Source organism: Meles meles, chromosome 6, assembly GCF_922984935.1.
Source record: "Meles meles chromosome 6, mMelMel3.1 paternal haplotype, whole genome shotgun sequence".
Lineage (NCBI taxonomy): Eukaryota > Metazoa > Chordata > Mammalia > Carnivora > Mustelidae > Meles > Meles meles.
In genome coordinates this window covers 140,600,246-140,744,424 of record NC_060071.1, presented here as the reverse complement: position 1 = coordinate 140,744,424, position 144,179 = coordinate 140,600,246, and the positions used below count along the sequence as shown (strand labels likewise).

At 41.6% G+C, this 144,179-nt stretch overlaps 3 protein-coding genes and 1 pseudogene across 4 annotated transcripts in view; 2 read left to right on the top strand and 2 right to left on the bottom strand.

Annotated features, from left to right (window-relative positions):
- Positions 1-27,513: 27,513 nt before the first annotated feature.
- On the bottom strand, positions 27,514-29,047 carry LOC123943967 (cytochrome c oxidase subunit 8C, mitochondrial). The gene is made up of 2 exons (XM_046008550.1): positions 28,341-29,047; positions 27,514-27,811 (listed from the first exon to the last, which is right to left on the bottom strand). Exons 1-2 carry the CDS (start codon positions 28,578-28,580, stop codon positions 27,719-27,721), a joined length of 333 nt encoding a protein of 110 aa, XP_045864506.1. The 5' UTR covers positions 28,581-29,047; the 3' UTR covers positions 27,514-27,718.
- A 16,215-nt stretch (positions 29,048-45,262) lies between these two features.
- On the top strand, positions 45,263-123,183 carry BTBD7 (BTB domain containing 7). Of its 2 annotated transcripts, none has more exons than XM_046008547.1 (11): positions 45,263-45,377; positions 73,648-73,835; positions 74,548-75,627; positions 103,193-103,401; positions 104,892-104,967; positions 107,902-108,062; positions 111,480-111,623; positions 112,957-113,146; positions 115,854-116,032; positions 117,561-118,007; positions 120,146-123,183. In XM_046008547.1, exons 2-11 carry the CDS (start codon positions 73,754-73,756, stop codon positions 120,959-120,961), a joined length of 3,384 nt encoding a protein of 1,127 aa, XP_045864503.1. In that variant the 5' UTR covers positions 45,263-45,377; positions 73,648-73,753; the 3' UTR covers positions 120,962-123,183. The 2 variants fall into 2 exon arrangements, with proteins under 2 accessions (XP_045864503.1, XP_045864505.1); XM_046008549.1 differs by lacking the exon at positions 45,263-45,377 and adding an exon at positions 62,858-62,936.
- On the top strand, positions 48,878-48,975 carry LOC123945374 (annotated as a pseudogene).
- Positions 123,184-136,031: 12,848 nt separating the features above from the next.
- Positions 136,032-144,179, bottom strand: part of UBR7 (ubiquitin protein ligase E3 component n-recognin 7) — a 19,859-nt gene continuing 11,711 nt past the window's right edge. Inside the window, exons 10-11 of the mRNA XM_046009942.1 lie at positions 142,779-142,840; positions 136,032-138,216 (exon numbers count right to left, since the gene is read on the bottom strand). Of these exons, the coding sequence (XP_045865898.1) occupies positions 138,124-138,216; positions 142,779-142,840 (155 nt within the window). The 3' untranslated portion in view covers positions 136,032-138,123. The remainder of the gene's footprint in view (positions 138,217-142,778; positions 142,841-144,179) is intronic.

Genomic DNA, 144,179 nt, shown 5'->3' with positions numbered 1-144,179 from the left:
GCGCTGGGCTTGATCCCAGGACCCTGAGATCATGACCTGAGCCGAAGGTAGAGGCTTAACCCACTGAGCCACCCAGGCGCCCCTATCAGAAAATTATTCTTGATGGGTAAGAATTCTGGAAATAAGCCTATGTCATTTGACTCACTTTGATAAAGAAGGGAATCTTATTTCCTATGTTAATTATGCAGAACTATAACCTTTATTCTCAAAATATTAACTGAAGTAATCAAATATGAGGACCATTTCCTGAAAAGAGCCCTATTTAGTCCTGGGGTACTCCGAGAAACATTTACTGACTCCTACTATGTGAAATAGATTCTGCTCCTCTTTCTCTAGAATATCAAAATCTCTCTCTGTTACTGGATATCCACAAACTGGTATGCTACTTATTATGTATCTTTCTTCAAAGAATGCTCATATTTCAAGAATACCAACCATACTGTCTCTTTATCTTTGATGAAATGAATTCTAATAAATCAAATTCACTAAGGGTCTAGAGGGCCATTCTAACATTGTCATCTTTAAGAAGAGACTTATAAAACACATAAACTACAATTATTTCATCCCAAGTTCTCTAATGCCATTTTTATCATGGAAAAAATGAACATACACGGGTACCTGGGTGGCTTAGTCAGTTAAACATCTGCCTTCAACTCAGGCCAAGAGCCCAGGGTCCTGGATTGAGCCCTGCATCAGGCTCCCTGGTTAGGGGGGAGTCTGCTTCTCCCTCTCCTTCTGCCACTCCTGCTGTTTGTACTCTCTGTTAAAAATATATATATATATATTTTTTATTAAATATATTTATTTATTTATTTATTTATTTAATGCACATACAGCAAAGCATGTAAAACATAAAGTGCACTTTAATGAATTGTTACATAAGCAAGCACCCATGTAGTCACCAACCAGGTCAAGAAACAGGGTATTAGGGGCACCTGGGTGGCTCAGGGGGTTAAGTCTCTGCCTTCTGCTCAGCTCATGGTCCCAGGGTCCTGGGATCAAGCCCGGTGTCTGTGTGGGGCTTTCTGCTCAGCAGGGAGCCTGCTTCCCCCACCCACCCGCTATCTCTCTGCCTTCCTCTCTGCTTACCTGTGATCGCTCTGTCTCTGTCAAATAAATAAATAAAATCTTAAAAAAAAAAACACACACAGGATAGTGCCAACATTACAAAAGCCTCTAACAGGCCCTTCACAATTAAAACCCTCCCTCAACCTCAAAAGTAACAATTACCTAAATTTTGGAGTAATCACCTTCATATTTATCCTTGTAAGGAGATACAGGGATGATTTTAAAATAACAGAAGTTGGGGCGCCTGGGTGGCTCAGCGGGTTAAGCCTCTGCCTTCAGCTCAGGTCATGATCTCAGGGTCCTGGGATCGAGCCCCCGCATGGGGCTCTCTGCTCAGCGGGCAGCCTGCCTCTCTGCCTACTTGTGATCTCTCTCTCTCTCTGTCAAATAGATAGATAAAATCTTTTAAAAAAATAAAAATAGGGCGCCTGGGTGGCTCAGTGGGTTAAGCCGCTGCCTTTGGCTCAGGTCATGATCTCAGGGTCCTGGGATCGAGTCCCGCATTGGGCTCTCTGCTCAGCAGGGAGCCTGCTTCCCTCTCACTCTCTCTCTCTCTCTCTCTCTGCCTGCCTCTCTATCTACTTGTGATCTCTCTCTGTCAAATAAATAAATAAAATCTTTAAAAAATAAATAAAAATTAAAAATAAAATAAAATAACAAGTTTATCAAAAATTTATTTAGTCACTAAATAAAAATATCTGAACATAAAGTCAAAACTAAGGAATTATCACAATATACTTATACTTTTACTAATCTTCAAAAGTATCCCCATGAGACATAACAATTCTGAGGTCTAATTTAGCCCAAATTCTTTGTAGCCTATCACCAATGATGAAATGATGGCCATGATGCACTGCTTTCCCTTTCATAACACACTGCTTCCTTTCCTCAGTATTAGGTGACACAAACACAAAGTTCTCAGTGTATCCCCAAAATTGGGGTGGTCACTCACCCACATTCAATGTGGGTGAATTTCACACATTCAATGTGTGAAACATTCAATGTTTCAAATAGAACACCTAATCCTGATCTGTGGAAGATGATTATTATTTTTTTATTTATTAATTTTCTCACAGAAGATGATTATTAAGGAACCACTAGACCATGTGATGGAAATGAGGTGAAAAGTTGGGTTTTTAGCGACTTCTTGTGCCTATGGCAGAAAAAAATAACTACTTTGTTTGAATATGGGATCCTTGTCACTATGTTCTCTGAAAAAAGAATGGATTCAAGACTCATTATGTGTATATTTAGACAAAGGAGAAAAAAATCTACAGGTTGGTGTGTACTGCATACCCAAAACATAACATAGTTACTGTGTAATAAGTTTTGAAATTTTTCAATTCTTTTTTAATCTACCCTGTACCTCTCCCATTAAGTACATATCCCTAAACACAATATTTTCATTTTGCTTGATTTTTTAACCTTATATGAATGAGTAAATTGTGTATTCTTTTGTTCGCGCTTCTACACCTCAACATGGCTTCTGAAATGCTTCCATGTTGTTGAATGTAACTGTCTTTTGTTAATTTTCATTACTGTATAGTATTCCATTGTGCAAATATATCAAGATCTCATTTCTCAATTCTTGGTGATAGACGTTTACATTATTTAAATTTGAAACTATTACAAATAATGATACTATGTACATCAAGACTCAGGTCTCCCAGTACATATGTAGATCTATTTCAGTTGGGTACATACCTAGGTGTGAAATTGCTGGTCACAGGACTCCCTCATCTTCATCTGTACTACCCACTAGAGTTCTTTGTTTGTTTTTTTTTTAATTTAAGCCATTCAAGGGGTGTCTGGATGGCTCAGTGGTTAAGCATCTGCCTTCAGTGTGGATCATGATCCCAGTGTCCTAGGACCGAGCCCATAGGGCTCCCTGCTCAGCAGGAAGCTGCTTCTCCCTCTCTCACTGTGTCGCTCTCTGTCAAATAAATAAATAAAATCTTAAAAAAAAAAAAAAACAAAGATTTTTGACTCAGTTGGTGAAGCGTCCTAATCTTAGTTTCACCTCAGGTCATGATCGCAGGGTCATGAGAACAAGCCCTGGTTGGGCTCCATGTTCAGTGGGAGTTGGCTTAGATATTCTCTCCCTCAGCTCCTCCTCCCACTTGTGAGTTCCCTCAGGCAGGAACTCTCTCTCTCTAAAATAAATAAATAAAATCTTCTAAAAAATTGTTCCCTACCTCAAACTCATTATAATATTCAACTATTTCATTCTATAAGCTTTGTTGTTTTGCTATGCATATTCATATCTATGATCCACATGGAATTGATTTTTGGCTATGGTATGAAATAGAAGCTTCTTTTTTACATATATATGGTTGTCCACTTGTCCACAGAAAATTATTAAAGAGACTGTCCTTAATCCCCTGCTCTGCACTGCTAGGTAGTAGCATCTTTGTCTAATCAAGTGTCTATGTACCAAGGGCTCTATTTCTGAACTCCACTTGTGCAAATAACACTGTCTTCGGCAAGTAACACAGTCACAATTACCGTGGCTTTACAAAAAAAGGTCTTCATATCTTGAGTCATCCCATCTTGCTGCTTTTTTTTCAAGAGTATTTCAGCTGTTCTTCATCTTTGCACTTCCATATAAACTTTGGAATCAGCTGGGCAAGTACACATACATACACACACACTTTTGAAGATAATTTGAAGATAATCTGACATTCTTAGGATATTGTGTCTTCCATTCTATGAACAAGGTATATTTCTCTCTTTATTTAGGTCTTCTTTAACTTCTTTAAAGAATGCATATTTTTCTGTGTAAAGATATTATATGTCTTTTCATTGATCTGTTCCCAATGATTCATTTTTTATGCTACTGTAAACAGTTGCTTATTTATTTCATTTTACAACTTTTCTGCTGATAATACAGAACTACAATTGATTTTTCTTCATGCTCTTCTATCTCATACCTTGCTGATCTTACTTATTAATGCTAATAGCTTACTTGTACATGCTTTTGGATATTCCTGTACAGAACTATCTGCAAATAGTTGCGGTTTATTTCTTCATTTCAATATGTATTCCTTTTCTTACATTCTTGCACTGACTAGCATTTCCAGCACAATGCCGAAGAAAAGCAGAGTAGGCATTCTTATCTTTTACATAAGAACAATCCCTTTACTTTCAGTTTTTGGGGGGTTGTGTCTCTAGTAATATAGGTGGATTTAAAAAATAATAATATAAAATTGTAACAGAAAAAATTGATTCATTAAAATTTTGATTGCTAGTAATATTAAACAAAAGGGTCTCAGTGTATCAGAGATACTTATCCTTGAGCCAAACCCAAATACAAATAAAAAATAATCAAGGAAAAATGCAGATATAGTAAAAAAGCAATATCTAACTCATTTATGACTGCAAAATGAACAAAACTGAAAAATGGGCCTAAAGTGGTTCCAGAGCATGTGGTACAGTAGAATCACTCTGAGAAAGTATTAGACAGGAAGAAAGGAAGGAAGGAGTTTTGGATTTTGCATAAATATGTAAATTCAAGCCTGTTTCACAGGAATGCTCTGTTCCTACTGTTTCTCACATTGACTCTGATCAGGACATTGTAGCTATTATGTTCATATTGATCTCCCTATTTTCATTATTCCCTTCCCTAGGAGAAATCATGAACTAAAGAAAGAAATATGGTCACTCTCCTGCTGCCCTGAGTAAGAGCTGACCAGGACAAATTGTGTAGCCTGTTGCTTCAATTGGCCTGCCTGTCCCTACCCCTGCCCAGGAACTAACACGGGGAGTCAACACACTTGAAACTACTAATATATTTATTCCTGCCCTCTTATGTCATTTTTCTAATTTACAGTTCTTTATTTTTTTTAATGTTTTTGCTTTCTTGCCTTTATTCAGATTTTCTTTCCCATTTTTTTCCTCCAGAAACTTGAAAAATATACTATTTTTATTCTTCTTATAACTACCCTTCGATTTTGAAGAAATAAATTTTCATTTAAGTATCGGCCCCGTGGCCAAGATATTTCCATCATTATCTATAGGCTTCTCCACTGGTCACCATCCAGCATTACTCCAATACATGCCCTACTATCTAAGGGGAAAATCTGAGAGTCCAGTTCCAGATTACCAAATTATTTTTCTCTACAAATCAACCATTACTTAGACTTTACTATTTTGTTTGGTCTTTTTCAACACTATTTCATCTACCCATCTCTTCTTCTTCCTTGGATTCATTTGCAGGAGAAAGGTAGAGAAATGGATTTATGATAGTCTTCAAATCAAAATCAGTATGAAAACCACCAAGTAAGAGTCAAGAGGACAGGGCTGTGAAATAAGAAAATTTCTATTGAAATAAGAGGCTCAGGAACATTGGACACCACTACTTCCTCTTCCCAGAAGAGGATGTGTATAGATAATACTGTCTTCTGGTTAAAAATCAAGAGAGCCAAGTATTTGTTCCCACTAATAGAAGCACATACATTATTTCTGACTAGTGACCTCAACCTCGAGAATAAATGGTCAAAAACATAGGAAGGTTTGAGTTTTCCCAGATCCAACAGAACCTTTCTCTGCCTGGCTATCATCTCCAACAGCTGCACATCCCATTAAGAACACAAGGGCCATGAACTGATGCACTAGGATATATTCCATCTGATCTGCTCTGTGCAGCCTCATTCATAACATCATGTGTATCCTTAATTAATTAAATCAGAAACAAAAAAAAAGATCTTTGCGTGAGCAAGAAAGGGAAAGATCATTTTCTATAACCCACAACCCAACTGAAATACCCCAAGTGATAAACTTTGAGGCCTTGTACATCTAAAAAATATCTTTTTTCCCTCCCACTTAAATGCTTTGGGGGCTAGGTACAGTATTCTAATCAGTTAAAAATTTATTTTCCCAATCTTTAAAAGTGTTGTTTCATTGCCTTCAGAGATTGTTACAATAAGACATCTGATTTTGTAGATGCTTTTTTTGTTGTTTGAAAGCTTTATAGAAAACTCTCTTTATCCTTTCTTTGTCTTCTCAAGTTTCACCATAATGTATTTAGGTGTAGGCCTTCCATAATTTATTCTACTTGCACTTGGTGCATTGTTGTAATGTGAAGATTTCGTCCTTTCAAGCTCTGGGAAAATTTTCTTCTTTGGTTCCTTTATTTCCTCCCTTCCATTTTCTCTGTTCTATCTGGAATTCCTATCAGACAGATACTGAATTCCTGAATCTATATTCCACGTGCTTTTTTTCTCACTATTTCTAATCCCTTGACCTTTCCTCTATGTTCTCAAAGAATTTCACAGCTTGCTCTTACAGCTATTTTGTACTTTGTGTCACTCTGTTATTTAGCCCAGATATTGTTCTTCATTTTAACAATCACAGGTTTAATATCCAAGATCTGTTTCAGAGTCAAGGATGCAACATTCTCAAATCTATGAGAATATAGTTGTTCTAAAATGTTTCTCTGTTTGCTGTATTAACTGAGGTTTTCAGTATTCGTTATTTATTTATTTTATTATTATTTATTTTTAATTATTTATTTATTTCCTTAAAGTTGGTAATTCTTTTTCATGGTATTGATTTTTCTCAAGTATTTGGTGAAACTTGGTGGTCTAATCACTTCTACTTGAAAATTTCTATGCTTCCCCCGTCACTCCTTGTATATGTTGAAAGTGAGCCTGGAATTCCTTACTACCAAAACATACATCTATTGTGATTACTGAGGTGTGTTTTCCCACAGATTTATTTGCATTTGGAACATATGTGCCTAGTCTACCTTCTTTATCTAATCTTCTTCCATCTACTACAAATCTATTAAGATAAAACCTAAATGACAACGTGGATAAATTTCACACACATAACATCGAGTTAATGATGACAGAGGTAATGTAGTGTGTTCTGTATTATTCCATTTATATAAAGTTCAGACAGACAAACTAATCTATGCTGTTAGATATTGGGATAAGAGTTATCTTTAGGAGTCTAGTGATTGGAAGGGCAGAAAAAGGGCTTCTTGGAACTTGATAATCTGTTTCTCTACCTAAGTACTGGTTACACAGCTATATTAACTTTGTAGAATTCATTGAGGCATGTATTCACAACGTGTAAATTTTTTGTGTTATACTTCAAAACTTTTTTAAAAACTGAATTTAGATAATTTTGAACTCCCTAATCTCTTTGTATAGAGAGCTTTTCACTTACTTTAACCATAGTTTTAAAAACAAATTAATAAATATGTCAAAATCTGGAAAATTAGATCACATAGTTATATACTGCAAAATACATGCTAGGGCCTCTACTTCTGGAAATGACAGCATACGTTATGTCAGACCGATATTTCTGCTGAGCAAGTAGACAAATGGAATAAAAAAATGAAGACATTGAAGACTCTAAAGACTTACCAGGCCAAAAACTGAGAAATACAGAGGTTAAGAGAGGTAGGCCCTGCATTTGCCAATTTTGGAAGTGCTTTTGACAGCCTCTCAGGAAGAGGGAGATAGAAACCAGAATCCAGCATCAACCAAGGTAGAGCAGAAGAGGAAGGAGGGCACAGGGGAAGCACAAAGGAAAGGAGAGAATCAAACAAATGGATTGTGAACATCCCTTGATTTGGCTTGGGACCTCAAAGAACTGTAACCTATAAGAAAGAGTAGACCAGAAGTAGGTAAGTTCTTGATCAGACTACACCTATTTTAAGAGTAAGCTGAAGATGTCATAGGAACACAGAGGCTGGACAAGTTTCCCAAGGGGCTTATTAAATCTGAGACGTGTGAGAGAAATAGAAGTAAGTAATTTTCCAGGCCAAAGTGGAAATTGGAGAGGTAAAGAGTAGAAGAAAGAAGAAAGCATTCTAGAGATAGTAGTTATCTGTATCAAGGCTAGAGACAATCTGAAAAGTCACATATTGGTAAGATAGGGGATGAAAACATAAGTATTTGAATATAACTAGAGTACAGTTAGGACAGTTAAGAGATGTTAAGATGGGAAGCTGAAGCTGGGTGAAAAGATGTGGTCAATGTTAAAAATGTAAAAATAAGTTAAAAATGTTAAAATAAGTTAAAATGTAAAACTTATTTTATGTTTAACTTATTTTAACATTTTAAAAATAAAAATAAAAAAATTTTTCATGTTAAAATAAGTTAAAAATGTAAAATCAGTTAGACATTATGAGATTAGGGCTATAGTAAAGATAAAGTATATCAAGGGAAGTTCCTATGTTTATTTCTTTTTTTTTTTTTTTAAAGATTTTATTTATTTATTTGACAGAGAGAGATCACAAGTAGCAGAGAGGCAGGCAGAGAGAGAGAGAGGGAAGCAGGCTCCCTGATGAGCAGAGAGCCTGATGTGGGACTCGATCCCAGAACCCTGAGATCATGACCTGAGCCGAAGGCAGCGGCTTAACCCACTGAGCCACCCAGGCGCCCCCCTATGTTTATTTCTGGTATAGGAACCCTAAAATAGAAACCATGACATCTTACTTTTGAGATTCAAGGCAAACATGATTCACTTCTCATTACATTTACTTTAATAATCTTAAATTACTTATTCTATATTCCTAAAACCAGATTCTATTATTTTCATGTTCAAAGTCCTTAAATAGCTCTCTTGTACATATAATCAAAATGTTAAAATCTAGAACATGTTGTATAAGGCCATCTATGATTTGGCTCCCTCCTACCCCAAATCATCTTCTCACACCTTGCCTCTTACCTACAACACTTAAGTTTATATAGCTTTCTTTAGCTCTATAAAATGTCAAGCTCTTGGCCACACAGGGTCTCCTGTATGATTTTCCTTCTGTATAAAATTACAATTTCCTTCCCCACTTTCCGCCTCTTTATCTTTTAGGTTTCAAATTATATATCATTTTAGCACACATATCTTCAATGACTCCCCCTTCGACCAATTCTTTTAGGTCCCTGATTATTCTTTTTTTTTTTTTTAATATTTTATTTATTTGACAGAGAGAGAGAAGTCACAAGTAGTCAGAGAGGCAGGCAGAGAGGCAGGCAGAGAGAGAGGGAGAAACAGGCTCCTCACTGAACCGAGAGCCCGATGCGGGGCTCGATCCCAGGACCCTGAGATCATGACCTGAGCCGAAGGCAGAGGCTTAAACCACTGAGCCACCCAGGCGCCCCGGTCCCTGATTATTCTTAATGCCTTATTTGTGACTATATATTTAACTTAACATGTTTGTCTGTCTCCCCCTCTAAACTAAGTTAGGGCAATGATGTTAACTATTTCTTTCCTAGTATGTATCTAGTACCTACTACAGTGTACAGTGGTGTACAGGAGATGTTCAAATACTAAATAAATGAATGAATGAATGCATACAGGAATAGCAGATGTGAAGGGAGAAAAATTCCAGTTTGGATATTTTTAATGTGAAATATCTATGCAATATCCAAGAGGAAGTGCTAAGCTAAAAGATATAACTCTGGATTTCAGGAGAAAGATATAGGATAGAAAGATTGATTTGGGAATAATCAACAAGTTGATAGTAACTAAATCACTGAAGGGTTGAGAATATATAGACAGAAGAAATTTTAAGCAGAGGGGAAGGGAGGCTAAGAATAACAGAACAATCAAACTTTTATTTGACATAATACTGGAAGTCTTAATTAGACCAATTAGTCAAGGAAAAAAAATAAGAGGCATTCAAAATTGAAAAGAAAAAGTAAAACTCTTACTATTTGCAGACACACGATTTTATGTATAGAAAACCCTTAAGATTCCACCCACAAAAAAACTATTAGAATAAATATGTTCAGTGAAGTTACAGGTTACAAAATCAACATGCAAAATCTGTTGTATTTATATATATTAACAATGATCTATCAGAAAGAGAAATTAAGGGATGCCTTGGTGGGTCAGTGGTTAGTTAAAGCCTCTGCCTTCGGCTCAGGTCATGATCCCAGGGTCCTGGGATCACCCGCATTAGGGGCTCTGCTCAGCAGGGAGTCTCCTTCCCTCCCCCCCCTCCACCGCCTGCCTCTCTGCCTACTTGTGATCTCTGCCTCAAATAAATAAATAAAATCTTAAAAAAAAAAGAAAGCGAAATTAAGAATAATCCCATTTATAACTGCATCAAAAAAAAAAGTACCTAGGAATAAATTTAACAAAGGAAGCAAAAAACCTGTCTACTGAAAACTGTAAGACATTGATGAAAGAATCTGAAGATATAAATAAATGTAAAGATACTCCGTTCCCATGGATTGGAAGAATTAATATTATCAAAATGCCCATACTACCCAAAGCAATCCATAGCTTCAATGCAGTCTCCATCAAAATTCCAATGGTGGGTAATAGGGAGGGCACGCACTGCATGGAGCACTGGGTGTGGTGCAAAAACAATGAACACTGTTACGCTGAAAATAAACCAACAAACAAAAAAAATTCCAATGGCACATTCTACAGAAATACAACAATCCTAAAATTTGGATGGAGCCACAAGAGATCTCAAATAGTCAAAGCAATCTGGAGAAAGAATAACAAATTTAGAGGCATCATGCTCCCTGATTTCAAATTTATTACAAAGCTGTGGTAATTAAAACTCTGTGTTATTGGCGTAAGAACAAGTACATAGATCAATGAAACAGAATAGCGATCCTAGAAATAAATCCTTGCATATGACCAAATAACTAAAGACAAAGGAAGCAAGAATATACAATGGAGAAAGGAATTTCTTCAATAAATGGTATTGGGAAAACAGGACTGCCACACACAACAGAATGAAGTTAGAACATTACCTTACAGCATGCACAAAAATTAATTCAAAATGGATTAAAGACTTTAATGTAGGACCTGAAACCACAAAACTCCTAAACTCACAAAGAAAATATAGGCATTAAACTCCTTAACATTTGTCTTGGTGTGACTTTTTGGACATGACTCCAAAGACAAGGTCAACAGAAGCAAAAACAAACAAGTGGGACTACATCAACTTAAAAAGCTTCGGCACAAAGCAAAGAGTCAGGAAAATGAAAACCCTACCCACCAGATGGGAGAAGATAACTGCAAACAATATATCCAATAAAAGGTTAATATCCAAAATATATAAAGAACTCATATAACTCAGGGCACGTGGGTGGCTCAGTCAGGTAGGTGTCTGCCTTCAGCTCAGGTTGTGATCTCAGGGTCCTGGGTTCGAGCCCTGTGTTGGGTTCCTTGCTCAGCAGGGGGTCTGCTTCTCAATCTGTCTCTGACCCTATTCCCTGCTTGTTTGTTCTCTCTGTCTCAAAATAAGAAAATAATAAAATAATTTTTAAAAAGAACTCATGAAACTCAGTAATAATAACAACAAATACAAAAAAAATCTAATTTAAAAAAATGGACAGAGAACCTGAATGAACATTTTCTAAAAGAAGACATACAGATGGCCAAGAGTTACATGAAAGGATTCCCAATGTCACTATCACCAGGGAGAAGCAAATCAAAGCCACAATGAGATATCACCTCATACCTGTCAGAATGGCTATTATCAAAGAGACAAGAAGTAAAAAGTGTTGGTGAGGATATGGAGAAAAGAGAAACTTCATGCACCATTGGTGGTATATAAATTGATGTAGCCACTATGGGAAACAGCATGGAGGTTCCTCAAAAAGTTAAAAATAGGTATGCCTGGGTGGCTCAATTATTAAGCCTTTGGCTCAGGTCATGATCCCAGTGTCTTGGGACTGAGCCGCATATTGAGCTTCCTGTTCAGCAGGGAGCCTGCTTCTCCCTCTCCAGCTCCCCATGCTTGTGTTCCCTGTCTCACTATATCTCTCTGTCATAAATAAACAAAATCTTTAAAAAAAAGTTAAAAATAGAACTATCAGGGCACCTGGGTGGCCCAGTCAGTTAAGCAACCAACTTTTGATTTTGGCTTGGGTCATTATCTCAGGGTTGTGAGATTGAGACCCACATGGGGCTCCATGCTCAGTGAGAAGTCTGTTTGGGATTCTCTATCCTCCTCCCTCTGATCCTCTCTCTGCTCCTGGATGTACTCTCTCTCTAAATAAATAAATAAATCTTTAAAAAAAAATTTTTTAAATAAAAATAGAACTACCATATGATCCAGCAATTCCACTTCTGGGCACTTATCTGAGGAAAAGGAAAACACTATTTCAAGACATGCAGTAGTAAATTTGCATCCTTATGTTTCTTTTTTTTTTTTAAGATTTTATTTATTTATTTGACAGAGAGAGATCACAAGTAGACAGAGAGGCAGGCAGAGAGAGAGAGAGGGAAGCAGGCTCCCTGCTGAGCAGAGAGCCCGATGCGGGACTCGATCCCAGGACCCTGAGATCATGACCTGAGCCGAAGGCAGCGGCTTAACCCACTGAGCCACCCAGGCGCCCCACATCCCTATGTTTCTTACAGAATTATTTAAATAGCTGAATAGATAGGGAAACAACCTAAGTGCTGATGGATGGATAAAGAAGATGTAGTATACATACGTATGAGATGTAGTATATGTACAAATATAATACATATATATATAATGAAATACTTCTCAGCCATTAAAAAACAATGCAACTGCCTTTTGTGTGTGACAACATGGATAGATTTTGAGGGTTTGAAGGTATTATGATAAGTGAAATAAGTCAGGCAAAACCAAATACTGTTTCGATTTCACTTACATGTGGATTATAAAAACAAATGAAACAAAACAAGACTCACAAATACAGAAAACAGATTGGTGGTTGTAGGGATGTGTGAAAGGGATCAAAAGGTACAAAATTACAGGTGCACCTGCATGGCTTCGTCAGTTAAGTGTCTGCCTTTGGCTCAGGTCATGATCCTGGGGTCCTGGGATCAAGCCCAGCATCAGACTTCCTGCTCAACAGGGAATCTGCTTCTTCCTTTTCCTCTGCCCCGCCTCACTTCCACTTGTGCTCTCTCTCAAATAAATAAATAAAATCTTAAAAAAAAAGAAGAGGTACCAAATTCCAGGATATAATGTATAACAAGGTGATCATAGTCAATATTACTCTATTGTCGCATTTTTGAAAGTTGCTAAGAAAGTAGATCTTCAAAGTTCTCATCATAAGAAAAAAAAATGCTATGACTCTATATGGTGATGCAAGGGTAACAAGATTTACTGTAGTGATGATGTCATGTTTCCAAATATCAAATTATATTGTACGCCTAAAACTAACATAATGTTATATGTCAATTATGTTTCAATTTAAAAAAAGAAAACAATCAAATTAATAGGAGGTAAGTTAAGTGTGTGATACATAAGTACATGATACCATTGAAGATATTGCAAGCATACCCCATTTTATTGTACTTCGAGTTCTTATGCCTTCATAGATATTGTGTTTTTTTTTAGAAACTGGAGATTTGCAGCAACCCTGCATTAAGCAAGTTTATCAGCATCATTTTTCCAATAGATTTGCTCACTTCAGGTCTTTGTGTCACATTTTGGTAATTCTCACAATATTTCAAACTTTTTCATTATCACTGCATTTGTTTTGATCATCTGTGATCAGTGATCTTTGATGTTACTATTGTAATTGTTTGGGGGAACCATGACCCCTACCCATACAAGATGGCAAACTTAATCCATAAATGTGTATGTATGACTGCTCTGCTGATGAGATGTTCCCCTCATCTCTCTTCCTCCCCTTAGGCCCATTTTCTCACATACAACAACATTTAAATTGGGCCAGTTAATAACCCTGTAATGGGCTGTAAATGTTCAAGTAAAAGGGAGAGTCACACATCTCTCACTTTATAAAAAAAAAAAAAAAAAAAAAACAACTAGAAATGATTAAGCTTAGTGTGGAAGGCATGTTGAAAACTGAGATAGACGAGAACTAGTCCTCTTGCACCAGTTAGCAAGTTACAAATGCAAAGGAAAAGTTTTTGAAGAAAATCAAAAGTGCTACTTCAACAAATACATGAATGATGAGAAAGCAAAACAGCCATATTGCTGATATGAAGAAAGTTTTCATGGTCTGGATAGGGCATCAAACCAGCCACAACATTCCTGCAAGCCAAAGCCACTATAATGCAAAGCAAGGTCCTAACCCTCTTCAATTCTATAAAGGTTGAGAGGAGGTGAGGAAGCCTCAGGAGAAAAGTTTGAAACTAGCAGTGGTTGGTTCATGAAGCTTAAGAAAAGAATCTGTCTTCATAACATAAAAGTGCAAGGTGAAGTAACAAGTGCTGATACTGAATTTGCAGCAAGTTAGACCAAAGATCTAGCTAAGGTAATTTATGAAGGTGGCTCCTCTAAACAAGATTTTCAAGGTAAACTAAACAGCCTTCTATTGAAGAAGATACCATCTAGAACTTCCATAGCTTCTAAAGCTTCCAAGGACAGGGGAGGAGTTAAGATGGTAGAGTAGTATAGGGACCCCCTGCTAGCCTGTCCCTCAAACACACTAGATCAACATCAAATTATTTCGAACAACTAGGAAATCAATCTGAGGATTAAGAAAACAATCTGCACAACTGGAGGGAGCAAACATAGCAGGTGTGAGGTTGGAAACATGAATTAGGGGAGAGAAAAACTGCATTGCCACAGAGCCCTTTTCACAGAGAGAAGTCTGGGAGAGAGAGCAATGTGTAGGGTTTGTGCAAAATGCCATGGTAGGGCGATCCCTTGGCTCATCCTGTAGAGAATGTTACCCTTCCTGGAGGACATTTGGAAGAGGGTATATTACCTCTCCAAGGATGAAAGTCACGTTGGTCTCCAATGAGTGTCCACTTGACAGCAGGGAACAGAAGCACATGCAGAGGGCAGATAACCTGGACACAGCTTTTTGCTGTGCTTCACTACAGACTCCTGGCACCTGTGCAGGCATGTGACTGCTTTTCTGGGACAGAACGATGCTGGGCACAGCACTGCAAGGCTCTTGTCCGGGTTGAGGAGTGGGTCCACTCATTGCTGGGTCCTTTAAGATTTGAGGTTTTGAATCCCAGCCACCGGCCAGAGATAAAACACAGAACTGTGGCACTGGGCATGCCAATGGCCCAGGGACAGACAGGTTGAGTGTAGAGATCTGATAAAAAGCCTGGGACACAGTAGGGGAGACTGTTCTCTTTCCCTGAGGGCCTCCTGAACGTGGTGGTGGCAAGTTTCCCTCCCTGGGGACAAGGTAATGCCATCCTCTACCCCCTTACCCACAAGCACAGTTGGACTTTAGAGAGAAACACAGAACCTCCAGGAGAGGCTGGAGTCACTTACACCAAACCCCACTCCCTTACACCCCACAAGCACATATTTACAAGGGTAGTTCTGACTGTGACCCAGTGCAGCAGAAGACCAACACAGGCCCCAGCATGTACCAAGTCTACTGATCATAGAGTGCTCCAAAGTGTCAGCTTCAGTTCTGGTGGGACTAGGACCAGGCTTTCTCTTATTTTTTTTTCATTTTAGTAAATTTAATTATTTTTCTCTTTTTTCTTTGGAATCAGGCCTATAGTTTTTTGTTGCTTGGTTTGTTTGTTTTCTTTTATCATTTTTTGAATCAGGCTTTTTTTTCTTTCTTTCTTTTTCTTTGTAATCAGGCTTACAGTGGTTTTTTGTTTGTTTCTTTTTTTTTTTAAGACTATTTATTTTTTTATTTATTTGAGAGACAGAGATCACAAGTAGGCAGAAAGGCAGGCAAAGAGAGAGAGAGAGGAGGAAGCAGGCTCCCCGCTGAGCAGAAAGCCCCGATGCGGGGCTCAATCCCAGGACCCTCGGATCATGACCTGAGCTGAAGGCAGAGGCTTTAACCCACTGAGCCACCCCCTTTTTGTTTCTTTGCTTTTTTTGGTCTCTTTTCCTTTTCTCTTGGATTGGGCATTTTTTAAAATCAGACTTATCTTAACAAACAAATAGAAGCGCACCTAGGGAAAGGTCCAAACACTCCCCACTGCAAGCAAGGAGGAACTCTGCAGAGGACTGGCCTGTGGGAAAGAGTAGCCAAAACATAGTAACAGAGTGCATATAGCACATATCAGAAACACTTCTTAAAGTGCCAGGCCCTGGACAGTATATGACCCCTTCTTAATATAGTATTACTCTCAGGAGCAGGAAACATAGCAAGCTTTTGAAACACCCAAAAGACAGAAACCTAGACACAATGATAAAACAGAGGAAATCTCCCTAAAGATAAGATCAAGAAGAAATCACAGCCTGGGGTTTGCACAAAACAGATAAAAGCAATATATATGTATAAGAATTAAAAAAAACAATCATGAGAATACTAGCTATGCTTGAAAGAAGCATAGAGGACACCAAAGAAACCCCAGCTGCAGAGATTAAAAGACGTAAAATCTAGTCAGGCCAAAATAAAAAATGGTATAATAAAGATGCAAAACCAACTGGATGTAATCACAAGGATGGAAGAAGTAGAGGATCTAATAGGTGATGTAGAAGACAAAATTATAGAAAATAATGATGCTGAAAAGAAGAGGGAAAGACTATTAGATCACGAGTATAGACTTAGGGAACTCAGTGAGTCCACAAAGCACCATAATACCCATATAACAGCAGTCCCAGAGGAAGAGCAGGGAAAAGGGGCAGAAGGTTTATTTGAAGAAATTTTAATTGAGAACTTCCCTAATCTGGAGAAGGAAACAGGCATTCAAATCCAAGAGGCACAGAGACCATCCCTCAAAATCAATAAAAACAGGTCAACACCAAGATGTATCATAGTGAAACTTGGCAAAATACAAAGATAAAGAGAGAATCCTGAATGCAGAGAGGAACAAAAGTTCCTTAACCTACAAGGGTAGACACATAAGGTTAGCAGAAGACCAACCCACAGAAATTTGGCAGGCCAGAAGAAAGTGGCATGATATATTCAACGCACTAAATAGGAAAACTATGCAGCCAAGAATAGTATATCCAGCAAGACTCTCATTCAGAATAGAAGGACAAATAGTTTCCAAAACAAGCAAAAACTAAAGGAGTTCATGAACACTAAACCAGCCCTACAATAAATATTAAAGAGGGCTCTTTGAGTGGTAAAGAGAGACCAAAAGCAACAAACACCAGAAAGGAACAGAGACGATCTACAGGAACAGTGATTTTATAGGTAATACACTGGCACTAAATTCATATTTATCAATAATTACTCTCAATAGAAATAGACTAAATGCTCCAATCAAAAGACATAGGAGTATCAGAATGGATTTAAAAAAAAGAAGACCTATCAATATGCTGCTTACAGGGGGATTCATTTCAGACCCAAAGACACCTCCAGATTTAAAGTGAGGGGATGGAGAACCATCTGTCACATTAATGGACATCAAAAAGTTGGAGTGGCCATACTTATATCAGACAAATCAGATATTAAACCAAAGACTGTAATAAGAAATGAAGGGCACAATAACATAATAACAACTATCAACAAGAAAGTCTACCAATTGTAAATATTTATGCCTACATTTACATAAATGTAAATATTTATGCCACCTGGGTGGCTCAGTCAGTTGAGCATCCAACTCATGATTTCAGCTCAGGTCATGATGTCAGAGTCCTGGGATCAAGCCCCACATTGGGGATCCCTACTCAGTGGGGAGTCTGCTTCTCCCTTTCCCTTAGCCCCTCCCCTAAATAATTCTCTCTCTCAAAAAAAAAAAAAATCTTAAAAAAAAAAAAGGACCACTTTCTTATACAACACACAAAAATAAATTCAAAATGGATGAAAGACCTAAATGTATGGCAGGAAACCATCAAAATCCTAGAGGAGAACACAGGTAGCAACCTCTTTGACCTCGGCCCTAGCAAATTCTTGCTAGACACGTCTCCAGAGGAAAGGGAAACAAAAGCAAAAATGAACTATCAGGACTTCAAGGTGAAAAGCTTCTGCACAGGGAAGGAAGCAATCAACAAAACTAAAAGGCAACTGATGGAAAAGGAGAAGATATTTGCAAATGACATAACTGATAAAGGGTTAGTGTCCATAATAATATAAAGAATTTATCAAACTCAACACACAAAAAAACAAATAATCCAGTTAAGAAATGAGCAGAAGACATGAATAGACATTTTTCCAAACAGGACATCCAGATGGCTAACAAACATGAAAAGATGGTCAACATCACTCGTCATCAGGGAAATACAAATCAAAACCACTTTACACTGGTTGGAATGGTTAAAATTACCAACATAGGAAACAACAGAAGTTAGTAAGGATGCGGAGAAAGGGGAACCCTCTTATACTGTTGATGGGAATGCAAACTGGTGTAGCTATTCTGGGAGACTGTATGGAGGTTTCTCAAAAGTTAAAAATAATCTACCCTATGACTCAGCAATTACACTACTAGATATTTAACCAAAAGATACAAATCACAGATCCAAAGGGGTACATGCACTCTGATGTTTACAGCAGTGCTATCAACAATAGCCAATTTATGAAAAGAGCCCACAAGTCCATCAACAGATGAATGGATAAAGAAGGTGTGGTACATATATATATACACACACACCCAATGCACTACTATGCCATCAAAAGGAATGAAATCTTGCAATTTGCAAAATGTGGATGGAATTAGATTTTATTATGCTAAGAAAAATCAGTCAGTCAGAGAAGGACAAAATATCATATTATTACATTCATATGTGGAATTTAAGATACAAACAGATGAACATATGGGAAGGAAAGGAAAAATAAAGACAAAGAGGGAGGCAAATCATAAGAGACTCTTACTATAGAGAACTGAGGGTTGCAAGAGGGGAGGCAGCTGGGGGATGGGATAAATGGGAGATGTGCATTAAGAAGGACACTTATTGGGATGAACACTGGGTGTTATATATAAGTGATGAATCACTAAATTCTACTCCTGAAACAAATACTACATTATAAGTTATCTAACTTGAATTTAAATAAAAAAAAAAAGAGGCTTCAAATAACAGGCTGACTCTTCTCTTGTTAGGGCCTAATGGATCTGGTGACTTTAAGTTAAAGTCACTGCTCATTTACCATTCTCAAAATCCCGGGCACTTAAGAATTATGTTCAATCTACTCCGCCTGTGCTCTATTCTATAAATGGATCAACAAAGCCTGGATAACAGCACATTTGTTTACAAGATGGTTTACTGAGTATTTTAGGCCCATTGTTGAGGTCTACTGCTTGGTAATATTTCAAAATATTATTATTACTCATTGCATACTACAGAGAAATCATTTATGGAAGAAAAAGTTCATAAATGAGGCAAACTTCACTGTTGTTTTATTTTAAGAATGTGAACAGCCACATCCACCTTCAGCAACCACTACAGGAGCCATTGACAGTGAAGCAAGACCCTCCACCTACAGAAAGATTAGGACTCACTGAAAGCTCAAATGATGGTTAGCATTTTTCTTAAAGATTTATTTATCTATTTGAGAGTGAGTGAGTGAGTGAGAGTGTGTGTGCAAGCATGCAATGGGTAGGGACAGAGGAAATTGTGAACAAAGTCTTAAGCAGACTCTGTGCTGAGAGCAAAGCCTGATGCAGGGTTCAGTATCCCAACCCTGAGATTGTGACTTGAACCAAAACCAAGAGACAGATGCTTAACCAACTGCACCACCCAAGGGGAACAATGGTTAGCATTTTTTAGCAATAGCCTATCTTTTAATTAAGGTGCTTACATTGTATTTATAGGCATAATGCTATGGTACACTTAAGAAACTACACTGTAATGTAAACATAAATTTTACATGCACTGGGAAACCAAAAAATTTGACTTGTTTTATTGCAGTGGTCTGGAAACAAACCCACAATATCTCCAAGGTATGCTTGAACACTTAGCTATAATCAAAACACATTGTGTGCATGAATCAAAATTTGGCACCATATCTGGGAAACCATTAAGGGAAACCAGTGAGCAGTGAATATGTTGAGAATTACTGGTCCCCTGGAGCTAAGCTCACCTTCAGACCATACCATATTCTTCTGATTCCCTCTTACTGCATAATTAATAGAGGGTTTACCACATCTTGGCTTTCTGTCCCAGGCCTACTCTGCCTGTGCTTTATAAACAAAGCCTGAATGAAAGTGCATCTGTTTACAACATGGTTTACTATTTTAAGCCCACTGTTAAGAACTACTGCTCAGAAAAAAAAAAAAAATAATAACTACTGCTCAGGAAAAAAAAATTCCTTTCAAAATATTATTGCTCATTGACAATGCACCTGATCACCCATAGCTCTGGTGGAGGTGTACAAGGACATGGATGCTGTTTTCATACCTGCTAACGTAACACCCATTCTGCAGTTCATGGATCAAGGAATGATTTTGACTTTCAAGTCTTATTATTTAAGATATACATGACAGGCTGCAGCTGTCATAGACAGTGATTCCTCTGACAAAACTGGGCAAAGTAAATTGAAAACCTGGAAAGGGTTTACTATTCTAGATGCCATTAAGAACATTCATGATTCACTGAAAGAGGCCAAAATATCAACACTCACAGGAGTTTGGAAGAAGTTGATTCCAACCCTTACGGATGACTATGAGTAGTTCAATACTTCAGTGAAGGAAGAAATTGAAGATGTGGTAGAAACAGCAAGAGAACTAGAATTAAAACTGGAAACTGAAGATGTGACTGAATTGCTGCCACCTCATGATTAAAATTTTAAAGATGAGGAGTTGCTTCCTATGGATAGGCAAAGAAAGTGGCTTCTTGAGATGGAATCTACTCCTGGTGAAGAAGCTGTGAAGATTGTTGAAAAGACAAAAAAAAAAGGTTTAGAATATTATTATTATTATATTATTATATTATATTATGTTATGTTATTATATATTATATATAATGTTATATTATTATTATTATTATTATATACTATTAATATTAGTTGATAAACCGGTGGCAGTGTTAGAGAAGCTTGACTCCAATTCTGAAAGAAGTGCTATTGTGAGTTTAATGCTATCAAAAAGCATCACGTGCTACAGAGAAATCATGAAAGGAAGAGCCACTCAGTGGGGCAAACCTCACTGTTACTTTACCCTAAAGTCAAGTCCTTACTTTAGAACTTGCCACAACCATTTCAGACTTTAGTAACCAGCACCCTGGTCACCAGCCATCAACACTGAGGCAAGACCCTCCCCATCAACAAGAAGATTTTGACTTGCTGAAAGCTGAGATAATAGTTACCACATTCTTGCAATATTTTTTACATTAAGGAATGTAATATTGTTTTTTAAGATGTAATACAATTGAACATTTAATAAACTACAGTGAAGTATAAACATAATTTTCGTATGAGCTGGGAAATCAGAAAATTCATTGGATTCACTTTCTTGTTATGGTTTGGAACCAAACCCTTAATATCCTGAGGTACACCTATATTTCAAAAACAGAGTAAATAATAACAAGTTTTGCAAAAAGGTAGTATCTAAAAACTAGATTTACTAACAAAATCATTGATAACCAACTGAACCACCCAGGTGCCCTAAATAAAAAAGGAAAGAGAAGAAAAGAAGATAGTGAGAGAAAGAGAGGGAGGGAGAGAAAGAAAGAAGGAGAAAAAAGAAAAAAGGAGAGAAAAGGAAAAGAAATGAGCTAAGATTGAGTAGAGAGCTAATAGAATAAAAAGCCAAGACACACAAGATTTAAGTTAGCCACTACAATGAAAAGTAAAGGAAAAGAGAAAAGAATTTTAAGAAGCATTGCAAGATTATGAGTTTGGAGACAGTGGATTTCTAATAGTACTAACAAGCTAATTCTGTTATCTTCTATGAAGCACTTGCCCAAGCCAAAATTGAGGGACTGAGACTTACCCATGGTTTGTAATTTGGAGGGCACACAGACAGAAAAAATTAAAGGGCAAATAAGTTAAATGTATTGGCAATAGAACACTTAAATGAAAGCAGACAAGGTGGAAAGACTGCATAAGTAAAAAAACCAAAAAAAACAAAAAAACAAATAGCAAGTTTCTGATGGAGGAGAATTGAGAGTCTAAGTGAAGCCAAGTAAAGGTGCAGTGCGAACAATGTAGTGATAAAGCTGAGAAGAGTGAGGACTGACAAAATGTAGATGACATTAGAGAAGTTATTTTCTCCATTGAAGGGCCTACCCAAGTTATCATATTGTACATATATGTTTATTCATAAATTATAAATAGGACCAATTTTATATACTTATTATTAAATCTTTAGTATTTTTAAATACAATAATACTTGACTTGTGAAGTTTAATTCTTACTAATTCAGGTTGCTATTTTTAAAATATCAAAATGCCCTGTTCACATGGTAAGTTGCAAAATATTTCAATGATGATATATTGATTTGAATAAAGTAAAAAGTTAAAAATCACTGGTCTAGGTCAACCTGTTTATTTTACAGAAAAGGAAACAGAATTCTAGGAGTTAAGTGATTTACCCAAATTCAGCAACTTGCCATAGAACAGAACTTTAAAAATAAATGGAACTTCCTACAAAAAATGGTTTTCCTGTATTGAAAAATAACTCACTCCTGGGGCTCCTGGGTGGCTCAGTGGATTAAGCCGCTGCCTTCGGCTCAGGTCATGATCTCAGGGTCCTGGGATCGAGTCCTGCGTCGGGCTCTCTGCTCCGCAGGGAGCCTGCTTCCTCCTCTCTCTCTGCCTGCCTCTCTGCCTACTTGTGATCTCTCTCTCTGTCAAATAAATAAAATAAAATCTTTAAAAAAAAAAAAGAAAGAAAGAAAAATAACTCACTCCTTATTCTTCTAAAGAGAAAGATTTCGTAACTATCAACCTTTCAAGAATCTGAGAATATTTGCCACAAATATTGTTTATCATGCTTAAAAATTAAAGTGTTCATCATGCTTATAGATATACAACTTATAAGTCCTTACCTGAAGACCTTAATTCACAATTTCTATAAATTTCTTTGCCAAAAGTCATCAAAGAAAAACTGATATGCTGGGTCCATATAGATGGTATATTTTATTTATACTGCTGATTGAAGTTATTCCATTTCTTTTATGATCTTCCTCAATACAGCAATACAGACAGCCATTACTAGAAAAGATGAATTTGGCAAGTGAGATGAATTCTATTTATCTTAGCAGCACCTTAACCGCTCAGTATATTAAAAACAAAAACAAACAAAACAAAGCTCAGAATTTGTGCCAAACATTGAGCTATGTGCTGGAAAAACAATAGGATAGGAGCTATCTATACTCCTATGTACAGAATACATTTTAGAGGCTCACTAAATACCTGTTTATAGGAAAGAACAATTTCAGTCTTCTGATTAAAGCAATATTTTTACTTATTCACAATGCTATACCTAAGGATTAAAAACATCATACTTCACCCCCCCCCCAAGAAATTTTAAATCGGGCTGTGGATATAAGACAGGCAGTATAGATACCCACTAATGAGTTAACTGTTTTATCAGATGGCAACTGAATGTTGGCCAATAAAGTACTCATCTGGGAAATGGATAGAGGAAGTTTTAATCCACCAATAACATCATTATCAAAATATTTTATAATCATTTTATAGTTTCCCTCTGGCAATTTCACCAGATCATTACTTTATTATCAAATCTCATTTTAAGACAAGAATTGTACTACTTCATTTATTCCCCAAAGCCAAACTCACATTTTTTAAGTCATTCCTCAAAAATCCAACCTTAAGGGATGAGGTTTCTCCAGACTTACTTCTTCTCAAAAGAACATCCTGCAAGTTCTTAAAATTTCAAAGTAAGGGGCGCCTGGGTGGCTCAGTGGTTTAAGCCGCTGCCTTCGGCTCAGGTCATGATCGCAGGGTCCTGGGATCGAGTCCCACATCGGGCTCTCTGCTCGGCAGGGAGACTGCTTCCCTCTCACTCTCTCTGCCTGCCTCTCTGCCTACTTGTATCTCTCTCTGTCAAATAAATAAATAAAATCTTAAAAAAAAAAAATTTCAAAGTAAGAATTCCCCAAAAGCTTCATAAATGAGAACAAGATCTTCTCTAAAAATAAAACTTAATCCTCATTATGTGTATATTCCATGTCTGCAAATTCTCCTACTCACTAAAATTATTTTCTTTTGTTAATTTTTATTTTAAAGATTTTTATTTATTTGACTGAGAGAGACACAGCAAGAGAGGGAACACAAGCAGGGGGAATGGGAGAGGGAGAAGCGGGCTTCCCACCAAGAAGGGAGCTGATGCAGGGCTCAATCCCAGGACCCTGGGATCATGATCTGAGCCAAAGGCAGACACTTAACAACTGACGCTCAACAACTCAGGCCTTCCTCACCAAAATTATTTTCAAATTCAAAATCAATGTAACACTTTCACATCTCACAGACATGTAGAGTGGCAAAAAATTAGAATCGGGGCGCCTGAGTGGCTCAGTGGGTTAAAACCTCTGCCTTCGGCTCAGGTCATGGTCCCAGGGTTCTGGGATCGAGCCCCGCGTCGGGCTCTCTGCTCAGTGGGGAGCCTGCTTCCTCCTTTCTCTCTGCCTGCCTCTCTGCTTTACTTGTGATATCTGTCAAATAAATAAATAAAATCTTTTAAAAAAATTAGAATCATGCAATGCTGAGGTCAAACAATGCAAAGCTCTGCCTTCTTGTTCCAGCTCTCATTCTGTAATACTATAAACAAATGTCTTTCCCGTGGTTTGTTTGGTGTCACTTTTTTACATTTTGGGGTTTTTTTTTTTGTGACTTCACTATTTAAAATGGGCCGCATACATAGTGTTTAAGTGCTATCTAAAGTTCCTAATTACAGAAAGATTGTAATGGGTTTACAGAAAAATACATGTATTAGATGAGCTTCATTCAGACATGAGTTATAGTACTACGGTCCATGAATGAGTACAATGCTTATGAATCACGAATCAGTAATACATACTAAATAAGGTATCTGTTAACAGAAACAAACATAAAACAAAGTTATATAGTGATAGACTTACAAAAATGCTGTGACCAGAGGCTCACAGGAACATAACCTGGTATTTCTCCTAGGAACAATGGTTCAGTATTCACTAACTCAGTGTTCACAGTGACTTTATAGAACTACCTCAAGTAACAAGAATCAACTGTACTTTTAATGTGACACCTTTATGCACTGAAAGTTAAGTAATGTGACAAGGCAATAGAGTTCACTCATCAAAATGAGCTACCACTTCCTAACATAGCATTATTCCATGGGAATGATAAATGTCAAATTTATCAAATGTCAAATGACAAATGTCAAATAAAATGTCAAATTCAAAAACTAGGTGCTTAAGTTCTATATAAAAGATTCCTATAGTTCAATAGTCTTCCCTAGCCAGGACAAAGGTAAACCAGTCTCCTGTCATTAGCTGGAACACAAGGAAGAAGGCATCAGAAGCTGAAGCCTAGTCATCAGAGTCAGAAGAAAAAGATTCAAAATGGGCAGCAGGAACATGGTCTTGGTGATTATAAGAAACCACAATATTGAATCTGTGTCCTGATGGGTCAAAGTTCTTTAAAAAGTCTAAGAGTGGGTTTGCCACCAGTGAACAGAGAAGGTAAAGCTCTTAAGATTTTTTTTAACCTATTTGAGAAGAGAGCATGCATGCGTGCATGGGGGAGAAGGGGCAGAGAGGGAGCGAGAGAGAGAATCCAAAGCAAACCCCCTGCTGAGTGCAAAGCTGGAGGCAGGGCCCAATCTCTCAACCCTGATAACACAACTAGAGCCGAAATCAAGAGTTGGGGGCACAACCAAGCCACCCAGGTGCCCTGAGAAGGTGAATCTTAAATGCATAAGATTTCAACCACTGTATTCGTACCTTTAAATTTTTGAAGTGGCAAACCCTTTTCATGGTTTCCCTCTGAAAAATTATTTTACCCTATTGTGAATGTTTTTCTGTCAACTTAGGTAGGCTGCAGTACCCAGATATTTGGTCAAACGCTATTCTTGATGTTTCTGTGAAGGTAATTTTTGGAAAGGATTAACATTTACATCGGTGGACTCAGACTAAAGCCAATTGCCCTTATAATGTGATTAGGCCACATCCAAGCAATTGAAGGCCTTAAGAAAAATACTGACTTCTCCTGAGTTTAATTCCACCAGCCGATGGGACTTCAGACTCAAGCTGAAACTCTTTCCTGTCTCCAACTTGCCAGAGACTCTCTACCTTGCAGATTTTGAACTTGCCAGCATCCATGATTGTGAGCCAATTCCTTAAAATCCATCCATCAATCTCTCCCTCTCTATATAAACATAATTGGCTCAGTTTCTCTGGAGAAACCTAACACATCAATATAAATTTCAAAGTGCAAATACAATACTAAAGTAATTAAAATGCAAGTCCTCCATGCCCTACAAAGGCAGGGATCTATTCAGACAATAATGTGTGATGTGGCACATCACATAATTATGACACTTGCAAATATTAGTAAGCACATATTCTCTTAACAATAACTTCTATCTATGGATTACTATTTCAGGCACTACACTGGAAAGTTCTTTACCTTTGTTCAGTGTTTTATTCCTCCACAACATCTCTTCAAAAGAGCAATTTTAAGTTCCCATTATAGAGATAAGGAAATGGGCTCAGAGTTTAGTTCTGTTGCCCACAGTCACCATAATTGGCAAAGTGACCTAAATTCAAACAAATGTATGAGGCCCCTGTGTGGCTCAGTCAGTTAAGCATCCTAACTCTTGATATCATCTCAGGTCTTGATCTCATGGTCATGAGTTCAAGCCCTGCACTGGACTCCATGCTGGGCATGCAGCCTACTTTAAAAACAAATAAAATTCAAACAAAGGTATATGTGATACTTGAAACTTGAAAGGCAACTTAGAGAGAATAATAAAATCAGTAAATAAGGAGAGGTACAAATAAAGTACAAAGATACTTACCAAATACCAAAATGTAGGAGCTAATTTCAGACAAATTAATAAAAAGCTGTATTTCCACAGTGGAAAGTCTGAACCTCAGTACTGTAAGGTGCAGTACCAATGGAACATAAGAAAAAAGAATCATTTAACTAAACTCGCATTACGTTACTGCTTCATATCTAATCTTTTAATGTTGATGTTACTAGAAAAGATTCACCTCCATAAAATACACTTGATGGCATGATTTCCATCACTAAGTCTGGCCTCTCACTGCTGTTCTCATTATTCTATTTTTATTTTATTGTTTTAGATTTTTATTTATTTATTTGACAAATACCACAAGCAGGCAGAGAGGCAGGCACAGAGAGAGGGTGGGGAAGCAGGCTCCCCGCTGAGCAGAGAGCCCCATGCCGGGCTCCATCCCAGGACCCTGAGGTCATGACCTGAGCCAAAGGCAGAGGCTCAACCCACTGAGCCACCCAGGTGCCCCTATTCTATGTTTATTTTTTTAAGATTTTATTTATTTGTCAGAGAGAAAGAGAGAGAAAGACAGAAAAGCAGACAGAGGGAGATCCAGGCTCCCTGCTGAGCAAGGAGGCCAATGCGGGGCTCCAACCCAAGACCCTTGGGATCAGGACCTGATCCGCAGGCAGACTTAACCCACTGAGCCACCCCGGCATACATACCTCATTATTCTATTTTTCATCCTGAAATTCTCACCCACTTTCACGACGCTGAAAAAAATAATCTGTGATCACAGAGCCTGCATGAATGTTTCAACTTTATTTAACATTTGAACACGACTACACAAACTCCTCTTCGTGTACCGCACAGGGCTAGGAAAGTGCAAAACAGGTAGCACACACAAACGGTTCCGAAACTGAAGACCCGCAATGGTTGCGTCATCACCCCAAATAAGCCCTGTAATTCATTGAAAGCTCGTCGGATGTGAACAACCGCTCCCCGTCTTCCGGCATCTACTCTCTTCTGAACTCGCGCAGGTTGCTCAGCACGTAACCGCACGGCACTAAGAAGGTCGCAAACAGCACCACGAGCCCGACGACGGCGTCCTGGGAGAGAAGACGGGAGGGAGAGGTCAGTCCGTGCGGTTGACTGGACCCGCTACTTGCTGCCCAGACCGATCCGCGTCAACCTTCTGAGAAGTCCGCCCGTGGTCCTCGCAACGCGGCCTGACGGAGCCTGAGAAGCAGGATTTCCTTTCCCAGAAGACGCAACCTCGACTTTTGGAAGACAACGTCTCTTCCTTCTAACGGTCCCCCAGTTCCGACCTCTGAACCCTGGAACCAGATGCTGCCCGGGATTCTCCCCCTGGGAGGGCAGGCAACAGGCCTCGGCCCCAAAGAGGGCGTTCGGGGGCCACAGGCACCGTATGGGGTTGGCGACGGCTCTGCCCTCGGCTTTCAGCCCCAGAGGCAGCCTCCCCCGACCCCCAAAGGCCGCCGGGCACCGACACCGCCTCGCGAGGCTCTGGCCCCCACCCTCTCCCCGCCCGTCGAGGCGCTCCCGCTTCAGCCGCACGCTCCTCGCCCGCCCCTCCACCCCGCTCCACACTGTCCTGAGGCGTGGGCCTCCACTCACCGCGGACGACTTGGGACGCTGCCGGCGGCGGGGCTCCAAGCGGATCAGGCGGCGGCCGATTTGCAGGCCCAGCGGGGTCATGCGACGGCGGGGAAGCAGACAAAAAACAAGCAGGCGAGGCATGGCTTCCGCTGAGGCGAAACGAGGCGAGGCAGCCAGGAGAGAACGCACGAGGCAAAGCACGATGGCGCGAGATTCCAGACGTCTGGTTTGCGCAGGCGCCCTGGATACAGGAGGCATCAGCTCCCCTCCCCCTGCTTATCTCCGCCCCCGCCCCGCCCCTTCCGCTCAATAACCTGCTAGGCTCCGCCCGTATCTCCTGTCTTTCCGCTCAGCCCCTTTTGCTCAACCCTAGCTTCGCACGCTTTCCCTGAAATCTCTCGCCCACTTCCGTGCACATCCCACCCCAGTTACTTCTCATCCCTGTGTTCCTGGGCTCATAAGCCTTACCCTTCCCAAACTGCCCTCTCTCCTACTTACCCTGCCCAGCTCCCCAACCCCACATACTATCTCTTAACTTTCTGCTGGGTAATGGGAAAAACTCGACAGTCTTCACTTAATTCCCTTTGTCTGTCTCTCCATTTATACCTCTCAACAGACATTACTTATCACTGACAAGAGTTTATAGATAAATTTACATTCTCTTCTCTAATGTTAATCAAGTTTTCCATACATTGTCTATAAATTAATCCCCAACATTCAAAACTAAAGAAGAATTACCTCTAGTGTGCTGATAATATAAAAAATACTCATGGCAGGATTCAATAGAGTGTGGACTCAGTGGAGAAGGTGATGCTGCTACACTTGTAGCTCCTGAAGGAAAAAAGGAATATATCGTGATTTTTTATGTGTAATACTTCAATAAACCTTGATCTACCCTAAGATGATCTGGTTTCTTCACACCATTTCCTTTTTTTTTTTTTTTTAAAGATCTTATTTATTTATTTGACAGAGAGAGATCACAAGCAGGCAGAGAGGCAGGCAGAGAGAGAGAGAGGGAAGCAGGCTCCCCGCTGAGCAGAGAGCCCGATGCAGGGCTCGATCCCAGGACCCTGAGATCATGACCCGAGCCGAAGGCAGAGGCCTAACCCACTGAGCCATCCAGGCGCCCCACACCATTTCCTTTTTAAGCCTATTGCATTCTAGGATTTCCTTTGATTGCCCCCTCCTGGAACCTGATTATCTTCCTCTTTCTTAGATTCCTACTTCATTTTCCTGTAGTACATCCTTTAGCAGCTCTTTTAGGAGTGATCTGTAAGTGATAAATTAACTCAGCCCTTGAAAGGACTGAGGGGGGAAAAAGTAGTAAGTAAAAAGAGCAAACTAGTGGAAGTTAAAAAAGAAATCTTTATTTTGCTCTCCCACTTAAATGCTAATTTGGCCAGCTATAAAATTCTAGACTCAGAATCATTGCCCCTCAGAAATTTTAAAGGCAGTATTCCCTTGTGTTCTAGTATATCGTGTAACTGGTAAGTGTGTTGTTTATATAATTCTCAACCTCTGATTTTTTTTCCTTTTTGGAATCTTTTGTCTTTGGATTTGTGAAGTTTCTCCAAGATACGACTATCATTCTTATGGATTAGCACTGGATGAGACCTTTCTATTTGAAGACATGAATCTTTCTTTAGCTCAACTAAAGATCTACTTTACTCTCAATCTGAAACTCCTATTAGATGTATGTTGGCTCTTCTTTGTGAGTCATCTCGGTCTTTCAACTTTTCTCTTTTTGTCCTCTTGTTCTACATTCTGAAAGATTCCTTTGACTTTTTCCTCTAGCCTTTCTGTTGAGTTTTCCATTTTAAAATTCTAACACTTATTAGTTATTTGGGTTTGTTTTTTTTTTAAGATTTTATTTTCAAGTAAACTCTATACCCAGTATGGGGTTCAAACTCATGACCCTGAGATTAGGAGTCACATGCCATTCTGCCTGAGCCAGCCAGGGACCCCATATGGTTTTGTTTTTTTTTTTAAGAGTCATCTATTTATATTTTAGAGATGCCTGTCTCCTCAAATTTCTCTGAGAATATTAATTTGAACTTTTTAAAAATTTCACTGCAGTTCCCTGAACGATTTCTGTTTCTCCAAGGGTGAATTCTTACTCACTTTGGCCCTGCTGGTTTGTACAACTATCTTATGGCCCTTGGTTGTCTTTTGTGCTTTTGAATATGAAAATACCAGAATAATTACTTGGGTTCTTTTCTGTCACTAGTCTCTCTCCAGAATGAAAATGCTGATTACATGATCTGTACAGGCAGGCTGACTATGTCAATTGACAGTCAGGAAGACTTCCACTCTTATACCCATGCCAAAGTGAGTAAGGTTCTACTCTGGGCTTCCCAACTACTGCCATCCCAGGACAAGACTTGGTTTCTTTAGAAGACTTCGCTAGCCACCACCTAGGACAAACACTGCCAAAATGTGCACAAAGTGGATAGAGGAGAAGAGGAGTAGCTGACCCACACATCCTTTCCACTCACTGTTTTCCATCAGTTTCCTTGAACTTGTGCGTTTCTTCCTACTCCGGGTCTTTGTAGCCAATCATTTAAGTTGCTAGGATCATTTAGATGGAAGGCATCTCTTGTCCCCTGAAGCTTCTTGTGTGCTCAGAGCTGCAGATCCTTCTTCTTTGCTTTACTAATCAATAAAATCACATTTATTTTCCTTCTTAGAGAAATTCACCAAAACTTGACTCGCTAATATAGCCCTGCTCCTCCATCTCTCATTTCACTCATGAATTGATTTCCTCTTATACTTCTTTACTATCATTGTAATGGGATTTCAGGAAGAAGGATTGGTAAACACGGGAGCTCTTTATCTGCCTCAAAATGAATGCCCCACTTGAATCATTGGGATTTACTAAATGTCGTGGGAAGCCACTAGAGGCTCCAAACAGGAGCAATGTGAACCAATTTCCATTTTTCAAAGATCACCCGAGAAGCGCTATGGAGAAATATGGAGTGAGAGGTCATTGCAGTAACTGATAGCTACTAACAACATGAGCTCTCCAGTACAACATCTACTAGCCTTCTGTGTCTTCTGAGCCCTTGGAATGTGGCAAATACCACTGAAGAACAGAATCTGAGGTGTTATTTAATTTGAATTTGAAAACTTGATACTTGATTCAATTATTAGAGAATTTCGATCTTGGGAACAACTTGTGTATTTCAATCTACTTTTTCAGCTAAACGTTTTATGAAATCTAAATAAAGATGAAGTATTTTGGATGAAAACTAGCATCCAAACTGAATTGAGACTGTAACTGCCAAGAACAAAATTTAGTGCCTTAGTCTGTTCAGGCTGCTATAACAAAGTACTGCAGACGTGGCGGGGCTTAAGTAACAACCATTTCTTCCTCACCGTCATAGAGGCTGGGAAGTCCAATATCAAGGCACAGGCAGATTTGGTGTCTGATGAAAGCTCACTTCCTGGTTCATGGAGAGCTGACAGACTGTGTCCACACAGGGCAGAAGGGCTGTGGGAGCTGAGCTCTCTGGGATCTCTTCTATAAGGGCATGAATCCCATTCATGAGGGCTCCACCCTCATAAGCTAATCACCTCCCAGAGGCCCCACCTCCAAATACCATTTGATTAAGAGTCAGGATTTCAACATATGAATTTGGGGAAGGGGAATACAAGCCTTCAGTCCACTGCATTTAGTAAGAAAAAAGAATGCAAAATACCTCATTAATATAATTTTTATATTGATTACATATTTGATATGATACAATTTTAGATATATTTGGTTTAAAAATACATTGTAGGGGCGCCTGGGTGGCTCAGTGGGTTAAAGCCTCTGCCTTCGGCTCAGGTCATGATTCCAGGGTCCTGGAATCGAGCCCCATATCGGGCTCTCTGCTCCGCGGGGAGCCTGCTTCCTCCTCTCTCTCTGCCTGCCTCTCTGCCTAGTTGTGATTTCTCTCTGTCAAATAAATTTAAAAAAAAAATACATTGTAAATATTAATTATATCCATTTCTTTTTAGTTCCTTTTTAAAAAAATTTTAAGATTTATTTATTTATTTGACACAGAGAGAGAGCACAGGAGGGGGAGCAGCAGGCAGAGGGAGAGGGAAAATTAAAACACATCAAACTTTGTGGAATGCACCTAAAGCAATACTCAGGGGGAAATTTTTGGCATTAAATGCATATATTAGAAAAGAAGAAGACACATGACAAGATGCTGAACATCACTAATTATTGGGAAACGCACAATGAAAGGCATCTGGCTGACCCGGCTGGTAGAGCATGTGACTCTTTTTTTTAAAGATTTTATTTATTTATTTGACAGAGAGAGACACAGTGAGAGAGGGAACACAAGCAGGGGGAGTGGGAGAGGGAGAAGCAGGCTTCCTGCTGATCAGGCTGCTCAATGCGGGGCTCCATCCCAAGACCCGGGGATCATGACCAGAGCTGAAGGCAGCTGCTTAACAACTGTGCCACCCAGGCGCCCCTAGCATGTGACTCTTGATCTGGGAGTCATAAGTTGGAGCCCCACGTTGAATATACTTAAAAATAAAATCTTAAAAAAAGAACAACACAATGAGATATGTCCTCACACCTGTTAAAATAGCTATCAGCAAGACAAAAGAAAGTGTCGGTGAGGATATGGAGAAAGGGAACTCTTGCGCACATGGTTCACCACCATGGAGAACAGCATGGAGGTTCTTGAAAAAACTAAAAGTACAACTACCACATGATCCAGCAATGTTACTTCTGGGTATTTACCCAGAGGAAATGAAAACAGGAATTTGAAGAGGTATCTGAACTGCTGTTTATTGAAGCATTATTTACAATAGGCAAAATAAGGGGAAAAAGGGTGCCTGGGTGGCTCAGTCAAATAGGCACCTGCCTTTGGCTCAGGTAATGATCTCGGGCTCCCTGCTCAGCAGCGAATCTGGTTCTTCCTCTGCCCATCCCCCTTTCTCATGTGTGCTCGCTCACTCCTTCTCTCAAATAAATAAATAAATAAAATTTTAAAAATTGCCTAGCATTATTCATTTAAAAAATATGTAAACAACCTAACCTAATTGTCTGTCAAAGAATGAATGGATAAAGTTGTGATACACACATGTACATACATACGCACACGCACGCATGTGTGTACACAATGGAATATAATTCAGCCATGAGGAAGAAGAAAATCCTGCCATTTGCTGCAACATGGATAGAGCTGGAGAATGTTATGCTCAGTGAGATAAGCCAGGCAGAAAGACAAATACTATATGATATCACTTACACCTGGAATCTAAAAAAGCTGAACTCATGAAAACCGAGGGTAGAATGAGGGTTACCAGGGCTGGGTAAGGAAAATGGGGAGATGCTGATAAAGGGTATAAGCTCAAAACTAAAAGATGAGTAAGTTCTGGAGATCTAATGCATGGCACAGAGATTACAGTCAACAATACTGCATTCCGTACTTCAAAATTGCTAAAAGGCTAAATGGTCTCACCGTAAAAAAGAAACAATCATTATGCAATATGATAGAGGTATTAGCTAAAGCTACGGTAGTGATCATACTGCAGTATATAAATGCATCAAATCAACATATTGTACACCTTAATCTTATACAATGATGTAAATTAAAACTTAATTTTAAAAAAAGGAAAGAGGAAAGGTGTGATTAAACCTTTCATCTCTAACTGTGAAAGAGAAGAGATTTTTCTCATTAAGGACTTTCTTTCCCTCTCTTGTAGACAGCAGATGAGACGGAATCCTGGAAAGGTGTTGGACTCCATGGTCCGACAAGTTCAGGTTTTATTCCTGGCTCTGTTCTTTTTAAACTGTGTCACATCGGGCCACTCACATTCTCTCTCAGCCTCAGATTCCTCCCCTGTGAAATTGAGTTAATAATGCCTGCCATTCAGGACTGCCAAAAGGACTAACTGTGCCTTTGGCCCCTGAAGTGTCACGCAGTGGACATTCATACTCATTCATACTCATCCACGCAGTGGACATTCAAACTAACAGGGAAGGGCCAGTTGTAGGTTAGGGGACAGCAAATACTCAAAGGAGGCTTAAAGAGAAGCCGCATGGGGAAAGTTGGAACCGTGACACTTAGACTCGGCTATCACATCATTGGAGAAACTCAGATTACTGAACCAAGACATAGATCCCAAGTAATGAGATCGTTTCTACCCTTGCACTTCTTTTTGTGAAGTATCTGTCTTAACACAGAATATTTGATGCTTTTCGTATGGTTTTCTCTGAATGGTTATCTTTGGGTTCCAATGTTGTTGACGTCTCACAGAGAGACTCTCTTTTTTTTTTTTTTTTAAGATTTTATTTATTTATTTGACAGACAGAGACCACAAGTAGGCAGAGAGGCAGGCAGAGAGAGAGAGAGAGGAGGAAGCAGGCTGTCCGAAGAGCAGAGAGCCCGATGTGGGGCTCGATCCCAGAACCCTGGGATCATGACCCGAGCCGAAGGCAGAGGCTTTAACCCACCGAGCCACTCAGGCGCCCCGAGACTCTCTTTTCTAAGAACTGGCCCTTCCCCAGCCACCTGATGGTGGCAGCTATTATTATGATGATTTAACCATTCTACAGCATTGCTCTAAGCACAGTATTAACTGTCTTCATCCTCCAACAGCTCTGTGAGGTACGCATTGTTATTAACCCCATTTACAGATGAAGAAACTGGGGCTTGGGAAAATCAAGGAAGTTGCCATGGATACATTCATGGTTCACAAACTTCCTAATCTCAGGATCTCCTTAAAAATTACTGAGGATTCTGGGGCATCTGGGGTGGCTCAGTGGGTTAAAGCTTCTGCCTTTCGCTCAGGTCATGATATCAGGCTCCTGGGACTGAGCACTGCATTGGGCTCTCTGCTCAGCAGGGAGCCTGCTTCCCCTGCCCTCCACCTGCCTCTGCCTACTTGTGATCTCTGTCAAATAAATAAATAAAATTTTAAAAAAATTACTGAGGATTCTAGGGTGGCTGGGCGGCTCAGTCGATTAAGCATCTGCCTTCAACTCAGATCATGATCGGTGAGGTCCTGGGATCAAGTCCTGCATCAGGCTCCCTGGTCAGCGGGGAAACTGCTTCTCCTTCTCCCTCTGCTGCTCCCCCTGCTTCTGCTCTCTCATTCATGCTCTCTCTCTCAAATAAATAAATAAAGTCTTTTTAAAAAACAGTGTTTAGGGAAATTTTTAACTTTTCATGTTTTGTGGGCACTGCTTCCGGGACTCCAGGAAAGCTATACTTTAATTTTTACCAAGGTGAGTACGACTTCAAAGCATGAGCTCCATTTCTGCTCCAAGCATACATTGTACATCTGCTTCCTTAGCAAATAACCTAATAGAAACAATTCAAGCTAAAGATAAGAGTAAAAATCTCCCTAAGTTCCTTTCCCATCCCTCCAAAGCCTATAACCTTGCACAAACTAAAAGCAAAAGATAAAGTTTATAATTTTCTGGAATGTCCTTCATCCTGATAACTTATAACTCTTGATGTAACAAAAAACATATAAAATCCTGTATTAAACATCTCTTCTGTGGAACACTCTCTTACTTGTAAAGATTATGTATCCTAGGAAGCTATCCTCACTTGGGCTCAAATAAAACTCTCTTCCTTTTATTTTTTTTTTAGAAATTATAAATGTTTGTCCATTTTATGTCGACAATAGTGAAAAGAGTGGCATTCTTTGACTTTTTAAAAATCTCTTTAGGGGCGCCTGGGTGGCTCAGTGGGTTAAGCCTCTGCCTTCCGCCCAGGTCATGATCTCAGGGTGCTGGGATCAAGGTCTCTGCTCAGCGGGGAGCCTGCTCCACGCCCCACCCCCCCTCTCCCTGCCTGCCCCTGCCTACTTGTGATCTCTCTCCGTCAAATAAATAAATAAAATCTTAAAAAAATAAGTAAAATCTCTTTAATGTCTGACTTAATAGAAGATTAGGCCACCTGAATTCTCCCATCTGCTTTTGCATTCAACCTATTCTGATGTCCCTTGTCCCGCTGCCTCTGGAAAATTCCCCGTACCCTCTTCAGAGAATGAGTGAAAAAGTCAAATATCTTAATATTATTATAAAAGTAATTTTTGTTTAATTGTTTTTCATGAAAATAATTTTTACATTGCAAGACCCCAAGGGTCTCAGGGACTCGTAAATCCCCATAGTTTGAACACTTGGTTACATAATGAATCCCATAAGATCTGGCCTCGGTTTTTCAGTTTCCTGGCCTCGGTTGATCAGTTTAAAGACAGGTTCCTGACAAATACCAGGCAGAAGAGCCCTTTTCCAGGGATGTTATGCTTGGGACCAGAAGGCTGGAACGCAAGACTGCTTTAGGCAATGGAAGGTCAACTTAGGAGCCATGTTCTGATTTTGGGGTTTTTTTGTTTGTTTGTTTTCTAGCTGTGGAGAAAGCCCTTCCATCGTGAGTTAAGAATGAAGCCAGGCCACTGAAAGAAGCAGAGAAAAAGGACAGAAGGAAAATTCAGGCCGTATTCAAATCCCTGGTCTGTTTCTAAAGCTAAGAGTGTCTTTTCCTTGAATTTTGGGCCACTCTTTATTTTCTTTATGATGAATCCTGCTTTGGGCTTAAATTAGTGGGAGCTGGATTTCTATCACTTGCAACAAAAAGGGTCTTAATGAAGGCTATATCAGTCAAGTCTTTTTTTCTTCAGGTTTTCCCTTCTTTTCTCAATTAAAAAAGGTAACAAGCGATGCTGAAGTAAGCTAAGAACAAGCTGGGTAAGTGCCAACTCTGGCCGAACCATTCCCAGTCTTAAAAGTTTAAAGATTTTTTTTTTTTAATTTATTTGACAGAGAGAGATCACAAGTAGACAGAGAGGCAGGCAGAGAGAGAGAGAGAAGGAAGCAGGCTCCCTGCTGAGCAGAGAACCCGATGCGGGACTCGATCCCAGGACCCTGAGATCATAACCTGAGCCGAAGGCAGCGGCTTAACCCACTGAGCCACCCAGGTGCCCCCCCCCCAGTCTTAAAAGTTTAGACTGGAATGCTGTTGAGGTGAGAATCAAGCATTTTAGGTCTTCCTCTGTGACAAAAAACTTTAAATTACTTGTGACGGTGTCAGTAAATCTAACTCCAAATTCAGCCACAACACGATTAAGCTCCCTGCCGCCTACCCCTACCCTAGGAGGCGGCACTTTTAGCTTCTCAAATTGCAGGTACAAACAACCTTCCTCTGTTTAATTTCTTCAAGTCACAAAAGACTAACACCGTTAACTCAAACCTCTACGACTTTCAATAAAGGGCTTAGTGGGCCCTGGATTCAACATATTCTCAGTGACCTACAATATGGGGCCCTCCTGCTGCATTTATATAAAAGGGCCTAATTAGAGCTATAGCCTCGAGATCAGGCTTTTTGATTTTGGAGCTCCAGGTAAACAATGAATGAGAAAGTCACACTTGCCCACTGACTTCTTTTTAATGTGATTTTCATAAATGTTCAAGTTCTAAACAAACTGGTGTTAGGGATCTAGAAAATTATATAATGAATTAAGACTGTACGACCTCAGGTCCAAACATCTTGACTTCTCTACTTTCTAGAAAACCACCTTTAATTGCTATTCAAGGACTGAGGGTCTTTGCTATTCAAGGACCAAAGGTCTTTGCAGGATGTCGTGTGTCTCTCTGGGTCTATTTGTGTCTGTCTTTCTAATCGCATGACCTCAAAGACAAAGAAACTCAAATAAGCAAGGAGCAGAAGGAGAAGAGTTGCAAAGGTGGGGGGAAACATGCGTTATGCAATTAGTAACATCAGTGACATACTTTTGAATTGCCAGCACAATGCTGATGAGAGAGCCAGCAAAAGCCTCCATCCATGATTACAAAGAACCCTGAGAAAGAACTGCTATATTCTTTTTTCAAAAAAAATTACATGGGATGAACACTTTTTTAGTTTTCTTCTGCCACCTTTTCGTTTTTAAATTTGACATTTTTCTTCCTCTCCTGAACCACATGGAGAAATTCTTCAGTGGATTTCTATTATGCTAGAGTGGAAAGACATTGGCAGTTGAAGCGCCCAAAGATCAAAGGTCAGACCTCAGCGCTATCATTTACTAGCTGCAAAGTCTCAGACAAAGTTGGTATAATAATAGTTCTCTTAGAATGCTGACACAGAGATTAAATGAAATAGTATACATATCAGTTGAGATGACTTTGAATGAATGTTACCAAAAAATCTAATAATAAAATTGATTGGCTCACATAAGAACAGAAGGAGAACTAGTTTCAGGTAAAGCCTGATTAAGTATCTCTAATGATGTCACAAGAGTGTCAGTTTTTAAGGTACAAGTTAATATTACCTTAAGACAGGCTTCCCTCTGACAGCAAGATGGTTGCAAAGAGCTCCTGGGGCTATACCCTTTTTCAGTCATGTTCAATGGAAGAGGGGAAGATTCTTCTAGCATCTTCTGTGGAAGGAGAGATTTTCTCTTCCAGAAGTCCTAGCAAACATTTCACCACATCCTGGTTCCTGATGGGGTTACATACCTTCCTTGAACTAATCTTTAAAGTGAGGGGAATAGCTTTGGCTGAAAATTTTGAACCAGGCAACCAAGTATAAAACATGGGATTGATCCCACTCAGAACACTTGATGGGGAAAAATGAGGGGGTTATGAAGAAAAAGAAAGGTGGGAAATGGATGTGATACCATGACAATATGTGAGAATGTACTTTGAAGTAGGATGCTGAGTAAACAGGGGTGAATTCCATCCCTAGGTTTCATGAGGGAAAAATATCCTTCCAAAGGATCAAGGATTGGCTTAACCCTTGCCGATTAGACCTTCAGAAAGTTCCACAACATCTTCAATACCTGAGATTGTATCACCATTACTCATCTTTGCTTTTCCATATATTTTAGGGTTTATGTATCTATAAACAAATGGTTTAGGTTCGCCTGTTCTTTTTTAAACACACTGTTGTTCTATATTTTAATTTTTTAAGGTTTATTAATTTATTTAAATAATCTCTACACCCAACATGGGGCTTGAACTCACGACCCCAAGATTAAGAGTTACTCACTCTTCTACCTGAGCCAGCCAAGTACCCCAAGCCTGTTTTTTAATTTTATAGAATTTAAGATACCACTATTTAACATCTCACTGAAAACAAATATCTTAACCAAATAAGTTAATATTTGGTCAACAAATTCCAGCATTGTTAAAAAATGTAAAAAAAAAAAAAAAAGTGTATCTTAGAAAGGATGGACTACAATAATACAATAGATGGTATTATCTTGTATAATCACTTCTGTGTTTTGCTTCTTTGGTTTAACATCATCTTTGTAAGATTCATCCATGTTTTTTATAGCTTAATTTCATGTAATACATTAACATACCACATTTTTATCTCTGCTCTTATTTATGGATATTTACATTGTTATCAGTTTTTGACTCATATGAACAATGCTGCTATGAACCTTCTTGTTCATATCTCTTATGTACGTGGGGATAAGTTTCTCTATATACCAAATGTTAGAACTGCTGAGCCATAGAACAAGGCAATTTTCATCTTTCCTGCATAATGTCAAACTGCTCTTCCTAGGGGTGGTGCAGTCAGTTAAGCATCTGACTCTTGGTTTTGGCTCAGGCTGTATCTCAGGGTTATGAGATTAAGCCCCACACTGGGCTCTACACTCAGCCCAGAGTCTGCTTGGGTTTCTCTCCCCCTCACCTTCGGCCCCTACTCCCCAAGTCTTTCTCTCAAATAAATAGGTAAATCTTTTTTTAAAAAATATTTTGTTTATTTATTTGACAGAGAGAGAGATCACAAGTAGGCAGAGAGGCAGGGAGGAAGCAGGCTCCCTGCTGAGCAGAAAGCCCGATGCAGGGCTCAATCCCAGGACCCTGAGATCATGACCTGAGCCGAAGGCAGAGGCCTTAATCCACTGAGCTACCTAGGTGCCCGTAAATAGATAAATCTTAAAAAAAAAAAATGGTTCTTCCTATTCTCAGTCTCACCAGCAGTGTACAGAGTTCCTATTAATCTACATCCTCATCAGCACTTGAAATTGTTTTTCTCATTTTTACCAATCTGATGAGTCAGTAATTTTATCTTATTACAGCTCTAAATTGTATTTCCTTTCACTAACATGAAGAACACCTTCTTGTTTGTGTCATTTGGATTCCTCGTGTGTTCAAATCTTTGGTCCATTTTTTAATTGAGATGCCTCCTTCTTATTGAATTGTAGGAATTCTTTACATATCTTGGATATAAGCCTTTTGTTTTTATGTATTGTAAATATCTTTTCCCACATGATGGCTTGTCTTTTCACTCTCCTGATTGTGTACTTAATGAACTGAAGTTCACATTTTATTTATTCTTTTTAAAATTTTTTAATATTTTATTTATTTGACAGAGAGAAATCACAACTAGGCAGAGAGGCAGGCAGAGAGAGAAGAGGAAGCAGGCTCCCCGCGGAGCAGAGAGCCTGATGCGGGGCTCGATCCCAGGACCCTGAGACCATGACCTGAGCTGAAAGCAGAGGCTCTAACCCACTGAGCCATCCAGGCACCCCGATGTTCACATTTTAAATGTAGTTGCATTCATGTGCAGGGAGGCAAAAATTTACCTCTACTTCCTTTTTGGCTGGGACTAAGATTTAAATCAACATAAACGGATTAACAAGAGAAAGGTATACAGATTTTTGCAGGTACATGGGAGCTGCCATAGTTAAATAAAGACCCAAAGATGCAATTGGAGAAAAACACCTACACACAAAGCTGGACAAAGAGTAGTAAATAGAGAAAATAGGACAAGACAAAGGATCTTGAGCCAGAGCCGTTAATTATAAAGTGACTAGGAAGATAAGGCTTAGTTGAACACGATATGTTTGTATACATGTCCCCTAATCTTCAACTCTCGGAACTCTCTGTCTCTGGTGATAAAAATGTTTTCTTTCTTCCGGAGATAGGGAAGACATCTTTCACGTCTCTCAAGGTACTAGTCCCTCTTCTGGGTACTTTGACACATGTGTTTTCATTTCACTTAATACTTTAGACTCCAGGAGATTCAGAAAAACAGGTGGAAACAGAATCATTATAAGCAAAGCATAAGAAAAATAGAAGTTTCCTTTTTATCATGATTTCAAAAACCCTGGTTCCTGGGGCACCTGGGTAGCTCAGTCAGTTAAGTGTCCAACTTTTAATTTCAGCTCAGCTCATGATCTCAGAGTCATGGGATAGAGCTCTCCCCAGTTGGGCTCTACACTGAACATGGAGCCTGCTTAGGATTCTCTCTCTTCCTCTCCCTTTGTCCCTCCCCTCATTTGTTCCCTCTTTCTCGCTCTCTCAAAAAACAAAAAAAAAACCCAGCTTCCATACTGTACTCCAGAAAGGAGCCTAGGGAGGGGCTTTGGTGGATGATTATGTATGGTAGAAAAAGGAAGGAACAGAATAGAGTAGCAGAAAACAGAAAACACAGTTAATGCAAGGAATGACTCAGGTCTTTAGGATAGGTGTCCAGGTGGATCTGGTGGATGGGGTCCCATTTGCTGATGGAGGGAGCAGAAGAAGAAACAGAACACAAATTCAGGATTCTTGATTCCAAGGGACAGAATCCAACTGTTTTTATGCACTCCCAACCAGTTTAAGATTTTAAAAGTGGGGGAAGTAAGGGCAACTTAATGCTCATAAACACAAGAAAACCGGGGTGGATTGGTTTAGGGCACAGCCATGCTCAAAAGTTCAAATGATGCCATGGTTTCCCCTTCTACAAGCTCTCTGTTTCTGCTTGCAGTCTTCAGTCCTACTGCTCTTGACTTTCTTCTCAGAGCTGAAGAAGAAAAATCTACAGTGTCCCCTAAAGTCATAAACCCAGAGAAATAGATTAAGAGAAAACATATCCTAGGATGGCCTGGCAGAAATTTCCAGAAATGATTTTGGCCTGGTTTGTGTCAGATGTCCACCCAGATCCGCATAGCTCTAGGACCCATTCTGTTCACCACTACGGAGTATTATCGTAGCACTAGCCATTTCCCCCCCAGGTCTGTCTTTCTATTTAGACTCTAAGCTTCTCAAGGGCAAAGAATCATTTAATTTTTTTAGCCTGAGCATGGGCACTGTGCTTGGCACATGGTATTGGAAGCTTTAAAAAAAAATGTGTTGGTCTAAAACTAGACATATCTAAACTCTGACGGATATGTAAACTGAGTTACTTCAGTATCTTGAAAATGTAGCTAAGTGGTATAATAAGAAACCACAAGCTAGATGAATTAAAGGGAGGAAAAAAATCATGGAACACTTGGGCTTGGGTTTTGTGAAGGCGAATCATACCCAACTAGTCTACTAGAGTTCTCTGAATGTGCAGATGGACAAAAGGACAGGGTAGAACCAGCAGAACTTACTTGGTGTTTCAAAAAACCTTGGTAGGGGCGCCTGGGTGGCTCAGTCGGTTAACCGCCTGACTCTTGGTTTTGGCTCAGATTGTGATCTCAGGGTTCTGAGATCAAGCCCTGCCTCTGGTCTGTGCTGGCTGTGGAGCTTGCTTGAGATTCTCTCTCTCCCTCTCCCTCTGTCCACCCCCCTTAAGAACAAAAACAAAAAGCCTTCGATAGAATTTTAGATTTCTATTGTTGTTGGTTTTAATTTTGTTTTTTTAAATTGTGTCTAGGAAGCAGAACCGAAGTCAAGTAAGGAGGGTCAGGAATAAGTGAGAAAGTGTAATGATGGGGACTGATCTTTTTTAATTAAACATCTTTTTTAAATGAATTATCAAGAAGGGGTATGGACCATGGAATTTCTCGGTTTGCACGTAACAACTCTTTCAGTTAACGCAATCCTTAGTTGATTAAGACAAAGATAAACTAATAGAAAATACCTTGCAACACAGCCCCGGCCTTATCGTTCCAGAGTCAGGCAGGGCACGTCAGGGTTCTGCAGTTCCTGCTCCATTTTTTCCTTTGGTGGTGAGCTCTCTAGCCATACCTGCTCTTTCACCTTTAAGGTCGAAGAAGAAATAATGTGGGGCATGGGCTGGCTTTGGTCTTGCTTTGCCTCACGGAGGGGGCTAAAGATAAGCGTGATGTGGTAGGACTTGTGGCCTGGAACCATGACCACCAGGAGACTGCCGTCCCTGGGACCCACCTCGAGATGTCCTGGCAACTCAAGTTCAGTTTGGTTGACCTTCAGCTCCAACCACCTGTAACCTTCCTCTTGAAGTCCAATTCCAATCCTGTACAGATCACCCATCAGCACCAAACTATTGCTATAAGCAATGATGTTTCTGAGAAGAGAGCAAAAGAAGAGGGGTGTGAGGAGATGGAAGCTGACTTGTGCCCCATTTTGCCTGCTAAGAAACAGGGGGACAGGCCCTAATTCTTCTTTGGTCACCTCGCTGCCTGCCACATAAGCTATAGACCAGATTCCTGTGCAAGTTTCAATAATTTTAAATTGCTCTTCTCCATTGAATAGGAGGGCTGGAGGGGGGGGGTCCCCTTGGGAGCAAAGGGCATCCCATTCTCCATAGGACCTTAGTGTTCTTCTAAGCCTATACCATCCTGGGGTTTCCCTTTTCTCCAGGAGTGGGAGGAAGTCTGAATTTCTACTCTGACCCTCTTTCCCCATTTGCTATAAGGTTGGAAGTCAGCATGGGAAGCTCAGATCACACACTTTTAACACTTATTACATTCTTGGTTCAGAAGGATGTAAAACAACCCTCAATTCTCCAACCACATATGAAGTGGTTGGATAAAATAATAAAGGACCAAGAGATGATTAAAAAGATCACATAATTCAAAATTGCTCTTATTCTTATAAGATTAGAGGTGGTTTAGAGAACAACAGGAAGGCCTGATGTGACTTGGAAAACTTGTTTCTCAAAGGGTGGGTAGAGATTGAAAATGCAAATACTTTAAAGAGGATTTTAAGTGAATTCCCAGAGGACAAATACATCAGGTATTTCTAAGTCCTACCTGAGAACTTTGAGTGGTGATATGCCTGAAGACACAAGGTCACAATGTCTGGACTTTTAGTCTGGGCTTGCTCGCGCCTACTTATTAATGCTGCGTGTGTGCCCCGGGGCAAACGATTGAGGATTTCCGAGTCTATTTCTTAGCTGTAACCATTATACCTGTCTCGAGGACTTCAAAGGGTGGCTTGGTGTTCAAACGAAGCCATATATTTAACGGTGTTTTAAGTACTATGGGTGCTTCATAAATATAAGGTGTTTCTGTAGTGGCATCACTGGAATTATTGCGAATTCCCAGACAAGGAGCATCCAGGGAAGGGCGATTTGACTCATCCAAGCAGAGAGATCGTGCGGTTTCAACAATTCTCATTTACGGAGACATTTTGTTGAGGAAAACTTTTCCGTTTCTTTGAGATTTTTGCTTTAAACCTGCTAAAGCAAGCAGCAAGGTGCTGTCTGTAAAAGCACCACGCAGAGGTGAAGATAAACCGCCTAGAAGCCGCCGAAACGCCAAGACTGTCAGGAGTTTTCCGCGGAAGCGCTGTCTTGTGTTTGACAAGAATGCAAGATATGTGCGATCGATCAGGATGCCGGCCGCCAAATGGCAGCAAGAATTGGTAGAACTGATCGTCCACGAACGTTATTATAATTCCGTTGTGACACATTTAATGATTTGTCACAGTTCCCCGAAGGAAGTAGGTTGCTGCAACGAGCTTCAAACTCCGAGCGTCCCGCGAAGCGCTCCCCAGAGTGGAGGAGAAATAATGCGCGCGCACTCGGCTTCGACCGCTCCCGGGCCCCACGAACTCGTCTCTCTGGCCCGGCCCGGCGCGCGCGCGCGCGCGCGCCGCGGACCCACGTGACCGTAGGCGCGGCGACGGCGGGGGCGGGCGGGGGCTCGGGCCGGCTCCGCAGCGCCGCGCAGGCGCCCCAGGGCCGCGCCGAGCCGAGCCCCTCCTGCTCCCTCTAGGAGTCAAAATGGCGGCGAGGGGAACCTGGAGCAGCCCGGGAGCCTGAGCCACTGACAGGAGCGGAGAGGGCGGCGGCGGCGGCAGGAAGAGGATGGCCGGGGGTGCTGGCGCCGGTGCGGACGGCGGTGCTGGTGGCGGCGGCGGGGGCGACGGCCGCGGTCCCAGCGGCGGCAGCAGCAGCGGCGGGAGGAGCCTCCGGGGTGAGTGTCCCTCGGTGTCTCGGAGGCTGGGAGCCGAGGCTGTGCCCGGCGCGGCGCGGCGCGAGGCGTCCCGGCAAGGAAGGGGCTGTGCCTGGGAGGTGGGGGCGCCGGGTTGGGGCTGGGACGCCGCGGGGGGCGCCGGGCCGCCGGCTGGGAGAGGGCAGTCGTCCGTCTGGGGCTGAGGCGGCGGCTGACCGCCCGGTGCCCGTGCGCTCCCAGGGGCAGACTGGGCTGTGCGCCGTTGTCCCGGGGACAGAGGCGCGAGGTGTGGCGCTCAGGGCGGGGAGAGCGGCCGGAGGTGGCCGCGACAGCAGCCCGGCCGGCTCCGGGCTCCAAGGGGTGGAACCCGCCGCTCCCAGGACGCCGGGAAACCGCTCCCGAGACTCGGGCGCGTGTTTACCCGGCTGCGGGGCTGCGACCGCCCCGGGGTGGGCGTGAGAGCGGCCGGCAGGAATAGGGGAGGGAACAGGCCTGCGAACGGCTGCTCCCGGTGGGGAGAGAAGTTAGATCGTCCGGGTAAGTTACGGTTCCGGGATCGAACTGGGATTGCGTTTTGACAGGTTGCGAGGAAGACAATACCTGGGGTGTTTTAAAAGAATCTGTGCTTGGAGTACTTGAATGGCTAAAAGCGTGCATTTTCGGTGCCTTATCGTTTGCACAGCTGTTTACTAGCCTTACCCCGAGGATGAGAACTTTCTCACCGCCTTTTTGGAGAAGCTCTGGGGAGTGTTGTTTCCGCTTTGAACTACAATAGCACCCCTTCGCATACCAGCACAGATAATACTCTGGATTAGGCCTAATTTACAAAAGCAGTCTTGGTTATCTTTACCGGAGAACTGTTCCTTCTGCCAAAACATCTTACTGTCATGAGGAAATAGGCATTTTTACAGAATTAATTTTTTTTTCAACTACCATAATCTTTTGTCTCTGAATAGCATCCATTTCTTTTAGATTGTTGAAATACATTACTTTCTTCCGGAAATGTGGAAGAAAGATTTGAAATAGCAAGAATCATACATGTTAATAGAAGCTGTGATTAAACTTGTCCTGGAATTTTGGAGTCAGAAAAGCCTTTAGAGATCTGGTATGACTTGTTTTAGAGCTGAGAAAGTAGGCCCAGGGAGATGAGTGACTTGCTGGGGATCCTACAACTGGCTGGGGATTGGGCCAAAACTAGGATCTGGGCTTCCCTCCGCCCCCATTTAGAGCCCTTTTCACTACTCTTCTGAACCTCTTACTCTTCATTGACTGAATTCTTCATCAGTGCTGGTGCCCATCCCTAGGTCTTTGTGAGGTAAAGTTGAAAGCAGAAATGAGGAAGTGCCTCACGCTGATTCTGACAGTGACCCTCAGTTACCACAAGTAACTGATGAGATTTTTTTTTTCTACCTGAAACTTAATAAAACTGACATTTCTTTTTTTTTTTTTTAAGATTTTATTTATTTACTTGAAAAACAGAGATCACAAGTAGGCAGAGAGGCAGGCAGAGAGGAGGAAGCAGGCTCCCTGCTGAGCAGAGAGCCCGATGATGCGGGGCTCTATCTGAGGACCCTGGAATCATAACCTGAGCGGAAGGTAGAGGCTTCAACCCACTGAGCCACCCAGGCGCCCCTAAAACTGACATTTCATTTCGAGTTTTCATAGACCTGTAGCTATATTTGCACCCAATTATATTGGGTGCATTCTTACATGCATTCGGTAAAACCCATACATAAGTCAATAGTCTGTCCCACAAAGCCTAACTATTCTACTGTTCCGTGTCCCAATACCAGCATTTAAACAAGTTTGTATCAGACTCTGATTTTCAAGATTTAAAACATCTGGATTTGCTAGGTTCTACCGCGTAGTTTCTGTGTATTTTCTTGTTGAATTACAGCAGTTTTCTTTGTTGTGTGTCACAGATTAACCTTCAGAAATGCAATAATGTCAAATGATTCTGAGCATGTTCTAGTCAGTGAAACCTCACATATCAAAGTTGTACCTTGTTTTCAGTTACCCTGGTGATTATGGAAAATCTGGTTTGCGTTTTGCATTATATTAGTTTTGAGGGAAGAAGAAAAAGAAGTGTAATATATAGACCTTGCCCTCAGGAAAGATAAGATGTACCCTTAGGAGTCTAGGAGACAATCTAGTACATTCTATGAATACAAAGAATGCTGTAGGTGTTCTGGTTAGAGGGAGATGAGTGAGGCCTTAGGAGTCTAAAGAACTTCCTGGAACACTTGGGACTTGAGCTAGCCTATGAAGGTTTAGATTTACAGATACTGGAGCAGGTACTGTGTGAGGGAAAAGCGAGAATATGATGTGGAGATTGGCTTTGGGGGAGGGGAAAGGAGGGAAACTAGGATGAGCTGGCAACTGGATTTGGGAGACTAAAATGAAAACAAATTACACAGTTGGAAGGATACCTGTCTGGAAGGGTTTGAGTACTAGATTGAGGAGATTGGGATTTTCATCTTCTCGGGCAAGATATGGGGAGCCTTTGTAATGTTGGAAGCCAGGTATTAGTATAAAGCAGCAGGATGAACCTGTCAGTGATCTACAGGTTGAGTTTGAATGAGGAAAGAATGGAACGAACCAGCGATGACGGTGGCTGTCGCAGTTATCTAAATATGAAGAGATGAGAACGTAGGTTAGGGATAGAGTCGCTAGGAAGGATGCATGGCAGGTGTTGTTGTTTTTATTGTGGTAAAATATATATAAACATAAAATGTGACATTTTAGCCAGTTTTAAGTGTACAGTTCTGTGGCATTAAGTACATACATCCACATCACCACCTTCATTTCCCCCCACCGAAACTCTACACCTGTTAAACACTAACTCCCCATTTCTGTGACCCTGAACCCCCTGACAACCATAATCTACTTTTTGTCTGTATGAATTTGAGTACTCTAGGTACCTCATGTAAGTGGAATCATACAGTATTTATCCTTTTGTGACTGGCATGGTGTTTTTGCGGTTCGTTCATATTGTAGCATTTGTCAGAATTTCCTTCATTCTTAACACTGAATACTATTTCATTGTATGTATGTTTGTACATCCATTTTTGTTCATTTATCTGTCAGTGGATACTTGGTTTTCTTCCACCTTTTGGCTGTTATGAATAATGTTCCTATGAATATGAGTTTACAAATGTCTATTGAGCCTGCGCTTGGGGTATATACCCCGCAAATTTTGCATTCCCACCAGCAATGCACGAGGGCTCCAATTTTTCTACATTCTCAACAACACTTGTTGTTTTCTGTTTTTTTGATAATAGCCATCCACATGGATGTGAAATGGTTTATCATTGCAGGTTTTTTTTTTGTTTTTTTTTTTACTTAATTTTTTTAAGCCCAGCATGGGGCTCGGATTCACAACTCACGACAAGTCACGTGCTCCACAGACTGAGCCAGCCAGGTGCCCCCACTGTAGTTTTGATTTGTATTTCCTTAATGTTTAATGATCTCTTATCGTACCTGTCAGCCTTTTGTGTATATTCTTTGGATAAATATCTGTTGTGCTTGTTTCCGCAGCACATATACTGAAATTGGAGTGATACAGAGTTGGCTCCTGCGCAAGGAAGACATGTAGATTAGTGAAGTGTTTGTGGACTCTTGTGTGTCTTGCTCACTTCATTGTGCCCAGGACTTGCACAAACACAAGAAATGATTGAACAAATACTTCAAGGATCTGATTACTAGTGACTGAGGGCAGCATATTTTCCAGATTCTTCAAATATTCATTAACCCATTAATTACCATAATTACCATTAATTGCCATATTGTAGTAGTCTTTTTAACTTTTCTACTTTTAAAAAAGATATATCAAGTCTTTTTTTTTTTTAAGATTTTATTTATTTATTTATTTGACAGGGAGATCAAGAGAGCACAGACAGGGGGAACAGCGAGGGAGAGGGAGAAGTAATCTCCCCAAGCAGGGAGCGCAGTGTGGGGCGATGCAGGGCTCAATCCCAGGACCCTGGGTTCATGAACTGAGCTGGAGGCAGATGCTTAACTGACTGAGTCACCCAGGCACCCCACTATTAAGATCTTTTACCATTTTTTTTTTATTTTTTAAAAAATTTTTATTTATTTATTTTGACAGAGAGAGATCACAAGTAGAGAGGCAGGCAGAGAGAGAAGGGGAAGCAGGCTCCCTGCTGAGCGGAGAGCCCTAAGTGGGCTGATCCCAGGATTCTGGGGTCATGATCTGAGCTGAAGGCAGAGGCTTTAACCCACTGAGCCACCCAGACACCCCAGATCTTTTACCATTTTTTAATCTAGTTGTTTGCTTTTTTGTTGTTGAGTTGTAGAATTCTTTATATATTCTGTATATCAATCCCTTATCAGATGTAGGATTTGCAAATATTATCTGCTGTTCCATGTATTACCTTTTCACTCTGTTGAGTGGCCTTTGATGCACATAAGTTTTTAATTTTGATCAAGTCCAATTTATATAGTTTTGTTGTTCTTGTTGTTACTTATGGTTTGGTGTTAAATCCAAGAAATCATTGCCAAATCCAAAAATAGGAACCTTCCCTCCCCCGCCCCCCCTGCAAATGTTTAGGTCTTTGCATGTAGATATCCAGTATTTCCCCAGCACCATTTGTTGAAAAGGCTGTGTTTTTCCGTTGAATGGCTTTGGCATCCTTACTGAAAATGACTTGATTATACCATGCGAGGGTTTATTTCTGAACTCTCTATTCTATTGGTCTGTGAATCTGTCTTTATGCCAGTATCACATTGTTTTGATTACTGTAGCTTTATAGTAATTTTTGAAATCTGGAAGTGTGAGACCTCCAGCGTTGTTCTAATTCAAGACTGTTTGGGCTGTCTGTGGTCCTTTGAGATTCCAAATGAACTCCAGGGTGGATTTTTCAATTTTTGAAAAAACAAAAAAATGACATTAGGATTTTTTTTAATAGGGATTTTATTGAATCTGTAGACTGAAGCAGTTTTGATATATTAGGTGTTACTGTTCATAACACTAGATATCTTATAATTTATTTGTATTTTTATACCTTTAATGTCTTCCCACAACATTTTATGGTTTTCAGTATAAAAATCTTTCATCTCCTTGGTTAAGTTTATTCCTAAGTATTTTATTTTTTTTTATACTATCACAAATAGGATTGATCTCTTAATTTCCTTTTTGGATTGTTCATTGTTAATGTACACAGCTCACTTTTGTGTGTTAACTTTTTATCTTGCAGCTTTACTGAAAGCATTTTTTCTAATGTGTGTGGTGTGTGTGTATGTAATCATACATACAAAATTCACTTCTTCCTTCCGATTTGAGGCATTCAAAGGCATTCACATATTTTCTTGCCTAATTGTTCTGCCTAGGACTTCCAGTACTATATTGAATACAAATGGTGAAACTATACACCCTTGTCTTGTCCTGATCTTAGAGGAAATACTTTTCAGTCTTTGACCATTCAGTATGATGATCGCTGTGGCTTTTCCGTTATTGTGTTGAAATTGTTACCTTATATTCCTGGTTTGCTTAGTGTTTTAGCAGGTCTGTTTCAACGAAAGAAAAAAACTCAGTTATGGGTGCTGAGAGTGTCTGTACCCTAGTGACAGGGAAAATTCTGCTGTCATTGGCAAAATAACATGTTAATGCCCAGTTGATGTTTTAGGCATCATCTGTGTACATTTGCAGTCTTGTTTTGCCTGAAGAAAAATAGTACTGTGGTTAATTCCATAGGGAAGACTGGCATTAATCAAATAATTATACAAATACATGCCTGAATAACTGTAGTATAATTTCGTTCACAGCTGTATTCCCAACATCTAGCATAGTGCCAGGCACACAGGTGCTCCCTGCAGTTATTCATTAATTCAGAAGCAGAAGACTTAAGATTTAAGCCAATAAGCTAAAAACTATATTGCTTATAATTTTTTAGTGGAAAAGCATTTTTTTTAAGATTTTATTTATTTATTTGACAGAGAGAGAGAGAGAGAGAACAAGCAGGGGGAGCAGCAGGCAAAGGGAGAGGGAGTAACAGGCTCTCCACCAAGCGGAGACCCAGATGCAGGACTCCATCTCGGGACCCTGGGATCATGACCCGAGCCAAAGACAGACGTTCAGGGGACTAAGCCACCCACGCGCCCTGTTTTTATTTTATTTTAAACCATCTTTCCTGTCAACCCACTCTTGGTACAATGGTAACAAAACAAAATCAGACTTTACTACTGTAAAAAGAAACAGGCAAGTGACTTTTTCTTTTTTTTTTTTTTAAGAGTTTTTTTTTTTTTTAAAGCTTTTATTTCTTTGCCAGAGAGAGAGAGTGTGTGTGCAGGCAGGGGAGAGGAGCAGAGGGAGAGGGAGAAGCAGACTCCCTGATGAACGGGGAGCCCAGTGCAGGGCTTGATCCCAGGACCCTAGGATCATGACCTGAGCCAAAGGCAGACGCTTAACGACTGAGCCACCCAGTTTAGATCCTCTAAAACAAGTGTCTTTAAAAGTGAGGCAACATCTTTCAAGTTGATGATAGTGGAAGTTCAGAATTTCAAAGGGAGGCATAACTTAGAAGAAACTTTTCAGGGCCTGTTGATTCCAGATTTATAATGCATTTCAAATATTCAGTACCTAATTTATTTGCAAAACAAGTTAAAAATTCTTTTAATGCAAACTGCAGTGGTTTTTAGAACCTTTTTTTTTTTAACTTAAATTTTGACAGTCTGTAAATTTGCCATTGCAAATAGAATTTTCACAACATCCTATCTCAAATAACATAGAAACTTCAAAAATGTATGGTATACTGTTATGTAAATTGATACTGAATTATATTAAGGTTGGAATAAGTAGGAATCACTTTAATCCAATACATAGAGCATCCTTTACATCACAAGATTCAAAAAAGCTTTTGAGCGTTGTTAGGCTTTTTAGATAGAACATTGGACTGGGAATCAAACCTCCATTGAGATTCTGACTAATGTTTATAGGTTTGTGATTTTAAGGAAGCCATTTAATCTGTCTGGGCTTAATTTTCCTCCTCTGTGCGTGTGCGTGTGTGTGTGTGTGTGTGTGTGTGTGTGTGTGTGTGTGTACGTGCATATATGCAATGTTTTACAAAGCAGCTTTGCCATCTTGTGTTTGCTATTCAATTCTTTCCCTTCCTGTTACCACTTTGTTCCCCGTGTGAACTGATTATTGAACTCCCTACCAACCGTGTCACTGCCTTTTGTTCTTCCACTCTCCCTTTCCTTCTCTTTTCTCTATATTGCTACCACATTTATGTTTCTAAAAAAAAAAATTTGGGCATGTTATCTCCCTACTTAAAAAGCCTGTATTAATTTCCCATTGCTTATGGGATAAAGCCAACACTCATGAGAGTTTGTAGGCCATCACCAACCTTAGATTCCCAGTACTCCAGCCACACCAAGCTGTTTCTTGTTTCCTGTGCTACTGTTTTTCATGTGTTTATCCCAGTGCCTGGAGTTCTTTCTCTCTGTTATCCAGGAGACTCTGAGAAGATGATTCATCACCCACTGCAGGGGTAGATTTTGATTACTCCAAGCCAGTCAGCTCAAGGCATTTCCCTGTAAACTGTTATTTGTCCCAGTCAGATTGAAGGGAAGGAGACATTCTATTTCTGGGGGAGAGGACTTTTTCCCTTATTGTATGTGAGCAAGAAAATAGATGACCCCAGTTGCCACTGGCAACTGTCTTGTGACCACAAGGGATGACAAAGCATACCTGGAAGATGGTAGATCAGAGAGAATGAATGTAGGTCCATGATAACATCATTTTAGACATACCGTACTGGGGCCTGTGGCTTTCTCTTCCATGGGATTTCGTCACCTGACAGGTAAATGTTGAAGCCATTTCTTTGGAGTTATTTGCCATCAAAAATCTCCTTATTGATGCAGTCATGTTTATTCTTCAAGACCCAGTTCAAATATGATCTTTACCAATAGGCATACCCTCACTCCGTTAGTATTCTGGCTTACTCTTCCAGCCCCGTTGCCCTCCACTATAATCACTTGCTTGGACGCCTGACTCCTCCACATAACTCCGTGCACTTCGAGCCAAAGCCTACAGGATGAAGCACAGTCTCTGCTCCATTAATAACTCAGCAATGAGTTGTTAGGATGAAATAACATGAAAAGGGGTTTTGTAAACAATCTTTAACTAAACATGAGGTATGTTACTGTCTTTAAACTGAAGGGAAATGGATAAATCAGTTGGACTAGATATACAAAGTGTTATTTGTCCTTAATTATTTTCTGAAAATGTTCACTTGGATAAAAAGTTTGACAGTCTTCTCTGGCCACAATCCCTAAAATTTTGTGAAAAGACTTAACTAATGCTGGAGTCCTGGAAGGAGCAATAATGAATTGTGTTGTTACTGTGCAGTTTCCTTCCTTCCTTCCTTTTTTTAGGAGACTTGAGTGCCAGAACTAACTTCAGGTATAATACGTGTATTTTCCCCCCTATATTTTGAAAGTACATTCAGGTCTGTTTTATCTGGGGTTCATTTGTGAATTGTTCTTAGGGAAAACTTCCATAATGTGCCTCATAAGACCTAATTATTCTTGTCTTCAGACTTGCCCAAATATTTCTTGCTTGCTTGAGACTATACATGAGAATTTTCTGGTAAGCCAAAAAAAAAAAAAGCTTTGTGGCAGAACTAGATGAATTGTAGCAAATGTTAGTAATAGCTTATGACAGAGAATTCTCATTATAACCTTAATTGCAAAGTCATAGTTCTGTCACATGCTTCAACGATAAAGTCTGACAGAAGAGGAAGGATGGGAAAGGAGAGTTATAATTCCTGTCTCAGTATACTTCACCATTTGTTGGCTTGAATCAAATAAATTAACTTCACCTTCACCATAGTAATTTGTAGTTAGAGTAGCCTCCCCTGCCCCCCCCACCTTGTCCACAGAGGATATGTTCCCAGACCCTAGATGGATGCCTGAAAGTGCAGTACTGAATACTATATATACTAAGTTTTTTCCTATATATGCATACCTGGGATGAAGTTTAATTTACATAATTAGGCACACTAAGAGATGAACAACAATAATACACTTGATTAGCCAAAAGGGCAGGACATGATCAACAACAGTTAACAACACTTGTAACAGTATAATGCAATAAGATTTGTGTGAATGTGGTCCCTCCCTCTCAAAATAGCTCTTTTAAAAAGATTTATTTATTTATGTATTTATTTGAGAATGCATGCATGTGCAGAGTGAGTGAGAACAGAGGTCACTGGGAGAGGAAGAAGCAGGCTCCCCAGTGAACAGGGAGCCTGATACAGGACTCCACCCCAGGACCCTGGGATCATGACCTGAGGCAAAGGCAGACACCTAACCAACTGAGCCACCCAGGCACGCCTCTCAAAATACCTTACTGTACTATACTAACAGTCCTTCTTGTGATGATGTGAGATGAAGGGAGGTGAGTGACCATAGGCATTGTGACACAGCATTAAGCTACTGTTTACCTTCTGACCATACACACTGTGGAAGGTGAACTCATGGACAAGGGGAGACTACTGTAGCTATACTTAAAAATTATTTTTAATAATTGAATATCTCTTAATGATTATTTTACTGGTTTAGATTTTCTTAACCTATTTAGAATGATGATCTATGAGATTTCCGTAGTGACTATTCCTAGCTTGTTCATGATTCCTCAGAGATTATCTTTTTTAAATCATTTAAACAGCTAAGAGATAACAAATTTTGGACCATGTGTGATATACATTTGTAAAGTAGGCATTTTATTTAAGAAGTATTTCATAACTAGGAATACTAAGGGAACACTAAGAATATATAGTTTCATTTTATTATCAAAAACACAAATACCTCCCACGCCAAAGTTAAGCTATGACTGTAGTAGAGCCAAAGTTCTAAGAACCAGGCTCATCTCCTCCTTTCTTTGCATTCTTTCCCTCAATTTCTGGTTTAAAAATTCTAATGGTTATACTTAAAAGAATGTTGCATAGGTTAGTGGAATGTGATGTACTTTTATATTCTTTTAAGAATGCATTTTTAATAGGAAATAAAAGTATCAGCAGGGGACTGACAGCTGTTTTGAATTACAATAGATTATATTAGAAAAAGCCCACATGGACTTACTAAGATTCTCCTAAGCAAAGTTCTAACAAGTAATCTCTATTTGCAGTAGTGCCATGGAATTTTATAGAAAAATGCCATTTTAGGGGCCCCTGGGTGGCTCAGTGGGTTAAGCCTCTGCTTTCTGCTCAGGTCGCGATCCCAGGGTCCTGGGATCTAGCGCCCTATCAGGCTCTCTGCTCAGCAGGGAACCTGCTTCCCTCTTTCTCTGTCTCTGCCTGCCTTTCTGCCTACTTGTGATCTCTGTCTGTCAAATAATAAATAAAAAATCTTAAAAAAAGAAAAATGCCATTTTAAAATATTATCTTCATGGTTACTACACTTATCATGGTGAACATTGGGTAATGTGCAGAATTGTCAACTCAGTATGTTACACACCTGAAATTAATATAACATATGTGTTAGCCATACCAAAAAAAGATATCTTCATTTAACATATATAAAAATGTTCTCTGACTTGACTTTTTTGGTGGTGGTTGGGTAGGGGAAATACTATTTTTAGTACATGATCTCAAGCTACTAGCTATAGGTCCACACTCTTACATACTTTTTTTTTTTTTAGATTTTATTTATTTATTTGACAGAGATCACAAGTAGGCAGAGAGAGAGAGAGGGAAGCAGGCTCCCTGCTAAGCAGAGAGCCTGATGCGGGACTCGATCCTAGGACCCTGAGATCATGACCTGAGCCGAAGGCAGTGGCTTAACCCACTGAGCCACCCAGGCGCCCCCACACTCTTACTTATAATTTGAATTTCCAAAAGTTCTGAAAACCATTTTTTAGGGATACTCATTTGATGGCAAACACTGAAATGACCTGGATTCATTTGGCAACAAAACCTCATCTAAACTAACATAGCTTAGTTTAAATATTTAATACACTTTACTATAAAATGTTAATTTGTTAGATTATGGGTGCTACGCTAAACCTAACTGGGGATTTACATAATTACAGTAAGTAATCCACATACCATATTACTTTCTTAGAAAAGAAAGAAGAGGGAAAAAGTCTGAATTTTAGAACCTATCTAGCTCCGGAGGTTTCTACCTGATAAGGGATTATGGACCTGTATTCTGAATAACACTTTTAAACTGGTAATGGACATTAAATATATTTTTTAATGATGAAACTAAGATTGAAAGACAGGATAGTGTGTAACACTCAATAGTTTAATTCTGTAGATAAAGTTTAAGTATCAAAAGTATGAGGAGAATATATAAAAAGTAGAATAAACTCACTGATTGTCTCATAGGTTTAACTGTAATTAAACATATATTACTTAAAATTAGGTGCTGGAGTAGAGAGATAGGAGAAGGAAGTTACTAGCTAATTTCATTATTGCTTCTGTTAGGGAGCCCTTCGGATCATAGCCAAAAAAGGGAATTCGGGGTATTATATAGAAGTATTAGTAAAGGTGCCTTTTTATATGCCCATCTGGTCCCAAGGTTATGGTGAAAAGGATATCAGGGTCATCAAGCATCATTTGAAGGTTGCCAAGGACCTGTTTTAGAATGTTTTCAAGTCTGACCAAGAACTCTTACATTTAGGGAGGGGAAAGAAGTATTAATAAAGTTAACTATGGGGCAAGGAGGGGTGAACTTAGACAGGGAGAGCATCTAGTCTTCCTTGAATATATGTTGTTCTGTGGTTTTGACTTTAAATCCATCTAAGTATTTTACAGAGTTATGTAATAGTTAAAAATGTAGTGCCTGAAAATCAAAGGTAACAAAACTTACCAAGTGTTCTTCCAGCTAGTGATACACAGAGTAAACTACACATGACTGACATACATGATAATTTGTAGGATATTTTGAATTGGGTAATATCCTAAGGATAGAAAGAATTGCAAAAAAATAAGCATAAAATGATTTTCTTTATCATATTGTTGATGGTAGATAGTACTGACATTTTCATTCTCAGCTGTTGCATGTATACTGTGAGATAAAGTAAATGAACTGTCATGTAGGCAACATTGAGAATAGAGTTTTGGCATGTAAGAAAGGAGAAACAGATGAAGGATCAATGAGATTAAGTAAAAACCCTACGAATTTGAAATGCATTGGAAGCATCAGCATAAAGTCATGTGTGTGTGTGTATCTATGTACATGCTTGTGTAGATATGTGTGTATAAAATTATCTCTCTGTGTACTAAAAAGCACTTAACTCTCATAGCACCCGGATTGTGGTTTCTAAATACCATTTCTCACTGAAAGAAATTAGAGCTTCTTGAAAGAGATGGATGAGGGTCACCTGGGTGGTTCAGTTGGTTAAGCATCTGTCTTCTGCTAGGGTCATGATTTCAGGGTCCTGGGGTCCAGCCCCATGTTGGGCTTCCTGTCAGCAGGGAGACTGCTTCTCCCTGTGCTGCCCCTCCCCCTGCTCTGTCCTTTCTCTATCTCAAATAAATAAATAAAATCTAATAAATAATAAATAAGTAAAGAGATGGTTGAATCCATGTCTAAGGCAAGAAAAATACAAGATGTAACCCCAGAAAGCAAAGAAGCTATCAGAGACAGTAAGATTGTGTCATAAGGTCTCAGGAGCCAATTTGAGTAAGTTTCCACTGTCCAAATATGTGACAGTTTGAGCCTCAATAAGGATAACTGCAAAGGATTGAAGCCCATTAAACACACTTAAATCCATAAATCTGTAACATTCTTTTAAACTTGCTGGTCATTATTAGTGCTGCAAAGTTCATTGTTTTGAAAATGAGGAAATAAAGGTAAAGAATCATTCATTTATTCTGCCTTTTCTATACAAATTATATATCAGAAAAGTGAATAGTTGATGAGTTTCTCTTTCAGAAAATTTCCAGCTAGTGAATAAAGAAGGAAAGATAGAATATCACCATGTTGCAACTCCTAATTAATGACCTTAGTTGGTGGTCATTGATAATTGTTAATATCGCAAACTTAGAAGTAGACATTTTGTACCTATTGTTGGAATTACCATCTGTGAAGCAGTAGTGGCAAAATAAACTTTAAAAAGTATGAAAATGATCCAGAATCTGATCAAGTCACTAATTCTATGAATTATAGTAAATACAGGGGGCAGAGGAGCATATTAAACAATATCATGGTGATGCGTTTGGCAAAATCCACATCGTGGGAAACTACCAGATAATCTGACTTTTTCAACAACAACAAAGAAAATTGCAAGAGGAAAAAAAGAGTAGGTTGGGAAGGAACCTCTTTAAGAGACACATGGTCGTGCACTCACAGTGTATAGACCTTATTTGGATCCTGAGTCAAAAAAACCAAGAACAAGTAAACAGTTGGGGAAATGTGAATACTACGTGGGAAGTTGGTGTTAAGAAATTACTGTTTATTACTTTAGATGTAATAAAGGTAATGTAGTTGTCCTTTTCTCTTAGAGTTGTATAAAGGAATATTTACAGGTGAAATAACATATGCTATCTGACATTTGCTTCAAATAATCCGGAGGGATTGGGTTGGGAATGAATTGGGATAGTGATACAGGACTGCCCCAGATTAGTAATTATTGAAACTTAATGATGGACGGAGATTGTTTTACTATTCTCTTCTATTTTTGTAATTGTAGAAGTATCTTCTACAAAGGAGGAAAAAACAAGCTAATAGCAAGGAGTGAAAACTGGAGCATATTCAGTAGAGGTGGTTGATATTTATGGAGTATAATCCACAATCCAGAAACTTTTTATTGTTCACCAACAGTGCAGAACACTGGAGATTAGTTTAAGATCTGTTCTTTAATCTTAATTGAGTGATGAAGTAGAAACTTCAGCAATTTCAAATTTGAGTAACAAGAATAGTGTGCTGTAGACATAGGGAAGTTTAAAGAAGACATGATTGTTCTCTTAGGAAAGGTTAGTATAGGACTGAAGACTTGAGATGCTTTCTTATTGAGACAGAACAGTAGATTAAAGATGGGAATGCCTAGAATCTAGTTTTGGCTTTGCCATTTACAATACGTTTTACTTTGGATAAGTCACTTCACCTTTCTGCCTTCCTTGCCTCAATCAGGGATCAGAGAATGAAGCCTGTCCTGTCAACGTTGAAGACTTGATGTGAGAATAAAATGAATTACTGTGTGAAAAACGCTTTGTAAACTGTATGGTCCTCTTGTAAGATACTTCCACTACAGTCATTAAAATATATAAAGGAAAGAAAGAAGTTGTTTTTCTGTCTGTTTTAATGGAGATTTTCCTCACTTACCTTTTTTAAATTGTGATTAAAAGGGGCGCCTGGTTAATTCAGTCCATTAGGCATCTGCCTTCAGCTCAGGTCATGATCTCAGGGTCCTGGGATCAGGCTGCCCATTGGGCTCTCTGATCAGCAGGGAGCCTGCTTCTCCCTCTCCCTCTCCCCGTTTGTGCTCTCTCTCTCAAATGAATAAGTAAAATATATTTTTTAAAATTGTGGCTAAATACATATATATAACATTAAAATGTACAAAAATATATTTCATAACATTTAACCATTTTAACAAGCTTTAAGTACGGTTCTATGGCTTTAAGTACATTCACATTGTTGTATCAGAATTTCTTTTCTTTTAAAGGCTGAATTATATGTTATATAGCATTTTGTTCATTTATCTGTCTGATGGACACTCAGTTTATGTCCACCTTTTGACTATTGTGAATAATGCTGCTGTGAAGATGGGAATACAAGTAGCTGTTTGAGTCCCTGTTTTCAATTTTTAGTAGCCAGAAGTGAAATTGCTAAATCATATGGTAATTCTATGTTTAATTTTTTGAGGAATTAGTGTGGGGTTTTTTTTTTAAGATTTTATTTGTCAGAGAGAGAGAAAGAAAGCGCACAAGCAGGCAGAGTGACAGGCAGAGGCAGAGAGAGAAGCAGTCTTCCTGCCGAGCAAGGAGCCCGATGCAGGACTCGATGGATCGTAACCTAAGCTGAAGGCAGCGGCTTAACCGACTGAGCCACCCAGGCGTCCCTAGTATAGGTTTTTTAAATAATTATTGTGTATTTTGCAACATCTCAACAGTGTCATATTTAAGGCTGTATATATACTGTGATTCAGGGGTCTTTTTTTGGGGAAATTTTTTTTTCCTCCCACATATAGTGCAGTTTTTAAGTCATACTCTCTTCTGTGAGACTTAGACTATATCCAGTGGATCCTGAGAAACAATTTTTGGATTGGAAAGATTAAAAAATAAAAACAAGTCTTTCATTGTGTAACATTTATTTTATTTATTTATTTATTTTTTAATATTTTATTTATTTGACAGAGAGAAATCACAAGTTGGCAGAGAGGCAGGCAGAGAGAGAGGAGGAAGCAGGCTCCCTGCAGAGCAGAGAGCCCGATGCGGGGCTCGATCCCAGGACCCTGGGATCATGACCTGAGCTGAAGGCAGAGGCTTTAACCCACTGAGCCCCCCAGGCGCCCCTTTATTTTTTTAAAAAAGATATTATTTTTGGTGGGGAGAGAATAAGAGAGAGAGAGCATGAAAGCAGGGTTAGGGGCAGAGGGAGAAGCAGACTCCCCACTGAGCAGGGTGCCGGAAGACTGCAGGGCTCCATCGATCCTAGGACTGGGATCATGACCTGAGTGGAAGGCAGACGCTTAACCAACTCAGCCACCTAGGCGCCCTGTAATGTTTATTTTTAAAAAACGGATTTCACAGGATGGCTGGGTTATGGACATTGGGGAGGGTATGTGCTATGGTGAGTGCTGTGAATTGTGTAAGACTGATGATTCACAGACCTGTACCCCTGAAGCAAATAATACATTACATGTTAATTTTTTAAAAATTGATTTCATTCAGGAGTTTTTCACTCAATACCTCATATTTGTCAGGCACTGTTCCTTGTGCTAAGGATTTAATGTTGAATATGTGAATTTCTGGCTCTCCTGGAGCTTATGGTGTAGTGTGTGACTATTAATAAGAAACAGGTATATAATTTCAAATTCTGGAAAGTGCTGTTGAGAAAAATAAACTGAAGAAGGGATAGAGAATGGCGGGATAAGATGGCATGTTATTTTTTAGAGGGTGATTAGGGAAAGCCTCTTTGAGGACATGGCACTTGAGCAAAGATCTGAGTGAAAGAAGAGAGTTAGCCGTGTGAGGACTTTGTGGGAAAAGTATTCCAGGCTCAGGAAGTAGCAGGCCCCAAGGTAGGAGTGGGAAAAGCTTTTTAAGGAAATGACCCAGGAGACAGAAGTCAGATGAAGACTTGTATATCTCAATCAGTACCTAGTACCCATATAAAGAAATGGATTGGTTTAAGATAATCTCATAAGAAAGAAAAGGGAAAACTTAAGATGGAAAAAATGTTAGGGAAATTTATTTGTATATTCTGTTAATGATTCTAGAAAATAGCATATTTTTTTTCCATATTGTTTCCATATTATTTTTCCATATTGTGGGGTGAAAGATGCTGGCAAAATATTACTGCTGACAAGACATTCATTCCAAAAATGATTACCACATGAAAGACCTATCGTCTTCCTCTAAGGTACAATTTTCTTGGCATGGCGAACCCAAAGGGTATTGTCTTTGTTCAGAGAAGGCAGAAATGAAACAACTGATAAAGAGAATCTGTTTTAAGAAGTGTTGTCTGAAAATCATAGTAAATAAAGTGCTTTAATATCCAGTATATCTTACTGATATCATATATGAGAGTAACTCAGATACCGTTAGGTGAACACATGAACTCAGACATGTTAAGGATTGGAGGATAGTTTCAGTATCACCCTTGTTTCACCAGGCACTATGCAGTAATACAGTTATGCCAGAAATGGCTTTAGGCCTCAAAAAATGAACAGTGTCAGGGCACCTGGCTGACTCAGTTGGTAGAGCATGTAATTCTTGCTCCTAGGGTTATGAGTTGAAGCCCCACATTGGGTGTAGAGCTTACTTTGAACAAAACAAAATGAAACAAAAAGAACTGTCACTTCTTAGATTATCTTTGCAATCATCGATAGGACATTGATAAATCATATCCTAAGTCAGAAGTGAATGAATTATGATGCACATGGGTGGCTCAGTCAGTTAAGCAGCCGTCTCTTGGTTTTGGCTCAGGTCATGATCTCAGGGTTGTGAGATCAAGTCCCACGTTGTGCTCTGTGTTCAGCGGGGTGTCTGCCTTAAGATTCTCTCTCTCCCTGTCCCCCTCTCCTCCCCAGTCTCTTTCTGAAATAAATTTTTAAAAAAAGAAGTAAATGAATTATATCAAGAGAATGCTATATTTTAATACATATTTGAGTGTTACCTCGAGAGCTGAAATATTAATATTAGGAAACTCTTGTTTTTAGACTTCTTCTTTTACATATGTTCTGTTGGTATTACTTCTCTTTTGGTATGTCTCTCTGGAACCTCAAACCCATTATCGTTTTTATTCCCAGTTAACACACAAATTGCACATCTTGTGTTTCTTCTTGGTTCAAAGCATTGCTGACCACCCAGTCATGCAAGATCGAGACATCATCATCATTCCCTTCTTCCTTTCCATCATCCCCTCACCAATTCTGTGGTATGTTTTATGGTAAGGATTTCATAGGGGTTTTATTACTTTTTTATTATAGATACCCTAAACAAATGCAAAATAATGTTTTAGCATGCATGCTTACATTGCATAAACAGGACCTAGAGTATCTGTTTCATTCTTATATATCTGAACTGCAGTATCCTCTTCCTGTGTTTCTGTTATAGCAAGTGGGTAGCACAGGATGAGCGGTGGGGTTGCGGAAAGAGATAGGAAAAATGTTTACCATAGATCTAAGAAAGGCCGCTGCTCATCGTTATAAGGCTAAGAGTTTTGTCTAATTTTTTGTCTGATTTTCTACTTCTTGTTTTACCTAAGAGGCCTTGTTGGTGTCTCTCCCTAGAGTCCTTCCTCGCTGACATTTCTCAGAACTTGTTCATCATCAAACCCATGTCTTTTACTAGCACCTCTGTATACAAGATTCTTTCTAACTGTAGACTTCAGAAGAAATTTAGGAGGAATGCTCTTGATTTGTTATGCAAACAGATGGTGTAAGTTTCAGAATGGAGTGGCATTTATTAAAGCTAATGCCCCATTATAGATAGTTTCCTATCCCTTTTCACTGAAAATTTAAAGTAATAAGGTTTTCTTCCACATTTATTTGGTCTCTCTTAGTCTGAGCCATGTGAGGAAAAATAAAAGTTTAGTACATAATTACCGATAACTTCTAAACTGTTACCATCTTCCCATTTATAACAACCTGAATAATTCGTGGGACCATTCACATGACTATTCCCTTGATGATCCGGTAGTTTGGAATTTGATGTCCTTGAGAAGACTGCCTCACGTTTCCGGTTTGGTTTGTCTTCTGCTCCCATGTACAGGCTTACTGTCAGGCTCACTCAGCATGTTTTCGTATCTCTAGTTCTACCACTGGAGCCCACAGAAACTCATAAACAAGAAATACACCCTTGTATTTTATTTGTTTGTTTAACATTTTCCTAAGTTGGTTTTTAGAAAATGGGAGTTTTGGGCTTTGAATGGAGATTATGAGAAATTCCGTGTTTTTTCAATTTACATTCAGTCGCTTCGTATATATTGTTGGTTTCAGCTCTATTTCTCTCAGCAAATCCTTTATAAACTCAAATCTAGATTCAGATTTTCCTTGCCTTTTCTGAATCATTCAGAACTACTTTTTTATACACCACTAAGCTAACAGTAAAGCTGTCCCTGATTAGAACAGAGATTTTACATATTCACTCAAATATTGTGTGCTTGGCTCAAAACTGGTCTTCCTGTCAGGAACTCAGAAGTTCTAATGGCACCATTATCTTATAAGACTGTTGATTGGGCAGTTCTATGATCTGTTGTGGAGGGCCTCATAATCACTTCAACCCTTGGCTCACAGGCCCTTTTTCCTAGCTGTTGGAGAAAATTTTTCTCACTCCTTTGAGAGCTACCTCAGTTTGGGGGATATCGCTGCTAGGAGAAGGCAGCAAAGCATTGGGTGTAAGGGATGGCTGGCGCCGTGCAGCTCCCACTGTGGTTGTCACTATTCCGGCCCAGGCTGCCCTATGACAATGTCTCAGTTACTACTGCCAGAGGTCCAGATGGGGGAGAAGCAAAAGCCCAGATCTGAGAGTCAGGCTTCCAGACGTCTTCAGTCCTGTATTCCCATTTTTCCATTCAGGAGGCTCTTACTCTGAGGTTTTTAGGTCTGGATGGAACATTTTGAATGGGAGCTCTGAGGTAAAGGATGCAGAGTAAGATGCTTATTCACATCTACTCTGCAGCCACGTGCATCCTTTACCTGCCTCTTTCCAGGAATTGACCTCAGCTTTAAATGTCTAGAAACTGAGTATTTCAGAATACCTCAGCATCTCTAAGGCGTATCTCATTCAGGCCAGGTCAGACCTGGTGCAAGATGAGGCCCCTCACGAAAACCCTTGTGATGGGCTACTTCTGCTGTCCACTGTCAGTCCGTGTTGTCTTCTTCAGTTCTTACTGTGAAGTTGGTGCTAGTGTCCTCATTTTAGGGATTAGCAAAGTCAGATCCTTGTTAACACTTTCAGGACTATAGCAAGAATGCTCTAATAAGTCTTCCTGCATCGAGTGTCTTCTGCCTTCAGACCATGTAGTAATCTTTTAAAACAAATGTAAATGTGCTTCCCTCCTCCTATTTTATGCTTTGTTCCAGTAGTTCCCCCATTGTGTTCTGAGTAAAGGCTCAACACTTCAGTGTGGAATTTGAGGCATTTTGATCAAACTCCTACCCAGACACTTAAACATATGTACTTCTTGGGCCTTAGACACATTATTTATCAATGGTCATGATAATAGTTAACATTTATTCACTCGACTGTTGTGTCTACTTTGTGTTCTGTGGTGGATGGTAAGAAAGGTAAGGCAGCTGAGTGCATACCCTTGGGAAGTACACAGTGCGGTGGAGATGTAATCATATGCTGCAGTATTAGCAGAGCATAGAGGTCCAGGGCTGTGAGAACTGCGAATGGGATGCTGACTGGGACTGGAGTTACTCCCATTTATTTATCCCTTTTTTTTCTACTTTGAACGACCTTTCCTTTTTTGCTTGATGCAGCCCATTAATTCTTGAAGGTCTGACTGTAAACTAGGAAACCAAAACAGTAGCCTTTCTTTAAATTTCATGAGAAATCCTCCTATTCAGTGTGTAATCACTGCCGTATTCCCAGGACCTATCAAAGTGCCTTCACATAGCAGGTGCTCAGAATTGGATGGGTGGATGGATGGTTGATCAGGCATAAACAAGTGTTGTCCTGCCATCAAGGAACACGTGGTCTAGCTATAAATATTCAGAAAGGCACTTTTGCTCTGATTTCATAAGCTATCCTTTCAGTTAAGTCATTTTTTGCCTTATGAGAGAGAGCCTTTTCAGCGCCAAAAGTAACACTGTCAGGTGTGTACTCACTTCCCAGTTCTGGAATGGAACTATATTTGTCTGCTCTGGAAATTTTTCCTTCAAACATTTGGGGGAAAAAATTTTGCAAAGAAAACATCATTCATAGATACAAGAGCCTGAATGCCAAGCCTGGTTCTGCAACTTAAACCAGCTCTGTGACATTGAGCAGCTGACTAAGCCTTCCATGCCTCATTTTCCTAACGTCCCAGACTTGTGCAAAATGGGAGTAGTAATAGACCTATACCTCACATGGTTGAGAAGTTTAAAGAATCACTTCATGTACACTGCTTAAGACTGGCTGGCTGATAGCAGTCAGTAGTTAGGATAATTATAATCATATTGTACATTTATCTCTTCAGAGATAAATTCCATAATCATTGTACATTTATACTCTATTGTACATTATTTTACATAGAATATTGTATATTCTATTATACATTCTTTGTACATTTATATTCTATAATCATATTGTACATTTATCTCTTCAGAGATAAATTCAGAGATTTAAATTCTAGCCATAACCCTTACACATCAAATTTAAGCATTTAAATACAAGCCAAAACAATTTTGATAATTCTGGGATCTGAGTGATACAGGCTTGAGGGGTCAGTATACTATTACCTTTTGTATATTTTTGAAATTTTTCATTATACAATTTTAAAATCAGAAATGTGTAAGTTACATGCAAATAATATTTTTTCTAAATATAAAAATTAAGTGTACTAAATTATTTCTGGCAAATACTATGATTATATGAAATACTGTTTATTTCATTTGACATTGAAATATTTGTATATATTTTATTAGTGATTGATACAATGAGACATTCCTGAAATGGAAAGATTTTGCCAGTCTAAACTTTTTTCAAATGAGTTCTCTGATGCTTGAAGAGAAATACAATAATAACTAATCTGTTTTACTTTACCTGGAAAAGAAATTTCCTTAGGTAAGTCAGTTTCAACCTTAGCCATAAAGCTTCAAAAGTATATGTTTTTTATGACAGTAATTTTTTGATGGCAATGTTTATAAGTCTTTTTTTATTGTAATAGAGTACATATAATGTATAATACATATACGTATAAAATTTACCATCCTGACCATTTTTTAACTGTGTTCAGTGATATCACATATATTCATATTGTATAACCATCACCACCATCGGTCTCTGGAATTCTTTCATCTTCCCCAACTGAATCTCTCTACCCATTAAACACTGCCTGCTCATACTCTCCCTCCTCCCAGCCCCTGACAAGTATCATTCTACTTATTCTCTATAATTGTGACTACTCTGAGTACCTCATATAAAGGGAATCAATATCTGTCTTTCTATAGCTGACTTATGTCACGTAGCATAATGTCTTCAAGGTTCTTCTATGTTGAAGCGTGTATCAGAATTTCCTTCTTTTTAAATTTAAGGCTGAATAGTATTCCATTGTATGTACATATCACACTTTGGCTATTCATCTGCTGAATAATATTCCGTGATCTGTATATACCACATTTTGCTTATTCATCCATTTGTTGATGAACTTTTAGGTTGCTTCCACATTTTTAGCTGCTGGGAATAATGCTACTGTGAACATGAGTGTACGTGTCTTAAAACCCTGCTTTCAGTTCTTTTGGGTATATAGCCAGAAGTGAAACTGCTGTAACATACAGTAAATCTGATTTTAATTTTTTGAGGAACCTCCATACTATTTTCCACAGTGGCATTTCCATAACATACCACTTTATACTCCTACCAGGTGTACACAGAAGTTCCAGTTTCTCCATCCTTGCCAATACTTTTCTGGTTTATTGATCATTGCCATCCTAATAGGAGTGAGGTGGTCCCTCATTGTGGTTCTGATTTGCATTTCCCTGATGATTAGTAATGTGTTTTCATATGCTTATTTGGCGATCCATATATCTTCTTTGGAGAGATGTCTTTGTAAGACCTTTTCCCATCTTTTAATTGGTTTGGTTTTTTGGGTTGTTGAGTTGTAGGAATTCTCTATGTATTCTGGATAGTAATCTTCTATCAGTGTATGATATGTAAATATTTCTCCCATTCCATGAGGTCATAATTCATTTTCAAAAACAAGGTTGACCAAAGGAAAGTCGAAGGCCCTTTCTAGCTCCATCACTCTGGCCTCTCTGCCTTCATAAATATGTTTACTGGAACATAATTTTGCCTTAAGCTGCTGCTATAAACACTGTTGTTCTTTGACATTGGAACAAGTGGGGTTTGTGGTTCCAGGTGGAGGTCATCTGCCTCTGTAATAGATGGTCCCAGAGGACACATATAATAAAGCTGGTTGGTGGCTTTCTGAACTCCCAGTCTGGTCTCACCTTTTTGAAGAGATCTTCAGATAGTAAGGGTCGCTGCTGATTCTGCTTCTGACTTAACTGTTCACAGCTGCCTTTTGTTTTTTTTTTGTTCTATCCAAGGACAGAATTGGAAGATTTACAGAGTAATCCTGGCTCTTTCACTTAATACCTCTGAGACCTTGGACAAGGTATTAACCTCTAAGCCTCATTAGTAAGAAGTCACTGAGAGAATTATATGGGTTAATACATGTGAAGTTCTAAGAACAGAGTCTAGAGCATAGTAAAACCTCAATAAATGTGACTTGTTGTGTTGGGTAAAATGTGCTTGGGGAATGAGGTAGACATAAGTCTTAAACTATTCTAACTTGGGTTTTCAGAGGCCCCCTCTTTTTTTTTTCTTTTTAAACTTTGTCTTATTTCTAGCTCTGGAATTGTGAGATTTGGCCATTCATTCCACTTGGTCCCATTAGGCCCGGGCTATGTATGTATGTTCTGGCATCTCATCTAGTTTGTACCCCTTTTCACTCAAGCATTCTGGTGTGATGGTACATTATATGGTCACCTTAGATTTGACAGAATTGAAAGATTACCATAGGGCACCTGGGTGGCTCAGTGGTTTAAGCCTCTGCCTTCGGCTCAGGTCATGATCCCAGGGTCCTGGGATCGAGTCCCGCATCGGGCTCTCTGCTTGGCAGGGAGCCTGCTTCCTCCTCTCTCTCTCTCTCTCCCTGCCTGCCTCTCTGCCTACTTGTGATCTCTCTCTGTCAAATAAATAAATAAAATCTTTAAAAAAAAAAAAAAAGAAAGATTACCATACTTTTGCATTTCTCTTTCATTATAAATTGTTTTTCATATTCATATGTGCCCCACCTTCCTATCCTTCTATAATCATAGCTAATAATCAGACTAAGGAGAAAACGTTTAAAATCCCAAATATAATCGCCTTTTTTCCCCTCTATACACTAACATTTAATATAGAAATAACTCCCTTCTCCATCCACGTTCCAAACCAATAAGTCATACAACTTCAATGAATTCGTACAGCATAAATGATACAGGTACCCTGTATCAGCTTTTTTATTTTATAGATGCCGAGACCCATACATCTCAGTTTCAGAGATTCATAGAAGTTAAATGTGACTTATCCCGTATAAGTGGTACATTAGTGATGGGAGTACTCTGTCCCAGGTCACTTGATGCCCATTGTTCTCTCTACTGTGTAAAGCAGTAAAAAGTGTTTTTATGGCAAAGGGCAAGATTTTCCAAAGGGTGTCATACAAGCACATTCCTTTAATGCTCTGTGGGACAAAGGGGCTCCTTTAGATCATCGCTGAATACTTCCTCCTGGAGGTTCGCAATGCACCTTAGCACTTTAAGGATGCTAAAACATTCTGAAGTAAAGAGACCTATTGGTTTTTGTTTAATCCTGCATTTTCCAAACTTTGGGAAAACACTTTGGAAATGCTGGTCAGGGTTTTTTGGAAGGCAGAGAGGTTGATTTTTTTCTAAAAATATTCTCGTGGCATTGTTAATTCTGTTACCTTCAGTATCATTTTTCCCCTTCAGTTGGGTCTGCTGCAATCACTGAAGCTTGTTTTAAGCCAGTTAGATCATTTGATTGAGATAGGTCATGTTGACTGTTAACAGAGAGCGCTCTTCCAGAATGATGATTCTAGAAAAAGGATTTATCAGTTTTCTAGGGTCATTTGCATCCTCTGGGCCCTCTCTTTTCCTTTTCTTTCCTTTCCTTTCCTGCCATGTAATCCAAAAATTGGATTTAATCCTGTTTTATGTAGGAGACAGACAAAACTTGCCTAGAATGAAAACATTCCCGAGAGTTTTAACTCTGACTTATTCTTATTTCCAGCATCTAAAGGCAGTGGGTTAGATTAATAACTAAATAACATAATACTGTGTTCCATATAGCGTAGGGTTTTGGTTACTTAATAAATAAAATTATTCCTTGAGAATTTTGAGAAATAGGGTTTTAGTACTATAACTGCACAGTCAGGATTACCCCCAGGATTTGAAACTGGGGACACAAGGTGGACTTAAGGGTTATATCTGATCCTGAAAAATCTCTCCCATTAAGTCTTTCCAAGACCTATGTTTATTTTAGTATTGGAGCTCCAGTAGGAAATACTAATGTTGCCCAGATCAGTTCATCTTGAAGAGGATTCCCATTGACTAGCAGCAACCAATTTTATTTAAAGTCACCTCTCCAGGGTGAGACCCCAGCTGTCCCTATGGTGCTAATTACAGAGGTACTTGCCCAAGCATCTTTATATCAGCCTGTGACTGCCCTAGTGCTCACTAGGTGGTCTCGTTCTCCAGTGGGACTGATGATGTTTTGTAACCTTTGTATGTTTGCTTTAGAATATCTAATTATGCTCACCATAAAATTGAGCTTTTTAAAAAAAGAAGAAAGGAAAAAGAAAAAAAGTCATTTTTGACATGGTTTAAATTTCAGACAGACCTAGGTAACAGTGTTTTGTGTCCCTATAAATCTTGCAGAATTCTCAGATGAAAATAATTCTTGGGGCACCTGGGTGGCTCAGTGGGTTAAAGCCTCTGCCTTTCTCTTGCAGCTGGGGGGAAAAAAAAGGCCTCTGCCTTTAGCTCAGGTCATGATCTCAGGGACCTGGGATCAAGCCCCACATCAGGCTCTCTGCTCAGCAGGGAGCCTGCTTCTCCCTTTCCCTCTGCCTGCCTCTCTGCCTACTTGTGATCTCTGTCTGTCAAATAAATAAATAAAATCTTTGAAAAAGGAAAAAAAATTCTTCCATGTGTATGTGCATACTTCATTACAGTGTGGCAGAGTTAGAGTAGGAACTCTGTCCACTACTAGGGACACTGATTTTTCTTCATCTTGAAACATGGCACCATTCTTCTTTTGTTTCAGCATTATACTCAGCCATGTTAGTGAGTTTGCTCTGTAGTCTTTAAAATTAAAAAGCAAACAGGGGCACCTGGTTTGCTCAGTCGGTAAAGTGTTCTGTTCTTGATTTCAGCTCAGGTCATGATCTCAGGGTCATGAGATTAAGCCCCAGTAGGGCTCTACACTCAGTGGGGAGTCTTAGAAATTCTCTCTCCTTCGCCCTGCTTGTACACACACATATACACACTCTCTCTCTCTCTTTCTCTCTCAAAATAAATAATAACAAACAAAACAAATGAAGCAATATGTAACTTCAAGAATGAGTAAAGAAGGAAGTAAGAAGAGACCTACCATAAGAGGGACATTATACCAGCACTTTTTACCATCCATTACTTTCAGATTCAAAGCTCATCTTTTTAATCTTTTTTCTCTCATTTTGGTAAAGGCTTTTATTTTGCATTATGTTTTTATTCTGCTTTCTGAACATATTTCACATTTGAAAAAGAATTCTCTGTGCTGTTTTTGAGTTTTAACTACAAATCTTCAGTGAGAAAAGGATTTAACCTATGAATGAGGCCACAAATTTGGCTTCCAGGACTCCGGTTTTTTCTCTTTTCTTTTTAAGATTTTATTTATGTATTTGACCCATTGAGAGAGAGAAAGAGAGCGCACACACAGAGGCAGGGAGAGCAGCAGCAGAAGAGAGAGAAGCAGACTTTCCACTGAGCAGGGAGCCCAGTGTGGGACTCAATCCCAGCACCCTGGAATCATGACCTGAGCCAAAGGCAGATGCTTAACCAACTGAATCACCAGTAGGCGCCCTGACCCTATTTTTTTCTAAAGAACCACTAGAAGTACCTACTGGAACCTTAAATGCTTTTAAGGAGCTATTAAAAATCTTTGAAAAGCTATTTCAAATCCTAGTTTGAAAGCTAGGATTTATAAGACCCACTGTTTTTTTTTTCTTTTTAAGATTTTATTAATCTATTAGAGCGAGTGAAAGAGAACATGAGCAAGGGGAGTGGGAGAGGGAGAAGCAGACTTCGCACTGAGCAAGGAGCCTAATGTGGGCCTCAATCCCAGGACCATGAGATCATGACATGAGCTGAAGGCAGCCACTCAACCAACTGAGCCACCCAGGTGCCCCAGACCAACTGTTTCTTAAGTTTGAACTGAAATTAACACAGGAAGATGTAATTTTCCATTTTATAAGACTTGACAACATTTAATGTTAACTATACTTCAATGATAAAGTTTTTTTTAATTGACAGTGTTCAAAATTAACTACCCAAAAAGGCAGCCTTTTCTACATGTCTAATATTTAAGAATAGAAAACTTGAATTTACTCACATTAAGCATCAAACTTCAAAAAAACTGACTTTGCTGGAAGAAGTAATTTTCTTGACCATTTAATGTTTACAAAATAGTCAGTTATTAAACTCTTTGGCTTTCTTGCTAGGTAGTTCTTACAGAATGCAGTGTCAAATTCCTGTCTACCCATAGCTTTCTGACTTCAGTAGCAGGCACTCAGAGTAAAAAGTCTAATAACATGCTGTGTTCTCCTTGGTAGGTAGGTGAATTTCAACTAAGAAATTTGCTTGTGTGAGTGAATGATTTGGCATAATATCCAGTTTATAGGAGGTTTCCAAGTCTTGAACACTATAGGTAGATCATTCTATGCTTAAATTCTCATAAATATGGTGGAAAAGATTGAAGGAAGCAAAGATGCTAACAGTGATTTTCTTAAACTTGAATTCCTAAGGTTATTCTGTCAGTAACAGAGATGAAAATAAATTCTGAGACTCTTGACACAGTTCTGTTTTCTAGCAGATTTTTTGTGATTTTGTGTGTGTGTATTTATTATTTGTTAAAATGCTTCATTCTTCATTAGGAGGCTAGATTACCTCCTGGTTGGTTTTGTAACCATTCCAATAATAGATTGTAAATTGTGTTTTCTCTTAAACAATTATCCCTCTTAGATAAATTTTATATATCCAGATGCCATACAGATAACAGTATTCCTATTAACCCTGTTGTCTGATCTTAGAGCGTCTTCTCCTTGTGTGTATATCTTCTGCTGACAGCTCTGAGAGTTAGGGTTCCATGGTGTGGAATTTTTTCTGTAATTGTTAACATTACCTCTTATGGGTGCTGCTCTGTCCATGTTAAGTCATAATATCAGGTACTAGAAAGCAGTATTTTTATTTCAGGGCTTCATGAAGAGGTCTGCCTCTAATACCAACCGCTTTAATGTTTATAAATTGCTTAGAATGTTGGATTATAATGACTAATGGTTGCTTCTAAGGAGTAAGAAAAAAAATTGAAAAATTTTTTAGTCTCAAATACTTTACCCTGTGATTTGAAATACTCTTTCCATAATTATATGTTTAAATTAGTCTGATTTGTTACTTTTCACTGCCTTAGAAAGTATATAATTGGTACATTTTATGGCTTAAAATTGCAACTACCACTGATTCATAATTCAAGTTTAACTATTTGTTTACATTTTCTGAATTTTTTGCATGTGAATTTAACAGCACATCATTTGCAAATAAAAGCAGTTTTCACTAGCTTGCTTTTTTTAAGTGTGCAATTTGAGATACATTTGAAAAAAATGAATAAAATTATTTTTGTTTCATATCAAGAAATGGATGAAAAGAGGCTGCTGGATCCAGGGTTGAAAGTTCGTAAAGGCCTCTGGGATTACACTCTGAAGAACCAGCAGGTGGAATGCCTGAGTGACTGAAGAAAATGGGTGCTAATGCATCTAACTATCCTCATTCATGTTCCCCGAGGGTAGGGGGAAATTCTCAAGCCCAACAGACTTTTATAGGTAACTGTTTCAGTTTTTCTAATTTCTTTTTTTGTTAATATAAATAGAATTGTATTTTCAGTGGTCCTTCTGGATGAAAGGAGAATCTAACTGTGAAAAAGTTATAGATAATAATTCTGCAACATCCAGCTTTTTTTCCTGACAAATGTAAATCTGTCTTGTATGATTTTTATCCTGACCAAGGTCCTATAGCACCATTGATCTTTTCTTTGGTGTCCTAGCTATAATTGCCAGTTGCCCTCAAAAAACCTGGCAATCTCCATTGGTGTAAAAATTGTGAAATACAAGCTTCTTACATCCTGGCCCATTTACTTTCCCCAGTGTAAAGCAGCCTTGGTGTAATTAGGAAGAAAAAGAAAATCACAATTATATACAAGCAGTAGTCTTAATTTGCAAATCTGCTTTACTCTCATTTCCTAAAAATCCTTGATTAAAATCTGTGATATCTGGTTTTTGATAGCCAGAGAACCAAAATCATTTTGTCAAGTAAAAAATAATCTGCTGTTAGTCTCTATTCCTTATTTAACATAGAAGTAAATTATTTGAACTTTTTAATAACTTCATTTATAGAAACAGAAGTCAGTTTTATTTGAATGGTTCAGGAATGTCTGTTGGTAAAAATTTTTAGCATGAAGTATGTGTTAAAGTGAACATTGAAAATGAATGTTAGGAACAAAGAAACAAATTTTCATTTGTTTGATTTCCTTCTTAGGGACATCATCCTATTCTCAGCAAGGCTATGGTTGTGAATCAAAATTATATAGCCTTGACCATGGCCATGAGAAACCACAAGACAAAAAAAAGAGAACCTCTGGCCTTGCCACCCTCAAAAAGAAGTTTATTAAGCGTCGAAAATCTAATAGGTCTGCTGATCACGCCAAGCAGATGCGAGAACTCCTCTCTGGGTGGGATGTTAGAGATGTTAATGCTTTAGTGGAGGAATATGAGGGAACTTCAGCCTTAAAGGAGCTTTCTCTACAAGCCAGTTTGGCTAGACCAGAAGCTCGGACATTGCAGAAAGATATGGCCGATCTTTATGAGTACAAGTATTGTACCGACGTAGACTTAATATTTCAAGAAACTTGTTTTCCTGTTCATCGTGCCATTTTGGCGGCGAGGTGTCCGTTTTTTAAAACACTGCTTTCTTCCTCACCGGAGTATGGGGCAGAGATCATTATGGACATCAATACAGCTGGTATAGACATGCCCATGTTTTCTGCTTTGCTACACTACCTTTATACAGGAGAGTTTGGAATGGAGGACTCAAGGTTTCAAAATGTTGATATCCTCGTTCAGCTTAGTGAAGAATTTGGAACACCGAATTCCCTTGATGTAGATATGCGTGGACTTTTTGATTACATGTGTTATTATGATGTCGTCCTTAGTTTTTCTTCAGACTCTGAACTGGTTGAAGCTTTTGGTGGAAATCAGAACTGTTTAGATGAAGAGCTCAAAGCTCACAAGGCTATTATTTCAGCACGGTCCCCATTTTTTCGGAATTTATTACAAAGAAGGATACGGACTGGTGAAGAAATCACAGACCGAACTTTGCGGACTCCCACAAGAATTATATTAGATGAGTCCATTATACCAAAAAAATATGCGAAAGTGATATTACACTGTATGTATACTGATGTGGTGGACCTCTCCGTTTTGCACTGTAGCCCCTCGGTGGGGAGTCTCAGTGAGGTTCAGGCTCTCGTCGCAGGGAAGCCAAACATGACCAGGGCAGAAGAAGCCATGGAACTTTACCACATAGCACTGTTCTTGGAATTTAACATGCTTGCACAAGGTATGAAATTCTGGTTTTTAATTTTGATTTCTAGAATTACATATTTGTCTTCCTGTGAAAACACAGCCAATATGTTCCATGATTTCACTGTTTGGGATGTGCGTGGGTTGGTTATTTTCTATAGTTAAGGAATCTGAGAAAGAATTGAGGGTCAGTATTAATGTGGGTATTCATTTAGTACTAAAACCAAGCATTCAAAACTGGTGACTAAGAGCAATAGATAAGATGTGAGACTCTTAATTCCCTAATGTAAGATGATAGGTGTGTGCCCAAGCTTTTAACTAGCCTCGTTTCCCAGATTTCATGGTTATTCTTGATCTAGGACTCTGGGATAACTTAGAGTCACATTTTTATACTCAGTAACTTATTGATGTTTGAATGTTTGGAAAAAGAATGAAAATTCATTCCAAAAATGAAAATAGTCACATTTAGATACAAGTTTATTTGAATCAAAGAATTAGAGTTTCTGATTTAAATTTTTAAATATTCTGTATCTTCTTTTCAAACTCAACTCCTACATCCAGCAACAGCCTGCAGTGTGTAAGGCACGGTCAGTGCTAGACTCGTGAGCCTTCTTCATTTAATCTAAACTAAAACTTTTAGGTCGGGAAAGCACATTTTTTGGGTTATAGGCAAATGAATACGTGAAGGTAACATTAAAAGAATTATATATCTATTGGTAAACATTAAAATCTTAACATTTCAGAGGTGGAAAGAGACCTTCCACATGGAACAAAGGGAATTTGTGGTCTTGAAGAATGCATTCTTTGCTTTTGGTAGCCATATGTTTAAAAAAAAAAAAAAGCTATATGACATGAAATTATTGATAAATTTAGCTAATGAGTATTTGCTAAAAGAACATTAGAAGTTGCCAGTCAGAAGACAATGTTAATGGCTGGGCAAAAGTTAGGAATTTAATGAACTAAGAAATAATGAAAACTACACACATTTTTCCAACTTGAAAATAAAAATGTCTGTTGTATGGCTTAGTCAACAAATTAATAGGACTTTGAGAAATAAAAGCTCCAGCTAAATAACAGTAAGAAATGACTTATATGAGAGGAATTATACAGAAGAAGGTAGTGATAAACCTGAGTGAAAAAAAGTTGAGATTTCTGTTATATAAAGTATCTCTTAAAAATCTTATTTTACCATTATAAAATGTTGTTAAAATGTTTTTACCAGTTTAAAACAAGAATCATAACATTAATAATAGGTTGGCGCCTGAGTGGCTCAATGGGTTAAGCCTCTGCTCAGCAGGGAGCCTGCTTCCTCCTCTCTCTCTCTGCCTGCCTCTCTGCCTACTTGTGATTTCTGTCTGTCAAATGAATAAATAAAATCTTAAAAAATAATAATAATAATAGGCTATTTTGATGTCAGACTGTAAGAAAATAACGTTATCAAAAATAACCTAGCAGCTTCAGAGCTCCTGGGTGGCTCAGTGAGTTGAGCCTCTGCCTTCGGCTCAGGTCATGATCTCAGGGTCCTGGGATCAAGCCCTGGGGAGCCTGCTTCCCCCGCCACTGCCTACGTCTCTGCCTACGTGTGATCTCTCTCTCTGTCAAATAAATAAATAAAATCTTAAAAAATAATAATAATAACTTAGCAGCTTGTCCTACCACTATTCTATAAAACCAAATTTGTCAGAAAATGCCTCTACAGAAAAATTTGAAGGTTGTGACATTGCTCAAAAGGTGTAACAACCTCTGTTTCTCAAATTGGTTTTGTTTTTTGACATGTTTAAATAATAAGAAACCAAAGTGTATTATATATACTCTGCTGCGTTTTGTTTTGTTTTTTTTTTTAAGATTTTATTTATTTACTTGAGAGAGAGCACAAGTTGCAGAGGGAGGAGGAGACTCCCCACTGATCAGGGAGCCGGATGTGGGGCTCAGTCCTGGGACGCTAGGATCGTGACTCCGGCTGAAGACAGACACTTAACCAACTAAGCCACCCAGGCGCCCCACTTTGCTGTTTTTTAAAAATGGGAAAGCATCCCCTAATACAGTTCTTTGGGGATTTGTTGTTTTAAGTTTTGAGTGAAAAGTAAAATTGTGAGGCAGTTCTCTTGGCTCTTAGGTAATACTTAGTCTAGAGTTGTTTTTATGTTAAGTGAGTTTAAATTTTTTTTTATCATTTAGCTAGAAATTGTATTTTAATATATTTAAAGATATAAAATTACACTCCTTGTATTGCCTTAGTCTTGGCTACTGTAAAATAAATAAATAAATAAATATATATATATATATATATATATATATATATATATATATATATGTTCCCTTAAACCTGGGTGTACATGGCTCTCTGTTTCCTTTCAGTATTTAAAATACAGAGTTTAGCTTATTTGGTGTTTTGATTTTTGTACTCCATGTAGGCCTTATTTTTCCCCTATACTTATGATACTGTTCATATTAGTGTTTATAACAGACCATGCCTTCAGCATAATTTTTACCCCATTTCTGTGGGAAGGAGAATATTTGGTCGCTTAGAGAGGAATTATATACCATGAAGTTTAAGAGCTCAGGCTCTGGAACCAGACAAACTGGATTTGAATCCTTCACTACCATGTTTTAATGTGTTTGACCTCAGAGCAAGTCACCTTTCTAAGCTTCTATTTTCTCATTTATAAAATAAAATAGTAACCCTGTAAAGTAGGATTATGAGGGTTAAAGGAAATAATGTATGTTAGGTGCTCTGACTGGCACCTGATACATAGTTAGCATTCCATAAATATTAGCCGTTAAATGATAATCATCAGAACATATTTCATTAACTATCACATTGTTTTCTAAAACTAACTTTTAATGAATAAAATTTTTTTTTTTTAAAAAGGAGGGGTGGGACAACTGGGTGGCTCGGTTGGTTAATTGTCTGCCTTCGACCCAGGTCATAATCCCAGGGTCCGGGGATTGAGTCCATTGCTCAGCAAGGAGCCTGCTTCTCCCTCTGCCCGCCGCTCTGCTTGTGTGCTCTCTCTCTCTCTCTGACAAGTAAATAAAATCTTTAGGGGCACCTGGGTGGCTCAGATGGTTAAGCCTCTGCTTTCAGCTCAGGTCATGATCCCAGGGTCCTGGGATCAAGTACCGCATCAGGCTCCTTGCCTAGCAGGGAACCTGCTTCTCCCTCTCCCTCTGCTTCTCCCTCTCCCTCTGCTGCTCCCCCTGCTTGTGCTCTCTCTCTTTCTCTCTCTCTCTCTCTGTCAAATAAATAAAATCTTTAAAAAAATAAATAAAATATTTAAAAATATAAAACTTTTTATGTTCAAAAAAATAATTTTGTAACTGTTGATTAAACCTAATACTAAGCATATTTTGCAGATTTTTACTCAGTTATTACTGATTTTAAAATTTTCTTGTAATTTTATCACTCGTGAGATGATACATGCCACTTGTCAGACTATCCGTAAATATCTGGTTATTTGTCATAATACAATTGGTTTTTCTCAGCTGGGATTCTACAAGCAGATTGAGCCTGTAATACCGTGAGGCATCTATTGTGTGTAATGAATTAGCAGCTCTCTGTTACATCCAGCATGGTAATAGTATGTACCATTTTGGAGAGAATTAAGAAAATAGTCACCAAAATCATCTGTGTTCTATGATTCAGATGAGGGCTTAACTTTAAGGAACACTGTGAGACTAGCCTGTTCGGCAGCTTGATGGTAGGACCTTATTCTCAGAATTAATGACTGTTACTTTTTATTCCTAATTAGATTTAACTTCAAAAGTTAAAGCCAGTTTTAAAAAGAAACAAAGTCTGTCAAGGGAGGCTGGGACCTTGAGACTAAATGTGCCCTTTAAGATGGAGAGGTGATTTAACAGTTTGAAGAGCATCATAGAAAGAGGCGGTATAAGCAGACAGCCAGAATGGTCTGGATAAAAGCGCACATCCCTGGCCTACACTGAGAATGCATTTTATTCAGACAAGTAGGCAGTCACTATTAGGGAGGTGAGTCAATAGGTAATGGGACCTCAACTTACTGGCCTGGCATTTTAGAATAAGCTTTAATTTCACTTGATTTCCTGTATAACAGATTAAACATAAGTTTATTTCTGGCTCCTCCAAAGCCCTAATGGCATAATGAAGGAATAAAACAAATATAAGCCCTCAAGAAGAAAACAACAGTGGAGAAAGGATACTGAAATTTTTGGAAGCTGAAAAGCAGATAAGGACTGATCACTGACTTAACGGAGGCGAGGTCTGTAATAGAGCCTGTAAAGGGGGGAACCCCAGATAAGAGAGCAGTTCACAGTGGGTACTTAGTACTCTTGGGAAGAAGGGATAAGTGCAGCCACTGAAAACGGAGACTTGATTTTAAGTCTGAAAACTGAATGGATCAACCTCCCCACCACCCCGCCATGGAATTCACCTTTATAGATGGTATCTGAAAGGAATGGGGTTTTGTTTTACTCCATATAGTGAGCTGGTTTTCTGAGTACCCTCTATTAAACATCCGTATTCTCTTCTGATTTGTGCTACCTTTTTTTAAGTTCTCAAGTATATTTGGGTCAGCACTTTCTCCGTTGTTTCCGGGGTCCATCTGTCTATTCTTTGCATCAGTATCACTTGTGCCACTTGGCAGATCCTAACCTGCCCCTTCAGTTCCCTTCTCTACCCCCTGCCCCACCCAACCAAACACAAGGAACTTGAGCTTTATTTTCAAAAGAAATCAAACTAGAAAGATTTCAGATGTGGAAATAGCTATGAAAAGGGAGGGTCGGGGTGTGGGGTAAAGCACAAGGTTGAAATCTGAATTTATGTCAAAGCCTACAAAGTAAATGACAAAAATCACTCCCATTCCCCTGTTCTAGTCCGTGCCAGGCAGATACAAGATAAAAAATCTAGAAATGGTGAACAGCCCAAGAGCATATAGACTGATGGAGACTATGATGAAGTTATGCTCAGGAGTTAACATGGTGAAAAAACCAGTTTGTCTTCCAGTTTTTCTAGAAGACTATGGTCAGCAGTCCTGCTTTTGCAACAGAGCTTCCACACAGCAGTTCAGTGTTGCATTCATAAATACGAAAACCCGTCTAAGGTTCACTGGACATTTGAAGAAAGCTTCCAAATTGAGACAGAGGTCAGAACAAAAAGAACAAAGTATTAGCAGAAACCATGAGGAAACCAGAGGAAAACTTCAACAGAAGCAAAATGCCTGGGTGCCTGCGTGGCTTAGTGGGTTAAACCTCTGCCTTCGGCTCAGGTCATGATCTCAGGGTTCTGGGTTCGAACCCCCACATCGGCCTCTCTGCTCAGCAGGGAGCCTGCTTCCTCCTCTCTCTGCCTGCCTCTCTGCCTACTTGTGCTCTCTCTCTGTCAAATAAATGAATAAAATCTTAAAAAAAAATAATAGAAGCAAAATGCGCTTATGTAAGAGAGTGCTCTGTTGAATCAATGAGACATAAACAGGGTACTATAAGAGTAAAGACAGGAACTCTTGGAAATAAGGTAGCAGAAATGAAAAATAATTTAATAGAAGGATTGAAAGGTAAAATTGAAGAAACCTTTAAAACAAATAACAGAGAGGTGGACAACAGTGGAGACAAATAAGAAAACTTATAGTATTGGTCCAGAAGGTATAACAGTTTAACAAGTGGTGGTTTTAGAAACATACCAGAGAAAATGGAAGAGAAGCCAGTATCTGAGGAGTAATAGAAGAAATACTGCTAAAGTACTAAAGGAATTTCTGTATTAAAAAGTCTTATCCTGGGGTGCCTAGGTGGCTTGGTTGGTTAAGCGTCCGACTCTTGGTCTTGATTTGGGGTTGTGAGTTCCAGCCTTGGGCATGGAACATACTTAAAAAAAAAAAAAGTTTTATCCGTTTCTGTAGGGAACTCTAGGGAAAAAGAAAAGATTCTAAAATGTTGCAGAGAGGAAAAAATTCGATTCCATACAAAGAAACAGGACTCTGAATTGTATTGAGCTTTTCAATAGCAGCAGCCGAGTGCAGTAATTCAGTGGCACAGTGCCTTTGAAAAAGCTGGTGAAAATTATTTTCAACACAAAATTCTATATTTAGCCAAGCTGTCAATCAAGTGTAAAGCTAGATAAAACCATTTTTTTTTCAGTCTTGCCTCAAAGAACTGATCGCTCCTGCACCCTTACTGAGGGAGTTACTAAGGATATGTTCCACTAAATGAAGTGAATCAAGAATGAAGAAGTGTGGGATCCAGGAAATGGCGTCAAACACAGGAAATAAAAAAGGGAAATCCTAAGTCCCATCCATGTAGTAGGTCTAGCAGACTTCACATCTAGACTGGACCAGGAGGGCGAAAGGCTCCAGGAACATTAAATGACAAGGGACATTGAAAGAGATTTCATGGGTCTTTTGGTGCTTTTATGAAAAATTAACAGATTTATAGAAAATGAAGGGAGTGAAAAAAGAAGAAAAAAATAGCTCCAAGAAACATTTTAAATTACATATGGAAGAAAATATAATTCTGGTATGCGGCTTGGCTCACAGTAAGCCGTATTTAAATATGAATACTGAATATTGATTTAATAAAAATTATAATACAGAGAGGTAAATACCAGAAGAAACAACTAAAGAACTGAGAGGAATTGCCTTGGGAGCAGGACTGGGAAGAGGAAAGACATAGGGCAGGGGCTTTGTCTTTAGAATAAACTTTTTTTTAATTAATAATTTTTATTAACATATAATAATGTACTCTTTGCCCCAGGGGTACAGGTCTGTGAGTGGTCAGGCTTACACATTTCACAGCACTCACCATAGCACATAACCTTCCCAATGTCCATAACCCAACTACCCTCTCCATACCCCCCTCCCCCCAGCAACCCTCTGTTTGTTTTGTGAGATTAAGTGTCTTTTATGGTTTGTCTCCCTCCTGATCCTATCTTGTTTCATTTTTTTCCTTCCTAGAGTAAGCTTTTTATTACTACGAGCCACAAGACTTTTTAGATCATCAGCATATGCTGCTTTGATTACAAAATTAAATTTTTAGTACATTAAAGATATGATGCTCAGAAGAACCAGAGAGACTTAGACAGAATGGACCTTAATCCTAAAGAACTGGGTCTTTTTCATATCTATCAATAATGTTAACTAGTGGGGGGCGCCTGGGTGGCTCAGTGGATTAAGCCGCTGCCTTTGGCTTAGGTCATGATCCCAGGGTCCTGGGATTTAGCACCACATTGGGCTTGCTGCTGGGCAGGGAGTCTGCTTCTCCCTTTCCCTCTGTCTACTGCTCCCCTTGCTTGTGCTCTCTCAATCTCTGTCAAATAAATAAATCTTTAAAAAAGGAAAATGTTAACTAGTAAAATCATGCTTATCATTTTAGGTTACAAAGGACTTTTACTTTCTCTCATTTGGTCTCCCTGACAACCTGTGAGTATGGTGGGGCTCAGAGATGAGTAACAAGCCTTCTCTTGAGATTGTGAATGATAATGTTGTGACTCATACCAGCTCTTCTGATCCCAAGCCCTGAAATGTGTGCGTGGTAAGAGTGGGGAGCAGTATGAGAACCACTTTTGAGGGACGAAGGTGGGAGACCATTGTGGCCTAGTTGTAAAAACGGAATAGCAGACTAGTTATCAAGGCATCAGCCGCGAGGAGTCTCAGCGATGAGCCTGAAGTGCTGAACCACTTGGGCAGGAGTAAGTCAGGAAAATGTGGGCCCAGCAAAGACATTTAAAAGCTTTAGGGGCAGGGACCTGGGTAGGTGACCACAGACTTTGCTTCAGAGCCCTTAACCAGAGAATAGAGGCCATTTTTTGGTATTGAGTAGGCCATTCTTTCCTGAATCTGTGAGTGTTCCTTTATCAGTTGACTTTTTGGCTGCCAGCATTACGACCTTCTTCCTGGTTTTGAAATTCCTCACAGGTCTCGCTGGAGGGCAGAACCCACCCCCCAGTGTAAAAACCTAAAAGGTCAAACACTTGTTTTCTCAGCCTTCTCAGTGGTTAATGTTTAAACACATGGCCTGGGCTCTTTGAATTGGAAACTGATGGCACAGAAAAGCAAGGACTTTAGAGAATTCTTTGTATAAGCGGGGTGCGAGCAGCAACGCCGCATGGAAAAGGAGAGAGAAGTCAGTGGCAGTGATGCCGCTGCTGTCCACGGCCACTGATGGCATCCACCATCTGTACACAGCAGGAGGTGTGGTGGCCAGGGGCCCAGAGCAGCCTGTGGTACCCACTAGGCTCTTTCCCTAATATAGTCCTCACTCTACAGCCTTCCTCTGCTCTTGTTTTCTGACTCTGGTCTTCAACTTTCTCAGCCACTGTGGGCTAACGATATATCCTTTCACATAAATCCCTTTTCTGTTAAGCCAGCTAGAGTTGTTTTCTGTGGTTACAGCTTGGAAACCTGGATGGTAACAGTACCTATAGTAAAAAGACCAGTGTGTAAAATTCAAAAATAGATGGCTAAATTAGAAGAACCTCCAAAGAAGGATCAGGGGTTTGGTCATTGACTTTCATGATCATTTTAGCATACACTGCACTGTGTAAACACCTCTGAAAATGTGAGTACCATGGTGAGAATATATATTTGAGTTCTAATTTTTTGAGTAAAAATTTACTCTTTAGGAGAACTGTAGGTTTTCTCATGAATTTTAACAACTGTGGGCCTACCATAAAGAATTTACATTTCCTTGTTATAAATACTGTTGACCTCAGAACAAAATAGCTCAGAATTAGCACCAATATCTATGTGTATTTTCCAGTTCAGGACATTTTACAGTAGAACACTTTAAACCGCAGATTTTATTCTTTCATCTTGATCAAAAATGTATTTTTTTACTCTATGGAATATGAAAATTAAAACATTAGTTCCAAACTGGACTCTGTAATGCATTACCTGCATTTTTAGTCATAATGCATGTGATTATATTTTATTGAATTAAAAATCTAACAGAGAAACAACTGAAAGCAATGACCTAATTTTTTTCCTTTGCAACTTGGTCGGATTTCTAGAGTGTGTGACTTGAAACAAATACAAAGTAGTAGAGACTAACTGTCCCGACTCACTAAGCCCTTCCTCCCTCTTCCCATCCTCTCCATTGTCTTGTGTTGACATTCTTCTTCTGTCTCCGTTCAGTTGAACTGGCAGTTTATTATGCTTCTGTCTGCGATTGTTTCCTCTTAGCAGTTTAGTCTGAATATACTTCCTAGAGAATAATGGAGCTAAGTTAAAGACCATTATCCACAGACCAGAGTAGAAAATTTAGATTTCAGTTAACTATTACAACATAGATGAAGAATTAATCTCAGTTCAGGAATGGCGGTTCAAACGACTCTCAAATTAAACATCTCTAATCATAATGACACTTAGCGCTTAAGAAATTCTTTACTCAAGGGCTCCTGGGTGGCTCAGTGGGTTAAAGCCTCTGCCTTTGGCTCAGGTCATGATCTCAGGGTCCTGGGATCGAGTCCCACGTCAGGCTCTCTGCTCAGTGGGGAGCCTGCTTCCCCCTCTCTCTCTCTCTGTCTGCCTTTCTGCCTACCTGTAATCTCTGTCTGTCAAATAAATAAAATCTTTAAAAAAAAAATTCTTTACTCAAAATTTATGAGTAGAATTCTAAATTATAGTATTTTATTGCATTTTTATTTTAGAACTTAAACCTTTTTTCATATATGCTACAAACCCTCCACCTCTGAGCCTCTGCTCACATTTTTCTGTGGTCTTAAAAGATCTTTGCCTCTGATCACTAAATGTCCCAAGTTCTACCATACTAAGACCAAATTCACATGCTATTTTTCCTTTGTTTTGTCTTAGGCATTCTAAATTGAAAGTATTCTCTACTTCCTGCAAATTTCTTTTTTCTTTTTTTTAAATTTTATATTTATTTGACAGAGAAAGATCACAAGTAGGCAGTGAGGCAGGCAAAGAGAGAAGAGGAAGCAGCCTCCCCGCTGAGCAGAGAGCCCCATGCGGAACTCGATCCCAGGACCTGGAGATCATGACCTGAGCTGAAGGCAGAGGCTTAACCCACTGAGCCACCCAGGCGCCCCTCTTCCTGCAAATTTCTAAAACACTTTTACTTTTCTTTTAGGTTCTTACATCCAACTTAATCTGAAATTACCTGTGTACCTCTCTCATTTCCTCATCATCTAGTGTATTATATATTCCCTCAAGACGAGGTCTTATCTTCATCATCTTAATCACCCAAAGAACCCAGCACAGTACTTTGCTCTTAGTAGACTCTCAGTTACATTTTTAAAATTTTTTATTTAAATTCAGTTTAATTAACATATACTTTTTGGGTCCATGGTCAAAGGAACAAGACTGATACAAAGCGAAGGTCAAGCAAAGCTTTATTTCGCACCAAGCATCGAGAATCAGACTGACCAGCCAGGGCCATCTCTTGCAAAGAGGCTACCTCTTTCTGCTTTACAGAATAGCTTTTCAGGGCAAAGGTCATGTGGTTGGGCCTGGCCACGCACAGGTGGCAGATGAGATTGTAACACACACAGAAAGCTGCACAGTCATGCTAGGTCACATATAAGTGACCAGTTGAATCCATTTAATTACAATTTACCCTATAGTAGATATTTGAACTAGCCTATCACCTTGGTCAGAATTGGTGCCCAAAAGGCAGGGCCCATACTCCTTGGTAGCTAGGGAGACAGTATGTGCCCCCACTGATTGGATGTCTCCACCTGGCCTGACCCACCCTTGTATTTGGGCTTTGTTACCTGGGACTGGTTTTCTGGGACTTGTTTTTAAGTAAATTCCCTGAAGGGGGCGGGGGCAGGGTCAGTTTAAGTTTTACTGCATAAACAACAAAATCACTGTTTAACCGGATGGAGCTGCTCTGGCTAAATAGGCCCTTACATTCTGAATTATTAGTCCAGAGGTAGAATTCAGTGAGTTACATATTTTGAGTTATCTTTAATGTCTATGGAAACTGAGTAACTTTTTCTTTCTTTTTTTTTTTTTAAGATTTTTTTATTTATTTATTTGACAGACAAAGATCACAAGTAGGCAGAGAGGCAGGCAGAGAGAGAGGAGGAAGCAGGCTTCCTGAAAAGCAGAGAGCCTGATGCGGGGCTCGATCCTAGGACCCTGAGATCATGACCTGAGCTGAAGGCAGAGGCTTTAACCCACTGAGCCACCCAGGTGCCCAACTTTTTCTTTTTAAAAGGGGGTGTGTGTAATAAAGACTTAACCATAGAAGTTGCAAATAAAATTAAGATGCTCAATCTCAATCTAGGGGATAAATATGAAGCATTATTTTTTAAAATAAGTTTAGAGATGGTCTAAATGGTGTATAATTCCATACCATTAAACTCCGTGTTAAGTTAAATTTCAAATAAAGTCTCATCAACTCCTTCCTTTGTTACCCATTGATATGTAATAGGATATCAGTTGAATTTAACCTATTCTTGGAAGCCAGTCAAGCTGTTAATCTTTTGAAGCCATAAAGTTTAATCTGAGGACAATTAGAAGCCTTTCTCAACAATAAGCAAAATCTTTTCTCTCATACTAAAATCCCAAGAATGCTACAGTTGAGAGAAATGAAGAAACAGGAAGACTTGCTTGTTTTGGTTTGTTTTGTTTTTCTTCCCCAACACAAATTATGTGTTTATTATTGTCATGATCTGAGAGATTTAATTAGAACTTTGCAGACATTAATATAATCAGACAAAAGATGAAATACTATAGTCAGATCATTATGGATATGAACACAGAACTTTGGGGTGCCTGGGTGGCTCAGTGGGTTAAGCCTCTGCCTTCAGCTCAGGTCATAATCTCAGGGTGCTGGGTTCGAGCCCCACATCAGGCTCTCTGCTCAGCGGGGGACCTGCTCCCCCACCCCCACCCCCGCCTGCCTCTCTGCCTACTTGTGATATCTGTCTGTCAAATAAATAAATAAAATCTTCAAAAAAAAAAAAAAGAAAGAAAAAAAGAACTTTGAGCAACAGGGACAAGAAAGAGCTGAGCTTTTATTATTTAAAGAGTATACGGAGCTCTAACCCCCGTAAGGATAGCGAAAGCATCTGCAGTGATGTTGCCAAATGCAATGTATTCTGAAGTAGAGAGAGACTTGATTTCCAGTTAGCATTTTTTGAACCCCGTTGCGATACAAGATGCAATACCAGGGAGAAGAGAATAAGAAGGAACCATATTTGAATGTCACCATGTGCCTAGCTTCATGATGGGCACACCACATAGGTCTTCTCAGTACATCTTCACAACAGTCCTGTAGAGCTTGGAGATTTGCTCAGGTTCATAGATAAATAATGGTACCCAAATTTAATGGTATTTTATAAATAAATACAAAGTCTGGGGTCAGATCTGTGCTCCAGTCCTGTCTCTCCCACATACTCACCATATAAATTCTTCCTGGATTCTTCAAATGAACTTGTTCCTTTCCCTTCACAGAAGTGTGGGCACCAAGCACTATGCCTGGCTTGCATTTGGGAGGGCCTTAACAAATGTTTTTATAACTGAATTACAGGGGTGCCTGGGTGGCTCAGTGGGTTAAAGCCTCTGCCTTCGGCTTAGGTCATGATCCCAGGGTCCTGCATTGGGCTCTCTGCTCAGCAGGGAGCCTGCTTCTTCCTCTCTCTCTCTCTCTGCCTGCCTCTGCCTACTTGTGATATCTATCTGTCAAATAAATAAATAAAATCTTAAAAAAAAAAAAAAAAAGCAGTGCTGAGTTTTGAGACCATTCACCAAAATACTTTGAGAAGCTGCGCAGGCATCACATTGGTTCTCTAAACCTATTGCTCTCTCAGCTTGTATGTAATTATAAGAGGTTCAGAAAAGTTTCTAAGCTGAACTGTGACTAAATAGTCTTTTTGTTATTCTAATACATCATCTTAACTTCCAGATTGATTTTTTTTGTCTATAAGTATAAGCAGTAAAGATATTAAGTATCTAAAGTCTTCATTGGTATGAGCCCCACTTCAAACTACATATTGATGTCAAATTTGTAGATAGTAATAGTAAGTTAAATAAAAGTGGATGGATACAGTGTTGTAAATCTTATCATCATAATAGCTCTATAAACCTGAGAGAATGGCAGCTGCCTGAGTTCTCTGCAAATAAAGGTGAAAATGGGGCATTATGGAGGGGAAGGAAGAAAACAACCCGTCAATTCAGATAGGCCTTGGTATAGAATTAGCACTAGGACTCCTATACTGTATTCATTTAGCACTTACTATATGCCAGACCCTGAGATTGAAGTAATAAGTGAAAGCATCTAGTTCTAAGTACCAGTAGGCAGTTACGGTGTTAAGTGTCCTAGTAGAACAAAGGACTGGATGGTAGGGGAGCAGACAGGGAGAGGAGGAGCCCCAGACCTCACTATAGGGAATTAGGGAAGGAAGACAGTATCAGGAGCGTCCCAGAGAAGCCGGAGACCTGGGGAATGAATGGGACTTAAGTAAAGATTGGAGATACAGCTTAGGCAGAAAGAACACAGGTAGACAAACCCAGAGATAAATAAGAAACAGGTACTTGGGATTAGGGCAGAGGTTGCAGAGATAAGAGGGGTGTGGTGAGAAATGAGGCTCCAGGGACCCCCAGGGCTGTGCAGTACACAAATTTATGTCCTTTTTATGTGTGGAGACATTGGGCTTTATCCCGAGCACTGCCTATAGACACCATGAGAAATGTTCCAGAAATAGTGGGGCTTTTTTTTTAAATACATACATCCTTTAAGCAAATACAATCTATAAATTACTCATCAAAAACTGCTCAAAAACTGCTCTTTGAAGTTTCTTACATTTAGTCGAATTTTTGAGCACCTGCTTTTTGCCAGGCACTATTGCTAAGCTCCTAACTCATATCATCTATGGTAAGTATTCTCTCCATTTCATGGGTAAACTGACGCTTGAAAATACTGTTACCTGGGATGATAAGGCTGGAATTTGAACCCTGGTCTTCCCAACTGCAAGGCTGTGCTTTCCCATTACAGGGGAAGAGGGATGGGAAAAAATTATCTGTGAGGTACATTGTTTTGAAGGGAGACACGATACATATTTAAGAGATAACCAGTAAATATCAAAAGTTCTGAGAATCATAACATGGCTGCTCTACCCCCAAACCTTGGGATTTTTCATATTATAACAGAATTAAGGATACTAACTTACTGATGAGTCACAGTGGGAAAATGGCTTAAGGATAGTAAACAAAGTATAGATGTAAATGGGTATTTTTGGGTTTTTGCTAAAGGTATGTGAACCTCTGAATTTTTCACATACTGAGACTACTAGAATTGTGATTTTATATTGTTTCAGATTTTATTTATTTTAGAGAAAGAGAATGTGCAAGCAGTGGAGGGGAGAGGGACAAGTAGACTCTGCACTCAGGGCAGAGCCAGACATGGGGCTTGATCTCAAGACCCTGGGATCATGACCTGGGTCAAAATCAAGAGTTGGATGCTTAACCAGCCACCCAGGCACCTCTAGAATTTTTTTCATTTAACATTTTAGTAAGTGACATGTGAGTAGAAAGTACATAGTACATTTGGGTTGTCAGCATTTCTGTTCTCTTTATAACCTTTGACTTGCTCTGCTCCCTTGAGCCTCTGCTTTCCTGCTATCCTCTCCCACTCCCCACAGACTGTGTGCTTGCTTCTCAATTAGAATACACCAGTATAATGGTGTATGCAGAAAGAGGTAGATTTTGAAGATTAGGGAACATTTTCAGATGAGGAAATGGACAAAATTTCACACATCACACAATTGAAGGGAATTGGGGTTGGGTCTCTGGTCAGTCTGACTCTCTAATAGTATATCTTGCATCTCTCTTCTAGTCAGATGCCCACGCATAAGAATACGTGTTCAATTTTGAAGTTCTCCAGAATTTGATACCCTGCCTGCTAGTATAGCAGAGGCTTATATAGAGTGTCTGTGTTTAGAGACTGACATCCGTGTGAATGCTTTTCCCTTTCATCATGCTGTTTTCACTTACACCAAAAAATACTAAAGCCTAAATATTAAAAATGCTGTATCAAACATTAATTTATGAAGTAAACAGTAAAGCACTATAAATATATTCAAATATATTTGAATATATTCAAATAAAGATATCTTCAGAGTGCTTAGTCTTGTCTTTTTCCTTTAATGTCATAGAGAAGTCTTCAGTCTTTTATAATTATGTGCTTTAGCCACCTCCTTTAGTACCAAGTTACTACAGTAACTGCTTTCTTGTCTTCCTCTCTGTCCTTTCTTTTCACATAGCTTGGCAAAAGTTGTTAGAATAAAGGATACAAGCAGGCAGGGTACATTTTCACACACAAGCAGCATGAATCTCAGTGATTGCCTCCTTCCCATCAGAGGGGAGTAATGTTCTGAAAGCAGAGAACCTTCTCATTTCCTTTCTAATATTTGCCTGGATTCTGTGGTCAGTGATTGATTTTATATTGGCACCGAGGGAAGGAACTGCTGGCAACTTCCATAGCGTGATGGTTTTTGTTTGTTTTTTATTCGATTTTTTTTGAGTAGCTAATATATTCAGGAGGAACAGAATTCAAAAGGTACAAAGAGTACTCAGCGAGGAGTCTCCTGCTCTCCCAACTTTCTGGCCCCCCCACTCAGTTCCCCTTCACAGAGGCATCCAGTGTTACCAGCTTCTTGTAAATCCATCCAGATAGACAATCCAGAGATAGTCTAAGTACGTGACTTTTAAAATATATTGAAAGGAAACATAAACATATATTTGGAATAGATCTATGATATTATTAATACCCTCTGGCATTTAGTTATTGCAAGGAACTTGTAAGGGTCCCCCTATTAAAAGGGACAGAAACTGGAAAGATATCCTTCCGTGTAGATAAACATGTTGCACTTTAAGACTCTGTATTATGTATGGAGGATATTTTTAATATCTACCCAGCAGAAATAACCAAATTCTGAACATTAGCCAAAAGGATATGAGAAACAGAACCCAGAAAAACTCAACTTACTTTTCCTCCTTTTTTTGCAGTGAAAATAGATTTTAATCTAGCTTTCTCTATCTGCCCCACACAGTGTTACTGAGACATAATTGACTTACAGCATTGTGTTCAGTTTAAGATGCACCATGTAATGATTTGATACGTGTGTACCGTGAGATGTTTCCCACAATACGGTTGATTTGTGCATCCCTTTACCTCACATAGTTAACATTTTGTGGTGGTGGTCAGAACACTTAGCTGTACTCTCAAAGCAGTTTTCAAGTAGACAGCACAATATTAACTTGTCACCGTGCTGCACATTAGGACTCTGAACCTTAGACACCTTATAACTGAAAGTTTGTACCCTTTGACCAACCACTCCCTATTTCTCCACCCCTCAGCCCCTAGAAACCACCGTTCTATTCTCTCTTTCTGTGAGTTTGACATTTTTAGAGTCCACATGTCCGTGAGGTCATACAGTATTTGTCTTTCTCCGACTTATTTCACTTAGCATGATGCCCTCAGGATTCATCCATGTTATTCCAGATGGCAAGATTTCCTTCTTTTTTATACCCGAATAACTCTCTATTATATATATATATATATAATATATATATACCACATTCTCTTTATTCGTTTGTTTCCCCATCTTGGCTACTGTAAGTAATGGTGCAGTGAACATGGAAGGGCAGGCATCTCTTCCAGACAGTGCTTTCATCAGCCTCAGACACATCCCTAGAAGTGGGATTGCTGAATCTATGGTAGTTCTGTTTTTAGTTTTTTGAGGAACCTTCATGCTGTTCTCTGTAGTGGCTGTAGCAACTTACATTCCCACCAACAGGGCACAAGGGTCTTCACATCCTTGCTGTTATTTAATTCTCGATTTTTGGTAACAGCCGTTCTGACAAGTGTCAGGTGGTATACTGTGGTTTTGATTTGCATTTCTCTGATGATGGGTAGTGTTGGGTACCTTTTCATGTACTTCTGGCCATTTGTATGTCTTCTTTAGGGAAGTGTCTATTTAAGTCCTCTGCCCATTTTTTGTTTTGTTTTTAAAGATTTTATTTATTTATTTGACACAGAAAGAGCATGCACAAGCAGGGGGAATGGCAGGCAGAGGGAGAGGGAGAAGCAGGCTTCCCGCTGAGCAAGGAGCCCAATGCTGAGCTCAGCCCCAGGACCCTGGGATCATGACCTGAACCAAAAGCAGATGCTTAACCAACTGAGCCACCCAGGGGCCCCTCTCCGCCTGCTTTTTAATCAATTGTTTACTCTTGAGTTGTAGGAGTTTCTTATATATTTTGGATATTAACCCCCTATCAGATACATAGTTTGCAAATATTTTTCTCTCATTCTGTAAGTTGTCTTTTAATTTTGTTGATTGTTTCTTTTACTGTGCAGAAGTTTTTTAGTTTGATATAGTCCCACTTACTCGTTTTCGTCGGTTTGATATGGTCCCACTTACTCGTTTTCATCATTTGTGCTTTACGTGTCATATACAGAAAATCATTACCGGGCGCCTGGGTGGCTCAGTGGGTTAAGCCTCTGCCTTTGGCTCAGGTCACGATCTCAGGGTCCTGGGATCGAGTCCTGCATCGGGTTCTCTGCTCAGCGGGGAGCCTGCTTCCCTTCCTCTCTCTCTGCTTGCCTCTCTGCCTGCTTGTGAGTTCTCTCTGTCAAATAAATAAAATCTTGGAAAAAAAAAAAATCATTACCAAGACCCATGTCAAAGAATTTTACTCCTATGCTTTCCTCTAGGAGGTCATGGTTTCAGGTCTTACATTTAAGTCCTTCATCCATCTTGAGTTAGTTTTAGCGAGTGGTATAAGATAGGGGTCCAGTTTTATTCCTTTGCATGTGGATATCCAGTTTTCCCAGTGCCATTTATTGAAGAAACAGTCTTTTTCCCATTGAGTATTCTTGGCTCCCTTGTCAATAGCCTTCCCCCCCCCTTTTTTTTTTCTTTTTTGGCCAAATTATAATTCACCTTTACCTAAAATATTGATTGCAGTTTTTCTTACCTCTCTTCAGAGAAGTTGTAAAATTAAACATCTTCTGAGAAAAGACAGCTGAAGTAGATCAAAGAAAGGAGCACTCAGGACAGACTAAAATGATCTGGATTGTGCAGTGTGTCAAAAGGTCATAAACCTACTGTGACGAGGAGACCCTAAGGTGACCCCCAATGATCCCCATCTTCTGATACTTACACCTGCTTAAGCATTGAGCACAGCCTATGTCTTGTCTCTAACCAGTACAATATGGCAGAGGTGGGCTATCCTTCCTGTGATTACATTACATTAGAGAAGACTGCATCTTGATAGTAGACTTGAACAAGAGACATTTTCCCTCACCAGCTTTGAAGAAGTAGCCGCTCTGTTGTGAAAAGGCCTGTTGAGCAGACCATGACAGGAACCTCAGGCAGCCTCTAGGAGCTTCGTGGGAACCCCCCACCAATAGCCACAGGAAGCTGGGTCCTTACAGGGCCACAAGGAAAGGATTTCTGCCAACAACCTGAATGAGCTTGGAAGCAAATTCTTCCCCAGAACTTCCCAGCTCTTCAGATGAGAAGGCAACTCCAGCTGACACCTGATTGCAGCCTTAGGAAACCCTGATGGAGGGTGAACGTCACCTGTGCCCAGTGTCCTGGTCCACAGAAAATAGGAGATGATTTGTTTTAACCTTTTGTGGTAATTTGTTGCATAGCAGTAGAAAAGTAATACATTGTATAATCTTATGAGGTTATTTTCATAGGTCAAAATAGTTTAATATCAACAATTTGATGTGATTTAATTTAACAAGGAGAAAACAATAATTTAGATCCAATTCATCACAGAGCCTTCAAGGTGATAACCGGCCACGCCTCTACAAAAGTCTCAGTCCGGGAGGGATGGTGCAGTTAGCCACAGTGGTTGCAACTGGCTGGAGGCTGTAATTGATATTCTCATCAAAACTGTCATTCAGAGTTCAGTTTGGGCAGCAGAGCACCTTTGACTTAGGGTATAAGGGAATTCTTCTAGGGATTGAGCCTCACACCACTGCGGGGAACGGTGTGGCGGGGAGAGAAGTAGAACTCAGGAACTACCAGCCAGTCAGCCTGAGAGGCCAGGCACATTGAGCCACTGATGGGGGCGCTGCACAGGGTACAGGGGCATGCGGAGAGGGGCGCTCTGGCCTGTGGCTCTTCAGCCAAGCATCTGATGGTGACCTGGGTCCAGTTGGGAAGGAGAACTGGACTCGAAGCAGGGGAGACCAAGGACCAGCTAACCTCTGTGTCTGCTTGTCCCCGTATCTAGTTATGGTGGCTCAGAGTGATGCTGCTGCTTCTGCCTCCTGTTCTCGCACAACTTTGACCAACTTTGCTTAGAACCATATAGGAATGGAGATCGTGGGAGACGGTTCTAGGCTTAAGCAAGCTGGAACCATACAAATTAGCACAATCTCCCTCTTCTGTCCCCTAACCTGAATTGTCATTTTCCTTTGCCCATATTTCAGCAGGTCGGGCTGGCCTGCCAGGTTGAGGGGACCCAGACCTTCATCCCAGAGGTGTCTGAGCTCTTAGTTGCTTTACCCATGATTCCTACAGTTGCCCAGTCTTTGTTATCACTGGCAGAGAAGCAACAAAAGATGCCCTGGTGAATCCCTTGAATTCCAGACAAACACCTTCCTGCTCTTCTTGTATTATATCCTGCAGACTTAGTGTCCCAGTCCAGCACACTCAAGATGCGTTCCCACAAACGCATCTCCAGGTCTTGCAGTTCTTGGGTGTGTACGTTCTTTCCCCCCAAGAACAGAAATCGTATTCCCTTGTTCAGACTGTGCTCACGAGTGATCAGCTCCTGATTATTGGTTTGGAGCTAGTGAGCAGAGGCAGAGGCAGATCTTGGAGAGGACAAGCATTGTCTTTGCAGGTGCCTGCAAGATCTCCTGGCAGGAGGTGGCTGCTATCCTCTACCAGGAGTTAGAGCTGTGTCCCCCCCCCCAACCCAGAAAGTTTAGACAATCTTGGGGTTTGCCATTTTCCTCGCTCATCCACCCAGATATCCCCATTCCAGATTTCTGTCCCCACCTATTTCTGTTCAGACCCAGATTGGATCATTGAAGATTTGTTGAGGCTTTGCATTCACGTCTTTGAGGTCTGATATCTTTCAAATTAAATCTGGATCCTGAGTTTTGGCAGCCTGTTCTGCAGCTGTGGGAAATAAGGATTTTTTAAAGACCACCTAAAAGTCTTCCGACTTTGACAGAATGCCTAGATTGAGGGGTGGCTGACCTGAATGGTGGTTTCGTTTTTTTCATGACTTTGAAAGCAGTCAGCTAAAGCCAGACAGTTTCAGGGGCTCATTCTATCCAAAGGCCACCTCTACCACTAAACTAGCATTTCCCGTAGAGCAAAACCATAGTTTTGTCAAACTGCTGCATGCATGCAGCGGGCTCACCACCACCCGCTTATCATTAGGAACCAGGGTCCTTTTTGCCATTTCTTCAGTGAGTGAGCTAGTTCCAGAATCTCACTGGAGAATCTTGTTTCCTAGGTCCACTTCTCTTCCTCTCATTGTATGGTGTCTCTTGCCATTCCCCCACAACCTGTGCTGGGGCAACCTAAAACTAAAGCTTGCTTGCGGGTGGCTTATTTGGCAAGTAATCCCCTGAACAGGAGTGCAATCCCTGGGAGCGTGAGATAGGGGAGGAGAAAAAGCAGAAGAGTGGTCTTGGGCTGGTCGCCACTGGAGGTGCCAGGGTTCCAGCCCTGCCAGGACCCTCTGAGATGCTCTATAGAATCTTTGGACTGGTCCTCTGGAGGCGGAGAGGAGGGGAGTGTTGATGCCACCGGCTCTCACAAGTTGCAGTGTCCATGGACTGGCAGTTAAAAACACTGCGGCACAGATTGACTTGTCTTCTAATCCTTACTTGTCGGACTCTCCTTTTCTGTCTTGGCTCTGGAATTCCAGTTGCGTGTTTAAAACCGAGAAGATGCAGGGATGATGGTGGAAAACCTTTCGGCGGTGTGCTCAGTATGGATTAGAAGGAGGAGGGCGGGAGTCAGCAGGAAGCTCCTCCGTATTTGATGTGTGAGGCACGAAGGATTTGGACAGAGATCACATTCCTGGGAATGGAAAACAGGCTAATCAAAGAGCGTCTTGAAGGAAGAATCAGTAGGACGCACCATCTAGTTCTATATAAATGTCAAAGGAGTCAGCACAGCTGATTTAAGATTTCTAGCCTAGAAAAAGAGTAAGTGTTGATGGACACTGGCTCCCTGATGTTATTTAACATAATCCTCAGAACTCTGATGGGATCATTTCGTCCTCTGTATGAGGAAATGAGAATCACGGGTGTGCTTTGATCTGGCACAGAGCTCTACAGGGGAGAGTCAAGAGGTGGTGATGTAACTACCCGAATTCAAAGCCTGTATGCACTTTTGGCTGCCCTCACCTCCCTCTCATTTCATGATTCCTTTCCTTGGGAACTGGAATCAGTTCCATACAGGTTAGTTGGAAAGAGTTGAAGCAACTTTTTTCCGAAGCCTATGAGCACTTGAAGTCTTATTTCTGTTTCTAACTGATGCCACTGAAGAGCCATGCGCCTCCTCGAAGGCCAGCCTTCCTCTAAACTGATTATACCATCTATGCTGCATAGCAAGCTGTGGTCGCCCTCCACTATTCCCTTTGCTTCTTTCCCCTTGCCGGTGTTCTTCATTTTCCCACCACAGGCTCAATATGAAACTTTGAATCTAAAAGTTGCTTGTATGTTTTCTGACGGACATGAGCCAGTGAAAAGGTTTCCCACTGCTGCCGGTGGTGCAAGTATGAGAATGGCAATAAAGACAGATACTGACCATGTTGCCAGAAAATCTGTTGATTTGAAGCGTATTTTATAGTTATCAAAGGAGCATGAAGAGGGGGAAATGTTAATAATAAAAACAGAAAGTGTTCCTGTTCAACACGCAGCAGGAACAATTGCGTGTATTAGCAAATGTCAGTTTGTTGTGCTTCTTTATCTCTCTATCTTAAATCATTCGTGGTTATGTAGCTCAAATTTTTAAAAAGAGGCATTTTTGCCAATATTACATATTGGAAAGAAAATATTCTGGTAAAAGAGATTAAAACAAAGGATTAATCAAGTAAGCAAGGGATCTGTGGGGTGCAGTTTTCCAGGGCGAAAGAAATCCTAAGAAGTTGACTTCATATTTCATCTGCCAACCTCACAATTGCATCACTGAAAGTCTGCTACCTGGGCAGAATGCACAGCACCTATGAGCCCTTCAAGGTCTTGGCTACAGATGAGTTTTTCTGTTACAAGGAAATTGATAAAGGCTTTTGAATTCCTCCAATAAAGGTACATGGTGTACTAGTCAGCCATTGCTGCGTAACAGCCAGCTGGGGAATCTGAGTGGCATATGACATGAACATGTATTTCTCACAAACTTCCAAGTCAGATAGAATTACAGATTTAAGTTTGCAGCAGCTAGGGTCATTCTGATTGCCACTGTGGTTTAGCAGAGCTAGGTGACCCTGCTCCTGCTGCTGGTGGTTCTCTTCCTAGGATCAACAAGCTAGCCACAGCATGTTCTTTACCAGGGCAGTGGCAGAAGGCAAGAGGTCAAGCCTATTCCCTAGAAAGTACTTTTGTTGCTTTTTGTCACATATCCCCTAACATTTCATTGGTCAAAGCAGATCTTAGGCCAGTCCCAAAGTTTTAGGGTGAGGATGTATCCTCTGCCTATGGGTATGGTGGGATCAGAGAGCTGGTGTTGGTGAATATGTACAGTAATCTGCCATATTTGGATAATACTCCTACACTCTGTATTTCTAACTTCAAGAAGATAAAGTAGGGGCTCCTGGGTGACCCAGTCAGGTGCTAAACACCTTAGTCTCAGCTCAGGTCTCTATCTCAGGATTGTGAGTTCAGGTCTCTATCTCAGTATTGTGAGTTCAGGCCCCGTGTTGGGCTGTACCCTGGGCATGGAGCCTACTTAAATAAATAAATAAAAGTTAAAAAGATAGTTATTCTGATTATGTATTTAATTGTCTTTAAAGAAGAGGATACTGTTTTATGTCTAGTTAGAAAACAGAGTCAGTAAACTCTAAGGAAATAGAAGAGGAAAAAACAATTCCCTTTGAGAGTTAATTAGTACCAAATGGGAGGAAACAAATTTGACTGTCCTATACCCTGAAACTGGCACAGGGGAAGGAAGGAAGGAATGGGATTCTAGACAGCAGTGCTCCTCAGAGTGTGTCTGTAATGAGGTAAGCACAGTTACTGAGAGTAAGCATTTAGAAACTTCCTGGCACTTTGACATCGTCACAGTATTCAAGAAGTGTTTTTATTGGTTTCTACTGAAGTATTTGTCCATGACAGATTAGAAATTTATTTTTTAATAAAGATTTTTACTTATTTATTTGACAGAGAAGTGAACTCCTGTACTGCACAAAAGTGGACCTTTTGATTTATGCATTGGCCTTGTGGGGTTTGGCTTAGTATCCCTTTGTCAACAGGAATCCAACCATCTTCGACAATGTGCTGGTAATGTTTTTGGACCAACAAGACTGGTCCAAAATTTACCGAAGAAATGGCATTGTATGAAGCTTTTTTGCATCTTGCTTGTTGGCTTTTCCCTGCCAGCACCCCTTTGGCCTTGTTGCTATGTGTACGTTTTCATTCCCTTACTGATAACCTTGACAAAAGGAAAATTACCACTAATTGAAGTCCCTTACTGTAATATGAAAATACTGTATTGACTATTAGATAAATCTCTTCTTAAAATATACCTTTCAGCATTCCAATTTTTTGCCTTATTGTTTTCCTTTCACATTTGTGAGTTAGTATCACTGTGTATATTTATAAGGTGCTTTTCTGTTCATAAGAGGAGTGGCTATAAGTGAAGAAGTTCTGTTGAACATTGATTCATATAAGACCTAAGTTTAAAAGAATAAAAATGGGGGAAATTTTTCAGCGGAAAGCTATGTTTAGCGATACACAACTTGTCTTCTTCCTAGCTGTGTGAATTTGAGCAAGCTCATTAATCTTTGTGAATCTTAGTTTTCTCATCTGTCAAATGGGAATAGTGGAGCACCTGGGTGGCTCAGTGGGTTAAGCCTCTGCCTTTGGCTCAGGTCATGATCCCAGGATCCTGGGATCGAGCCCCACGTTGGGCTCTCTGCTTAGCGGGGAGCCTGCTTCCCCCTCTCTCTCTGTCTGCCTCTCTGCCTGCTTGTGATCTCTGTCTGTCAAATAAATAAAAATCTTAAAAAACAAAAATTTTTTTTTTAATGGGCATAGTAATACCACCTTCTTGGAACAGGAGTGCTGAAATTAAATATTCTAAGTCAAGTACAAACTTGGCACATAATAAGTTTTAAAAGTGTTAGCTATTTTTTTTTTAATTGATTAGCCTACTAGATGTCAGGCATTGTAGAATGACAGAAGGTGGGGCCTTTACCCCAACGGAGCTCTCAATCTGGTAGAGGATTCAGACAGATATTGAAGAAATATAAAATAGTATGAGAGTTTATTGCTGTTATTTATTATTATTATTATTATTATTTATCTTCTATTAAGGGAGAAATAGGGCAGCCTTTTTAAGAGGAACACCTGACCTAGGCTTTGGGGAACAAGATAAAGGTAGAGTTTTGAAAGAACCCATGTCTAAGCAAGTCTACAAAATGTGGCTGAGTTAAGAAGGAGAATTAAGAGCATTTCAGAAAAATGGAACAACTTATGCAAAGGCCTGGAGGTGAGAGTTTGGTGGAACTCTAGGAAATGCTAAGTAATGAATGCAGTGTAGAATATGAACAGGAATGGGGCTGGAGAAGTTGGCAATGGCCAGACCATCAAGAATATGTAGTTTGTATTTTATCTTGAAGTTATTTGCAAGCTATTGAATAATTTGTTACATATATAATCTAATTTACATTTTAAAAGATCATCTGGCAACAGTATGGAGAACAGATTGGAAGGGAGAAAGATGGGAACTTCTTGAGGCTATTTCAGTGATGCGGGGTTTAGAAAGTATCAGATTCTGAAATGGGGAGGTGGTAGAGATTCAGTGGAGGGGATTTATTTAAAACAAGAATAGAATGAACAGCATTTGATGGTGATTGGACAGAAAGAATCTTCAGGAGAAAGAATCACTGTTAGTACTAAGATTTCTGGCTTTGGGAGGAAGAGGGTTTTTCTCTAAATTGGGGATTAAAAAGGCGGGGGTGAGGGGGTGGGCATGGGGGAGTGTACTAGATTTCCCAGAGGAAACGAATTGACTTGCCTTTAAGAGGTCTGCAGAATATCCCCTTGGAACTCTCCAGTAGGAAGTTGACGGAATGAGTCTGGGAGTCAGGAGAGAGCTCTGGGTTAGAACTGTGTATAGACGTTTTTATTGTTAAGTTGATTTAAGTAATCTTGTATACCCCAGGTGAGCCTCAAATTCACAACCCAAGATTAAGAGTCACATGCTTTTCTGACTGAGCCAGCCAGGCACCCTGGAACTCTATATAGATTTGAAAGTCATGAGGATGCTTTGGGAGTTAAAGCCTTGGGGGGGCAGATGATATCACCCAGGAAAGTGTGTGGTAAAAGAGCATTGTATTCACAGCTCTTGGCAAGTAGGTACTGCAGAATGTTTGAACAATGAAGAGTGTCGAGGGCACTCATTTAATCTTATGTTAATCATTTAAATCTTGTAACAACCCAGAGTTAGGAGTATAAACCCAGTTTTACAAATGAGAACATTTCAGGCTCAAAGACGCAAAGGATTTGTCCAAAATGACTTTGCTTCTAAGTGGCCAAGGTGGGATTTCAAGTCCGATCTATCTTGATTGCAAAGCCTACTTTTTCCTATCACGTCTCACTTCTTTGAAAACTTTTCAGGAGTTTAAATATATGATGTTATTAATTCTCCTTCTTTCCCTCTGCCGATATCCTGGTTTCGTAGGATTGTGATACATCCTTTTCAATAACCACCTTTTCTCTAACTTCCCTCTCTTCATGCCCAAACTCATCTATCAGATTGCCTCTCCTGTCAGATTAACTCATTCCCCTCACCTCTAGTTCAGGGCCTGCTTTCAAGCAGCAGAATGACCCAGGTCTTCCTCTGGCCGCTGGCATGCAAGGCTCACCATAAAGTCGTGAGAGCGGTTTACAGCTTTCCCGTTTCTCTCACTCCTCGTCAGAGCATACTCACTTCTTTGGGTGTTGTTTACATGCAGAATCCATTGTGGTGATCTCAGTGTTCCTTATCAGGATCTCAGGTTAATGTTGAGATTAAGGAAATTAATCTTTAATGTTTAGATTAAGTTACTCTCACATTGATACTCAGTTACCGCTTTTCTAAAAATGATTCTATCTTTGTGGGGCACCTGGGTGGCTCAGTGGGTTTAAGCCTCTGCCTTCGGCTCAGGTCATGGTCTCAGGGTCTTGGGATCAAGTCCCATGTTGGACACTCTGCTTGGCAGCGAGCCTGCTTCCCCCTTTCCCTCTGCCTGCCTCTCTGCCTATTTGTGATCTCTCTCTCTCTGTCAAATAAATCTTTTGTAAAGGGAAGATTTTATCTTTGTGATGGAAGCAGCTTGGACACTATCTGACGTCAGCTCCATATCCAGCCTAGGGGTTCTTGGTACTCTATCCTTTAGGTGATGAGCCAGCCTTTGTGCCTGTATTTTTCTAGAAGGATCCTTTTTTTTTTGAGGGACAAGAGGAGAACAAATCTAATTGTTAGAAATGTCTTAATATTGAGGCAAAATCCCCCTTCTTTCAATATCCATTTAACATCCAGGACCTGCCCTTGGAACAACGGGGAAGTCCGTCCTCTCTCCTCTGCCTCATGAAGGTCTGTCAGACATTTAAAGACAGCACCTATGTCTCCCCGCAGGTTTCTCTTACATAAGCCAAGTAATCTTGGTTGCTCGGAGCTTTTCTCCTGTGACAGGTCTCGGACTCCCTACTGTTCTTTTGCCCTCCTCTGAGAATCCTGGCGTTTTGTCAATGCCCCATCTAAAACACGGGGCCCAGACAGGACACAGCATCCCACGGGACATCAGTGCCACCTTGTTCCATTGGTCAGGACTCTGTGCTTGATCTTAAAAGCTTGAGCTTGCTTCAGCCCTACAGCAGCCATGTCACGGTGGGCATCCGTCCAGCGCAAGGAAGTAGGTATCATTGTTACGCAGCCCGTGGTGAAGGAAGTGAGCTCTCCCATCTTCTTCTGTGCCGTTGATTTTCTTTCACTGAGATACAGAACTTTCTCATTTTCCTGGTTCTGTTTCACCTTCGTTTTCCACCCATCCGTTGAGCTGGTCCTGATCATGTCATCCAGTGTGTCATGAACTGTGGTTCCCAGCGTTAGCCTTTCTCTGACCGGCCAGTTCCCACGACTGTGCCATTTCTACCTTCTCTTCTTTGCCTTGTGGTCCCCTGATCTCCACTGTCGTGTCTTACTTAAATTGTTGGATCTGCACAGATACTTGTTTTCTTACACAGTTGTGAGGATTCTCTGCCTCTTTCTATGGATCTGTCTCTACTGCACAGCAGATTTCCTGCAGATGTCATAGTCTGTTGCTACCTGCTGTTACCCCGTCCCACCAGGTCTTGGTGATTTCCATGAAATTTATTTATCTCCTTGTTCTTGTTTATTACTGCTTTTAAGCACAGCGTCTAACGTACCGATGTTCCATAAGTATTATTTTTGACTAATCTTAAGAAGTATTTGCCTTCTCTTTTAGGCTGTGAGGATATCATTGCTGAGAACATCTCACTAGATACCTTAATTGCCATCCTCAAGTGGAGCTCTCATCCATATGGCTCTAAATGGGTGCATCGACAAGCTTTACATTTCCTCTGTGAGGAATTTTCCCAGGTCATGACTTCGGATGTTTTTTATGAACTCAGCAAAGACCATCTGCTCACTGCTATCCAGTCTGACTACCTACAGGTAATCATTTATACACCTGTCAAATTCATGGTCATCCATGTGTGCACCGGGAAACCCACCTACACTCTATTATTCTCCCATCTAGGGAGATCAGCCCACCCAGGGATGCCCTCTTCAGATTTGTACAGGAAAAGCCTTCTGGCTCTCTGGCCCTTCATGCACCTGCTGCTATGACTCAACATTGTGAACAACTACACCAAAGGGGCTGGGGCAGTAGGCAAGGTCAGAAGCCTATCCCAACAGAGATTGTCTTGGCTTCCATTAATTTACTATAACAATTTCTTGTTTTGGGTGGATTGTCAGATGCTTAGACTGTAGACAGTAGCTTAAGCAGCACAAAGTAAGAGTAGTATTCAATTTCTCATCTACTCAAATGCTTATAAAAACGCAGTCTATTTGTCTTATCAGAATATAATAATGTTTTTAACTAATTTTTAATCAGTTTTTAGCAGATTCTTCTGTCATTGACTTATATGTCCATCTAATTTGGTAATTTAAACTAACAATAAATTTAAGATATTACAAAAATACTTTCAAGTAACATATGCTCAAGTTGAATTAGTTTGCCATTGGTTGTATGAATTTCATGGCAACAACTATACAACAGTTTTAACGTTATAAAAACATAGACCCTTTGAGTCATTACCTATTTCTTTCTATTTGCACAAGGAAAAGAATAAAATGTTTCCATCCCAGTGAGAAATTCAGTGAAGAGTTAAATAATCCACTTAGCATCTGTGCTTTGATTGCAGTACAAATGTTGTTGTAATTGGATTTGATTTATTTAGGATCTCTGTTCATTAACCTCGTTTCATTGTCCTGATCCAGACTGCGTGCATTATGGGGGTTAGGATTTGTCAGTTCTCTCGGATTATTGTCTTTAGAAAGCTTTGCATTTCTATTTAGAAAGTAAAAGCCTTGGAGAGCAGCCTAGATTTGCACTGAGATTTTCAGTAAAGTACAAAGAAATGAAGGGCACCTTGCCATTCCACAGACTGCTGGAAAGGCCCTTCACCAGTCAGTAGCATACATTGTGCAGAGTGTAGTGTCTCTGCCAAAGCAAGTTGCCGTACCTGTGTTTTCTGTTCCTGCAGGAGATCGTAATCGCTAGGTATCTGTATACTTTTATTTTCATCTATTTATCTCTACCTTGTCCCAGGAAGAATTTAAGACACCTGTATAGAGACCATATAGTAGAATAAAATAAGTTTAAAATAGGTGAAAAGAATAGGAAAAAGAAAAAATAAAGGTGAAAACAAGAACAAAAAATTCAGTTGGCGCCGAGAGATAGGTTACTGGACACATACGAAGCGGTCGTGTGTTTGTTGCTGGTGGGCTGCAGCTTTTGTGGAACATCTCAGACAGCCAGGGGAGAGGAAAAGGTGCTGGGTTGCACACTGCGTGTACATTTTGACCTGGGAAAAGTGAGTAATGAAATTTGCCATTTGTCTAATTTCACTAAAATAAATGTAAACCGTTTCTTATTCTAGGCAAGTGAACAAGATATCCTTAAGTATCTGATTAAATGGGGTGAGCATCAGCTGATGAAAAGAATAGCTGACAGAGGTAAGCCCCCAAAGTTTGCTTGTACTGTAAGTTTTCGTCCGGAGACATGCTGTGCGTCCGTCCCGACAATAGCCACTATGGCCTGGTGAGAACAGAAATTTTCAGTCCATAACATCCTCTAGTGGAGAAGGGTATACTTGTTAGAAATAAATACACCAGAAAATTCTATTTTACAACTTTAAAAGGGTACTTTTCATGTTATCTATGTGCTTAATAATGTTTACGGATTTATAGAAGTATTAGAATGAAATTTTTCATTCAATGATTTTCATTTAAAGCGTATTGTTGATAGATATGCTTAGGAATTAGATAGTGGTGATGTACATACAACGTTTTAAATATACTAGAAGCCACGGACTGAATTATACATTTTAAAATGGTTAAAATGATGAGGTTTATGTTATGTCAACTTTACCTCAATTAAAAAACATATGACTGCTCACCCCCCAAAGAAGCCCATTTGTTTATTTTTAAATTTGGTGGAAGGTAAAGGAAAAATAATGCTTTTGAATGGCTTCCAACTGGGGATATTGCAGAAGAGGTGGAGACTGATCTTATAATGCTCCTTCCCTCATAGAATGTTGTGTTCCTCCATACAGCAAACCCAAATCAAAACATTTCTTTTCAAAGCATTTTAATCAGAAAAGTTAAATACAGGTTTTCCTTTCCTGTCATTCTTTGATCGCTTTTTTAGATCTGCTTTACATATCATAAAGCTCACCTATTTAAAGGGTTCAAGTCAATGATAAATTTTTAGTGCATTTATAGAGTTCTGTCACATTTCAAGATAATAAAAATTTCAAGCTATACCTGCCTTTTGAAACATCTAATTTCTCCTGCTAATTTATTTCTCCATGGCCTACAGAAAAAGCTTTTAGCAGTTCTCAGATGTGAATTGTTTTTAATATTGAAGCCACTGCTGTTAATTTGGGACTTTTTGAAATGCCGGTATACCGTCTATCCTTATTTGCAGATTCTGTATTTGCAAATTCACCTACTTGTTAAAATTCACTTCCACCCCCCAAAATCAGTACCCACGTTACTTTCATGGTCCATTGCAGACACGCTCAGAATGACAAAAAATTTGAGTCCCCTGATGCACGTGTTTTCTCAGCTTCAGGTGGAACAGGGTGACAGTCTGCCTTCTTTTATCAGTTCTCATACTGCAAACAAGTGTCCTTTTCAGTCTATTCAAAATAGTGCCATGTTTTTCATATTTTATGGGTTTGGGTTTTTTGGGGTTTTTTTGTTGTTGTTTTTGTTTTTTTGGTGATTTTACTGATCAAACTGGCCTCCTTTTAGTGCTGTATGGTGTTTCCAAGCACAGGAAGGTTGTGATGTCCCTTACACAAAAACCAAGAGTTAAATAAGCTTATTCAGATAGGAATGACAGTGCTGTTGGCTATGAGTACAGTGTTCGTGAATCAATATATATAGTAATAAGGTGTCCTTAAACAGAAACACATAAAACAAGGTTATATCTTGATTGGCTGATGAAACTGTTGTGACCAGAGGCTCACGGGAACCTAACCCTGTGTTTCTCATAGGAGCAGTGGTTCAGTATTTGCTAATTGTTTATACTGACCTTAGAGAATAGGACTACTCCATCAAGAATTAATTGTATATAATGCTACATAATCCTTATAGGCCATAGGCTTGTTCACTGATGTAAGGTTGGTAATGAGGGAGTGTCACATTTATTTTGGGCAAATAATGAGCATCCTTGATAAGATTTCCCTTAAAATATATAGTTTCCTGATGGGATTAGAACAGAAGGCTCTTCCCCAGGGGTGAGCAGGAACCGAAGCACCTCAGGCTACGCTTTTCCATCACCTTTATATAAAGGGTTCTGCCCTAACCTGTTACATATTTGGAAGTTTTATGTAAGATTTCATTTGAAAACAGGATGCCACTATTTTAAGGGGAAAATTTTTTTGAAAAGCAGCGCTTTTGTAAGTATGAAGCCAAATCATAGCAAGGCAAGGGAAAATTACCCTTTTCCACATGGTAGCAATAATTTTGTCTTGAATGATGCCAGAAAAAGCTTAGCTTCTCAAAAAGCAATTATTTCTTCTCTCTCTATCCATGTGTCTGTCACATGATTTAAGGGAAATACCTATTTGCCTATAGAGTACTTGCAAAAAATATAGCACTTATATTTAGGAATTTAAAGATTTTTTTAAGAAAAAAATACCTGGATTATAGACATGATTAAAGATTCCCAAAATTATAGTAATTTCTCTTATAACTCAATGTTATAAGCTTATATGTACTTCAGATCTTCTTTCACTGATACCTAATGAAGAAAACCTTTACTCTCTGCCCTAGACAGTGGGAATATATTGCATGTCAGAGATCACAGTGTTCACTTTTATGAGCAACATTCCCATATTATAGAAATTTAGGAGACCATCACAAAAATCAAAGTTAAATACAGTACACATTAAATTTTGCTGCTTGAGATACCAGGTAATTAATATCTTACTAAATTAATATCTTACTAAATTGCTGGTAAACATGGTAGCCTAGTGAGAGTGAGCATACTGATAACACACAGTGACAAATGCCACTTGCTCTATAATGCCTTAATTGTACTAAAAACTGGTCACAGCAGTTAGAAAGCTTAAGGAGAAGCCTTTGGTGAAACCAGATTTTAATAGATTGTCATCTTTTCTCCTTTGAGTTAGTATATGGAAAAGAATTCTTTATTTTTTAATGCAAAACAATCCAAAAACGTTATCCTACTATTGATATCATGCTTTGTCTTTGTCAAAGAAGATCTCTAGTAAGTAAACTTAAGACACAAAAATAATCTATAATCCTTTTAAAAGTAGATCCACTTAAGTACATATAGCATGTTACCAAAAGTGTACTAGAGAAAAAAAGTTTGAAAATTTGGATTTGGTTGGAGACTTTTTGTTTTCTGTCTCATAGAGCCAAACTTACTGAGTGGCACTGCCCATAGTGTGAACAGAAGAGGTGTAAAAAGACGAGACCTAGACATCGAAGAGCTTAGAGAGATCCTTTCTTCTCTCTTACCATTTGTGCGAATTGAACACATCTTACCTATTAACAGTGAAGTCCTAAGTGATGCAGTAAGTGCCTTTCTTCATTTATCTCTTTCACTAAAAGAAAATGCACCAAAATGTACAGGTTTATCTTTTTTTTTTTTAATCATTGTACATAATTTCTACTAATAGAGTATTGTAAAATGTGAAGTTCATGAGGACAGAGACAGATCTGTGTTCTGGGCCATGCTGTGCTGATCACTCGCCCAAGTAAAGGTTCAGTGAGTGAGAGTTCAATGGGTATAGTGTCTTAACTTCTGCGAGAAGATCGTCTAGGGGGAGTCCCTTCAGCCACTTTTCAGTGAGATCAGGTAGATCCTATTCAAAAAGGAAAGGGTAGAGATTACCTCTGGAGACTTTTCAAACACAGCAATAAATCAGGGAGCAAAAAAGAAGATCGGTTCAATGTGAAAAGGATGACTGAATCTTATGATCGTATTTCAGTTAAAAATTAATGAAGCTGATCATATTACGTTCATAGTTTTGTCTAGTGAATTTTTTAAGCTAATAGAATTCTTCAATTAATGGATGTGAAAAATAAATATTAAAATATTATTTCTACACGTATTGGTTTATAACTTTAAAGCAATGCTTATAGACATCATCAGAGTTTTTTCAGCTGCTCAGAAACATAAGTTATCTGGAAAAAACTGGATAAGAATTTTTTCGTTGTGTACAAGTGCTTTATTTCTGTATTTATTTATTTTCTTTCCAAGTTTTGTTAAAATTCCAGTTAGTTAAAATACAGTGTGATATTCACTTCAGGTGAGGAATTTCATGATTCATCACTTAAATACAATACCCAGTGCTCGTGGCAAGTGCATTCCTTAATCCCCAGTACCTACTTCACCCATCCCCCCCTCACCTCCCTGCTGGTAATCACAAATTTGTTCTCTGTAGTTAAGAGTCTGTTTCTTGGTTTTCCTCCCCACTGCCCCCCCACTGCCAGTGTTCATTTATTTTGTTTGATAAGAATCTTTTTTAAGTTCTCTAAAGAGAACATAATGAAGGAGGGATAACTCTTCCAGAATTTAAAATGTATTTTAGGGGCGCCTGGGTGGCTCAGTGGATTAAGCCGCTGCCTTCAGCTCAGATCATGATCTCAGGGTCCTGGGATCGAGCCCCGCATCGGGCTCTCTGCTCTGCAGGGAGCCTGCTTCCTCCTCTCTCTCTGCCTGCCTCTCTGCCTAGTTGTGATCTCTCTCTCTGTCAAATAAATAAATAAAATCTTAAAAAAAAAAAAAAAAAATAAATAAATAAATAAATAAATAAAAATAAAATGTATTTTAAGGGGCACCTGAGTGGCACAGTCAGTTAAGTGTCTGCCTTCAGCTCAGGTCATCATCCTGGGATCCTGGGATCGAGCCCCACATTGGGCTCCCTGCTCAGCAGAGAGCCTGCTTCTCCCTCTCCCTCTGCCTCTCCCCCTGCTTGTGCTCTCTTTCTCAATCTCTCAAATAAATAAATAAAATCTTTAAAATATATTTTAAAACCCTAGGGGTGTCCTAGCCTGTCTGGCTCAGTTGGTTAAGTACACAATTCTTGATCTCAGGGTCCTGAGTTCAGACCGCCACGTTGGGCCTAGAGCTTGCTTTAAAAAACAAAAACAAACCAAAAAACACCACTCTAACTTGTAATGTTAGTAAAACAGGCAAGACAAAATAACCCAGGAAAAGATCCTTATTAATTATATAAGAATTAAACATATAATAATCTATCAGAAATCAGTGAATCATTGTGATGCTGGACTAGCTGGTAAGCTGAGGGAATTTCTTTAAAGTTAAACCTTCATTTCACTTGCACACAAAATTAATCCCTGTTAGATTACAGAATTAAATATTAAATTGAAACATAGAAAAAGAAGAAAATAATTAAATATTTATTATACTTCTGATTAGAAAAAATGTTCAGTCTAACTAGTAATCACACACACCAAAGAAGGCAAAACAAAGCCATAAGTTACTATTTTTTTCACCTATTAAGTCAGTATTTTTTGAAATAATATTACCACCCCATAGGGGAACTATAACTGATACATTAGTAGCATGGTCCTTAAATATTTGGAAAGCACTTAAATGTGCAACAACAGAAAAAATAAACTAAACTATAGTACGACTACTCAACAGAATATTTTTGCTGCCCTGAACAGTGGTTATAAAGTCTAATATAGCACCACAAAAAATGCTGATGATGGAATATAATTTCAGAAAGAAAAATACAAAATAATGCATTTTTATGTGTTCTAGAATTCAATTATGTAAAAATCCATTTGAAAAAGACTGGCAGGAAATATATAAGCATTATTACAGTTGGAGTAGATTAGAGTTAGGAGTTTTTCTCTGTTTTCTAAATACTATCTAATGCTGTATTTTATTAGTTAAAAACAATTTTAACTGGGCGCCTGGGTGGTTCAGTCAGCTAAGCGTCTGCCTTTGGCTCAGGTCATGGGTCCCAGAGTTCTGAGATCGAGCCCCTCCACATCAGGCTCCCTGCTTAGCTGGGAGCCTGCTTCTCCCTCTCCCTCTGCCCCTCCCCACTGCTTGTGCGTGCACACATGAGATCTCTCTCTTTCATGCTCCCTCTCAAATAAATAACATCTTTTAAAAAACAAAACCTAGGACACAAACCAAATTGAGCCCTGAATTTGGTTTAGAAAAATTATTAGAACTTTGGTTTAGTAGACTTAGAAAATTCATCTCTCTGTTCTTAATTCCATGCTTCACCCAGAAGTCCCCAGTGAAAGTTTGCTAATAATGGCTGTTAAGCATAAAACACTCTTGGTGTGTGGTAAGCACTGTGCTGAGTGCATTACCTGCGTTACCATCATTAATCCTTAGAACCACCTAAACAAGCTGTAGGTGCTTGCTTCATTTTCTCCTAGCACAGACAAGGAAACAGCAGGCCACCACATTTAGTTAGTCATGCAGTGTCCCGTCTCCAGGGCCATCTGGGAGCCCTTAAAGTGAGGTCCAGATAAAAGGACATGTCCATGGTCACATGGCTGTTAAGTGGGAGTTAGGGATTTGTGTCCCTAACCACCAGGCAAGCTGTCTGCATCCTTGTACTATAGATAAAGGCCCAAGAAGATGTTCTCGTTTTGTTTCATGGGGGGTGGGGTGGAGATGGAATCCATTTCTAGATGAGTAAAGGAAAAAATAGAAATTGGTTTTCATTAAAAGTTCTGAAAACTAGTGCAACTCATTCTATTTTTAATTACTATAGCTCTTGTTTTAAAAGTACCATTCTTCTGTATAGAGGAAAGTGATGAATTATAGTACGTTTTTATTGCTGAATCCTTTAAATATTCTTAAACATTTGGATTATTTTGAAATTTCACATATATTCCTAAATTTTCATGCTTTATAGGTATAGTTATTTTTTTATCTTAGTAGTAACCGAGGTCTACACAAATCTCTAGTTCATCTAAAAATAATTTTTTTCAAGATGAAAAGAGGCTTGATTAGTACTCCTCCATCGGATATGCTTCCTGCAACAGAAGGTGGAAAATCAAATGCCTGGTTACGGCAAAAAAATGCTGGAATATATGTTCGTCCTCGACTGTTCTCTCCCTATGTGGAGGAAGCAAAGGTACCGAAAATCATTTTAAGATATTAGAGTACATTTTCCAAACTATAAGCACAAAGATACTCATTTTGGTCTTGTAAACATATTTAGAAATTGCCTAAATACCCAGTAATAGGGAAAGTGAAAGTAAACTCTGGTTCAACTACTCACGGGAGCAGTTGTCTGAAATGTTTAATTATCAAGCATGTTCTTATAACTTAGGTCATGTTAAATTGCATTTTACATTTTTCTCCTCTTAGTTGCATTGCAAATTGTTAATTTGGGAAAAAAATAAATTTTACTGAAATAATAGTATTTTGTGATCTTCAAGATGGGAAAAATGTTCTGAAAGAAGATTGCACACATTTTGTCTTAAAGTAGGGAAATGACATGGTTTCTTATAATGTGTTTCTGTAATGGCTGATCGTTAGAAGTTAGGTTTAGTTTTAGAATAAGTACACAAAACTAAGATAAAATTTCAGGCTTGTTAAGTAATTGTGAATTATAATACGAAGAACTCCCAAGAAAATATGGTAATGTGAAAATGGAATACTGTGATGTTTATTAGCTGTATTTGGCCATTAGAACTTTGGGGTGGCCTTTTGAGGAACTAACTCTTTGAAAGTCATAAATCACCAGTAAGTTTAGTGAAACAGATTAACAGCAAAACATTGTGTTTCGGTATAGAATTAAGTTACCTTAATTTTTTTCTCATTTTGATTGTCAGAGCTTAGGAGAGTCCTTTACCAAAGGCTTCTGGTGATAAAAGGTCTGTAATAAATGACCTTGTATTCTGCTCTCTCAGAATGGGGCAGCGGGGAGCTAATCAAATAGTCTTCCTGGGACTTCCCTGTTCCCTGACAGCTGAGCCCAGACTTAAGTAGAAAATTGCCCCCGGGAAATGTGGGAAAGATTTATACATTACATCATTTTGGCCACCCTGTGGTTTGTTGAGATTCATCTGAAACTAACTTAACAATTGGGTTTATATATAGCTCTGTTGAATTTAAAATTGATCTTCAGTATTATATTTTGAGCATTTCTTGCTGGATCTGATATTTAGCAATGTATAGGTTGTTTTTATAGTAACTTTAGGTATAATTTCCTTATGACTAATTTTATACCTTCCTTCAAATTTCGAATACTTTAATTAAAAGCAAACAATTGGAAGATGTTTATTTCTTTCCAAAGATGATACAGAAAGATTCTTTAAAAATTAAAGAGGTAGGGGTTCTTTCTCCTTTCACTGTGAACTTTAAGCTTCCTGCACTGAAAACAATAAATTAATTCCCGTTTTATATGCCGAAGGCGCAAACACGGTTTACAGAGATGAGTTAATACTGAACTGTTCTTTCAGTCGGTGCTGGATGAGATGATGGTGGAGCAAACAGATCTTGTGCGTTTGCGAATGGTTAGGATGTCCAACGTGCCCGACACACTTTACATGGTCAACACCGCCGTGCCGCAGTGCTGTCACATGATGAGCCACCAGCAGATCAGCAGTCACCAGTCAAGCCCTCCTTCAGTCGTAGCCAATGAAATTCCAGGTGAGACAGCAGCCTTCTGTCAGACATTTATATTTCAATGAATAATCCTTTTTTTTTTTTAAGGATTTGTTTATTTATTTATTTGGCACAGAGAGAGACACAGCGAGAGAGGGAACACGAGCAGGGGGAGTGGGAGAGGGAGAAGCAGGCCCCCCGCTGAGCAGGGAACCCAATGTGGGGCTCGATCCCAGGACCCTGACACCATGACCTGAGCCGAAGGTAGATGCCCAACGACTGAGCCACTCAGGCGTCCCTAATCTGATCATTTTTGTAGCCTTTTTATATGTGCTAATTCTCTCCACTTTCCAATATCCATTATGCATTGTTCTCATTAAAGAATTAATACTTAATAAGCTAGGTTTTTTGGTTTCATATTTTATTTTCCAGTAACAGGTGTGTACAGATTCCCAGTTAGCCCAGGGTTTCACAACTTTGGCCGCCTTGACACAATTCTGTGTTGAGGGGGCTGGCCTGTGCACTGAAGTGTGTTCAACAGCATCCTGGGCCTATACCTAGTAGCCAGTAGCATGCGCAAGCGCGCGCACACACACACATGCACACACACTCCTTTGTGACAGCCTTTTGGAAACATTTTTGTGCTTCTAGACATTGCTAAATGTCTTCTATGGGGGCAAAATCACTTCCTTTTGAAAGTTTTGAACCCCTAGTTCAACGGAATTCAGATTTTTCATCACCATAAAGCATCATTCACATAAGACTCTTTCAGGAGAGTTATAAACTTGTATGTTTGAGTCTAGACATGTGCTCCCAAATGTGATCACTGTTGGTTTCCTGAGATTCATCGAGCTTCCCAGGATCTGCTCTGTGAATTATATTGTAGCACAGGCTTCTGTCATGACATTGAGGAAATTGCCTATAGTTAGAGATATGATTGTTAGGTCCAAAATTTTCTAAGCATCGTTAATGTTGATTTTAACCAAAGGACTCAAGTGTCAGTTTTTAAGGTAAGAAAATCCACCGTGATCTGGGGGTCAGAAATTTTATAGCTCTAGCCAGTTACTACTTTAAGATTAAGATAAAACCTTAAGATAAAAACTTAAAACTGAGATAAAAACTACTTAAGATAAAAACATCAGAGAACTATGGCATTGTTAGAAATGGCACCATTCATCTTCTGCTTATAAATGTCTGTTTCAATTAAGGACAAATAAAAGAATAACAGAACTTTTAATTGAACACGTACATTTTATTCTGGGACTAATGTCTAATCGATTGTTAGCCTTATCAGATCTGGCCACTACGGACAAAATACTGACCATCATTTCTTTAAAGTATACACTGGACAACCGTGGGAAGAGAAATATTACTGGAGCTGGTTGCTACAGATATTGAAGCTATAGGTCATTGGCCCGGTTTTTATAAGCTTGAGTTAATTACAATTGAATAGCAGCATAATTTAATCTTAGGACTGAACCTAAAAAGCCCAGAGATGTTCACAATTAAGTATGTTGAGAAAAATAAGGCAATAAGGTGTCTTTGTTGTCTTACTTAACAAGGCCTCGTCCTGTTCTGGTGTTATCTGAGCCTTCCCTCTTCCTTGCTCACCTCGCTCTGAAGGAAGGCCATAAGCTTATTGGAGAAGATGCCAGGAAGGCTCATGTCCTGGCTTTGCCACTTTATTTGTGTGACTTTTGACAAAATAACCTGCTTCCCTGAGCATTAATTTCCTTGCCTACCAAATGGATATAATATCTCCTTTCTGGGGTTGTTAGGAAGATTTGAGGAAGTACCATGAGTAAGATGCTTAGGAGTTCGCCAGGCACAAAGTTAAGCGCTCCGTCAGTGATAGCTCCGCATTCCCCAGAAATCATAGCCGGTGGCCAGTCTGGGCAGTTTGTCTCTTAGATATTTATAGATGGTGTCACCTATTCCCCAACCCCCCCGCTACAGCCTTAGTTCAGGTTCCTAACTGTGCTCCTGCTTCTACCCTTACTCCCATTCTGGCGTTTACACCAGGGCTCAGCACACGTTTTTCTTGGAGGGCCGTTATGTAGATATTTTAGGCTTTGATGGCTCTGCAGTCCCCATCACAGATACTCAACTGTGCCCTCAGAAGCAGCCACAGACGCTACCAAAACAAGTGGGTGTAGCTGTGTGTCAGTAAAACTTTATTTACAAACCAGGAGGCAGGATAGATTCGTCCTCCAGGCTGTAGTTTGCCAACCGCTGCTTTACCCTGTTCTCAGAGTATGCTGACCCCCTCACTGCTCTGCTCTCATCCTGGCATTCCCCCGCACAGGCAGCTCCCGGTCGTACCCAACATACAGTGTCAGTTCGTACCGTGACATGCAGGGTCATTCGTGATCTGCTCCTACCCATCTTTCTCAGCTTCTCTCTTCATACTCTTCATGCTTGTACCTTTGAACCCTCAGCTACTCGTGGGGCTGGCTGCTCGGGCCGTGCCGTGTGTCACCTGCTTGTTTGACACGTGCCTGGTCCTTCCGCTTGAGACACTTGCTTTCACTCTACGTTCTTTACCTGCCTGGTTTTCTCTCCTTTTTCCAGACTCCACTCAGGGTTCCCCTTCTCTAGGCAACATATAAATTACTGTTCCCAGGAAATTAAAATGCTATCAACAAATGTACGAGAAGATTCTAATGCAGAACACATGCTCGCTTTCTTGTGCTCAGTGGCTGGTCTTGCGTGCAGCTCCGGTATTTTGCGAACCAACGTTTTCTTCTTTCAGTTCCTCGTCTCCTCATTATGAAAGACATGGTCCGACGTCTGCAGGAGCTGCGGCACACTGAGCAAGTGCAGAGAGCCTACGCACTCAACTGTGGGGAAGGCGCCACGGTCAGCTACGAAATTCAAATTCGAGTCTTAAGAGAGTTTGGTCTCGCGGATGCTGCCGCCGAGCTCTTGCAGGTGGGGATGGCATTTGACTAGGTGAAACAGGAACCTTGATCATCATGCAGACAGAATTTCAGATCTCTCAAGGAGCCCTCGCGGCGTGCATCTGTTTCTTAGTGCATTCCCTTTTGCTGCCTCGAGGGTCTGTGATAGCTGGAAGTTCTGTCCGCCGCACTCCATCTCCACACACCCCACCCCGCCCCCAGTAGAGGCTGTGTGTGGGGTAGATGGAGCACACAGACTCTGGAGGGAGGGTTGAATTTACATCTTGGCTCTGCTGCTTATCAGTCAGTTAACTTGGGCCAACCACTCCCGAGTATCTGAGTATCGTTTCTGTACCAGTAGAGTGGATGTTGTGAAGATTAGAGGTGCGTGTGGAAGCAGCTGTGTCTCTTGTGCCTAACAGGCCCACCAGAGGTTCATGGTGTGCATCCCCATTAAAGGTGAAAGAGGAAGTAGAAAATTCTGACCCTCCACTGCTCTCTGTCCCGCTTTGGGTCTCTAGATTTCAGGTTGTGGACTACGACAAGACTTGACCTATCTGCCAGATGCCCCTCTTCTTCTCCCCTCCTCCAGATGATAAGACATTTTTTGCATGATGTTACAAATCCTATAAGCATAAGAATCAGGGAATGAATGTTTTTCTTTTTTTTTTAACGAGCAGGGGAAAAAACTCATTTCTTACCAAGTACCAGAGCTGTAGCATCGGTTTTGCAATGAAGGAGGAACGTGCAAAGTAGTCCGTTCACAGCCGCGAAATCAGAGTCTAAAGTAAAATTTAATTTTGTCTAGTCAAGTGATTGAGGTTTTTTTTTGCCACTGACTCCAGTCTTGCTTAGCCTGAGTCTTCAACGGGGAGAGCGGTGTGGTGTTGGCAGGGCAGCAGGCTGGTTCTGATTTTCATTTTTTGCCGTGGTTCCCATCCCTGAAATAGAGTTGCATTTTCTATTCACTTCTTTCCCTTTTGCCATTCTAAATTGTATCTTCGTTTGATATCTTAACATGTATAAAAGTGCTGTAAGTATTCTTATATTATGTTTATCAAAATACTAATCATAGAGTTACATGTAACAGGAAAGGATGAGTATTTTTACAGTTTTTATTTCAGACAGAGTATAGATGTTGCGTCAGAAAATTCAAGGAGGATCCTCACTGATACGCCCTTTCTTCCTTTGGCACTTAATTTTATTTTCTCCGCAAAGACACATTTGAATTAGGTTTTATTTCCTGCTTTTGCATTATCACATAATCTTGCAAGAGATTACCGGCCTGCTTGCTGGAATATTTAGTTACGCAGCTCTCCTTGATAGCCCTGCGAGAGGCTGGAGAGCCTCCACTACATCCTTTTGTGCTTTTATTAAAGTGATTTTTCTTGGCCTTCTGGCATAGAGGAATATATTGTGCCTTTTACTCTTGTTGAATGTGGTTTTCTTAGGATCTCGCTTCATGCTCTCAGCCTCTAAATTTCTATCTAGGAAATTTGCTAATGTCCTTTTTGTTTGTTTGTTTGTTTGTTTGTTTGTTTGTTTTAAATCTTTCTTAGAATCCTCACAAGTTCTTTCCGGATGAACGTTTCGGGGATGAAAGTCCACTCTTGACAATGAGACAGTCTGGGAGATGTCGCGTTAACAGTACCCCCACTGCAGAAACCATGTTTACAGACCTGGACTCCTTTGTGGCCTTCCATCCACCCCTGCCGCCCCCACCGCCTCCATACCACCCTCCAGCCACCCCAATCCATAACCAGCTCAAAACAGGCTGGAAACAAAGACCTCCCAGCCAGCACCCTTCACGTTCGTTCTCCTATCCCTGTAATCATTCCCTGTTTCACTCCAGAACGGCCCCTAAAGCCGGCCCCCCTCCAGTCTACTTGCCAGGTGTTAAAGCAGCAGCACCTGATTGCACCAACACCACGGGACTGGGGAGACAGACCGTGGCCGTGGCCACCGCCGCCGCCCCTTCGGCAGCAGCAGCGTGTGAGAAACAAGTGGTAAGTTCGCACTTCGCTAATTTACCTAAAATAAAATGTTCCTGGAATATTAGAAGCAATTTCCCTGACCCCAGGAGCCCGACGGGGACTCAGCAGTGCCCAGGAGTGTTCCCGACAAGCTGGAAACTTAAGACTACGGGGCTGTGGAAAAGAGACAGAAGGAAAATGGAGCAGAGTGAGGGCGCTGGGAAGACACGGGGTATGCGTCGGGGTAGTTGGTACCTCCCTTGTCTTCGTGTTCATTGCAGGTACTCGGAAAGGGTGGCTTCACTGGGCAGTGCCAGTGGATGTTAGCGGTTTTGTGACGCTCCGTTCAAGCACATGTCTAGAATCTGCCCTCATTTCTATAGAATCTACTCTTCTACCAAATGCTTTGATGGGCCAGGCAGGGGAAGTTATTTATACTGTCAGGAGCAATGTGGTGAGAGACTCCCCATTCAGAAAATGGACAGATGATCCAGCCCGATGCCTGGCAAGCTGCTGCATGAGAGCACCCATCTGACTGGGAGGCAACGTAGCTGGCGTCAGTAGCTAGTAAACTAAGCAAGAACTCCTGGGTCGAGTTTGCATTGTATTAGAGATTGAATTTCTGTTTATATAATACCTTTGGGGAAAAAAAAAACAGTAGTGATTTTTTTTTAAGATTTTATTTATTTATTTGACAGACAGAGATCACAAGTAGGCAGAGAGACAGGCAGAGAGAGAGGAGGAAGCAGGCTCCCTGCTGAGCAGAGAGCCCGATGCGGGGCTCGATCCCAGGACCCTGGGATCATGACCCGAGCAGAAGACAGAGGCTTAACCCACTGAGCCACCCAGGGGCCCCAACGGTAGTGATTTTTAAGCCTTCCCGCTCGTTCACGCATTGTCAGTGGTCTTCAATAGAAAAGCAAACGACACATAGATGAGTGCAGGGACTCTTTATTAAAATATGACTTTTTGGACACTGTGGAGTACCCCTGGGGTCAAATTATGATCCTTCCTTACCTTAGACCCTTCCATCCGCTCTCCCTGCTGCCCCCGAAGCCCCTGAAAGAAGAAGAAACAACAGAGATTGGTAGTGTGGGATAGGCCACATTTCCATCCTGTTGGCTTTGTTGTCAGTTCCACAATTTCAAAAGTTCTATTACTTTTTATTTTAAATAAAATTCCTTTTAAAGGTAATTTATTTGTATGTTCCTTGCAGTCTTTTTTTTTTTTTTTTTAAGATGTTATTTTTAAGTAATTTCTATACCCACAAGGGCTTCAAGTCATGACCCCCGAGATCAGGAGTCACACATTCCACCAACTAAGCCAGCCGGGCACCCCATTATAGTCTTGACTAAATAATGAGAAGTTGGGTCAGCAGTGGGAGAATGGCTAAATAAGCCGTGATCCAGCTATGCAGTGCAATAGTGTGCTGTAATTCAAACCGTGATCTCAAAATTTAGTGACAGACTTCTGTATGTACTGCATCTTATGAAAATTAATATATGAACAGAGGGAAAAAAGTGAGAAAAATACCTCAAAATGTTAACAGTGATTATCTCAGTAGGGAAGATTAGTGGGGTTTTTGTTTGGTTTTGGGGTTTTTGGCCTTTATGATTTTCTGCATTGTAGCCATTCTTTTTTTTTTTTTTTTAAGATTTTAAAAATGCGTTTATTTTAGAGAGCATTCAAGCAAGCAGGGGAGGGGGGAGAGGCAGAGGGAGAGAGACAAGCAGGCTCCGCACTGAGCCCGACATGGGGCTTGATCCCATGACCCTGAGGTTACGACCTGAGCCATAATCAAAAGTCAGACACTTAACTGACTGAGACACGCAGGTACCTATATCATGTTATTCTTAAAAATAAGCCTGTCTCACTTTTTTTTTTTTTTTAAAGATTTTATTTATTTGACAGAAATCACAAGAGAGGCAGGCAGAGAGAGAGGAAGGGAAGCAGGCTCTCTGCTGAGCAGAGAGCCCGATGCGGACTCGATCCCAGGACCCTGAGATCATGACCTGAGCCGAAGGCAGCGGCTTTAAACCACTGAGCCACCCAGGCGCCCCAGCCTGTCTCACTTTTATAATGAGGAAGCAAAACCAGTGAACATCATTTGTACAAAGAGGGAGTCCTGGGCCTTTTTCTTTTAACCTCCCTTCTCTTATCTCTGTTTGCAGTGTACACAACCTGTGCTAAATGATCTAATGCCAGACATCGCCATGGGTGTGTCCACACTGTCACTCAAGGACAGGAGGCTTCCAGAACTGGCTGTAGACACAGAACTAAGCCAGTCTGTTCCGGAAGTAGGACCAGCGCCTCCCCAGCATCTGTCATGTGTTGCACAGAGGCATACACACACGTCTCGAAAGAAACACACTCTAGAGCAAAAAGTTGATGCTCGAGAAAATCAGCAGGAATATCCAGATTTCTATGACTTCTCAAATGCTGCTTGCAGACCTTCGACGCCTGCTCCTGGCAGACGCACCCCTTCCCCTTCGCAAGGTGGATACTTCGGTCCCGATTTGTATAGCCACAGTAAGGCATCACCAAGTGGCTTAAAGTCAGCCTACCTACCCAGCCAGACCTCTCCTAAAAAGCAGGAAGAAGCTAGGAGAGAATATCCACTTTCCCCTGACGGACATCCTCACAGACAAAAGAACGAGCCAATCCACCTTGACGTTGTTGAGCAACCGCCCCAGCGGTCAGACTTTCCGTTGGCAGCCCCGGAAAACGTTGGCAACGGTCCAGCCCATGTCAGGGGACGAACAGCGGTAGAAACTGACTTGACTTTCGGGCTGACCCCCAACCGACCCTCACATCCCGCATGCAGCTCTGAAGCTCCGGAAGAGAGATCCGGTAGGAGACTGGCAGACAACGAGTCCCTGGGCCACGGAGCTCAGCGAAATACCGATTTAGAAAGGGAAGATTCGATAAGCAGGGGAAGGAGGTCACCCAGCAAGCCAGACTTCCTCTACAAAAAGTCTGCCCTCTGAGAGCAACCTCCCAAGTCGTCTGTGCCTGAGATGTGAAACATCCCATTTTATGATGTAACCTAACAACTTAGAGACCAGTTTCTCGATGCCAGCTAACTCAGTTTCACATTATTTTATTCTAGTTTTTGTATATACATGTTTATGAGACGTGGCATGCTACGAGGGTTCTTTTGAATGCTGCATCTGTCTGTTTTGTGTTTGAACAGTTGTGTGGGGAAGCATTTTTAAGAGCAAGCAAGCTGGCACTTTTTTTCCTCCTCTTTACAAATGATGGGATTTTTTTGCACTTGTACATTTATTTTATCGGTATTGATTTTATATCAGTATGTCAAACTTTATTGCCACATTTAAAGGAACCATATTTTCATACTTTTTTGCATTTTACCTTTCATCTACCAGTTTCCACGTGCATCGGACTGCACACTAAGATGTATTTTCTTATGAAATAGTTCTGTGCTTATTTTTTAATTATAGAAATTCCAAAGAACAGCACATCAAAATGTTCCTCTCTCTTCGGTAATTGTTTTAGTTCAGAAATCTTCCTGCTCGATCTCCATAAGTCTAATATCATTCTTCCTTAACAAGTCTTGGGAGCTGGTCTTCATTCCTCCAGCGGGAGTCCAGTCAGGATCCTGACATGTTCTGGTTCGGTAAAGAACTGAAAGGAACAAAGCCTTTTCTGCCCAGGCTGAAGCTGTAGCTTTGTTCGGCGTGTGGGCGCCGTCAGAATCCTGCCAATGCTGGTAGCGTGCGTTAGCGTAGAACTGGGTGAGGTCCTCGAGACATTGGATTTCTTGGAATCCTGAGGCGGCAGAAAGAGCAAAGTAACCTAAAGATTGCCCGATGGGGTTTCTGGTTCTGAGCGTCGACTCTCCAGCTGAGACAGGAAGTGCCTGCTTGCTGCCTTCAGCTGTCTTGCTCTCTGTGGGAAAAAAAACAAAAGGGCTTCAGTCTTACGGATGTCATTTGGTGTTTGTAAGCCTGTGTTTTCTTTTAAATGTTTTTCAAAGATTGTCTGAATTTTGGTGTCCTAAAAATGTTGTTGTAGAACGCATAATCCTTTGTCACCAAAAAAGAAAAAGAAACTTTTTTTTTTTTTTTCCCAGTGAAACACTACATGTCCTACTTGAACTCCACTGGGGACGCTGGTTTGGAATTTTACTGAACCACTGAGCACATGGGATCTTTTAAGATCCTCTCCCTTGGAAGGGCAATGTGTGAGCTAAGGACTGTTTTTTTTCTTACTCTCCAATGTAAATATATTAGTATTTGAGTTTTTAAATCACTTCAACATTATTTGAACATTCACTTTGTATTTTTACAAACACATACACACACAGCCGTAGCACTTAGAAGAAAAGGGCCTTGCCGAGCCTTCCCTCATGTGAAGGATGTCCGGGAGCCTCTTTTCTATGTCTGTATATATATATAAAACTATGACTCACTCACACTCACTCGAAAACTATGCAGGGCTCGGGAGCCTTCACAAGCTACCATATAAATGAATTACATGCACTTTTGAGTAAAGAGGTTTCTATTGGGCGCCAACAACTCTGATTTCTCCCGTAGCTGTAGTTTCTCTTTACAGTCTTTCCTACTTTACCCTGTGGATATACACTCAGGAATAATCGGACATTTTAAAAAATCCTAACAGTAGGTAGTCTCAGAGACGGGGAACACGTCAGTCTTGTCTCCATACACCGGCCCACCGCTGCCCCGCGCTCTGCCTGCCTAGTTAGCTGCTGCTCGCGTGTTCGTCGGCGCTGGTGGTGTCGCGTGCTGAGCTCCAGGCCTCCCAGGGTGAATGCTCGTCCCCTGGGAGGTCGGCTGGCATCGCCTTTGAGGCTCCTTTTTTTAAAGATAGAAAAACATTGGACTCTGTGCTCATTTTTAGGAGGTTTGACTCTTTATAATAGATGATGGTGTCTTTTGAAGCCAACTTCAGTCGCTCTCTCTTCAGAAACAAAAATTGTTAATTCCATCACATTCCTCCCTGTGTATTTAAATACATGTATCGACATGGATTATTTTGATATAGTTCTAAATTTCTATTCTGAATTCAGGCTGTACTGTGCTGGTACTGGAAATAAGGGTGAGTAGAGCTGATTTGGGTGGGAAAAAGCTTTCTCATCTCTGACCTGTATTTTTTAAAAATGTTAGACAAGAGCTGTTTGATGTCATTTTCCTGAAAACTTATTAAATACTCTTTCATATCCCCCAAACATAAAAGTAAGTGACCACTGCTCCTACTTTAATTGATGAAGTTTGCTTTTAAGAGTTTAGTAGCTGACCTGACGAAATTGTGTACAGAGAGGAACTTGCTTTAATCTGTGGGGCGGTGGACTGGTGCGACTTGCCGAGGGCAAGCAGGTGGGGCGTGTGTGTGCTCGGGTAGGCGTCAGTGGCCTTCAGCTGTCTCTTGTGAAGTGTGGCTGGGGTAGCGTCAATAGCTGTGTGCCTCTGGCTTTGGAACCCAGCTCTCCAACCTTCTGAAGTGCTGATTGGGCATTACGCTTCCGCTAATGCTGTGCTAAGATAAGTGTGGAGTCTGAGTACGATCGGGCTTAGGGGAGGGAAAAGACATGTGTATAATATAAAATTCAGGCCACAGGACCTGGCATTCCACTCGGTTTAGAAATTTCATGAGAACCAAATTTCCAAATACCAGATCTCCTCTCGAGGCCACAGACAATCAGGCCGTGAGACAATGGCCACCTTCGCTGCCCGCCATGCGGCAGTTCAGAGCACTACGGTTTCGCTCCTGGAGCGGACAGAGAAGATCCATGTTTCTTCAAGATGCTGGTGATCCTCTTATATTTTTGTTTTAGTTTTGTGGTTTTGATGGATAAGTTAAGCTCAGAGTCACCTATGACTCGAAAAGAAATAGCACGAAAGGCAAAAAAACTATCAGTGAAAAGCAGCTGTTTCCGTTCGCCACACACCATGGCCTTCCTCCTGTGCCCGGTTAGCGCCTTCTAGGCACACGCCCCTAGACCTAAGCTCTCCTGGCATTTCCAGAACCAGTTGGATTTTAAGGATTTTTACCAAGTTCTTTATATTTGAATCTTTTTGTAGAGCTCTCGGTGAAACCTTACCCAATTCTTGATTTTGCGTCCTCAACAAGTCTTATTACTATAATCGCCACCTCCTGTTGGGTTTTCTCTTGACCGGTTGTTCACATCCTGGCAGCAGGCAGCCCTTGTCCATGTGAACGTGGGTGATGCTGCAGAGCGTGACGGGGGCGGCGGGGGCCACGGGGTCTCACGGCTGACGTCGACGCGCGATGGTCTCTGCAGGGGAAGGGGGAATACTTCTCAGTTACTACACAGCAAAATAGGGATTCTCTTGTGTAATCCGCCTTTCGGGGGAAACGTGTTTCATGAAGCACTTGTTTTGCAGTTCTGAAGCATTCGTGTTTTTACCTTAGGAACGAACTCAAAGGGAAATGTTTATTTGACTTTTTTTTTTAATTATTATTTGGTTGACGTTCAGCTTTCTGTTGAAAGTTACTATTAAAGCAGCAGTGATGGGTGCTATTCCCGGTTCTGCAATGGTTTACTTTGTCTACTAAGTGGTTTACTTTCAAACCTCATTACACATAACCTGACTAAAAGCGTTACGTCACACACTAAAAGGTATTTTACTGTTTTCCATTAACACTGTTGTATGAACAATGTTTTATGAAATGTTAAGTTGTCCTTTTGTCCTGTAGATTGCAGTAGCTGTTATGTAATTGTTTTATTGGCAAGTCTTGGGACTTCTTTTTTTCCTCCAGAAAACCCTCAAGACCATGTGTCAATCTTCCACATTCTTCTGAATATTATAATGCTGTGGCTATTTCTATAGAAAGATTCCTTGCAAAGTGTGTGTCTTGAAAATAACCTCTCGTGTTTGTGTGTTTACGTGGGTTCTAAGAGACACGATAAGCTCTGGAAGCTTCATGATGTACCTCCACGTGACTGTGTATCTGGGTTCCATGGGCAGGTGGTATGGAACCCTGCTCTTAGATGGGGTGGCTGAAAGATAACGTTCCCTGAACCCCACTCGCTGTTCGTGTACCACATCTGTCCTGCAGAGAGGTGGTATCTTGTACAACACTGCATTTCTTGTGGTTGTGCTGTTACTGGTATAAAGTCAAGTGCCTTCAATGCTAAAGGCTCAGAAATTTTTCTTAAACTGATTTCATGTCCTATGCAAGTGTTTTCTACAACCTGCATAACCAGTACTTTGTAAAACTTGTTTACGCTTCAATTGTACATAGTGTTTTTTAAAGAAATATATAGTATTTTTATTTAGGTACCTCCAAACTTGAATTCGTCTGTGTGAAGCATTGTAAAACGATACATTTCTCTTTTGAGTATCATTACGGTTGTACAAAGGTTTCCACTGGTTCTATTTTTCTACTGTTACTGATAAGCATGTAGCACTGACTTTATCCTACATATAGTTGGCATTTCCAATAAATGGCTTGTATAGAACCTGCTGAGTTGGATACAGTCTGTTTTAGCCCTAGAGCATGCAGTCCTCGATTATAGAGGCGATTGTATTCTGTAAGGGAGGAATTCTAGGTGAACTTCCCCTCTGCTTCCAGGATTTCAGTTAACCAGGGGCTGTTTAAAATTATTATGGTTTTCTTGGAAATACCACATTTTCATCTAAACCAGGTTCGTTCTTTTCTACTATTTTCTATTATTTTACTATTCTACTTTTTCTATTATTTCACTCTTCGCTATTCACTTCTCTATTATATCACTAGGACACTTCTGAGAGATTTATGAATTTTAGCAGGGAGTTACTTACTTGGGTCTCCAAAGGGAGTTCGGCATCCCGCCCACGTGGACCCACTGGAGGGTGCCAGGCGCTGGGGTCAGGAGCGAGAAACCCAGATGCAGCCCAAGATTCACAGGTCTCCGTGTGTCTGAGCGCTTTTCCTCTTTCAAACTCAGTCTTGTTCATTCGATTTGGAAGGGTAAGGGAGTCATGATCTAGTCTAGGTTTCTGAAAAAACATGCAAAATAGAAAGTTTTCTAATTTCCATTTTTTCAGTTGCTGTAAAATCAGTATCATTTTTTTTATTTTAATCATTTCACTAATAAGTTCCATTCTAGCCTTTCCCCCTCATGTCTCACTAAGGTGATTCTCCATATTTTGTAACCATCTTGGGTTTAACTGTGGACTCTCAAGATTAAAAAAAAAATCTAGGGTTTTTGGTTTTTTTTTTTAAGGATTTTATTTATTTCAGAGAGAGAGCGGGAGAGGGGAGAGGGTCAGAGGGAGAAACAGATCCCCCACTGAGCAGGGAGCCCGTCGATCCCAGGATTCCAGGGTCATGAGCTGAGCCGAAGGCAGTCGCCCAACAAACTGAGCCACCCAGGCGCCCTAACGGGTTTTTTGTACGTGAGCTTCTTAAAACTCTGAAAAAGAAAATGAGTAAGTCAGTGTTCATTCCTGTACTTGCAGGTGACCCCTGGGACAGTGGGTGCAGGCCAGCTCCTCAGCCATGTCAGGCCTTACCTTCCCTCAGTGCACTGAGCACTATTTCTCGGGTCCAATCTTCCCGGCGGACAGAGCCAACGGGATACCTATTCTCAGAAACTCTGGACTCTCACCAGAAATGACTTTTGTCCCAGAAACAAAGCAGTACAGAGCAGTAGGAGGTTATCACAGGTAAGGGGAGGACTGGCTTGGCATGGCCCGGGAATGAATAAGGGGAGAAATACATGCCAGATCCAATGCCATGCACTTTTTTTTTTTCTTTCATCAATGAATTAGATAGTATTTCCTTTAATCCTGTGAATCGCATACTATTGTTAGTGCAGTTTTCTCACAGGTGAGAAAACCAAAGCACAGACATCAAGTAATGTGTCCAAGGTCGCACACCCAATACATCGGTAGAGCCTAGGCTCACACCCAGGCAGTGTGGTTTCAGGGCCCAAGTTCTCAACCGTGGAAGTTGTACCGCACCCCAGAAAGGTTGGTGGCCCAGGCAGGGGAGCACCATGTGCAGGGCTGGAACCGGGCACAGACACGACATTCATTTGTTCCGCAAACGTGTTTTCATGCAGGAAGGAACTTCTGACGGCTCAGACCTGGGGTGACCGTACTGGACAAGACACGGTCCTGTGCATAACAGTTTTAGGGTGTCGAGGAATAGAAGACACTGGGTTATGCCAGACGTAAGGCGGCAGCTGACTGTGCCTGGGATCGGGAAGACAATGTGGAAGGGACCCGCAGAGCCCAGGTCAAGGGAAAGTGAGATCCACAGGGCAGGGAGGAGGGGTTTCAGGGGAGGGCTTCCAGGAGGATGTGGAGCCTGAAGCAGGAGGGGCCCAGCACCGAGGAAACAAGTTCCCGGGAGTGAGAGGCATGTCGGACCCTCATAGGGTGGGCTGCAAGTTTTGATCCTAACAGCGACAGGAAGCTGCCCGAGTTGTAAGCAGGGCCGGACGTGATCAGAGGTGTGTGTTCCACACTCCTGGACTGGGGAGGAGCTGCAGTGGATCGGGAGACCGGGCAGGAGACTGGTGCAGCCTTCCCGAGAAGAGCCCGGACCGCCAACAGAAGACGAGGAGGCCTTGGAATACGATTCTGAGTAAGGTGGGACAGCTACGGGAACCAGCCCCTGCCGGGCGCAGGGAAAGCAGAAGTCAGGTCAGCGGAAAGAGGGGAGTTAAACGGTGAGCGTGTGCACTCGGCCGTCGGGTGCCAGCTAGGAGCTCAGGTATCAAAGCTGAGGGTCCTGGCGTGGAAAGCCTTGGGAGTAGATAGCGGGGCTTCGGGGGAAGGTTTGAGATGAAAAGAACGCCTAGGAATCAACGTGGAGGGACTCCAACCCTTACAGTTCAGCTAGAGGCGGCCTCTGGCCAAGGCAGCCTACCAGGTAGGAGAGCAGCAGTGGGGGGCTCCCCGAAGGCCACCCCTTTAAAAGCAGGGAATATGATCTTCAGAATATAGAAGTCACAGAAGCGAAATACAAAACAACAGGTACAGATGCTCCCACTGGTGGAGAAGACAAGGGAGGTCTGCAGTACACTCTCGCAGACCTGCAACTGTCCCCGAGGACCGGTGCAAACGCTCCCAGGGCGGCCTCGAGGGGCACCGTCATCCGGCCGGGGCTTAACTGTAAGTGTTTTGTCCCAGCTGTATTTTCAAGGCACGTGCACGTATTACCTTTTCAAGTTAATCACAGGTAAGAGATTAGGGACCAGTTCCACCCGTCTTCAAAAGTTAAGTCAGAGGCTGCTGCTCAGAGATTAGGGAAGATGGGGCCCAAAATATGCTTTGGGCTGGTGGCACAGAGGAGAACGGTGAGGCTGGCCCAGGCGGCTTGGCGGGGGACCCGGGAGAGAGGCTGGGACACATGAGAGGTGAGGCTCAGAGACGCACAGAGACAAGCCTGGGTGGCTCCAGTGGAGGAGGGGTGCAGGGGAAGGGGCTGGAGGGGCCGTGAGCTGTGGGGGGCCTAGGACACTACCAAAGCTGGGTCTGTCCTCTTTACCAGCCGCCTGTCTCTTCATCTGCGCTTGTGACACTGGGTGCAGCCTGGCTGGGGCGTCCCCCCCACTCGAGGACTGCTGACCCCATCCATGTGGAAAGGCGGCCAGCTCAGCAGAATTTGATCTTAAAACACCCCCTTCCCGACCCAGCCGCTTGCGAGCGTTCAGTCGTTCATCCCAGAATCCTCGAGGGAACACCGGTGCGGGTGCCCCGTCCCAGCTCTCAGAACCTACCGTGCCCCCCTTAACGGTACCAGGGCGGGTGAACGGAGACATTTGGTCATTTCCAGTATTTGGTCATCCCATACAGAAAGAAGCGTGTTGCTTCTGCAGAAGTGACCTCAGGGTCCCCAGATCCTCCCTGTCACGTTTGCTCAGCTTGCCTGGGTTTGAAGGACGCTCTCTCTGATGGAAAGGATGGAAGTGAGGTGCCTGGTTCCGCCCTCTGTCCCCTGCTAACCTTGCACTGTCCCTGCTCCAAACACAGCCGTATGCGTGACATTGATAATGACATCGGGATTTTTCATGGGCCTCACTTCGGTCACCTCCTGCCATGTCCCCCCATCTGTGTATTTCTGGCCCCTGGACCTCCTTCAGCACAGAGCTGGCCGGCCCACGTAGCCATGCACATTTCCTCAGATGCCAGCCCCGAGCTTTGCATCCGCGCGGGGGTGAAGATGTCCTCCTCCGAGGTCTCCCCGCTGGGGGAGAGCCTGGGATCTGGGGCCGAGCATCACTTGTCTTTAAACTTTGGGGAATCTGCTGGGCTTCAGAGGGAATGAGGAAGCCGAGGCCAGAAACCCGAGGGAGGAAGGTCTGGTGTTCCCGAGGAGGGCCGGCCTAGTGAGGACTGTCATCAGGGGACCAGGGACTAAGCACTAACCCTCGGGGTCCTCATCCTTAAATGGGGTGAGAGCAGTTTACTCGAGCTCTGATGGTGAACTCTCTGTGTTTTGCCTCGGAGCCTGAAGGCACTGTGAGCCAAAGTCTTCTCGTTCCCATTCTCAGAGCAAGGGCTGCTGTGCGGCGCCGTGGGCAGCTGCTGCTGAAACCCTCGCCCTTAAACTATTCAGCTACACAAATATCCTCCGCATCCAGAATCTTCTCTTGGATTCAGCCACCGTCTGTGTCTGAACTAAAAGTAGTTGTTCTTCCCATTTCTGCATATTCCAACAGATGAACACAAACCCCTGAGAGACCAGAGTGCCCCCACTTCCCAACCCCCCGGGGCTGCCCAGACCTGGGTTCCCGCCCTGCTGAGACCTTGCACAGCCCTCAGGACCTTCTGCCATCCAGCCCTCCCGGTCCCACGGAATCCCTGACCCCAGCCGCTGGGCAGCCTGCCTGTGGCGTCCCACGGCCTCCCCCCCACCCCCAACATCTTTCTCCTCCTCTTCCAACTCAGCAGGGTCCCAGCTCTCCTGATGCCCTGCAGCCTGCTGCCAAGAATGGGCTCCTTCTAGCACTTTCCATGGACTGAGGGTCAGGACGCATGGTGCGTGGCGGCCTCCCTCGGTAGCCCCTCCCACCATCTGCCTGTCCCACTCCACCCTGGCCGCCATCACCGCCAGCACGCCTCTCAGGCCCTGAGGCCTTGGTTCAGCCTCGCCGCTGTCCGCTCCGTCCGTGTCGTTGCCGTCTCCAGCTGCCTGCTCTGCCACTTCGGCCACCCGGACCACGACACTCCTTCCCCTTGTCCCCAAAAGGGCTCACCTTTGAAATCCCCACCTCACTTCCTGCTCTCAGGCCACCCTCTCCCCTGTCCAGGTCCTCCTGGATGCCCCTCCTGTGCCTTCTGGAACTCCGGCCTCTGACCTCCTTCCTCTCCACACCTGGGCAGCCCAACCTCCCCCAGGCGTCCACCTCCTCTCCTGGAGCATCTTGCCAGCTCGAGCCATAAACAATGGGTATGTCCCTGTCCTGTGGCTGGGCCCAGCCTTGGGGGACAACTGAAGACAATCACGCAGCCACAGTCCCCTTGGTCCCCAGGCTCTAGCCTTGGCTTGCCCAGCCTTGTGAGTCAGCCCTTGCCTGCCGTCCCCAGAGCCATCCTCCTACCTTCCCTTCCCCCGTCTTCCTGACGGGCCACCCTCCAGCTTCCTGCTGACTCCTTGGCCTGGTGGGCCAGATGCCTTCAGATGGACACTCCCTCAGCTTTGGTCTTGGACCAACACCCCACCCACATCCTGTACTCCTCCAGGAGGAGACCTGGCCCTCCCGCCCCTTGGCTGCAGAGTCTTCCCTATCCTGTCTCCTAGCAGCGCTCACTTGGTCAGGGATCCCCTCACCCTCTCTGGGCATCACCACCTCACGCTGCACTTAGCGCCCTCGTGTCTCCGACCTTTTGGGGCCGTCCCCCAGGCCGGGGTCCTCCGGCTCCAGCCCGCCTCTGCCCTGTGCTTCCGCTCCCCACCTTACCCGGCCACAGCCGCCGGCCTTGCCCACCACACTTGGCCCCCAGCCACCTTCATGGCAATCAATGCAGGCGGGCACTGCCCACCTCGTTCTCCCCACGTGGAGGACACTTGGGAGCACTCTCCGCTGTTGGGAGTTGGTGTTAGGGAACAGGCAGGGAAGACTCTGCCTACGGGCCCGCCTCTCCCCTCCTTCCTCTTCCTCGGGAACCAGCTGCCCGAAGAGGGCAGAAACTCTCGGACGTCCTCTACCAGTGAGGAAAGCCGAGCAGCCCCGCTTGTTTGTCCTGCAGCTGGCTCCCTGCCAGCAGCTAAGTCTGGCCAGTCCTGGAGTTCAGGGTTCGGAGCCCGTGACCCCCCAGAAAAAGCCACGTTACCCAAGTCAGCTTTATAGGAACGATGGGGTAGGGGGAGGCACAAATCCCCCTACTTACCTCTTTGTCTCTTTCCTCAGTTGGCTTAGAGCTTGTCCGGATCTCAACGGACACTTTGCATCCTAGGTGGCTTGGCCACATTGACCCCACGACAAGCCTAGCTTCTGCGCCACGGCTCTAGGACCCCCTCCCACCGCCCTGGCAGCCTCTTGGCTTCCCGGTTCTTGGCTCTTCCTTTCAACCTTGGTGTTCCCTGGCGTCCTGTCTCCATTCTCTTCACATCGGTCCAGGGGAAGAGCTCACTCATGACCACGGCTTCCGTGGCTCAGCAGGCTGATGACTCGCAGGGCGACCCCCCGCCCCCACCTTGACCTCTGGACCTCAGGCCCACCTCCTCTCTGACGCCCACCCCATGCAGCTCCTCCCTGTTCCCCCCAAACCTACCCTGTGCCCCCTCAGGACCCTCGGTCCCTCCCTCACTCTGGCCTACAAAGCCCTGGCCACAAGGCAACTTGGAGGCCCGATGCCCACCGTCTCCCACCGGGACTCCCGAGTCTCTGAGGGCAGACAACCTGGGCTTGCACCCATCCCGTGTCCCACCCCTCACACCCCACAAGCTCCAGCCAGCTCAGGCAGCTGCCCCCCGGCCTCCTGAGGACGAGGCTGGCAATGTTGACACGCACTTCCGCCCTGCCTCCAAGGGGTCCCTTCCCCCCTCCCACCAGGAGCCCCAGGGCCGCTCATCGGTGCAGACACACTCAGGGTGCAGAGTGCCCAGCTGTGGAAACACGGTCGCCCTGGGTTCTGTGCAGCTGTGGGCTACAAAGTTCCAAGGACACGAGGTGACGAAAACTGCCGCCCATGGAGAGGGGAGGACCGGGTAGACGCCAAGTTGCTCTGCGTGGTGCTCACTCCGAAACACTCCCTGTGCCCCCGCTGCATGCCGGGTCTGGAGCTGGGGACAAAGTGGTGAAGCACTCAGGGGTGGGAGGTGGGGGGACATTTACTCTTCTTTCCTTCTTTCCTTCCTTCCTTTTACTAGAGAGAGGGTGAGAGAACGGGCCTGGGCTGGGAGGAGAGGGAAGAGGAAAGAGGGGCGGAGGGGCAGAGCGAGAGGATCTCAAGCAGACTCTGCACTGAGCCCAACCTGGGGCTCGATCTCACCACCCCGAGATCATGACCTGAGCTGAAATCAAGAGTCAAACATCCAACTGACTGGGCCACCCAGGTGCCTGCCCCATTTTCACGTTCAAAGTGCGTTCACCCTGACTATGTCATGGGCTCAGCTTCCTCTATTAATAAAACTCACCAGGGGCACCTGCGTGGCTCAGTCAGTGAAGCGTCTGCCTTCAGCTCAGGTCATGATCCCGGGGTCCAGGGATCGAGCCCCACATGGGGCTCCCTGCTCAGCAGAGAAACTGCTTATGCTTCTCCCTCTCCCCGTCCCCCTGCTCGTGCTCTCTCTCAAATAAGTAAATAGAATCTTAAAAACAAAACAAAACAAAACACAAAAACTCACCGAATCAAATCCACAGAAAGGGGCCTAGGGTCCTGCCTCGCTCCCGCTGAGTGACCTTGGGCGTGTCTCTGCTCCTCTACCTTGTTTCCTCACCGACCATAAGGCTGACTTTGATCCCGAGTCACCTGGGCCAGCCGTGGACCATCCGCGTCTCAGAGCCTCAGTTCCTACATCTCAGAACAGGAGGGGACACACTCATACTCTCAGGGTCACTGTGAGAGTGAGGTGCGATCACGTTCACAGAAGCTTCCAGCTCGCGGCCGTGCTCAGTGCTGCTGGACACTAGCGGGTGTACCCCGTCTGCCCGTGTCACGATGGAGCTCCTGTCCCGGGCCAGGCACTGGGTCAGGATCCAGCATTTTATTAATGAGCTGGGAAGACAGCTCCTGACTCACAGGATTTATGGTTTAGTGAGGAGGGCAGATCCGAAACAAATTCCCAGCTAGATGACTGCTGCCCCCGGCTAAGGCCAGGACAACGTGAAATAGTGAATAGCATCTCGGGTCTCCCTTTCTGCCACTGAGAGGTCGCCAAGGGAAGGGGCCTCCTCAGCCTAGGGGATGAAATGAGTGACTTGTGACTCCACAGTTTTTTTAAGTAAACCTGCGGAGAAGGCACATCTGTCATTCCAAAGTGGCTCCGTATTTTCCCAGTTCCTGCCATTTTACTGATAGCTCCAGGCCCGGAGCTGGAGACAAAATGGTGGACTGGGGGGGTGCACTCCTGGGGGAGCCGAAAGAATCCTTCCCCACACACCGGACATGACTTGCCCACCCCCATCGGGGGCCCCCAGCAGGCCTCCCACAGTGGGAAGTGTACCCTGGGGCCAGAGAGAACGGGACAGTAGGCAGAGCCCAGGCCACTGCTCATCCCAGGGTACGAGCTCCCAGGACTCTGCAGACCCCAGAGGCCTCCCTTGCTCCACAAAAGGGCATGGGGTAGAGCGAGACCAGCTAGAGGGTTGGTTGTTAGGATGGTTAATTTTGTGTCAACTTGGCTGTGGGGCATCCAGGCACCTGGCCTCGGTGCTCCCCGGGTGTGAGGCCACTTCCCGAGGCGGTTAGCATGAGAATGGAGGGACCAGTCGGGCAGGTGGCCCGCAGGGTGGGGGCCAGGCACAGTCCCACCTGCTGAGCTTCTGAAGAGAACAAAAAGGCAGAGGAAGGGAAAACGGACTCTCCGCCCGGCCGTCCCAGCTGGAACCCGGATCTTCTCCTGAACCCGGCGAGTCCGTTGGGCCTCGGCGGCTGGTTACATGACCAGCTCCCGACCGTTCTCGGGCGTTCGGGCGTGGACCGGAACTGCACCGTCAGCTTTCCGGGGGCTGCAGCCGACAGCAGACCGCAGGACTGCTCAGCCTCTGCTCCTGCGGGGGACAACGCCTGTGATACACACGGGGTAACGGATGTCCTATGTATGCTCGTGTGTGTCTCCATATAGTTCTGTGTCTGTGTGCCATTGGTTCTGTTTCTCCAGAGACCCCTAACACAAGGACACAACTTTCCAATCTGAGCTGCACTGAGGAGCCTTCAGGCCTGAGGCAGAGGCAAGAGAGGGAAGCCAGGAGGCTGAGATGCGAGTGCGGGAAACAGAGTCGCGTGAGCCACGGGCCCCACACCGGAGGAAAGACGGCTAAGGAGACGCCCAGGTGGGAGTCTCCAGATGGGGGCATCAAGACAGAGCTGTTCAGCCAGGTGCCCGAGCGCACCATGAACAGCTCTCTCATTCCAGCTGGAGGAATCCCTGGGAGAAGACCGAAGACATGGATGGGAGGCCGGTGGAAAAGTCGAGAAGGGACAGCTAGCCTTTTTGTTCAGGAAAATACATCAAGGACTGGGAGAAAGGGGTTCAGTGCCATGTGGGGCAGGGAGCATTCTGTCCCTCCAAGGGAACCCCCGAAGCGTTCTCTGCTGCAGAAAAGTCTACCAGTTGCACAAGCTTCTGGCAAGGCTTAATCCCGTGGCTCCATGTCTGGATCACTGAATCTTTCTCTTCTCTTGGCCTTCCACGGCGTTGACCCCTCCAAAGGCTGACCCTTCCAGTGTTCACAAGAGAAGGCCAGCAGCTGGGAGCGGTGGGGTCAGTGCCCCTCAAATCACGTGGCAGGGAAGGGGCGGGGCAGAGAGCGAACTGAAAGTTGGGGGCACTGCCCCCAGCAGCACGGAGACGGGGGAACCCAGTGGCCAAGACCAGCACGGGGCGCCTGTGAGGACCAGCCGTGGGGGAGGAGATCCTGTCCTGACAAAAGGGGAGGCTGGGTGATTTCTCAGGTCCCTTCCAACCGAGGGATCCTGTGATTATAAGCAGGGGACACACACTATCTGATGCCCAGTGGTTCGGGGTGACAAGAAGGGTACATCTGGCTTTGGCCCAGTGCCAAGTGCTATGTGCCTCCTCCAGCCAAGGCTTGCCTCCAGCAGCCACTTCAAGGCGACCTGACTGGGAGACGGCCTCACTGGCCTCTGGGAACTGGGTTGGCTCCTCGTACTTCCCACGGTCCCCAGACCACACTCCTCTTCACTGGGGAGCGGAAATAGGTCACTGCCAAGGTCCTTCAGTCCTTGGATTGCTGTCAATTTCCTCCCGCCCCAGTAGGGTCCTTTTGTCCGGAAGCTGGGGGAGCTGCCGCTCCCCGGGCACTGCGGATTATGTAACCTTGAGTTTGCAGACCCTTGAGCAGCTTCAGGGCCATAGACAGCATTTCATTCACCTGAGCTCAGCTCGCCATACTGAAGACCACAAGTCTGGATAATTCCCACGGTGGCAACAGCTGGGGTGAGGCCAAAGATGGGCCTCTGCGTTGGCTTTTGGGTTTGTTTTCATGTTTACCTTTGAAATGAGAGCTACAGTGTGGGCGGACCTCAACTTTGCCCCAGACTGTGGGCTCCTGGCCTCTCTCCTTCCGCACAGAGCAGTCCCTGAACACACTGCCTTCTGTCACAACCCAAGCCCTTTCCTTCGTCGTCGTCCCCCACCCCCCCCACCCCCCCCGCTCATTGAGGCCCCAAGAGGAATCAGGGACACCCCTCACAGGAGGGGTTCTAAAGCCAGTGGGGGCCCCTGCTGGCAGACCTCCACGCAGGCCACGTCTCCTAGAAGAGCAGGAGAGAAATTCCCCAGCCCCTCCGCTGGAGCAGGGCGCCAGCCAGGGCGGGAATGGCTGCTAGAGTCGCACACCATTCATTTCCCTCATAACCGCCGGGGAGGGCGGCGCTGTGCACATTTAAATAGGACTAAGAACCACCTGTAACGCCATTATTTTGTTGAACCGGTTTTATTTAAATTTTACAGAAACCTGATTGAAGTATGTCATTGTAAGTCCAGCAACAATTCTACAAAGACGCACATACGATGCCAGGGTTCCTTACGAGCAGCTGACACCATATTCTTGTCTTCCATAAAACATGCATTTATGTCAACTGCCACACGTTGACCAAAATCCGTCTCCACAAGAAGAGACAGTCTGTCGCGGTCAGTAAGAAAACTAGTTGTGAACATAGGTTTAAAAAAAAGAGGTTTTCTGGTTAATGTAAAAGAAGGGTCAGTACCTTTCTGGAGGAGCCCTTCAGCCCCGGGAGGAGTGTACTTTGTGCCGGCCGGGAACACGCGGCCTCCGTGGCGGTCCTGGGAGGCCAGAAACCTCAAGGCCAATGGAGCCAACGCTGGGAAGGCGGAGACCCTGCGGGCCACCACAGCGTCCAGGCGCGAGCCTGCATGGGACAGGTGCAAGTCCTCAGACTCAGACGAGGGTCCCCAGCTGTCCGCCATCGCAGAGATGCCCCCGGTCTGGCAACCTAGCCTCTCTACAAGACCAGCTCAGGGCACAGAAACATGTCCTGTGGCCACAGGCTCCCTGAGCTCCACACACCGCTCCTCATGGGGATCTGGAATTAGGAGTCTTGATGCAGAAAACCAGGGGCTGGACCGTTGCTTTGAGGTCCCGATGTTCTCTAGGCCAAGTTCATCTCATCCAGGGACTGGTATTGGCCATGGCTGGACACACAGAGGGAAATTAACGCTCCCTTGCGGCCCCAAAGCCTCTGAGGCTTAGAGTCACATACCTTAAAGTGTGCCATTTCTTGTCAGCAGAGACCATGTCGCTCCCGAGGGAGAGCAACGGAGGCTCCGTGTTTATCAAAGGCGTTCTCCACATGAACTCAGGGCTGTAAAGCGCTTTCATACCAATCGAAAGGACTTCCCCTCAAATATGGGGTTTTATACAACCGTCCAGAAGGTTCTTCAAAACTAGATCTCATGGTCATTAGAGAACCAGCTGTGGACGTTAACTTTTATTTACATAAAGCTCATCATTCGTGCAGCCTAGGGCCTAGTTGGGAATCTCTCACACGCCGTCTGCCTCTTCCGAAACAGGACACTCACTGCCCTGCTCGCTACAAGGAAGCTAAACCAGTATCTTTTTTCTTCAACACAGATTTTAGGGGAAAAATAATAATTTACTGGGGTTCTAAGAACATTTCTATAACAGGACAATATCAAAATAGGTCCGTTTTTTACTATACGCTTATGAATATCCCTGATAATATAAAGAAATCCAGAGGACTCTGTAAACCACCAAGATTTCACAGGGTAGTAGCCGGTCTGTTTTCTAGGCAGCAGAAAAGGGACTGGTACACTGGCGAATTTTCTCCAGGAAGCCCTGTGAGCACTACAGTACAGAAATGCTAATATTCTAGTGCCAAGAGAATTGTGAACGAAATTTTCACTTGAAATTTATTAGTAAAAATCGTAACAAAGGTTGGCTTCCTCGATCCTGAGCTCAGCCAACCTCCCTGCCTGCGACAACATCCAGCCCAGAAAAACCATCGGCCCTCGGCCCCGCTGAAGGCTGGGCCCGGGAGAAGCAAGTTTCAAGACACCTCTTTGCGGTGAGCACACTGGAGAAAGCAGGGATGTGGGAGAAGAGACCAGGCCTGAGGAAGCGCTGACCCAAGGCACCACGATCAGAGGGGTGAGGGACCTAGCGGGGCTCTGGCAGACAGGAAGAAGGCTCCTGCCGTGCCCCGCAGAGCAGGTCCCTGGAGACAACAGCTCTGCGGCAGGGAAGATACGTTCAGGAGTTAAAGAAAATATCTTTAGCAAAGAAACCAGTTTACTTTCTCAAAACCAAATCAAACTCCTTAAAACTCAGAAGCAAATAACCTGGGGGTTACTCGGTGGTGGGGCGGCGGGCCTGTGGTCCGAGCGCCGAGCTGCGCTGGGCGGAGGCGGAGGGGGCTGGCCGGGCGATTGGCACCCACGCTGTGGCTACTGTGGTTAGGGAGGGGAGGGAGCGCGAGGCCGGGGCAGGACCAGGTGTGAGATACGCCTTTTATTCCGGGCTCGGTACGCGGCCTCCGCTCTAGCTACAGTAATACTGCATGCCGTCCACTCGCCTCCTCTTCTTGGACTGGAATTCCTCGAAGAACTGCTGGATGTCCTCCCTCTTGACTACCTGTTGATGAAAAACACGGCTTAGGAAGGGGCTGTGCATGCCGGAAGGGCAGTAACTGGTCACGATATTTACAGGCGAAAGATCCTGCTGCTAAGAATGCTTTTAATGTGGAATTGATTCCATGGCTCCATCTCACAGACGTGGGCCTGGTCGGGGTCACACAGCTAAGAAGAAGGGCAGGGCAAGTCCCCACCCGGGGTTCGTCACACAGAGCGAGAGAGAAGCAGCACTTGTCTCAAAGCGCTGCTCAAGGAGCAGATCAGGTTCGACGCCTGTGAAACATGGCCTGGCACAGAGTACGTTCTTTTTTTTTCTAAAAAGGTTTTATTTATTTATTTGACAGAGAGATCACAAGTAGGCAGAGAGGCAGTCAGAAAGGGAGGGGGAAGCAGGCTCCCTGCTGAGCAGAGAGCCCGACTCGGGGCTCGATCCCAGGACCCTGAGATCATGACCTGAGCCGAAAGCAGAAGCTTTAACCCACTGAGCCACCCAGGCGCCCCAAGTTCTTAATAAACTGTAGCTGCCGGCGCCTGGGTGGCTCAGTTGTTAAGTGTCTGCCTTTGGTTCAGGTCATGATCCCAGAGTCCTGGGATTGAGACCCCGCACTGGGTTCCCTGCTCAGTGGGGAGCCTGCTTTGGCCTCTCCCTCTGTCCCTCCCCCTGCTTGTGCTCCCTCTGTCTCTAATAAAAAAACAAAAACCATTAGTTGAAAAGAAACTGGCAGAGTCAGCATACAACTGAGCACCCTGGAGGTCTCCCACGACCACCGCCTTCTCTCATGACCACACGGTGTCTTGAGAATGTCCTTCAAGCTCCGTGTGAGAGCCCAAAGAAAACAAAGTCTGTGTTGCTTTGAGATTTGTGTTTTCTTCTTTACTGGAAAAAACTCTGCCCTCTCCATGAGTCCAAAGTCAGAAACGTTTGCTACATGAAAAGAATAACTGACCAAAAATAAAGAAGCGCTACTCTTAGGAAATGGGCTATCCATTCCATGCAATGAGAAACTCATCTTCCATCTCACTGGAAAAAGGATTATTGGAGCATCGTACAAAGGTGTTTATGATATTAGCAAAATAAAATATTAGAAATAAGAAAATAAGGCAAAGAGACAATATGGATGAAAAGGAAAGTGGGACAACCTAGAAGGAGTCCTTGGCTCACCCCAATGTCTAGCCAGCTGATCTGACCTCCAGCTGCTCTGACCTAACTGCCACCCGAAGTCCATCAAAACAGACAGATTTGGGAATTTAGTTTAGTTTAGTTTTTTTTTTTTCTTTTTAAAGATTTTATTTATTTACTTGACAGAGAGAGTACAGGCAGAGGCAGAGAAGGGGAAGTGGGCCCCCTGCTGAGCAGAGAGCCTGATGCAGGGCTCGATCCCAGGATCCTGGGATCATGACCTGAGCAGAAAGCAGAGGCTTAACCCACTGAGCCACCCAGGCACCCCAGGAATTAAGTTTTTAATTACAGAGGTAACATATTCTTACTGTTATGGAAGAATGAAGGCGGGGCAGGAAGAGGGAGGGAAAGAGAAAACGCAAGCCCGGGGAATGCAGGTGAGCAAGGGGGAGAGAGGGGAAAAGGTAAGAAAATGGATAAATATTTGCATATAAAGTGAAACTCTCCCCCTTACTCCCCAAGGTAGGTGCTGTGGACATCCACAGACAGCCATGCCAACTTGATGCCTTCCTTGGGGTAAGATAAGATACTTATTAATCCTCTAAGCGGAAGAACAACACAGACCAGTAACTGATATGCCCGCTTCACAAGCACCAAGGCTGAGACAGCTGGTCACGCAGCAAAGAATCAGAACCTGTAACAGATGCGGGCTCTGGGTGGCCGATCCACTCGAGACGCTGAAGCTCAAAGCTCTACTCTATTTGCTAAATGGCTTGGAACTTCATTCACACTTACAAAATGCTAATATACAGGACACTTGGAAATTCCAGTTTGAAGGAACTGTCCCTACGCCGGATCACCAACACTAAATACTGAAAGGCAATAAAAGAAAAGCAATTTTCCTTCAAGGTGGTTGGGAGAGGTGACCTAAAGGCATGAAAATTAGAGTGCGCAATTTTAGTGAGGTGACCTCAAACGGTCACAGCCAACACGCAGAGTAGAAATGCTAAAGAATAAATACTGGGGATCAATCATAAATCATTTTACCGATTTGTCTCAGACATTCTGTAGTTTCTAAGGAAGCTTTCTTTTATAGTCAAACACAAACATAAAATAAAAGGCAGTCCCTCCGAACCATAAGAGACTATGGACTCTGAAAAACAACCTGAGTGTTTTGAAGGGGTGGGGGTGGGAGGTTGGGGGAACCAGGTGGTGGGTAATAGGGAGGGCACGTGTTGCATGGAGCACTGGGTGTGGTGCAAAAACAATGAGTACTGTTACGCTGAAAAAATTAATTAATTAATTAAAAAAAAAAAAGAAAAGGCAGTCCCTCATCTGAGAACATCTACAACTTATCTGGGACAAACACAGCCAAAGCAGAGGAACCTTATTGCAGCTTAAGGTTCTATTTGTTTTTGTAAAGGTCTAGTTACCCATGTCATGGAACAAACAATTAAAAAACATATTGTCCTCTTAAATCATCACATCAGATCCAAAAAAAAATGATCTTAGATTCATAAAAAGCAGCTCTAGTGATGACAAAGATCCATATACTGAAGACACGGGAGAAAACCTTGAATAAAATCGCTTGTCCTTTCTTTTACGAGATTTCAAGTGTGCGTAGTAAAATCAATAAAGGGCCTTGTGACCACAAACTGCACAAAAGCAGAAGGTACGAGATAAGATCAAGAACACACATGCTGGGGCGCCTGGGTGGCTCAGTGGGTTAAAGCCTCTGCCTTCGGCTCAGATCATGATCCCAGAGTCCTGGGATTGAGCCCCGCATCGGGCTCTCTGCTCAGCGGGGAGCCTGCTTTCCTTCCTCTCTCTCTCTGCCTGCCTCTCTGCCTACTTGTGATCTCTGTCAAATAAATAAATAAATCTTAAAAAACAAAAACGAAAACAAAAAACACACATGCTCTGACACATACGAAAGACCTCAAATGTCCATGAATACTGCAGAGGTTAAGACACCTGAAACCAATATAAAATTGTGTGTTACTACACTTCAGTAAAAAAAAAACAGTGCCAAGATTGAAACAGTTATCCCTGTGAACATTTTTAGTTTTTATTTTTTTAAGCAGGCTCCACGCCCAGCATGGAGCCCAACATGGAGCCCAAAGTGGGGCTGAACTCATGACCCCGACATTAAGACCTGCACCAAGATCAAGTCAGATGCTTAACTGACCGAGGTACCCAAGCGTCCCGCGAACATTCTCAGGTCTAGCGAGAGAGAAGCGTGAGTCTACATTAACCAGAGAACAGGAATGACTGCAGTTTAAGTACTGCTGAGAGGCGGGAGGCTGAGAACGAAGAACATTCTCTAAAAAATGAGACGCCTACTAAATAGAAAACTCTTAATTTCTTTTTTTTTTTTTAAAGATTTTTTATTTATTTATTTGACAGAGAGAGAGAGATCACAAGTAGACAGAGAGGCAGGCAGAGAGAGAGAGAGAGGGAAGCAGGCTTGCTGCTGAGCAGAAAGCCCGATGCGGGACTCGATCGCAGGACCCTGAGATCATGACCTGAGCCGAAGGCAGCGGCTTAACCCACTGAGCCACCCAGGCGCCCCGAAAACTCTTAATTTCTGACTTTACAACTCATTATGCAGAAAGGCAGCGCTGGGACCCTGTCCAGATCTGCCGGCAGCTCCAAGCTCTTGCCACATTTATGAGCGAGGAGAAAGTGGCCTCAAGCAGGGTAGCAAAGACTCCTTCCAAGGGACCAAGTCTCAGCACACTTCCCCGGCAGCCGCCAGACACACCTGACTTGATTTCTGTGTCTGCGCACAGCAGAGCAAACCGTCCATAAGGACAAAAGAAAAGTTAAATTTTGTTTCTATCTGCCTGTGGAGGGCAGAAAAGTATTTCAGAAGAACATTCGGTCACAAATGTATGAACAGTAAAGAGCTAGGAAGTCCTTGTAAATTCACCTGCAAGACTGTTTTGAAGATCCCACATTTTAAGAATCAGTGTCACCCTTAAAAGTATATAGACTCTCTTATGAGCAAGAAAAATGTTTCAGCCACAATTCTGAAGTTCTTTTATTCTAAACTATAGAATCCAAAATCCAAAGAGAGGGAGGGGTCTGGCATTAGTTTTTCCTTGCCTGGTCATTTTTCCTTCCTCCTCCAAGGATGTCCTCTTAAAGGTCAGGATGGGCAGAATCAGGACGGCTCGTGTCCTGGCCTTCTCTGGCTACACGAACTCTCTCCAGACCCTGTATGGCCGCTCCGCCCCTCATTCCCGACAGCCCAGGGCTGGGAAGGACTTCCAGCATGGCCAGGCCCTGCTTTCCCCACCTCTCACAGATTTCCCTTACTCTGCCTGCATTCACCTCCCAAGTTTCCAGTTTAAGATACATGGTCATTTCTTCCTCCAAGAAAATAAACAGTTTATTCAGAACATACAGGGCTATGATTAAAGTTCTTTAACTCGACATACCGTGCCTTCATCAGCAAATCTCTTGAGATAGTCTTTAAGTTCGGTCTTCAAGTCATTGTATTCTAAATCAAAACAACAAAAAAGGTAGTAAACATGAGACAAGTCATGTACTTTTAGAAACAAAGTACTTCTTTCCCACTAACATTTGAGTATGTTAATAGTTCAAATTTTTCTCTAAGTGAAACCTGCATTGAAACGTGCTCCTATGGGCCGCCTGGGTGACTCTTTGTTTCGGCTCAGATCATGATCTCAGGGTCATGGGATCGAGCCCCACGTCGGGCTCTGCGCTCAGCACAGAGTCCACTTGAGATTCTCTCTACCTCTGGCCCTCTTGCTCATGCTCTCTCTCTAAATAAATAAGTAAATAAATAAATAAGAAACTTGTTCCCAATTTCTCCTGAGTTCTTTCATTTTGATATCAAGGATCCTATTTCTTTAAAAAACCAACCAACCGACAACAACCACCAAAAAAACCAAAACCAAAATAAAACCTCAGGCCCAAAAAGATTAAGTTATTTTTAAAATTTTTAAAAGATTACTTATTTATTTTGAGAGAGAGAGAGAACACAAGCAGGGTGAGGGGCAGAGGGAGAAGCAGACTCCCCCGCTGAGCAGGGAGCAGGATGCAGGGCTCGATTCTGGAAATCCAGGACCATGACCTGAGCCAAGGGGAGACTCTTAACCCACTGAGCCACCCAGGTGCCCCAGCTAAGGTTTTTTGTTTTTTTTTTTAAGATTTTATTTATTTACAAAAAAAAAAAAAAAAAAGATTTTATTTATTTACTTGACACAGAGAGAGACAGAGAGAGAGAGAGGACACAACCAGGGGGAGTGGAAGAGGGAAAAGCAGGCTTTCCTCCGAGCAGGGAGCCCCATGTGGGGCTCGATCCCAGGACCCTGAGATCATGACCCGAGCTGAAGGCAGACACTTAACGACTGAGCCACCAGACACCCTGTCAGCTAAGAATTTTTTAAAGGGCTTCCTATCTCTTTGGAATCCTAGTAGTTGAAATAATCTTGGGCTTGTCAAACTTTAGGTTTTAGGACTCATTCACTCACTTAATAGTTCCTGTTATGTATGAGGCCCCCTGAGGGCCACAGAAATCTTTCAGATGCAGCCTCCATCCTCGAAAAGCTTTTAGCCTACCAGAGGCAAAGGAAATTCATCAAACAGTTAAAAACGAAAGACAGAAATGGTGACTGCCTCTGAAGGGGTGGTACCCGAGCAGAGACCAGCTGGGATGGAAATGACCAAAATCAGCTGGGCACACGGGGGGACCATCTGTAAAGGTCTGCCAGCAAGGGCTGGGGTATTTCCCCCTCTAGTGGCTTCCTGGAGGATGGGTAATGTTCAGTGCAAACTATTTCAGTGGATGGAGAAAGATACTGATTTTCTATTGT

Excerpts from the sequence above, each read along its gene's own strand:
- LOC123943967 (XM_046008550.1), bottom strand. The coding sequence starts at position 28,580 with ATGCCTCCTGTATCCAGGGCGCCTGCGCAAACCAGACGTCTGGAATCT. Across the intron at positions 27,812-28,340 it reads AGCGTCCCAAGTCGTCCGCG|GACGCCGTCGTCGGGCTCGT; the intron begins GTGAGTGGAGGC and ends CTTCTCTCCCAG.
- BTBD7 (XM_046008547.1), top strand. The coding sequence starts at position 73,754 with ATGGGTGCTAATGCATCTAACTATCCTCATTCATGTTCCCCGAGGGTA. Across the intron at positions 73,836-74,547 it reads AGCCCAACAGACTTTTATAG|GGACATCATCCTATTCTCAG; the intron begins GTAACTGTTTCA and ends TTTCCTTCTTAG. Across the intron at positions 104,968-107,901 it reads GAAAAGAATAGCTGACAGAG|AGCCAAACTTACTGAGTGGC; the intron begins GTAAGCCCCCAA and ends TCTGTCTCATAG.